This window comes from Polyodon spathula, chromosome 5 (genome assembly GCF_017654505.1).
Source record: "Polyodon spathula isolate WHYD16114869_AA chromosome 5, ASM1765450v1, whole genome shotgun sequence".
In the NCBI taxonomy this organism is placed as follows: Eukaryota; Metazoa; Chordata; class Actinopteri; order Acipenseriformes; family Polyodontidae; genus Polyodon; species Polyodon spathula.
In genome coordinates, this window is record NC_054538.1 from 41,471,167 (window position 1) to 41,615,345 (window position 144,179).

General features: G+C 39.0%; 1 protein-coding gene across 2 annotated transcripts; it reads right to left on the reverse strand.

Moving 5' to 3' along the window:
* Positions 1 to 735: 735 nt before the first annotated feature.
* LOC121315971 (spermatogenesis-associated protein 7-like) lies at positions 736 to 118,725 on the reverse strand. 2 transcript variants are annotated; one of them, XM_041250615.1, is made up of 11 exons: positions 118,513 to 118,725; positions 117,879 to 117,953; positions 108,690 to 108,782; positions 100,729 to 100,776; positions 61,754 to 61,869; positions 30,835 to 31,310; positions 30,094 to 30,151; positions 28,397 to 28,467; positions 24,049 to 24,126; positions 16,210 to 16,267; positions 736 to 2,245 (listed from the first exon to the last, which is right to left on the reverse strand). In XM_041250615.1, the coding sequence occupies exons 1-11, from the start codon at positions 118,529 to 118,531 to the stop codon at positions 2,087 to 2,089; spliced, it is 1,251 nt and encodes a 416-aa protein (XP_041106549.1). In that variant the 5' UTR covers positions 118,532 to 118,725; the 3' UTR covers positions 736 to 2,086. The 2 variants fall into 2 exon arrangements, with proteins under 2 accessions (XP_041106549.1, XP_041106550.1); XM_041250616.1 differs by lacking the exon at positions 108,690 to 108,782.
* Between the last annotated feature and the right edge of the window lie 25,454 nt (positions 118,726 to 144,179).

The window sequence follows — 144,179 nt, forward strand, 5'->3', positions numbered from 1 at the left end:
GTTGCAGTTAAAAACCTATAGGTCTCGATACATGGAATCTTTAGCAATGAAAATGCCTTTTACAAGCATTAACACTAGAACTGCCAAGGCAGTCATTTTGATGCTTTGAGGTTTTCAAATTTAAATTGCACTACATGTCTGAGAGTTACGCAGTTGTCCATTTATGATTTTTCCAAAATACATATATTAAATACCCTGACAGTGTTTCAAAGGCAGGATCGCAAAAATAAGGAAGTTATAATCCCGCCCACCTAGAACTGCCAAAGCAGTCATTTTGACTGTCTTTTACAATACATGTTTTTATTTTGAATATAACCTACAATACACACACACACACACACACACACACACATACACACACACACAAGGCAAACACACACAAGCCTCTTGTTATCTCTACCAGACCTGGCAGCCATTATTTCCTTCATTTTGTACAAGGGAAAAAAAAATATCAGTAGGAGAGATTCAACCTTGAAGCTAGACACAAAGCTTTGGCAGAAACATTTCGATCAGAAAACTGCAAAGCAACAGGCTGCGGCAGCTCAGCCCAGATTCAGTATTGCACTGACACATGCAAACGAAAACATATGTTACTTTAGTTTTAAATTAAAAATTAATCCTGCTTTTACAGTTTTGTATGTACATATACCTGTTTACACACTTTTCTTTTTAAATGTTTATTTTATTATAGTTTTTCATTTTATGAAGTAGTGTTTTATATCGGTAAGTTAAAAAATAAACCCTTTTATATTTAATTGATTATTTAAATATGGTGTTTCAGCTGTGTGTGATATGACGTGCTTCAATAAAACTTTTGCGTTGTATCCGATAGTATGTATTTCATTTAAATATTTATGTTGTTTAAAAGGTAACTGTCATAATGACTGCCAGTGGCAGTTTTAAGTATGAATATAACCATGGTGGTTCTTGTGTTAGTGTAGGCAGGGTGTGGAACTACACCTAAAGGCAGTGGAAATCTCCTTTCACCAATGTACTGAGTTGGTCCCCCTTCACTGGAGCTGCGCCAGCAGGTGCTCTGAGATGCAGGACCAAAGACACAGTGCTTCACTCCTAGTAGAAGTTTATGGATTGGATTGGAACCAGTAGAGACAACTCATGCAAAAACAAGGGTCATCTACCCAAGGTCACAACTGCTCTTTGAATTATAAAAAGAATGTTTCTTATCATAATTTTCAGACATGGAGGCACCTTGAACTGGGTGCAAATTTACATAGCTACAAGGACAGAGCAGCGCTAAGAAGCAGATTTAAAAAAAAAAAAAAAAAAAAAAAAACTTACATTAAACAGGAAAATCACACAATGTTCAGACAGAGTTACAGTGATTTAAAGAGGCACATAAGATTATTACAATTTATATAAAACCTTATAGTAGTAAATCATCATATTTATACATACAATTCAAACTGTCATTTGGATAAACAATTGTTACAGTCCATTTTTTATATAAGCCATACAAAAAAGTTTAAGCAGCCTTTACAAAAATGTTAATCCTACCCTTTTAAAGCATTGTTTTATGACTGTATATTTTTGTCTGTGACCTTTTAAAATGCTAATAAATTTGAGCCCATTGTTCTCTGCTAACATGGATGTAAAAAAAAAGTCTGACATCTTTTCAAGATTTCTCATTATTTGTGACAAAAGGTTTTATACAAACTGATCTGCAATTTTTGCCACGAAACTACTTCCCACTGGCATAGAGCCAGTCTTTTCATCATTATTGTTTGTTAGATCATCACTGTTAAGACATTTTTATTTTATAAAGTATACAAAACAGTTCTTTCCCTGCATCTTTTAGCCATGATATATGTGACTTTTGTAGAAACCACTGCAAATAAATATATTCTTTATAAATCATGCTGCAGTAGACTGGCATTAAAGGTTATGAACTCTTGTTTATATTTAATGTAGTTCATTTTTTATCAATTTGCATCTTTTTCTGCAGAAGGTGTCTTTGCCAGAGTTACCCTCAACTGTTCAATCTCGTTAATCTTTAGGGCCTTTCCTAGATGTTTCTATAACTAAAGCTCCTAGACTGGTGCAACTCACTATGGTCAAAGGTTCTATTTTAGTCTGCACTTTTGAATGTATCTGCAGCAAAAGCTTTAGAATCTGCCAGAGGAACACCACATCGGTGTTCACCAGTGTAACTAATGGAGAAATCTAGTTGACAGCTGGTACTGTTTAAGTGTCTCTTCAGGTCTTCCAAAATGTTTCTCATCTTTACCTAAAAAACAAGAAAAAAAATTATATTTAAATATGACAAGTTTATTCTCTGTCAATAACCAACAAAAAGATATACTCGTACATGAGGGTGTCAGTCTTTTTTTTTACATACAGTAAGTGGTATTGAATGATTTTTGAGATTACTACACTTGGATAATGTTTTCTCTTCCCTATGACAGAGAAAATTGAAGGTGAGGCATGTTTGTTAATGAAATTTGTCAGAAATTATGGATTTCAAATATAAAGGAATAAAAGGTAATCATTAACAGTTTTACTACAGCGTGTGGCTGTGGTAACATAACTTTACTATGACTGCCAGTGTTGGAGGACTTGAGATCGGTCTTGGTCTCAAGACCGGATTTTCAAGGTCTCGGACTTGACCAGTCTTGGACTCTGTCTCAGCACCTTGAGGAAGACTTGGTGACACAGTGTAACAGGAGCTATCCAACACAGTCAAATTCACCCTTCCCACAATTTGGTTTCTTACACCTAGTCTCAGTCAGAACTGTATTCTGTTTATGTGTGTGTGAGTGTTCTGTTAATGTTCTGTTGTTAGGCACACTGGACCTGCAGGGCGGTGCTGGTAGCCTTCATCCTAGCCTGCCTAAAGGACACTCACAGAACTGTTCACGTGAAGTGCACAGTCAGGTCTGTAACTGTTCATGTGAATAGCACCTGAGAGGGAAAATAACTGTACTGGGGGCAGTGGTTAGCGGGGGCCCACAACAATGTATCTGTTCATGTTTATCTTTTCAATCTATTTGTTCAATTCCACCAAACGGGAGTTTACCCACTTGTTTACCACTACACCACCGGGATTAGTAGACACGAGGCCCTTAACACACAGTAACATAACTTCAGCAAGCCATCTGCATTATTAGTACAGTACCTGCCCAAAATCACGGTAAAAGGAAAAGAGGAAGAAACGTCAAGAGGTGTTTTTGCTGGACTGTTACGTTGACTTTGATTTTCAAGCCAATGTCTTCCAACTCAACAATTCATTTGTAACAGGGAAAATAGGGAAGAAAAAACACTCTACAATACACATGATTTGCAAGAAAACAACAGTTATCACAGAGACAGCAGAGACAACATTAAGCTTCATGAGGCACATGGAATGGAATCACAAAGGTAGGTTCTGAAATACTTTTCTTTACTTAATGTTCAGATTGAGCTTAAAAAACAAATATTCATATTAAATTCACATAATTTTAGTCCCTGTAAATCTCGGCTAAAGAACCCTGTTGCATGGGAATCATGCTTTAACTTTGCTTATTTTAACACACTCATATCATAGGGCCCTGCGTTTTTTAACCTTCAGTCCTAAACCTCCAGATGTCGATGCATTTAAACAAAAAGTTTGCCTCAACACTTGCTGTTAAAGCATTTCTTTGAGAGTTCGCAAAGGTGGTTTGAGGTTTGCTGTCAAATTCTTTGAACAGATTTGTTCAAAGAATAAATAAAAAATATCTCCTTCTGTTGACAAATTACATATTTGTGGCCAGAGAGATTCAGATATCAAGGAAATGTAATTATTATTTTTTTAACAAATGATTTGCGTAAAAGTGTACTGGTAAATTAAAACATTAAAATTATTATTTACACATACAAGTTCTCTGAAATAATACTAAAAAAAATAAATGTCAGTAGCCATCTATTCCGCAGCATTCTGTTTATTAAATGGCTAATACATACTTTGTAGTACTGTAATGGGATGACTCATTCATGTGTTAAAAGTAATGTAATGGGATGACTGTTTAATGATTGCTCATTACATGACTTACTGTGGAAGCTATATCGACATCGTGTGGCCAGAGGACTAAATTACAGGTTAAAGTCATGGAAAACAGAGGGCTCTACGCATATGGTAGTGCATTACTCATGAATGAGGCCTGTTTAATGACCGAATAACCCTTTTGAGTAAGGAATGTGTACAACATTAATGCTAACCTTTCCATTACATTAAATGAGAAAGGAATTTGTACAACTTTAATGCTAAACCTTTCCATTACATCAAATGCTCAGTGAATATTTAAAATGTGCTTGTATTTATAATCCAGTTGGTAATGGAACATGAAACAAACAATGTGCTTGGTCGAACAAGGTTCTAGCTGTACCTGTATGGATGTATACGTATAGTTGGAGGCTTGACACATATTCTAAATCACTGCGCTGCCTCACAGAATTTAAAGTATCGGTAGCCATCTTGCTTACAGTTACAGATATACAGCTGTAACTATGAAACTGAGTGACCAATTACCTGCAAAAAATCCCAAAGTAGTAAGTAGATATGTCGATTTGGATGAAGAACAATTAAATGAACTGGAAAAAATACCCCCAAAAATTGCTGTCTTTACACTCACTAACCCCGACTTTGTCACTTCAAATAATGTATTTTTAGTGGTTTGTAAATGCTAAAGAAAAACACAAAAAGGCACTTCTGCACATTATCCACCCTTTCTGAAGAGTTGAACCAACCACGTTTTGAACAGTGTAAGTTACATCCTTTGAAGAGTTGTAAGTTCCATCATTTGAGCTTTTGAACACTTTTTTAATGTAGTCCTGTGTGCATGATTATTTTAAAAAATGAAAATAAAGTTACAGAACAATAGTGTAGCAAACCAGCTATTTTAGGACTGAAGCAGAAATTACAGTTTAATAATATGGGAAATAAGCTCCCACTGCATATCAAAAGTTGTCTCTAAGCTGCTAAAACCACCCAGCATTTGCAATTTTATAGCCCAGCATTTGCATTTACCCTGTTTCCGTCATCCCAGGCGCACATACAGGAGTTGTGCACAGGCACAGCCTGTAGCTCACTGACCCGCTTTGCGGCAGTGATGGCTAACAAAAATGATGCCTTCATAGAGATGTATTTGAACTCTATGAATGTATATGCTCAAACAGGGCCTTAGTCCAGTACAACACCTAGGCTCCACTCAGGGAGGACGTCCTTTCTAGGTGGATGTAACAGCTGAGCGGCCTTCAGAAACAGGCCAGGAAATGGTTGTCTGGGGAAGCCAGGTGAATGGGGAAATGGAATGCAGATATGGCTGCCAGGTATACTTTCTGCGTAGATGGGGATTTACCCACTTCCAACAGTTCTTGCAGGAATTGCTGAATAGTTGCTGTAGGGCAAGAGATAGGGTCATGACTCTGGGTCAGACACCAATCTTGAAAATACCTCCATTTATCCAACCTTGTGGAGGAGGCCCTAGCATTCTAAGAGTACTAAATCAGACAAAAGGCTCCGTTCAGGGGCAAGACCCATAATTTGAGTCTGCTCAGTTCTGGGTGCCTGAGAGTGCCTCTTGCCTGACTGAGGAGATCCAGACACAATGAGATCTCTAAGGCCTGACCTTTCAGTAGCTGACAGAGGGTCGAAAACCACATATCGAGTAATCCCTGCTGGAGGGCTTATGAGGCTGTGACCATCAGACCCAGCAACTTCTGACACAACACCAGAGGTACTATTGATCCCTGTTGAAACAGGGATAGACAATTCTGTATGGTGGCCACTCTGTCGGTTGACAGGTATGCTCACATTTTAAGGGAATCCAGCTGGAGTCCCAAGTAAATGGTACTTTGCACTGGTACTGATTGGCTTTTGGCATCGTTGAGGGCGAGACCCAGCCTCGACAGATGCTACGTCACAATCACCGTGTGCTCCCTCCTGCGACTGAGAACAGGCTAAGTAGTCGTCCAGGGAGTTCAGTACCCTGATCACTTGCAGACACGCACTTTCAGAACGTGCGGGGGGCTAAGGAGAGGCCAAATGGCAGCACAGAAAACTCAAAGATGCTTCCCTGAAACGCGAATCGGAGATACTTCCTGTGTGTGGGACGAATAGGGATGTGAAAGTATGTGTTCTTTAAATCCACGGCTGCAAGCCTGCAGGAGCTGCCTGAGACAGCAGTGGAACTGCCTCTGGGAGCATTGGGGCCTCACGTCTGGTGCCCCCCCCCCCCCCCCCCCCCATCTTTGTGGATAGGCTCGGCTGTTAGCCAGAGTCTCATTCTGTCTCACACCAAAGTATGGGAAGGGAGCATCAAGGCTACCTGCTGAGATGTCTCATGTTCTCTGTGGGAGTGCTGTAAAATCTCAACCATTTCTGGCCTGAAGGTATGGCCTAGAGATATTGACACTTCCAGCAAAGCCAATTTGTCCGCATCAGGGACACGCGATTGGGACAGCCAGATGCCTGTGAGCCACTACAAGGCTTGCCAGGCTCTGGCCCAGGGCCTGCCCTTGGAAGTTTGAAATCTGGAGCAGCGTACCTGATACTAGGCACAGCTCTGAAGCTACCAGTTCAGGGAGGGGTGCTGACTGCACTATACCATCCAGGTAAGCTGTAAAGATGCCTGCCGTGTTAGCTAGGCCCAAGACTGGCACTTCCACCGCATAGGCCTTTCTTAAATGTGCCTCTGCTACCCTGCATTGACCATCAGGGCATGCAGGGTCTTTAGGTAAACCCCCTACTGGAGGGGCTCGCACTAGGGCTGCGATGGTTGAGTCCACTGATGGGAATGCCGCCAAGCCCAGCTCCCCCTTGCCTTCTACAGAAGCCAGCGGCACTGCTCATTTCACCACACTCAGTGCCGAGGCCAGGTGGTTCCAAGAGGACCGTACCTCTTCTAGTAAATCAGGGAATGCCAGGAAGGGATGAAGGCAGGGCAATGAAGCCTGTGTCCTGAAGACAGACCGGTGCGGCTTGGGCGTTATCATCCAAGGTACCTGAAGGAACTTGGAGGCTCGCTCCATAAGCGCCAGGACCGAGCTTGGAAAAGGGGAAAGCCCAGTGTCTATGGTTTCCTTGGAGCTAGGACCTGTCCTGAAGGTTGGCTCCTGAACATCTCCTCCTTCCTCATCCAGCGGGAAGGAGCTAACATCCCAGGAGGCTACAATTGAGAATGTTTCCTGGTCTTCCTCAGCCACAGTCAACTCTGGCTCTGAAACGTCCTGGGTGACCACTGTTAAGGACAGGGTCAGTTACGGGGCAGTGGTAGTGGCAGAGCCAGGACTGGGACTGTTGTCTGGCCAAATACTCCAGGACTTGAGCCATTTGGTCCTTCAAGTCAGAAATGTCCTGTGCCTGCTTTGCCTGTTTCGCCTGCTTAGCACTCTGCACAGGAAACCTAGTACAGCGGCTACAACAATGAGGCGCCGGAGCCTGAATGAAAGGGCTGTACAAGGGGTTCTGGGATAGATGGAGGATGGGGGAGACCGGGATTCTCAGTGCCGCTGATGGCTGAACCTGGCGAGTCTGCTGCATGGGACCCATAGCTGGAATGCTGCACAGATCTCGCAAAAAGTTTAATCTCCCAAGGCAGAGGAAGTGTGCTGCATACCCAGGCACCGGACGCAGAGGAGGTGATTGTCCTCTGGAGGGAGCTTCCCTCCACAGGATGTGCAAGCATGAAATTTATGCATGATTGTCATCAAGGTCACACCACATGTACGAGGTGTCAAGCACCGAGGCACGAGTGAGCGAAAAAATGGATGCTCAAGCACAAAGGTGCTGAGAACGGCGAACCACCAAAAGCATGAGGGCACCGAATAACTGGGGCTCTGAGGCCCCAAGGACACTGAAAGCACTGAGGGCGACATTCAATTAGTGTGTCTAATGTCGGAGCGTCGAGGCACCAAGGGCACCGAGGCTCTGAGGTCCCGAGGGCATTGACACACGAGGGTGCCTAGACTACAGCACCGAGGCACTGACGGAGCTGAAACACCAATGATACCAAAGGTATTGGGGGTCTGAGGCTCTGAGGCCCGACAGTGCAAAGCACCGGGGTCATTAACCCTTTGCAATCCATTTATTCAGTGCCTGTCAGGCATGTCGGGTCCAATTTATTTTCACACATGCTGTTTATTTTACACACGCTGTTTAAAATATTACCCCCCCCTCCCAGTAAAACTGGTTTAAGGGCATTGCAATGCTAAGCGCCATCAATACTTTATCTACAGCCAAGCCCCACTCCATGTTCGCTGTATTTTTTACATAACTCTTTATACACGTGCATCCTCTCCTGAGCGCTCGTTTTATCACCAACCTCCTCAATAATGCGATCCAAAGGCATTTTTTTATTATTATAACATCTCAAAAAGCTCTGCAAATGTCAGTGATATTCTTTGAGTGCTGGATGCAGAAGCAGCTACCTCCTTTGTTTATGTCTGCTTATCTCTATGTGGTGCAGTTGCTAGGGCTATTGCTCACATTGCTTTTTTTCGGTTTCATTAGGCTCCTATTGATCTCACTCGGCCATTCAACTTCATAGATTATCATGCCGCATTGACAAGTTATGATACTTACAGGAGGACATTTCTCATTAATATGAATTTCAAGGGACTGGGTATAAATAGGTATTTCACTGTTCGTCTCAAAAATACATTGAGCACAATGGTGACTGTTTAAAACATGCTTTCAAAAATTCTTAGTAGTATGCAATTGTAAGTGTCGTAATTGTCTTCAGCTTTCTTACATTTCATTATAATATTTGAGAACCCTGATTTGCATCTCCATGTGAAACACCTTAATTACATCAGTTAAATGGATTCCACCTGTGTACTATTAAGGTGTTTCACATGATTTCAGGTTAAATACACTTGCCTCTGGGAGGTCCCACAGTTGGTTAGTACACTTCCTAACAAAAACTACATCATGAAGACGAAGGAACAGTCAAAGCAAATCCGGAATAAGGTTCTTCAAAAGCACCAATCAGGGGTAGGATATAAGAACATTTCCAAGGCACCGAATATCTCCCGGAGCACAGTTAAGTCCATTATTAAGAAATGGAGAGAATATGGCACAACTGTGATTCTGTCTAGAACAGGACGTCCTCAAAACCTGAGTATCCGGGTGAGAAGGGCACTAGTCAGGGAGGCCACCAAGAGGTCTATAACAACTCTAAAGAAGTTACAGTCTTCCATGGCTGAGCTGGGAGACACTGTGCATAGGGCAACAATAGCCTGGGTGCTTAACAAAACTGGCCTTTATGGGAGAGTGGCAAAAAGAAAGCCATTGTTGAAAAAAAATTCACATCAAATCTCGGCTAGAGTTTGCCAGAAGGCATGTGGGAGACTCTGAGACCAAGTGGAAGAAGATTCTATGGTCTGATGAGACCAAAATAGAGCTTTTTGGCCTCAATGCTAAGCGTTATGTTTGGCACAAGCCTTACACCACACATCATCCTGAGAACACGATCCCTACTGTGAAGCTTGGTGGTGGCTGCATCATGTTAAGGGGATGCTTTTCTGTGTCAGGGTAAAATGGATGCAGCAAAGTATAGAGAAAAACCTGCTGAAGTCTGCAAGAGACCTGGGACTTGGGAGAAGATTAATCTTCCAGCAGGACAATGACCCCAAACAAAGCCACACTGGAGTGGATTAAAAACAAAAAGGTCAACGTCCTGGAGTGGCCCAGTCAAAGTCCGGACCTCAATCCAATTGAGAATATGTGGAAAGAGTTGAAAATTGCTGTTCACCAAAGGTCCCCATCCAACTTGACGGATCTTGAGCAATTTTGCAAAGAAGAATGGGCAAAAATTGCAGTGTCCAGATGTGCAAAGCTGGTAGAGAGTTATCCAAATAGACTCATGGCTGTAATTGCTGCCAAAGGTGCCTCTACCAAACATTGACTCAAGGGGGTGAATACTTATGCAATCAATTATTTTCTATTTTGTATTTGTAATTAATTTAGAATTTGGGATAAGGCAGCTTTTAACCTTTTGTGGTCTTATGTAGATCCAGGTCCGACATTACAATTTTCCCTTTCTAGTCTGTCCTGTCCAACATCATCAAAAAGACGTAAAGCACAGGTCTTTAGTCGTTTTTTCTCTGGAAAAAGTTGAGAAAACCTTTCAATGGCCAAGTGAGACCGATAGGAGCCGAAAAAAACGGAAAAAAGGTGTGTATCTGAGCAATAGAGCTAGTCCCTGCAACATAGAGATAACACGAACACATTAACAATGGAGATAGTTGCTTCCGTATCCAGCACTCAAATAATATCACAGACATTTGCACAGATTTTTGAGATGTTATAGTAATAAAATAATGACTTGGATCGCATTATTGAGGAGTTTGGTGATAAAATGAGTCATCAGTAGAGGATTTATCAGTATTCACATCTATAAACAGGTATTTAAAAAATACAGTGAACAAGCGGTGGGGCTTGGCTAGAGATGCAGTACTGATGTCATTTTGCCATGCAATGCTTTTTAAACCTGTTTTACTCTGAAAAAAAAAAAAATAAACAGCCCATGTAAAATAAACAGTGCGTGTGAAAATAAATTGGACCTGATGCACCTGACAAGTGCTGAATAAATGCTCTGCAAAGGGTTAAGATTGTAAAGTCCAGCCGCTGGCTGGGTCCAAGATTCAGCAGCACTTGGACCGCCATCCCCTCCACCGCTGCAGCTAAGTGAGATGTTCGTCTGGTCATCACCTCAAAGGCTTCCCAGGGGACAGGGTCATCATTACTGTCAACCTTGTTAGGGTTTCTCCTAGCTTTCTGGGGGAAGAGGGAAGGATCTCAGCTCTGGCAACCTCTGGGTTCTGGCTGTGATTGCTGTACTGTGGGTTACAGAGAAGCCCACTCCGTCTGCGATGCCTCTAACTCCCCCTGGCCAGCCTCTCCTTCCGGCACGGTATCTCCAACTGGAGGGCTGCCAGCGTCTTCCAGCCCTTGATAAGACAGCTCTCACCCCAATATGGGGTGAGGAACAAGCAGTTTTCCTCTCTGCTCATCTTTCATGCTACTTCTCACACCAATGTAATGAGGTGTGGGGGTACTCACGAAAGAAGGCACAGAGATTTAAGAAAAGGAAAGCTCTTTATTCAGCAGGCACTTGCAGGTATAAGCAACAATCAACAACCAACAATGCACTCACTGTTCTACTTAAATACATTGCAAAAAGACCTGGTTGTAACTCCCTCTTCTCCCATACAGCGGGCTGGCGCAATGCCAACTAAGGTAAAGGTAACAGAGCTGCTTGGACCATCACAGTATTATTTATGATTATTAGGCAGTGAATTTCATTTTGTCAGCAAGGGTAGTTCATAATTGCCTAAGCTCCTAGACTTCTTTCAATGAGTTACAGCATGAATGGATACAAATAGAGAGTATTAAATATTAAACACCATCACAACCAATCAGATTGCAATGTTGCTATATGTCACAATACACTAGAGCTTTTGATTTCTCCTCATACACGGCACTTAAAACAAATTATTTCTTGACTATATCTGGACATGCCAAAAGTTTGACAAAGTGCCACAAAAAGACTAATACTTAAACTCAAATTGGTTGAATGTAAGTATTATTTACACATGCACACACAACTGATTAAAACACAGGATATTTTGCTTTCTGTAATCAACATTAGGGAGAAAACTGCATTTTGGGTCCCAATACAATAAAAAGAGCATTGCAGAGTGATTACTAGAATCATTTCAGGGCTAACAGGTATAAGGCATGAAGACAAGTTAACAGAATTGAACCTATTTAGTCTAGAACAAGGAGGGTTAGGGGATAGACTAAATCAAAGCCCTCAACATCCTAAATGAAGTCAAATAAATTAATCCTCATCATTACGTCAATCGTAGGACAGAGATCAGAACCAGTGGACACAGTTGGAAATCTAATAGAGAAAGTTTAGCTTGTAGAAGATGTTCTATTTTTATACAGAGTGGTGCATGTATGGAATGGTTTACCAAGCCATTCTGCTACTAATGAGTCACTGGATGAGAAAAAAATATTAGTAATTTCCCACATTACTCACATTTCTCATGTCTGCCTGTATTTCATTTTTATGTTTATACTAAATGAATAATGTTTTAATTCCCCTCTATTAATAGACCACAGGCTAAAAACCTGCATGCATGCGAAGGGCTAAATATTGGACAACTTTGTATTCATTTAATAAAGATGTATTTATTTAAATAGTATTTAAAATGTCATGGTGCATTTTAGTGATTTCTAAAAATGAACTATCCATCTCATGGAATGAACTCCTCATTACCTGTTTTGTATTTTTAAGTGTTTACTTGAAATGACAATGGCACTTTAGGTTAAGTTCTTTTCAACATGGGCTTCAGTAGAGGGGGTACTGGGATGAATGCAGGTGTAATGTATTGTATGAAAATGGCATGTCTTTATATTTCCATTCCTTGTGAAATAAAATCCACCTAGACACCCTAGGTATATCGAAGTTTAACTTTCACATCCTATTTTTTGAAATTATATTAATCACCATTTACTTTACTTAATAAATCTTACCATGATATGCTAGTCACTCAAATGTTATTTTAACAATTTCAGTGCCATTGGTGAAATATTCTGCATGCACAAGACTCTTTCCTGCCTAAATGATATACTTTTACTCTCAATAAACCGCATTGGGCTAAACTAGTCATATGACTTAACATATAAAATGAACAATGAACACTGCTTGGTATGGGCCAGTACTCAATAGTACCACCACTGTGAGTTAATGAATGCATTGCATACTTATGTTGTACACCATAGACAGGTTGACATGGAAATCCAACTGTGAAATTCAATAAAAAGGGTATTGTTCAAATATTGAGTTGATGTCCCAGCCACTGTGTATTCAGAATATTGATAGCATGCACTAGGTGGAGCTGTGAAGTGGTTTACCTTGTGAACTACCTAATTAATACAAGGTATTTTACATAAATGAATTAAGCCTGAGTTGGCTGTAATAGGAACATGTAAGTTAAATAGAAAAGGCAGTTACAACTGAACCCTTGGCACTGAAGTCAGCACCTCAACACACACTTGAATAAAAAAAGATCAATATTTTATATACAGAAAGGACATGTAAAAGTGTTGCTAGCCTTTGTTTTAAAAAAAATTGTCTATTGTGTGCAGAGTACATCTTCTCCAAGAAGAATAACTGCATTACTTATTAACATTTAGTGAATTTATCCTTCCATTCTTCTGATGGGCTATTCCAGGAATGGTATATGTGGCACAATTGTTAATCAAACCACCACTAAGTTACAGCTTCTGATGGTGCTTGATGGAAACCAAAGAGCCTTTCTGCCCCACCACTCCCGAATACTGGAAAAAAAAGATTTAATTTACAATATCTCGCTACTCCACTCTCTGTTATTATTTCAAATATGGCTTACAGAGGTATTTGCCATTATCAGTCGATTACACTTAAAATGTAGTGTCTGAGAGAACCAGGTATTCTCTTAGTGAAGATGAACCAAAGAAAACACTTATTTCTTCCATGTCACCATATTTACTTTTTATGTGGCTAAAGAAAAACAATGTTTGAACTATTACCTTTTTTGCTAAGTCAGTTTATGGGTCTGTTTTTAATATATCAAAACTATCATGCTCATACTTGAATTATTATTATTTTTTTTGTTAAAGCAGTTGATTTCAAAGTGGAGTGGACAAATGTAGACAACTGGAGACTAAGACCACTACATTCATTACACTTGGGCTGAACTGAAGAATATTCAAATCCAGGCCTTCAAGGTTGCCTGTGGCATCAAGTACCAAGCACCCTACAATGAGAAAATTCTGAATGCTTTAAATATAAGGGAAATTCAATGTAAAGAGTTATTTCTCTTCAGTTATGCAATACAGGTAATTTTCCAGCAAAAGGCCATACACACTATTTGGCTTGTACAAAAAAAGAAAAAGACTGAGCCACTGTCATAAGGGGTGGGGGGCTTACTATAGCAAGCAAAAGTAAAAAATTAATGCCAGGTAAAATGTATCCCTGTAAATAAAATCTTTGTTTTAAATATGTATTTTAATACCTGTACAACAAACACATTTCCTACCACCGAACAGTAAACCCTGCACTGCCTTCTTCACGGTCATGGGTGCTTAAAACTGAATCAATCACAGTGGCACTACATTGGTCACATGACACAACTAGTTGCTGGACTTCTGCATAGATCATGGAGATGACTAATGTTTCATCCCTGCCGAATACACGTGTGGAATGTAGCTGGGTCTTGATTGAATAACTGGTCATCAATTAAGCCCCAGCCACATGTTATAAAAGGCAACCATGAAGACTATACAGAAGAAAGCAAACTAAAAATATCTGGATTTCATGAAGATAGATCAAGCTCCTGAAAATAAAAAGCAGGAGAGAGAACAAAACACTGTTTATGATATTTATTTGTGTTTAAGTGCAGTGCACTTATCTTCTTCTTAAACATACACGCTTAAAGATAGCTTTATAAAAAAATAGATTTAGTTAGTTACTGTACATCCATATTCTGCCTTTTAGACTTTTAGATATATAATTTTTTTACTGCTTCAAGGGACCTTGAAAAGACATAATAAAATTCAACCCAGAAGTGACCTAAATACTCTGTACTCCATTACTGAACTTGACTACAGTACTAACTGTTTTTTCATCAGTACTCAACTTGATATACTATAATTCATTCAGTAACTTAAAAAAAAAAAACTATTAACACAATTTCACATTAGATATTAATAAAAACTTAATTCATAAAATATTTTGTTTCATGAAAAAAAAGCATTGAAACAGGAATTTCATTAAATATTTTATGGAGTCACTAAAATCATTATATGAAAGAAAAGCACATGTTTGTAGAGTGACAAGCAGAGCAATACATACTTACACACTGTGGGATATGTCTAGCAGTGTTAAAATGTAACAGATTTATTTCTCAACAAAATGCATACACTTTCCAACTGAGCATCATTATCCATTGTGAACATATCTTCAACTGAAAGTCTTAGTTTTCAGAGATTTTTTAATACAAATACATTTTGACATAAAAAACACTGATTATAATGGATTGCATGAGGGGTGTGCAGAATATAAAGTATAAATGAGCATCTGCAATGAGTATGCCTATTTTTTGAGTGAGTAATACATGAGTACACCTCTACTAATTTTTTTAGGGCACTTAACCCTTTGCAGTCCATTTATTCAGTGCTTGTCAGGCATGTCAGGTCCAATTTATTTTCACACGTGCGGTTTATTTTTCTTTTCAGAGTAAAACAGGTTTAAAAGGCATTGAATTGCAAAAGGACACTCAGTACTGTATCTCCAGCCAAGCTCCACCACTTGTTCACTGTTTTTTTCACATACCTCTTTATAGATGTGCATACTGATAAATCCTCTCCTGATCACTCGTTTTATCATTAAACTCCTCAATAATGCGATCCAAGTCATTATTTTATTACTATAACAACTCAAAGCTCTGCAAATGTCTGTGATATTCTTTGAGCGCTAGATACGGAAGCAGCTATCGCCTTTGTTTATGTCCGTGTTATCTCTGGTGCATGGATAGATCAGATATGCCCTTTTTTCAGCTTCATTCAGCTTATATTGGTCTCACTCGGCCATTTAAAGGTTTTCTTGGCTTTTTCTGGAGAAAAAAACGACTAGAAACCTGTCTTGACATCTTTTTGATGATGTCGGACAGGGTCCAAATTCAGACTGGAAAGGGAAAATTGTAATGTCGGACCTGGTCCAACATAGGACCGCAAAAGTTTAACTGATCAAACAAACCTCTTTAGTAATTTTCATCAATATTTATGATAAATCTGAAATATTTATACATTCCTCAAGCATCAGTAACAAGACATAACCCATTAACTCAGGATATAAAATCCATGTTTCAGCCATCTGAACAACCACTTCAATTGTGATGATTTTTCTTCTTGTACTTTACTTGAATGCTTCCTGGTATCTTATCAATTCCTGTGTTGCATGAATGAAACCACAACCTGACCATACAACCAACTGCACAAAAAGTGATTAGGAACCAGGAATCTATAGCGCTGTGTCCTGAATAAAGCAAGAAAAGAATACAAATGGGACAGAATGGAAAGATGGTCAGGGATGTTGTCCTGTTGCTAATATTAATAAAAGGAAATTCAATTAGATTATAAATCCATGGTTAACCCTCCTTTTAACATGGGAAGCCACTTACCTCATTGAGATCATATTTTCTTCTATCTATGTGCTTTTGGAAAATGCTTTCCAAAATCCTTAAAAAAAAAAAAAAAGAGAACAAAGATATAGGCAAATTAATTACATTTGTCACCATTTACAGTATTACTTTATTTTAATTTACTGTGCTCAATTATGTTACCCCAAATTTTCTCTCTAATTTAGACTGTCCAATTTTTTTTTTTCCCCTCACCGTAGCGATTCCCCACACAGCCTAGGAGATCTTAAGGTTCAGTGGGCAACCTCTCATCCCATGACCAAGCCAACTTCATCTCTTACACTGTAGAACTGGAGAGCTGACGTCAGCAAGCTACCAGCCTTTGGAGGACAAAGGTTAGTCCTGCAGGTGTCTGCCTGAGCTCACTAGGTGCCTGGCCAGCAGAGTTTGCTGTAGCACGATGAGAAGAAACAGTCCCTGTTGATTTTGCATCCTGAACCCACGGGAGCGCCAAAGCCAATGCGACACACATTGTGAAGACCGGAGACTTTGTACAGCCAGGATGCAAATCTGTAGGACACCCTGCACACCACACAGCTGTGCTTTTACCAGGTGAACCACTTGGGGACACTAGTTTGCAGTATTTCCATTTTAGAATATTGTTTAAGCAGTTTTTTTTTGTTCTTGTTTATTGTTCCTTTCTGGCAGGTTGAACTTTAACTGAAATCTCTTTCCCATGGTAATGAAGTGACATTTTCCTCACAAGGACATTGCAAACCACAAATCCAATTTTATTCAACTGAAAGTAACTCTTCAGGCACAACTACTACTTTTAGTTATTTTCAAGGATTATATTGGTTGTAAAGTAACCTAAGATGTCTTAAAAATTATGTGTTTTTTCAAGTCTGAGTTGATAATATGTTCAGAAAGCCATGTGCCTTCATCTAAACATTGAAAAACTTTATAAAGGGGTAAAATGCTGTAGTGAAGGCCTTGTTAAGATCCAGGTATTGATATATCTACCCACAACTTCAGAAACAAATTCCAAAGTAAAGCTATAACACTGACCTGCTTTATTTCCCAGTTTTATAAACCTTTTTGCAATTTCTCATAGTACCTTATGATTGACAAGGTTCCTGTTTAAAGTAACTATGGAGTAATTACAAAAATGGTCTTGTTTGGGAGGAAAACAAAACCAAGTGGAAATTATTGTTGTGTTCCCTGTTGTAACAACTAAATTAACGTTCCTGGGAGAGACAAGCATATGCTATTTTACATAACTCATGTAACTGTTTTTGAGTCCAATTCCTATTGAGCCTAAAAGGAGACATGAGAGAAAAAATATACATCTCATGTGCACAAAATATATATTTTATTTCTCTCACATCCCCTCCTGACTTTACAGATTCCTTATTGCGCTGGAGGTTTTTGGTCCCTGCACAGTAGTTGCCATGACCGTTTACATAGGAACCCCTCAGTCTGCAAGGTATTATGGGACAATCCTGAAATGGCTCTATTTAATCTAACTTCCACACATAGATGGAGCCATATGAAACATGCAACTATGTAAGCCTAAAATGTGTTTCAACATTCGATAAGCTTTTGTGATAATACACATCAGCATGTAAATGTTTATTCGAGCAATCAATGTGAAAATTGAATCATTTAGAAAATTACTAAATCATATAACACTATGTAACACAATTTTTGTTTTTGGGTAGTAAGTGTTATTTCCTAATTGCTTATGCCTCAAAAGTACAGAAAATGGCTATTATTCCCCACAAACTTTGATTTTGTGACCAGGACAGTGATATTTTGAAATGTACCTATTTCCAATGAGAAAACGGGCGAATTTGTGTCTTTTCGTTCACATAAAGTCAGAAAAAAACAACATATGAATCCAAACTAACATGTATTTATACTAAAGCAATACAAAAATGACTACAAAAGATTTAGAAGTGAGTAGTTTTTCGAGATTTACGATTATACTGTAAATTACTTTCATGATTCAGCCACCAAATGTAGTCTCCCATCATGTTCTCGTTATACTGTCCTTGGTAGCGGCGTTCAAAGTCCAGTATATCCTGGTGGAAGCGCTCGCCTTGCTCCTCTGAGTACGCTCCCATGTTCTCCTTGAATTTATCAAGATGAGCATCAAGGATATGGACTTTGAGGGACATCCTACAGCCCATTGTGCCATAGTTCTTCACCAGAGTCTCAACCAACTCCACATAGTTTTCGGCCTTGTGATTGCCCAGGAAGCCCCGAACCACTGCGACAAAGCTGTTCCAAGCCGCTTTCTCCATACTAGTGAGCTTCTTGGGGAATTCATTGCACTCCAGAATTTTCTTTATCTGTGGTCCGATGAAGACACCGGCTTTGACCTTTGCCTCAGACAGCTTAGGGAAGAAGTCTTGAAGGCTGCCGACTCCTTATCTAGAGCTCTGACAAATTGTTTCATAAGGCCCAATTTGATGTGCAGTGGTGGCATCAGCACCTTCCGGGGGTCCACCGGTGGCTCCCACTTGACGTTGTTCCTCCCCACAGAAAACTCGGTCCGCTGTGGCCAGTCCCACCTGTGGTAGTGCGCCTTGGTGTCCCTGCTGTCCCAGAGGCAAAGATAGCAGGGAAACTTGGTAAAACCGCCTTGGAGACCCATCAGGAATGCTACCATTTTGAAGTCTCCTATGACCTCCCAGCCATACTCATCATACTTCAAGGCGTCCAGCAAAGTCTTGATGCTGTTGTAATCCTCTTTGAGGTGCACCGAGTGAGCCAGGAGAAGAGACGGATACTTGTTACCATTATGGAGCAGCACGGCTTTGAGGCTCCTGGATGAGCTGTCAATGAAGAGGCTCCACTCATTCTGGTTACAGGCGATTCTGACTGCCTCGAACAGACTGGTCACATTGTGGCAGAAGCAAAGCTCATCTTGATGGGTGAAGAAGCTGGAAAAAGGTTGGTGACGCTTCCTATGATCTGCGACTTGCACACTTTCATCCAACAAGTTCCACTGCTTGAGCCTAGATGTCAAAAGCTTGGCATTGGACTTGGTGAGACCAAGATCTCTAATCGAGTCGTTGAGGTCTTTTTGGTTGGGGTAGTATGGGTTTCTCTCCTCAGCTCCACCTCTGAAATTGTCATCTGGATCTACAACGTCTTCCTCGCTCTCTGACTTGCTGCTCTCTTCTAAAGACAGCTGCTCTCTCTCTCTCCGGAGGAGTGGGTACGGGGAGCTCGTGGCAGTGTGGCACTGGGGCGATGGATGAAGGAAGGTCCGGATACGTGATAACAGGTGCATTCTTGCCAGTCCGACGTTTGGAAGGGTCCACCATGCAGAAGTAGCAGTTGCTTGAGTGGTCAGTGGGTTCCTGCCAAATTCTTGGGATAGTGAGCTTCATGGCTCTCTTTTCCCCTCTGTACCATCCTACAAAAATACATTTATTTCACCCATGACTAATATGTAAGAGATTCTCGCAACATTTTTCATATATGATATATTTTTTCAATAACACTGAAAATTGTAAAACATTTTAAAATTAAACATTTTTACAATTTTAAAAATTTTAACAAATTTTATAACATAAAATTCCGAGCAACAATTGTCCATCTTACCTTCCAGAGTTTTTTTTGCAGTGCTCGCAGGTGAAATGAGGTGCCCAGGGTTTGTCTTGATCCCCGACAGGCATGCTGAAATATGCCTTGTAGGCCTCACACATCTTAGCAGATGCTTCCACGGAGTACTTTTTCGCTCTTGTCTTGATAAATTTGCAAACAAAATGCGTCCGCCGGATGCTTGCAGCCTCTTGATGCCATCTCAAAAAAATGCTGGAACTAAACTGAACTGGTGGGCTTAAGGCCCCTGTATTTATACTGCTATTTATATTACTGGAAAGTTCTAGAAAGTTCTAGAAGTTACTCCAAGTTTACTCAGCACTGAATCTATCTGGAATGTTCTGGAAAATAGGTAAATTTCAAAATATCACTGTCCTGGTCACAAAAGCAAAGTTTGTGGGGAATAATAGCCATTTTCTATACTTTTGAGGCATAAGCAATTAGGAAATAACATTTACTACCCAGGAACCAAAAAAAAAAAAAAATTTGTTACACAGTGTAATTTATCTTGTATTGCAACCCATATAAATAGTCTGAACAGACCTATCAACCACGCTAAGCCTGCCGCTGCAGCCCAGCGTGTTACTATAAATATTAAATAAATAATTATTTCATTCTATGATTCTAAATTACTCAAACTCCTGACAGATGAGAAAAAAAACAAGGTGAATCCAAGCAAGGTGATACCAATACTGTAGCTACGGATAACTGAGCTACAAGAACAGCACAGGGACAATGTTAAACCACCTACAGTAAGATGTAAGCATGTATCCACCTACCTGCAGAGAGAGAGGCCCAGCCACAAGCCTCAGCCTCGGTTGACTGCGAGACAGAGTGTGCCATGCACAAACAGCAGAAGTACTGGTAAATACATTAACTATCAGCACAAACACACATACAAAAAATACACATTCGTAGTTTTAACTTTTAGTTCACAACATTCAATGATTTAACGTCTACTCTGTACAACATTATTTATAAGACTTCATGTAGCAGAACGTATGCAGGCGGTACTGCATGCACTGTATTTAATATGATGGTGTGATGAATACAATGACACACCTATCTCCAATTGCCTGCTTAATTACTTACACTTGTACTAAATACACACAGGAGATTCAGGGCTGCTAGAGTGAAAGGCGCATAAACTGAAACCAGGGAGAGAGGCTCAAATAAACCTAAACTGCATGCAACTAGAGCAAGAGGCTCGCTTAATCATATACTGTGCAAACCAAGAATAAGGATCGCTACATTACTTTGATGAGCTTAACCGCAACTTGGGGACTGACTGATTGCCGTGCTGGTGTCTATGGTATACCTGGAGCTGAGAAATGTCTGAGTGAGAGAGGCAGAGTCATAAAACCATCAACCCAAGCAAAGTTTTTTAATGCTTTTAATCCGTATTTGAATTGATTGTATTGCAGGGTGGGATTTTGTACTGCGAGTGGACCTTTTTAATTGCTTAGTTAATTACTGTAATTACTGCTATTTAGAAATATTAACTATAGCTATATTGCACAACACCCTATACTGGTTAAAAAAGGCCTGTCTTATTTATTGGCTACATGTTTGAAGATTTACTTACGTTTTTATACTGTGTTTGATTTGATATTGTGTTGATTGGAAGGATTCACTTAATTGTTTGCTGTGTGCATTTTTAGATCAAGTTACATTATTTGTTTTATGGTTTGCTGTGGGTACTCATAGATCATTTTATGCATTTGTGTCATTAATTGTAGCTAATTGATTTGTATGCAGCCTTATTGATGCGGATCAGGTAACACGCCCTAATTGCTAATAGTGATTATTGTTGAGTTTGTTATTTAGCATACAGACATTTGTATATGACGATTTTAAATATTTATTTCCTCTTGTGAATAAATAAGGGGCTATTTGTATATCGGTCCTATTTCCTGTTGCTTCTTTTAGTGTATATAACTTCCAGCAATCCATTATCTCCGGATCTTATCGGTTAATCAAAGGTGGTGGCAGCTACACGCTACTCTTCGTAAATCCAGTTAGTACACTACCTTACCTAGGTAAGGGTTTTTATTACAATATGTTACATATTGTAAACATATATGAAATAATTTATTGATTCATTATAATCTGTACACTATTATGTTGGCTTTAATTGCTGTTTGAAAATCATATGTAAGTTGGTCTTTATGCATACTTGTATTAAACCTCCGGTTAATAAAAAGAGTTACTTATTGAAGCACTGTCAAATAATACCTTAATTGTTATTTTGTTTATGTATTACTTAAATTTTGGTATTATGTAAGCAGAGGGTGAATGCCTGCTGGGTCCCTATCCACCAGCTGAGGGTGAATGCCTGCTGGATCCACTTCCACCAGCAGAGGGTGAATGCCTGCTGGATCCACTTCCACCAGCAGAGGGTGAATGCCTGCTGGTATCACTTCCCCCACCAGCAGAGGAAAGGAGCTGAAGCTGCCTCTGCCTGGTACCACCAGGGGGAGAGGAGCACTTGCCCCTCAGCAGCACGAGGGCTGGTGGCAGTGGCGGTGTCGCGGGTGGTGTCCAACTTGACAGGACTGGAGGACAGGTCCTGACAAGTCACGGAAGTTGTGGGGGGTCTTCACCCCCCGCCAGCGAATGCCTTCGTTACGTCAGCGGGTGGGGAAGCACACATGACATCGCCCACAACATTACTGCGACACATCACAACAATTAACACACCACACCTACAGTGGGCCACCAACGCCAGCAGCTTTTCTGCTGCTGGAATTGACCCGGCTGAAGGAGTTTGCCTGGGAGCTGTCGGTGTGCAATACACAAGGGGTGGGGGGGATATGTGGAAATGTTGCCCCGCCGTGTGTGTATTTCTGTGTTGTATGTTGCGTGTAGTGTGTTAAAGTTGGTGTATAGTCATTGGTACACAGGATGTAATATGGGTTATAAGCACAAGTGTTTAAAATGTATATTTGTATTTAGGCACGAGGATTGCACAGCACTTCATGTGCAGATAAAATGTAATAATATGCAAGCACAGGGAATTGCACTTTATTAATTCATGTGCAGTTGTACTGAGACTCCAATTGAATGATTGATTAGCAATCGAGTCTCGGTACAGCTGCATAAATGAAGCATGTTTTCACTCACTTGGGGTTGTGTGTTCAGTGAGTGGAGAACAGGTGTGGAGAGGAGAGAATTAAAAACAAAGAGACCAAAGTAAATAATTGATTTCACTTCTCCTGTTTGTCTGTTCTTCCACTGTTTGTTAGTGTCTGTTTCATTTAGTGTTGATTTGTTTTGTTTGTCTGTTTATTTTGGCCTCAAGTGTTGTGTGCTGTTTTTTTGTTACAACCTTTTTATTTTCTGTTTGTTCATTTATTAAATGCTGAGCACAAGAAAGCGCTCAGCTTCACCAAACTCCACGTCTCTCTGTCCTTTGTGCTATTGTTAGGGGTCTGACGTCACCACTCAGCCAGCCTTGTGACAGAAGTATAATAGTGTAATCGTTTAATCGCTTAGTAAATAACATGTATATGATTATTAAACTATATGGAAATGCCGATCCCTATACTGCATCTCTGGAGTGATTCATTTAACGTCACCATAGAACAGGGGAATAATTCAGGAGCTGCATTTTTTTTATTGAATCCACTCTGTTTTATAAATTAAAAGGATAGAATAGAAGTTTTGATACACTTTTGCCAATAGAATTGGCTAATATTGGAAGTATGATTTAACAGCACAAAAGTAAGGTAATAACACAGGTTATAAAAGGACACTTTACATACCCCCCGCCCCCCCCATTTCATCTTCTTGTTTTACCTTTTTGTTGTATCTAGATCATTTAATTTTTGAGGTTTGTTAGCTTGCTTTCTACAACACAATCATTATATTGTTGTTATAATTCAAGATGCAATAAAAGAGGTAAAAAAACAACCCCTCCCAGCATTGAAATGTGTAAATGAAATGACTGTAAACAATGCTGTTGTCAAATTTGCCTGTTTTTCTATATGCAGCAGCTCTACTTAAAGAACTAATTAGAGCTATGCATGAATTCAGTATGCTGCATGATTTTATTTTTATCCTTTTTTTTGTGTGAAGTGAAGGCGGCAAATTAGTAAAAGCGAAATTGGAGCACTGGGCGTTATTAATGAACTGTGAGGCTAAGCACAGCTGGAAGATGGCTGTTTTGGGGTCATCCACAAACCAGCATCACAGTTATGGCATTGTTTTAAGAAGCAGTTGTTGCTCCACTAAAGCTGTAATTCTAGGAATCTGGTGCATTCTTACTTGTTTGAGTAGCATCCTCTAAGTAAAATGTCACTTGTTACTCCTTCCAGAAATTGCAGATATCTGAGTTCTTCTTCCCTGTAAATAATAAAGCATTCATTTTCAGTTAAAAGGTTCACCGCAGAGCACTTATTTGAATAGTTTATGTTGTAATATTGAGAACTATACCACACTGGAAACACTATTAATTTCTACTTTATATACAGTACATTCCTCTAAAGACCCCACATGGTTTCCTAAGTACAGCATAGGTCCTGTTACCACACTTTGGAACTCTTGAATTTGTGACAGGGTAGTGCCAGGTGGCCATTCTCGAATTAGTACTAAATTACTTAATTGGAAAATATGATTGTTGGCAGAGACAGAATTAACCCCACCCATTACAACCTTACATTCCTACACACCCAATTTACACAAGCAGGGCTTTTGCCCTAGCACATACCTCCCTCCGTGTGTGCAGCACACATGGCTGCCAACAGCCACCTCCCCCTTTGAAACACCAACCCTCTCCCATCTTCTCCTTTTTCCTCCCTCCCGATTCTTGTGGGTGGGTTGTTCGGGGTTGTGGTGGAGATGGTACCCTTGCCTCCTTTTTCGGCCACGGTGGTCCTAGGTCTTTTGTCAGGGGCGCCCATTTAACCCCACATGATCCCTGGGCTTTTGTAGTGGGGTGGCTGTTTAACTCTTGGTGACGCCTGGGTTTTTTTGAGGAGGTGCCCATGTAACCCCCTTTCTACCCCATAAGCCCGATTTGACTTTTCCCAACTCTGGGCTTTAGTAGAGGATTGTCCCAATGCTGGCAGCTACGCTGGGCCCTTCAGCAGTGACGATGCTGGCAGCGGCACAGGGCACTCCGACAGCGTTGGCACTGGGCACTGGCAACGCAGGCAGTGAAGCTGGGCACTCCGGTGGTGGCTGATGTGTGGGACACTCCGGCAGTGGCAACACTGGCAGTGGCGCACTGGCAGGGCTGCGGGGCAAACCGGCATTGAGTACCCTAGCAGGGCCACAGGGCACTCCAGCCATATGGACACTGGACCTTTTAGACCTGCAGACACTGCATATGCAGACTCTCCGGACGTGCAGCTGGTTTTCGTCGTGTTGTCCTTAATAGCAGGTGTCATGGCTGCTGAGGTTGGTCCGGCAGTTGCCCTACTGACTCTGGAGCCGTTGGAAACTCCTCCCCTTCCAGCTCTGGAGATGGCAGCGGCTCCACCCCCATTGCACGGGAGACGGCAGAGGCTCCTTCCTTTTTGGCTCCCTCTCTGGCAACTGCAATCCTGCTCTGGGTCACAAGGGGCACTATCTCACTCCAACACCACATGGGAAAGGTTAGCACCATGGCCCAGGCTGGTTACTTGCAAGAATTAGTCCCAGACAGAAAGCTGCAGTTTTGAAGAACTGTTGCACAAACTCCTCCAACAAACAAAGGATTTTCCTTCCTTTTTATACAGATGACCAGTTAGCAATCAATTATCTAACTGGAAAGTGGCCACAACTGTGACTGTTGGCAAAGACAGAATTAACCCCATCCCTGCCAACCTTACATTTTTACATGTACTATTTACAGAAGCAGGGCTTTTGTCCTGCCACACAGACCCTGAGATGGTTAAATATATATATATACACACACACACAGTGGCTTGCAAAAGTATTCAGACCCCTGACCAATTATCTCATATTACCGAATTACAAATGGTACATTGAAATTTTGTTCAGTTTGATATTTTATTTCTAAACACTGAAACTCAGAATCAATTATTGTAAGGTGACATTGGTTTTATGTTGGGAAATATTTTTAAGAAAAATAAAAAACTGAAATATCTTGCTTGCATAAGTGTTCAACCCCCGTGCTGTGGAAGCGCCCACTTTGCACAGATGAAAGAAATTGCCCTAACGAGGACACTATTACCTTACCATTGGCCTCTACCTAAAGTTGCTATCACATTTTCTAGATAAAAACCCCACTGTTGAAGGACCATTGGTAAGGCTATGAATCTGAAGGAAAATGAAGACCAAAGAGCATTCTACAGAAGTTAGTGATAAAGTAATACAAATGCAGATTAGGGAAAGGGTACAAAATAATATCCAAGTGTTTGGATATCCCAGTGAGCACAGTTGGATCAATAATCAGAAAGTGGAAGCTGCATCACACCACCCAGGCACTGCCAAGAAAAGGCCATTCCTCAAAACTCAGCGCTCAAACAAGAAGGAGACTTGTGAGAGAAGCCACAGAGAGGCCAACAATCACTTTGAAGGAGCTACAGAGTTCAGTGGCTGGGAGTGGAGTAATGGTGCACCAGTCAACCATATCAAGAGCTCTGCATAACACTGGCCTGTATGGGAGGGTGGCAAGAAAGAAGCCGTTACTCAAAAAGTACCATCTGAAAGTACGTCTGGAGTTTGCTAGAAAGCATTAGAGTGACCTAGCTGCGACGTGGGAAAAGGTTTTGTGGTCAGATGAGATCAAGATGGAGCTTTGGCCAAAACTCAAAGCGCTATGTTTAGCGCAAACCTAACACTGCCCATACCTCAAGACACACCATCCCTACAGTGAAGTATGGTGGTGGCAGCATCATGCTGAGGGGATGCTTCTCATCAGAAGGGACTGGGCATCTTGTTACAATTGAAGGAAGAATGGATGGAGCAAAATACAGGAAAATACTGCAAGAGAATCTGCCTCAGTCCACTAAAAAACTAAAGCTTGGGAGGAAATTCACCTTTCAACAGGACAATGATCCCAAGCACAAGGCCAAAGCAACATTGTAGTGGCTCAAGAACAAAAAGGTAAATGTCCTACAGTGGCCCAGTCAAAGTCCTGATCTCAATCCCATTGAGAATCTGTGGCACTATTTGAAAATTGCGGTCCACAAGCGTCATCCAACCAACCTGATTAACCTGGAGCAAATCTGCCAAGAAGAATGGGCCAAAATCACTCCGACACTGTGTGCAAAGCTGGTACATAGTTACCCCAAAAGACTTAAAGCTGTTATTGCAGCAAAAGGTGGCTCTACTAAATATTAATGTGTGGGGGTTGAATACTTATGCAAGCAAGATATTTCAGTTTTTTATTTTTCTTAAAAATATTTCCCAACATAAAACCAATGTTCACCTTACAATAATTGATTTTGAGTTTAAGTGTTTTAAAATAAAATATCGAACAGAAGGAAATTTCAATGTACCACTTGTAATTCAGTAATATGAGAGAATCGGTCAGGGGTCTGAATACTTTTGCAAGGCACTGTGTGTGTGTGTGTGTGTGTGTGTGTGTGTGTGTGTGTGTGTGTGTGTATATATATATATATATATATATATATATATATATATATATATATATATATATATATATATGTTGCTTCCTGTTCTGTTCATATACTGGTGCAAATGCAAGCACATGTAAGTGAGAAGCAACCTCACGTTTAAATCAGAAAAATAAACTTAATTACTTAAAATAAAATACTAATTGACAAGTGAACCAATGCAGGATTAATGTACAATCCAATCTTACAATTACAGTTGGCCTTTAGAGGATAAAACAGTTAATAAAATTACAGTGTGCTTAAATTGAAAAGTCTAAAAGTTCATAACAATAATGACTTTACTCTCATTTAAATTATGATATGTACCTTGGGCTTTTACTGTTAACCTAGAGGAAAGGTGACCTGTCACTAATGTACAGTAAATTAATTTTTCCTCTCAACTGTAAATTATTTTACAGCTGAGGGGAAAAATAAATGCTGGGGGGGATGGACGGACGGACAGACAGACTTAAAAACTTGTCCCAGGCCTGAAACTTTCCGTGGCTGTAGCTAATGAAATAATTCCATAAATATTGCTATTCTATTCACTGTATTGGTTTCACCTGTGCAGTTTTGAAAGAAGCAAGTTATAAATTAATAAAGTTTTCAGTTTGCTTGCCTTACTTACAGGTTGTCTTTTCACTTCCTAGGTCATTTGGCTGGAAGCCTTGGCAGCCATTAGGGGAAATAAATGGTTGGTTAATGACAAGAAAAAAAAAAAAAAAAAAAAAAAAAAAAAAAGCATTTATCTCCGGAGAGAGACTACTAATTGAAATTAAGGCTTGCAAACATACATTTACTTTAACACAGTACCACCAGCTGTTTGTATTAATACATATATGCTACAGTATAACATGTGCTTCTTTCAAAATTACACATTTGAGACCTACACATACATATTACGTATATATATACACACACACACACATACACACACACACAAACTAAAATACACACACATCCTTTTAAAAGATGCTTGGATTAACACCAACCACACTTTTCCATATATTTCTGAAGTGTTATTAAGGAAGGGGTTGAATATATTTTACCTTGGAGGAAGTTCTCGTTTAGCAGGAGCTGATCTGGAAGATCTGAAACCCCACAGACTTTCTCCATATTCCTAGATTGGGAAACACACATAGTAAATATAGTTTACTTGTTTCGCAAAGTGAAATATGGTGAAAAACGTTCTGTTTTCCACCAGGTGGCACTTTTATTCAGGCTCCTACCTAAACAGGAACCTCGCCCAGAGCTTAGCTTGATAACATAGGGCTCCGGGGGTAACCCCCAAAATTGGCACACACTGAACCTCCATTACAACATGCTAATCGATGTTACACCAAAAAGGACAACTGTCCCCTAAAATCCACATGAAACAGTAACATACAACACAGAAAAGGTACCTGTGATTCCCAGCACCATCAGTCCTAACTATCCTCACAAGCCAGCAAGGGATGTCTGGCACTGCAACCTGCTTGGCTTCCTGCAGTGCTGTGTAACAGGGTGATGGGCCAAGCCTACCCCCATCCACAATCATATTTTTAAACTATCATTTGGGCACTGGAAGAATACTTTGCACAAATGCCAACTGACTAACAGGTTATACACAAAATGACTGACACTCACAAAGACAAGATCATGAATGACAAAAATGCACAGGAAAGATACGGCATTAAATAAGCCCCAGCCCCACCTATGTCTAACATGATGAATTATTCAATAAACAGTTCCATCTGGAATGATTTTATACAAACATGAACTATATTATTTAACATTCATTCCATTGATACTTTTTACAATAAACATTCATATATTCTACATTAAACATGCTTTTCTCCTTTACACATTTTTGTTTAACCTGTATGAAAGACTCAACATTACCCCTTCTCTTGGAAGATAACTGAACATATGGCTATAACAAAACACTTGTCCCACATGTAAAGCTGTGGCAACTTCATTAAGGTAAGCGCCCTACTCTAAATAAAGCAATATACCATCACATGTCAAATACACTAATTCTCTACACGGCTCTATCGCCAATAGAGTAACAGTAATAAACATTACACATTGCTCCCTTTTTTATTTGCATACTGGAGCTAGGCCAGCCAACCAGTGTTCTCCCTTTCCCCATTGACGTTTATTTAATGAATTCATTAAAAAAGGCTTTAAAAAATAAAGTACAAAATGTCTTGTGAATAGGCCCACATATCATAGAACAGTCTTTGTTTTTGTTGTCAATGAATCAATAAAAAGGTCTATTTCAACATGAATTGGTATACAAGATCAACATCACACATGATTTACAGCAAACATTGCTTTATTACTTTCTATTAGTATACAATTGCAAAGTGCATTTGAATATAAATTGTGTTAGGGATACATTTTCCTGTCAAAATACAAAAAATCCAATGTCTGCACCGTTCTGTGAACCAGATTAACAGTTTTTGTCATTGCCATGGAACTGGCAAGTCTGGATTTATAAGAGGCTGTTTCCCATCTCAGTACAGTAATTACAATAGTGTACATAGCAATGACAACAACAAACGTGCTGTGCATTTTTAAACACTATTTCTTGGTATAAAAACAGCAGACAAATGAACTAGAATCAACCATATAAAGCCTGCATTATATCAATATTCTGTGACCTACAATGAGTGCTTTGTAAAGCCGTGTAATACAGACAACACTATCAACAGTAGACTTCGAATTAGTTTTTTTGGCAAAATAAAACTTTGAAGACAAGCACCTGATCATGATGTAATTTTTGACTTCTCTTGAACTGAAGTTGTGGAACATCTGCAGGCCTGAGTAAAAATAGAAAAAAAATCTGAAGATTTGTAGTCTTTTATAACTCATTATACTGTTTATTTGGCAGTTTTCTAAAAGGAGGAAAAGTCAGAAGACTGGGCAATATCGGCTGATAGAAGAAGAGCAGTATAATCAAATGTTTGCAATGATGAGAGCAATGGGTATTTAATTAAACTTTAAAAATCAAGATTAAATATCACCCAGAAATTGTCTTTTGTTCTTCACTGGCTTATAAAATGGATAAAATAAGTTCTAACAGGATATTTGAAAATAAGTGCAAGTTAATTTATGACTTAGCTACTTCCAAAAGGCAACCATCAATCAACTGTTTACACCCAGAAGCTTCATAATAGATAATTGACTGCTAACATCCCCTGGAGGAAACCATCCAGCTCTGCAGGTTCCTATTCAAAATCAGTACTATCGCTGCAGTGTGTGAAGTGATGAAGTCCCTGAGGATTTTACCTTCCCAACATGAGTACTAGGGTAGAAGCAAAGCAAGATTGACATCTTACCACACTAGGAAATGAACACCCAGGAAGCAAACTTGTCTTTACCAGGATGAGCCACTCAGGGATCCTGATGTTTAAATTCCTAATTTCAGATGTCTTGCAAATTCCTATGACATATTTGACCCATAATGTAGGTAAAGGGATAGCTTAGACAAATTAGTATTTACCTGTTAGCAGATTTTGGTGTCACCTTCTTAGGAGGTGCATAGTATCGGTACTTGGACAAAAACGACTTGGATGCTTTCTTCAAAGTCCGAGGTGTGAAAGGCTGGTTAATTCTTGTGAATGATTTTGGGTGTTTATCAAGGACATCTCCACTGTAGGTTTTGTTGTGAGGAGTTAAGGATTTCTTCATGCTCTTTCCAGCTATATATTGCACTGAGTTGCTGCATGGCATGAAAGACCTAGTAGGTGTCCGAGATCTGCGTCCTGAGGAAGCATGCAGTGCTATTTCTTGCATAGTCTCCCTTGCAATGAAGACAGGAGAAGGGATTGGAGAGAGACTCCTGAAATGAAGTGGTGTCGACGGTTGAGTCCTCTGTGCAACCGGAGGCACTGCTTCTTGAGAGGCCAGGGCTGGGTAGATGTTTGACCTACTCATCTGATTTTTGTTCATAAATGCTGTCTCTACTGGGGAATAGCTCTGTAAATACAAATAGAAAGGAGAAAGATATGCCAATTAAATTAGAAATGTATCTTTCATTTCAGAAGAAAAAGTATACCAGTAACATATCTGCTTCTGTCCACACATTGTTATTTTAAAATTCAAAATGTATAATATGTAGCAGAGGAATAACACACAAGGTAATGGCCATAACTCACAAGACAAGCAGCTTCGAATAAAAGTTGTACCTTCACTTGTTCTTTTTTAACATGGACTTTTAGACACTGTTGAACAATCTTTAAAAAATATAGGTATATATAGTGCCATTCTATTTACTAATCAGCAATTAATCCATTTAATTTATTTAGAAATAACTGCATGATGCTTATTTTAGTGTTCATGAAAGGCGAGACACAATGGCACTGGCCTGCAAGTCTATAAGAACGTCTCCTCATAGCTCTGCAGACTCTCAAACCCTTTCTCCAAGCTGAGTTTTGTCACGTGGAACAATTTCAACTGAGGCTAGGTTGAGAACCCTTTCAGCTGTGATTTCAATGCAGGCCTATAGACGTGAAAGATATTAAAGACTAGAAAATAAGCTCACTGCACCACATAGCCACCAGAAAATGACACTGATGCTGAAAAGTTGACATTTGTAAAGTCTGATAACCAATTCCTTTGAACAAGCAATTAAAAAAAAACATGGCTTAAATTCTTGAAAAACAGTTTGTGTGGTCTACTCACAATTAAATCAATCTGTTTCAACACAGCATCGCTGTCAAGGGAACACGCTTATTTATAAAACAGACATATCACAAAGACTAGTTGTTTCAATTAATAACTAATTAAAAATCCCAGTCAACTAAATTGATTTGCTATACTTAATTGATCAATTATCTGTGCAGATTATTATTATCATTTTTTTTTTTTTTAAAAAGAAAGAGATAAATGCACCGATTTTGATGATGTTAATGTCAAAGTTTTTCAAGCACTTTACAATAGCTTGTGAAACGGTGTTGTAATTAACAGCCTGTAGGTAAAGTGTATGTGCAAAGACAGCTTTCAGTTCTGGCATGTCAGGTTCATGTTCACCACTAGGTCTTGCAAAACAAATACAATGTGAAACCCATACTGATCTTGGGCACCAGTCGACTTTTCAGTGACCACTGACAAGCAACCAGACTGTTTTACCAATTCCAGCTTCTTTAGGTAAGCATTCATGTCTCAGCTGGGCTGATGAAGGAATCACCAACATTTGTAGCATTCATTCTGAAGAATACGTAACTTTTGGTTGTCCAGTTTTTCAAAAGGGATATTTGTGCAGACAAATGCCTCTGTCAGGTCAAACTGTATTGTGTTTTGTGCTTCAGGGTTTTCAGTGGACGTTTGAAACATGGAAGTAACCGTTTTTTGTTTCTTTGCAAGTAAAGCAGTCGCAGTACTTCCGCCTTTCGCTTTGGGTGAACACTTGAATATAAATGCCTGTCAACAGCCGATTCTCGGTAGTGATCTACAGTAACGTTGCAGGACATACAGAATAGATTATCTCTATCGCTGTGTAAACTCCTGCTGGATACTGCTTTACGTGATCTGCTGCAAACTAATTTTAAGCCTTTTTAGAGACATCCATTTTCTTGTTTACAGTGTGTAGTATTTTAATTTCCTGCCTAGATTGCACAGTCACATGACAATCACTGCACAGCACTATGTGCATGGCGAATAGTACATACAGTTACACAGCAGAGCTGTACTGTTTAGTTATTGTGATTTTTTTGTATGAAATGTTTTATTAATGTCTTAAGAATATTGTAAAAATGGCAGTATTGGGCTAATTTCACGATTTCCTCGCAGCCCGTGAAATCACGATTTATACAGGGTCTTACTAATGAAACATTGGAATAGCGTTTGGGAATCTATCCCTGTATGTTATTATGTATGGTCCTTTAATTTATAATTAAATTATAAAGTATTTTGATAAATTGCCTTAAACTGCTTTTCTACAGATTTCAATGTTTGACTTCTGCTTTTAGTTTGCATCTCAGCCTTCTCACTTCAAAAATGGTCACCTGATTAATAACCCAGAATATGTGAACTATAATAAAGCAATCATGGTTATGATGAAAATGTTGGTTTGACCACTGCTCCAGATAAGGTTTTGAGTCACTGAGTAATTTACTCTTCCATTCAGACACAATGGGATCCACTCTCAAAGATGACTACATTTTTGTCAGTCGTCTAGAATTACACTTTTCCTTAGACAGGCTTATTATGAGTCATAATGTTCAACAGTGACTGTTGAAGATGATGTTTCTAGATGTTCCAATGTGCTATTTGAGCACACATATGTCTAAAACCCTCTATAAGGTTACAGTGGGGTTAAGATGCCCAGAAGTCAATGGAATCTGAAACAAAAACACCTTGGAAATGTGAAAAAAAAACCAAGTTATCAAAGTGTCCAGCCATTAAAAACACCTTGGAAATGTGAAAAAAAACCCAAGTTATCAAAAGTGTCCAGCCATAAAGTGGAGATATCAAAAACACAAGCCAAGTTTCAAGAAACCATTGGGGCAACCTTACCCAGCAAAAAGCAAACAAGCACAACTGTAAAACCGATGGGAGCCAAGGTTCCCCAATTGTTTCTTTTAAAAACACAATTTATATTTCCAGTGTGTTTTCCATTCATATATCAATTCTTTTTTTACTTAATGGACAATAGCACATACGTTACAGGAATAGCAAAATTGTTCAACCTATATTGAGGCAATGTATTGTAGTTTGCATAGGGTAAATGTAAATAGTAGCTTAGTCTGTTGAAAGGGTTAAGACATGAATCTGTGTAGCATAGCAGTTATGTAGTTGGGTGAAAGTATGACTAGTTAGGGTTCAAATCCTGCGTTGTTATATATATATATATATATATATATATATATATATATATATATATATATATATATATATATATATTGTAAGGTACCAGGGAGGGGGTTAAAATCCTTCCCTGCTAAAAACCTTGTGAGAATGCACATTTGGGTGTTATGGGGTTTAATTGTAATTGTTTTAATGATTTAGTTAATCCTCGGCACCTGATCGTAATTATAAATTAGAGACAGGTGCAGGGTATTTAAGAGAGGCAGCCAGACTGATCGGGGCTGCTGAGTGAAGAGCCCGACTGCGTGTGTGTCCAGTCGTATTGAAGAGAGTGTTGAGAGAAGCCCGTTTGTGTTTTGGTGTTTGTCAGGTAAACGGCTTAGCGGTCCTGTGTGTGAGTCAGGGATCGGCTGGTGTATAGTGAGAGCTCCGAAACGGAGTTAGGTGTTTATTTCTGTTTTGTTTTATGTTTATTAAAAGTGCGCGTCAGCGCTAAAGCAATTCCGTTTCTGTGTCCTGGGTCTACTTTAAAGGGGCAACGAACTCCGTGAGTGCGAGGATCGTTTACAATATATATATATATATATATATATATATATATATATATATATATATATATATATATATATATATATATATATATATATATATAGTCGGTCAAGGAGCTCATCCACTCGGGGAATTGGATATGCATCAAACTTGGAGATGGCATTAACCTTTCTAAAATACACACAGAATTGAGTGGAGCCGTCCTTCTTGCCCACCATCACAATAGGACTGCACCACTCGCTCCGGAAAGGTTCAATGAAGGTTCAATGACTCCAAGCCTGAGCATATCATCCACCTCCTTGCGAACGGGACCCCTGCGGATGTCTGGGATTCGGTTCAGCCACTCTCTAACCCTAGCACCTGCTGGAGTAATAATAGCATGTGAAATAACATTAGTTCTACCGGGGAAGGACAGTGGCTGGAAAAAAATAAAAAAAATAAATCACTATTCTTGACAAGAAGGATGATTGCTGGTATATTAAATTAGATGCTAAATCTGCTGAATTGTGTACAGTTGGGAAAGGTACACATTTCACAGACTACCATTTGGAGTTAAGCCAGCTAGTGAACTGTTCCAACAGAAGAATTCTGAGCAGTTTGGAGACATTAATGGAGTTTTTTTTGATTGCAGATGACATTATAATAGCTGCAGGTACAAAAGAGGAGCATGCCAGCATGCTGAAACAGATGATGGATAGATATATGCAGCTCAAGTGAAATTCAAAAGACAAGATCCAGTACTTAGTGAGTAAGGTAAAGTACATGGGACACATCATAACTGCTGACGGGGTTAAGCTTGATGACTAAGGTTGAAGTGATCACACAGATGCCGCTTTACAAAGACTTAGGAATGATGCGATACCTAAGTCAATACATTCCGAATGAAGCAGCTCTTCTCAGATTACAACTCAGAAAGGACATTATATGGCAGTAGCAACCTTAACAACAGGCAGCCTTAGAGAAGCTGAAAATGGTGATCTCAATGGCACCGGTGTTAAGGTTTTCTGACCCTAAAGAGCAGATTGAAGTACAGGCAGATGCATCAAAAGATGGGCTGGGTGCTTGTCTACTCCAAGGAAACAGACCCAGAGCACCATCCAATGTAGAGAACAATTACGCACAAAATGAAAAGAAACTCCCAGCTATAGTGTATGTACTAAAGAAGTTTCATCAGCACGTGTATGAGGTTCCTGTGAGAGTCCAGTCAGACCTCAAGCCCCTAGAAGCCATAATAACCAAACCAATTAGGAAGGCACCGACAAGGCTAAGGATGCTACTTCAATCTCAGAAATATGATATACAGATAGTGTACACCCCAGGAAAGGACGTCAATAGCCGATGTGCTGTCCAGGGCAGTACCCGATAGCTCAGATGAGGAAGACTTTGATCTCAGCAGTGAGAAGGTTTACATGAGGCAATAGGTGGAGATACACTGCACTAGCTAAAATGAACCACTAGCACGAACTGTGACATGCAGATGGTAAAAGAAATGCACAACAAGGGATGGCCTGACAGAAAGAAGCAGACACCCTTCCGAATCCAGTCCTACTGGTCACTCACTGGGCTGAAATACTCTCCTGCACAATTACTAATGGGCCGTGTACTGAGGTCAACACTACAATGTTCCTTTTAACAGTGCTAAATTGTTCAGCAGGTTATATATGACAAAGTAAATGTCAAATGTGAAGTGGATAGCTTTACTCTTTGAAGAAAAGGGGTGTAGAATATGGTACTGTACTGTTAAAGAAATAGCAACAGATGTAACAGTACAGAACTCCCTATGTAGAAACAAATAGTCGTATAGCCGGGCAATAGGATTTGACGCAGTCTTCAGAGTCAGACCAGAACATGCTTAGTTATATCAACAACTTCTGTGCATGAAAATAAAGTTTCTATTTTGTTTAAACTACTTACCTGTGTAGTTGTCCAAGTTTAAACTACTTACCTGTGTAGCTGTCCAACAATGGCCTGGTAAGGATTCACATATTTGGCAGAAGTTAATTGTGAAAACACCAAAACATAATCACTTCTTGAATATGGCTAATTACTATATATTTGTGAGGCAACTGCACAAAAAAAAGAAACAAAACAACTGCAAGAAAAAACCCCACAAATGGCCACCTTGAAGAGCTTGTGTGGTCAATTAATGAACTTTTTTCAGATTTAGCTTTTCTGTACAGCATTAAATATTTGCTTTGCGTGTCTAAATATAAAAAACCCCACTTACATATGAATGTCTTTCCTTCCTTAGAAATCTTTAAATGAAATATGCCTAATAATTCTAGGAGGGTTGTAACATTGAGACCTGTAGTCTTTATCCATATTACTTTTATTAATAACAACCAATCCATACAAGAGTTTAAGGTACATTCTCAGTTGTGGTGTTAATATAGAACAGTTAACTTTACAGTAAAATACATTTCACTGAGGAAAACAATATATCGTGAACAGGCTTGGCCGTAGTTCGGGTTCGTGACCCTTTAAAAACGTGACCCAGAGGACAAAGCTTAGTTTTTAATGCTTATGCGCACTTTTATTCCCAATACAAATAAACAAAACAAAAACCTAACCTAACAAAAAAACCCTGTCTAACATGTAGGACAGCCAAGCGGTTTACCTGACATAACACCAAAACAAAACACTTTTTAATACACTTGTTTATAAAACCAAAACGTAGGTTTTAAAACAGATCGTATCGACTTTGTCAGGCTCTTCACTCCACAGCAGCAGCCTCGAGCAGACTAGCTACACTCCTTTTAAACCCTGCACCTGGCTCTAATTATCAATAACGACCAGGTGCAGGTGATAATTAACAATTAAATTAAACAACTACCTTGGCAGGGAGGTTTTTTAACCCAGTCCCTGCCATAAAACAAATACTTAGGATTTGCAGGCCCCCTATCCTGACACAGGCCATACCAAGGCCACTTCCCCTAGAACACAACCACCCACCCTCAAGTCCAGAAATTTAAATTTTCGCCCCTTCCCTCGGGCGGGCTTGAGGATGGGTTGGTCCCTCCGGCATGTTCTGGAAGGGACCGCAAACCAGCGAGGGGGAACCTAGACGGCTAGACCAAGGCGTCTGGAGCAGTGACCAGGAACAAGCACCGACAGACAGAGGTGTGCAACTGTGGAACCACGCAGCGATGTCTGGATCTTCATGGGAACAAAGTGAGGGAAAGGGGGAGCCCACACGACATCTGACCCTCACATCATGACATCTGCAAGGCCAGGCGGAGCAGGGAACCAGGCAAGCAACTGTGCCTTGCAGTGCTGCGACCTGGGAGATAAGACCAGAGGAGGGAGGTCTAGGGGAACCGCAAAGTCTGGGCAAGGGACTGAACCATCTGGCGCTGGAATGGTTTTCACTGTATGGCATCTTTTGTTTTGTAATTAATTCACAAGAATAAAGTCTTTTTTACTTCTGGGATATTTAATAGAGTGTTACATATTACTTTTGATAACATTTTGCAAATGAACAGTGTTCTATTAAGTACAGTTTCTAGCATGTCTTATGTTAAGTATGAAATGTATAATATACATTATGCATTTAACGGTCTGTCTGTCACACACAATATTATGAACATGATAACTGCATTGATTTTGTACAAATCTTTACCAAGCTTTTATTTTATTATTCAACAGCCTCCTATGTTCATTTTGGATTGCATTTGAATGTCATCTTTCACTCACTGTCCTCTTACTGCGCGATTATGAGGACTCTCTCTATATGCTTGCACTGGTTTTCATAAAAGGTAATGGCTGCAGATACCGGAATACATTATTCTAGTGGATATAAAAAAAAAAAAAATTATATCTCAAAGCAGGAATATTTTTTGTCATTTGTATCATGCAGCAATTCTGCCAGTGAAGACACATTTAGTTTGTTCTTTTATTATTATACAGTTGTGAGTGATAGAACCTGTGAACTTCTTTTTTTCCAGTAGTTGACATTTAATCAGTATAACAAAATTAAAGTACCGCCCCATCACCACACATCTCCCAGCTGTTAGCCTACAGTTCTGTTAAATGTATTTAGGTTGAATCTTCAATTCTTGTTTCCTGAAACAAACTACAAATACTGTGAAAAGGGTGATGTGCATTGTAATCCTCTTGTAGCACAATCACAGGCATTGGCTTAAAAGCTTTTTTAACTAACAGTCGTAATAACGGAATAATTACTTTGGAAACACTTTTAAATATTGATTTAAATTAATATGCAAATACCATGGAACGCAATGAATCTGTGTGCATTGTTTAAATCTATATAATAAAGAAATGATTGGAAAATTAGATAAAGTATTCCGACACTAATCATATGCATATCATTATTTATTCAGCTCGCTCCAATAGGCTAGAGTGACACTTGTTTTATACAGATTATAAATACTAATCACTAAATTCAAATGCATGTAATTTAATAAAGTAAAGAAAGTAATAAATTAATTTGTTCCATACATGGTTTTTCTCTGAACAGCTCCAAAGCTAAAACATGCACCATACACCCTTTCAGCACTTTCTATAAGACTACCCCAGGATAACTAGTATAATAGTATTCTTTTAATGAAGAATAAATACAAATTAAAATAGAGAAACATATTTATATTTTGGATATGTTTACTGCGCTACAATTTTCTATACTCCCTACAATTATTGTGCTGCTAGGGACGGCATTGAAAAAAATATGAATTACGCATGATATTTAAATTAATGTGCAACAATTACACATAGGAATTTTGCTGCATAGCTTGAGTTTGCATGTTATCAAGCAAAATTTGTTGGTTCCTGGTGTCTCAGTGGTCAATTGTGAATATACTGCATGTAGTAGCCTGCCTGGAGATTGCCAAATGTGTGTTTGTGACTTCGACTGGATGTCTACTAATTTACTCATCTATCAACAAAATTTTTAGAAGGTAAATCTATATAATAAATACAGTATTCTGTGTTTGGAGAATCAATAAGCTTTATATTGCTATACAAGGTGATATATTGTATTATTTTTTCTTCATAAATATATCGTATGTGGTGCATGCAGGCCTTTTGTTAAGTATATTCCATCTGCAGCATTGGTATTAAAATAATAATAATGTTTATTTGTTCTACAGCCATATTGTGGTAAATAAAGCAAATAAGAATAATGGATGGTTTTGTTTTTATTGTAAGACCAATGTTTTGTACAGTATAGTAGTTCAAAGTAAAATCACAGTTGAAATGTATGGTTGTAGTTAATGCATACCTCATAAGTTAGCATTAAAGTATGTACAGTATTTCTTGAAAGTGCTCATGACCTCAAGGCAATGCAGCATTTTACTCAGCCAAATATATTTTACTCACAACATGTCTAAATTGGAGAGTAAATTACTGAATGACCCAATATCTGTAGAGCTGCTGTTACCTGAGAATTCATAGCTTGCTTTTAATTACAGGAAAAGTACATGTCTGAGAGAATGTTGCTATGTTCACAGCTCTCATAATGTGACAATAGATTTTTGGCAGAATTTGATTTTGTGATTCTCTATTTTCATGACAGATTGTGCTAAATCAAATACATTACAATTAACCAGGGAACAGTGGATTCGCCTAAATAAATGGCAATGCTTTTAATGTTTAGCCAGGACCAACTGTTCTCAATCAAGCTTCTAAAGCCCCTTTCACACTGGCACACCTACCCGGTTTCTGGCTTATGAGCATTGTGTAATTGCTCCTGTCACGCAGGTCAACCCTGCTTCTTGAAAAAGCAGTGTGAAATCATGTAGCCAACCTGCATGATACCCAGTAGCGAATGCCCAGTGTAAAAGGGGCTTACATGTCTCAGCTGGTGCTTGCAAATTTGGCTATTCAGCCAATTGCATAGGTCAAGTGTTTAGTATAGTTCCTTATAGATTCACAGGTCTTCTACTTCTGCGGTTGGGTGTCTTTAAGCAACTTACAGTATAACTTATACTACTTTCTCATTTTAATTGGTATTTGTTAATTCAAATAACAGTGCAGGCTAACTAGATTCCTCTGCCCAGGCAACAAGGTTCATTAGTCTTTAGTTGAGTCTAATCACGTCAATTCTGCCTCATTGCATTTCATTGGTAAATATCAAGGGGGATATTACCTCTAGGTCTTCACACTAAAGTATTGATAAGTCAAGTGCCTGCCAGACCATAATGCTGTATAAGTCCAGCCAACCTTGATGCAGGCAATAACAAAATAAGCCAGAAGCAGTTGCTGTTTCTGACAGCAGCATAGAACATACTTTTTATTTTGATTGGCAAGGGCATTTGAGGACAGTGCCTGTTATTATATAACTTAGCATTCTCATTTGAGAAATGGAAATTATTTCAAGCTTGACAAGAATTCAACTAGCTCAGATGAAGTATATTTCCCAGAAGAGAAGCACGCGAGGCCAATAACATCTAGCTGTCATATCTACAGGGGATCTTTATTTATCAGAAGTTTTTCTTTTAAAATACTGGTTCTTGTTTATTTAGGAACTGATGACCATGCTAAATCACAAAACACCAGTAGATAACTGTTCATTCAGAGGTTAATTGTACCTGTGTAAAACAATAAGGAGGAATATAACTGGAAAATTAATTGAACTAAATGAACTGCAAAAGGGTTAGGGGAAGTGAAACATTGAGTTTCCATATTCAACTAGTACAACCTCCTGTTAAGTGATATGCCAGCATGAGCTACAGTGGTATACAATGGCCCAGCAGGGGCTATGGCAGAAGATAAATCTAAATGTATTCATATAAAATCATGTTGGCTCTAAATTGCCACCCAAACCCATCTTCTCCCACGCATCTTACCCAAATTTGGAACATTCCTAGTTAGTTTCAAGTTGCACTGTGTCCAACATACTTACTGAGGTCCTGATATATTCTAGTTCCTGAATTAAGTATTGGTAATAGTTATTTACATGGCAACTGTCTCAAGTTGGACCCACAACATTTTCTACAGGTTACCTTGCTTCCAACAATGCCTTCAAATTCAATTTTAATATTGCAATTAGTTAATAAATGCAGTTTATTCCTTTAGGGTTCCCTTTCAAATGGGAACTATTAACCATTACAAAAGGGTGATGTCAACTATACCAACGCTGCTTGTCAGAGAATGTGACACTGCTGAGGGCCCGTCTCAGAGCCTATAAGAAGCCGAATCACAGGACGAAAGACGCCATTTTTTTCTTCAAGAAATTCCTGAGCCTGTACTACTCAACTCCAGATAAGTGAAATATACTTTCTCTTTATCTTTTTTCAATATATTCCGATATATTCTATCTCTGATACATTATTGACTAAATCACTGAAAAAAACTGTAAAAATATTTTAAACTTGAAGCGATATATATTTGTTTGTGTTCCAGCTGCCTGCTGTTCCGATGAAGCAGGCAGCTCAATTAGTTGCCCCTTCCAAGGGATCTAACACTTTATTCGGCTGTAGTGTATCTTGTGTTTTTCGCTCTTTCAAGCATATATTTTAGCAGCATTGTTTTATAGTATATATTGTCTTTTTGTTTTTGAGTATTTTATTACTACTGCTACTGTTTTTTGACCGAATAATTTTATATGTTCGGTTTTGTGCTGATTTTTTCTTTTGTAACAGCTACTGCAGGAGGACAAAGCTACTACTGCAGCTTGCTGTAGTTTGATGCCACAGTAGTGTTGATATAATTGCTTTGCTACTGTGAAGGCTTGAATAAGCAGCCTACCTTCAACCTTGTTCTGTCCTGGTTGTTTGGTCTAGTCAGTGGCTTGTTGAGTGCTAATAGTGATTCACATTAGATCATCACTTAATCTTTGTGATCAGGATGGCTTTGCAGGGGTCACATCAGACCAGAAACAGACTCCACAACTAGGACTGGCAGATGAAAACTGAGACACTTTCGCGGTCAGTATATTTATTGAATAATAATAAACAAAAGATGTAAACAAAAACAGCACACCAAAACAGGACGCGGCGCCAAAATAAACAGTAGACGGACAGAAAAATACAGTGAGAGAACTCAATTATTTTAACTTTAACTATTTTATACATTCTCCACTCACTGAACACACAAACCTGAGTGAGTGAAAACATGCAGATTTTATGCAGCTGTACCAAGACCCGATTGCTAATAAATCATTCAGTTGGAGTTTCGGTACAACTGCACATGAATTAATAAAAGTGCAATTCCCTGTGCTTACATATTATTTTACCTACAAGTGAAGTGCTGTGCAATCCTCGTGCCTAAATACAAATATACATTTTAAACACTCGCACTCGTAACCCATATTTATATCCTGTGTATTTTATACATAAACAGCAACATTAACACACTACATACAACATAAAACACTTATAAACATAAAGGGGCGGGACACTCCGCCACTGTCCTGCTTCAGGCTTGCACTGAGAGTACCAGTAACCTCTCAAATATTGCCACTAGTGATTCGATCTCCTGTTTTTCGGAGGTGATCACCACTTGGTTTAGTCCTGTGCTTGCACTGTGACGTTGCACCTTGGCAAGGACTTTGCTCGGCACCGGGTTTAGAGGACGCCAGTGTAAACCAGGCACACCTTACCAAAGTGACAGCCACAGGCTGCACCACAGAAGAATCAGCCCTAGGGGTTTGCTGCCTCAGGCCCAGGGCCTTCTTTCAAGGGACCACCTGGAACACTGGGACACCTGGGTGCTCAACACTATCAAACAGGGCTACGCCCTTCAATTCCAACATCCCCCTCCTTCCTTCCAGGCTGTAATAAAAACAGCCACAGAACCACAAGCCGCTGCTGTGGTGGCTCAGGAGGTAGCGTTGCTATTAGAGAAGCGGGCGATTCGCATTGTAGACCCGTCAGACACCAACAACAGGTTCTACTCAAAGTACTTTCTGGTGCCAAAGCGGGATGGAGGCCGATCCTCGACCTTAGGCAATTAAACCTGTACCTGAGTCAGAGGTGGTTCAAGATGCTGACTATGCAACGGCTGTTGAGATCCATAAGGCCAGGCGATTGGTTCACTACTTCCACATCCCAATAAGACCGGCACACCAGAAGTACCTATGGTTCGCTTTTCTGAGGACCGCGTACCAGTTTTGTGTCCTGCTGTTCTGCCTCTCTCTGGCTCCTTGTGTCTTCATGAAGTGCATGGAAGCCATACTGGCCCAGATGAGACTCAAAAGTCCTCAACTACCTGGACGACTGGCTCATATGTGCCATGTCCCCAGAGCAAGCACGGCTTCACACGGACATTGTAACTGGTCACCTGCACCTCTTAGGTCTGGTGGCGAACAATGTGAAGAGCCAACTGACTCCTTTTCAGATATCCTCCTATCTGCGAGTGCATCTAAACTCAGACAAATTTGGCCACTCTTTCAGATGACAGAGTAATCAAAATGAATGCTTGCCTTGAGTTTTTCCAACGCAGCAGCAAACTGACAGTGGTGTTATTCCAGAGGCTCCTAAGCCAGATGGTAGCAACCTCTCAGATCCTCCCACTAGGCTTGTTACACATGCGTCCCTTACAAGCCTGGTTCAACCACTGGGTCCCATGCCCTCTCTGAACTGTCACCATCTGTTGACAATGTCCCATCACTATCTACACTTTCTGCAGGCTCTCTCCTGGTGGAAACACCCAGGCCAACTACAATTAAGTGTGCCACTAGGCAGTCTCACCAGGAGAGAGGTGATCACAACAGATGTATCCAACTCAGGTTGGGGTGGCGTTTCGCAGAGCTGGAGTGCAGGGAGTGTGATAACCTCCTTGGAAGGGACGCCACATCAATATTTTGGAGTTGCAGGCAGTTTTTCTGTCCCTGCAGAATTTTTTGGAGGAGATAAGAGGGAGACATGTGTTGATCTGGACGGACAACACATCAGTGGTGACCTACATAAACCACTAAGGTGGTCTATGTTCACCCAGTCTACATTGTGTGGCCCACAGGTTTCTGCTATAGGCACACAAACACCTCCTCTCCATCAAGGCAGTTCACCTGCCTGGGGAGATCAACTGGGCTGCGAACCTACTCTCCAGAGGGGTCCCAAGCGTTTCAGAGTGGAGACTACACCCAGTGGTGGTGGCTTTCATCTGGGAGAAATTCGTGAAGGCAACGGCAGAACTTTTCACCTCCCAGGAAACAACCCACTGCCCTCAGAACTTCTCTACTAAGCATGAGGACTCCCTAGGGATAGATGCTCTAGCCCAGCAGTGGCCGGACCATCTTCTATATGCTTTCCCACCACTTGCGCTGCTTCCGCTGTTTCAAAAGAAGACCAAACTATAGAATGAGTGTATGGCAGCAGTATTAATACTGCAACTGGTTTAGCTTATGTTTGTTAAAAAAGACTACATTTAAAACAAAATGATTCAAAGAAAATATGACCTTAATTATCCTTAATAGGAGGCTGAGAGCGATGAGCTGGAATGCAGAGGGAGTGAGAACAAGAGGTTGACGAGGACCCACCATAATGCACTGTGCGGGGAGCATAGTGTTTATTTTTGTCTATTTTTTTTTTTTTTTTCTTGCAAGTAATTATAAACAAAACTTTGCACGACCTGGGAGGGACAGCTAACCTGATTCAGTGGAGGTTAAGAGTATCTGGTTATCTAACTCAGTGGTTCTCAATCCTGTCAATTAAAACAACAAAGTTATTCAGTTAACCTTTGACTCGCTTTACTAATTAGATATTAACTGAACATTTATACCAATGTCATCAACACTCCCGCTCCCAAAGCAAAACAAAAAGTACATGGCGAGTCAACCCTACATTTAATACCAGAGCAAAAGAAAAAAGTCTGCCTGTATGTATCTGAAAATAAGAAAGCAAGACATTGCAAATGTTTTCTCACCTAAGTGAGGCATACTGTTAATCGAAGGACAATTGGAGAGATTGTAATGGATAAAACAAATGGCTTACTGTAACAGGGCAAGCATCCCTGTACAGTTATTTTTAGAACTGGGTCTCCCCCTCCACTGCTGGGTCGTACTTGTTTATTATGATTGATTTATTGTATTTTTTATTGTTATGACGGTGTAGCTGTGTGTTTGTTTTGTTATTGTTTTGTTTTTATGTTGATACGTGTTCTGGCAGAGGCGAGGTTAGTAAACTCGTCCTCTGCCAGGAATGATTAAAAACCTTGTGCACAAGGTGGCCATCTCCCGAATTAATTGTGTAATGTTGCTAATCGGAAGATGGCCACCTGTATAGAAAGAACAGCTCTCTGCACACCTGGTCGGTGTTTAGAGGAGGAACAGGAGAGCGAGAGGAGAGAGAGGTGATTTAAAAATGAAAATAAAAGTAAAAGAAACTCAAAGAATCAGTGAAGGCGATTGTCCAGTCTGACCTGGGTTTTCTGATTATTTTGTGTTTGAGATTTTTTTTTTATCTCTTGTTTGGGCTCTGTGAGCAAGTGTATTTTTTGTTCAACCTTTTATTTTTGTGTTTGAAAAAACAGCGCACAGCGCGTCTTTGAACTGCAGTACCTGGTTTGCTTTTCTTCCTGCATTCTGGTCTGATGTCACCTCAACGCCGTCCTGTCACATTTGCCTTGATAGAATGGGTCAATTTGTTTAACCTGAAAAAGTCTTGACGCAGTCTAAAATAAGTGACTTTTATAAACCACAGTAAAAAAATAAATAAAAGTAGGGTAAGAAGTTTGTTTGTTTACGTGCAAGTTTTGCACAAATTAAGGTTGACTTAAACTACAGCATCAGTTTTATAAACCGCAAAATTATTATTTTTTTTACTTTTAATGAAAGTGTTTGCCTGTACATATTCAACTTTTTTTTTAAAACTACTTAAAAAAAGAATGCTGTTGTGCTTAAATTGCTTTGTGAAATAAATAGATGGTATCGTTCAATTAGGGATAGTATTCAGCAGGCTTACAGCCGTGCAACAAACAGTAAAGTTCAAATGACCAGTAAACTAAAAAAAAAAAAAAAAAAAAAAAACTAAACAAAATTGTACACTTTGTTTTTATGTAATTGTTGTTTGGGTGCTTTGATAATAAATGAGTGTTTATTTTTTCATTATTATTCTTTTAAATATAAACAGTTCCTCAAAAGTTACCATGTATGTTTTATACAGATGGGAAAAGATGATAAAATGTCGACCTGCTGTTGGGTTAAGAACTAGTACTGTAGTTTTTAAAAAGATTAATGTTTTATTAAAATGGCCTGGAGATACTGTAATTGTATAACTAAAAAAAAAAAAAAAAAAAACATTTCAATTTATTGCAAATATAAAAGGTTGTGTGTGGTTTCATTTTTTTTTTTTTGGACCCTCACTATAACACCACTCTTGCTTATTGCCCATTTTTTTCCCATGGCCCTTACCAAGCGGTATAAAGAGGGTTGACTGTAATATAATTTAAATATTTTATTTAAGATCATTTAATCAAAGAAACTACAAAATGATATTGTAAAAGTGTAATGTTAGCCATAATAGTAGTACTTTGTGTTTTTAGACTTCCTTATTCCTCCTGGACTCAATGAGATGCTGAAGGGTTGACGTATCCTTATATTCGTCCATGCAGACTTTACATTTGATTCTAGTTCTTTTCAGTTGCAAGGTTGACTTTGAAGAAAGAGTTCCTGTCCGATAAGACCACAAATATTTTCAATAGGATTGAGATCCCGCAAATTTGCATGCAAAAATTGACATTTCACTTGTTTGCTTCGATGGCAAGGGGCCCCATCACCTAAGAAATAGTAATCACCATTACAAAAATGGTTCTCAGCTGTAAGGAGGAGGTGGTCTTGGAGTGTTTTCGGGTATCAGTTCTTGTTCATTGCTGTCCCCTTGGGTATGACTTGTAGGGATCCTGTGCCTTTGGAAAAAATACCCAGAAATGGATAGTTACCGGATGCTTCGTCGTTTTGACGGTACACTCTGGTTTCTATCTTTCTCCTTTGTCAAACTCTTAATCCACCTTGATTTCCAAAACAACTGAAATAGGACTCATCATTTTGACTCAGTCATCATTGGACCAGTCTTTGTATTAACGAAAGTTAAGGCGATCCCCTGACACAAGACTATTCTCCAAGAGTCGCTTTGACGCCTTTCTCACTGTGTGCGCAGACACCTTCACTCCAACTTCTTTCCATCTCTTCAACTTGAATGGAATAACTTGAACGGCATAGGTGGCAGCATAGGTGCTGCTGACTTTTGGGCATCTGGAGCAATGACCAGTACACCACACTGCTGCCCTCATTAAGTGAAATGATGGCTGAGCGTGTTTCCGAGGAGGCAAGGCTCTTCCACGTGGCTTGCTCTGAAGTTACAAGATCTATCTAAAAATCATGCTTATACAGCTTAAATCTACTTGTTGCACTTCTAACTGTCACCTTTTGATTACTTCTAATTGAGTAATACGCATTAAGATTTGTGACATATTTTTGGAAATCTTATGTTTACATGGTAGATTGTGAAATGTCACATTTTTAAATGTCAGTTTTTCTTTAGTTTATGGAAAATGACAAAGCGGTATGTAATTTAATATGTTAACATTCAACAGGTATCATTCGTCCTTTATGAAGCAAAATTAGACAATTCTAAGCTGATGCAAAACTTTTGGCCATAGCTGTACTGTTCAAAACTTTGCATAAAGTCTATATGTCTTTTTTTAGAGATAGAAAGTGTTTTATTTTAGTTATGTTATTTTAGCTTCAGTCTGCTTATTAGGGTGGTCAATCGCAATTCTAGATTTTATCAAAAAAAGATCAAATACATTTTTGTAATCAGTTATCATATAACTTAAACTTATCTGAAAATAAAACATACCAAAAAAAAAAAAGTTTTAAAACACCTTTTTATGCACCAAATGTAGCTTCTATATTTATCCAGTGGCCATCTGGATTTTCTTTTGACGCCTCTGCCGACTTTGAGCTTTCGTAATTTAAATTGGCAATGTATTTGTACTAAATGAATAACACATTTTAATAATGAATGTTACTCTAAGCTAAATGACCGCTTTCAAAATTGAAGATTGATGTTATGTGTACAAGGCAGCCTCTTGAAAACCGCATATCACACTACGGGTTGAAGGTGGTAAGGGCGTAGCACCGACACAGCTGATCTGTCACAGCAAAACTGCTGTTGCAATTATCTCAGAGAGCAGAGAATGAGTTCAACCTGAATGTGTGCTACTTAATCAAACCCATATATCTCAAAAACCCAACCTGATAGGTTCAAAAATGTGTTTTCCTGCCACTTACCACAAACCAATCATCTATTCTTTGGGCGTCAGCGTCGTGTGTAAAATTTCGCAATACATGTATGCAGAAAGTTGAACAGGTATTACATGTATTCAAAAAAACATTTTTAGGTGTAATATAATTTGGACGACAAGGCTGGGTCGAAATAGGAAGACAGCAACCGAAAATGGCTGTGCCACACACCACTCAGCATCAAAATTCAGTGTACCACTTGTCCTTACAAAAACTTGAAATCTACTAAGAAATATTAGATTTTTTTTATGCCGAATGTAATCTAGGTGAACTTTACAATCAAAATAATTATATTTGATGAGATTGATATTAAATTTTGAGAAATGATCATACTGTTAATATGACAGGTTTCATAGTCTTTTGCGATTTGTAGTGGCAAACATAAAACCACCAAAACAATTAAATATTTTAAGGACAGACGTGTAGTGGACAAACAGTCTATTAAAAAAAATATAATATAGCTATATATATAATATATATATATATATATATATATATATATATATATATATATATATATATATATTTGATGATGATACTGGGAATAATTTTACATCGATTTCAAAACGGCTGCATTCACAACATGCACACACTGTCCTCATAGTGGATAAACCGATCATGCTGTTTTCCCACCCAACTTATACAGGTAATTATTTACCTGCATTTTGTCCTAGTGTATGTGTACTGCATTTAGGTACTTATGTGTATATTATTTCCATGTGGGGTAGGGTTTAAATAATATCCTGTTTAGGTCTTGATTCAAATTTATATAAATACTGTACATCTTTACTAGTTATTATGTAATAAATATAAAAGTATTTTTACTAGCTACTGAACAATGAATGTAAATTCATATTTACTACTTATCTAGTAACATAAATACAGTTATTAATTGCTGTATAATTTATAGATACATCTTGCTATGCAACTAATTACCTGTTTTGCTCTGAATACTGTACTGATATATTTAATCTTAAAAGTATTTACACTGTGCACGTTGCGGTTTGATTGATATTTGTATTTGTATTATGTGTTACAATTGATTATTATTATTATTATTATTATTATTATTATTATTATTATTATTATTATTATTATTATTATTAAGTAGTATAATTTGTATTTTCATTGTTAACAGACAGTTAGCTCTTATCTTTGTATAGAACCATCGATGACAGTACCCTGTTATGACCATGTGTAATTCTTGTGACGCCACTAAAAATTGCTGCTAATGTTAATTCTACCGGTGTAAAAACTGGTAGTGGCATAAATCGAACTACTGATATGGACCCCGCGGTGCTTATTGTAGGCTCCTGTGTAACCTAGAAGGTGCCACACCTTTACTATCTTTTCTGATAAATGTCTGTAAAGGAGACTAGACTTTATTCAACAATCAGAAAGAAAGCTTCTCTGATATCAGTGTCCTTCTGTGGTTAACAGTACATGACTTGGGTAACCAACTACAGTTACAAAACATTTATAGTGAACCTTTCAAGGCAAACCATACCAAGACACATTACAAAACTTTGGGAGTAAAATACTATGACAATTACTGTCCCTAATTGAACAGACAACTAGTTGATTTCATTGTCTCTGTGCTGTCATTGTGAGAAAGAAAACAGTGCAAAGTTAAACAGATATTATCGAATCTAATAAAAAAAAAATAAAACTCTAGGCACTTGACTTAACCCAAAGAGTAAGAGACTGGGCGCCACTGAGGGTGAGGTGATACACAATTTCTGGGAGTTAAGACAAGGTATGGGTGATTGTTCAAAAAATATTAATATAAGAGAGGAGAAGATAACCAGGGCCAATACCACTACGCCTTTTCTTAAGAGTAGGATCCAAAACCAAAAAAATCACTAAAATAAAAGGGAGTCGAGGACTCGTCCCAAATGTATTTTGGAAATGGTGTGGATGATGCATTACATACATATAAAATGTGGTAGCTTCAAATACAGGACAAAGACAAAATGCTAAGTTACAAAAAAAAAATTAAAAAAAAATAAAAAACTTTTGGATTTGAAGGTCAGTAGACAATGTACCAATGCCAGGCAGTGGGGCTTATTAGTACTTAGCAGCATTCAAACTAGGATTTGTTTGTAAATGACCCTTAACAAGCAGTGGTTGTTGAAAAAAGCAGAATTCTCTGGGATAAGACAAGTTGTCATTTTGGCCAGTAAAGTCTTTGTCATGCATAAAATGTCATGTCCTGAATAAATTAGTTCAGCCTCAGTGATTTATTGGAATGGGAGTGTATTAAGAAGATGCCAATCTGGTTTAGTAATGGTGATGGGCACTGACCCAGAATATTTGTATTTTCAAAGGTTTGAACATTTAACTCTTGTTGGCATGCACAGAAGTCTTAGTTAAATAACTAAGATTTATAAAGTTAAGATATAGTCCAGACACATCTCTCCATAAATGAATAAATGTAGATATCAAGTATGCAGCAGTTAAAACTGTGACTGTAACAGGATATGCTAAGATCAACCATCAAACCATTTGGCCCAGCAGATCAATGATGTAATATACAGTAGTACCTCATTAATACAGACAGCATTATGCCGTACATTCAGATAATAACTAATGAGGTGTGACGCGAGGTCGTTGTGAAATGCATGAGCCAAGAAGATTTTTGTATACTGACACCAAAACAGGACGAAAATAAACGGAACAGATACAAGTTGCCAACTAATTTACTAAAATTAAGAACATGGTTAAAATATGACATATAAACTCATACTAATCATTGTTTAAACTAACTGCAATCAAATGGTTGGAAAAGGCAGAGAAGTTTTCTGAAATACTGATGGACTCCAGTGATTTGAAATGCAAGATGTGGTCTACAGTAATTCAGAATACAATTATTATTATTATTATTATTATTATTATTATTATTATTATTATTATTATTATTATTATAGTCATTGTTTTGGACAACCCGTCTGTCTTCAGACATACCTGATTTAGCGAGGAACGACAATTACCATATAAAAACGTTTTATAGATCGCACTGGCATAAAAGTCTATCCTGCCTTTTTGAGACTGAGAGCAGCTGCGGAGGGAGAACCACAGGGGGCAATGAGTCCTTTTTTGTGTTTAAAATACTTTTTTTACAATTTATTTTTTCCCTACATGCTCAACATTGCGATTACCATGTATTTTGACAAATTCGACAATGCATAATTTCAAACCTGTTGAGTAGCATTTTTGTTATTTGTCTGACTGTCCTACTTTATCGAGTCTCAAAGTCTGGATAGGATTGCAGTTACAATGAATGGAAGACTTGATAAGTTTACCCGACTTTCTAACCAATAGCTCTTTGCTACGGATCCCAGGGCAGGTTCAGTGTGAATGTTGACAAATCAATAGCTCGGGAGGGTGGGAATAAGGAAATTCATAGAGACTGACCATTATTGTGTTAAGAGTGAAACAGTACAGCTGTGACGTTTTCATATTCAGAAGATTGATAACGATCTGGATGTAACCCCAGTTCCCTGAAAAAGAAGATGACTGGCAAATTGAATGCTTTAGGGATATGCCTGCTTGTCAGGTATTCGCTGAGCATTTTATATCAAAGCTGCCGATAGGCCCATCAATGGAGTGAAGTCCTCAGTTCCACCTCACCGAAGTATAAATAGTCACGGAGCAGAGAATCATTCTCTTTTGCATTGAACCCGTGAATGCGAGTGATGCAACCTCACAAGGTTGGCGGTCATCTTCTTTCAGGGAACCTATTGTTCCCTTTCAATTCTAAGATGACCGCCAAATTGAATACTTTTGGGAAAGTATACCAGAGCCATCGTGAGGGAGAATGAGCGGACAGCATCTGAGGGACATCTCACTACCGCCATCTAGTGTTGGTGGTGTGAGCGTGCAACCTCAAGGACCCTAGTGCCTATTAAAAGCATAGAGGTATCTACAACAATAAGTTGGTAGAACCTGGTAAACTTCTGCGGGTTAGTCCAACTAGCCACAGTACATATATCAGTCAACAAGGCACCTCTGAAGAGGGCCGATGACTTAGCCACACCTCTGGTTGAGTGCGCGGCCACCCTCCCAAGTGGAGGTAGGCCGGCATTAGTATACGCAGTCTAAACCATGTCTACAATCCAAAGGGACAGTCTCTGCTTAGAGAGGGCTTGACCTCGGGTCCATTGACCATGACAAACGAACAGCTGGTTAGACTGACACAGCGCTCTCGTTCTATTCACATAGCATCTCAATGCCCAAACTGGGCAGAGGAAATTTAATCTCCTATCCCACTCCTCCATGAAGGGAGGGGGCTAGAAAGCCTCTAGTTCCACTGATTGATTCAAGTGGAATGCTGTAATCACTTTAGGGAGGAAAGCAGGGTTCACGCTCAACAATACCGTTTCCATCGTCCCAAACGCACATACATGAACTGTGCACGGACAGTACCTTTAGCTCACTTACCCGCTTAGCGGCGGTAACAGTTAACAGAAAGATTGATAGAGATATTTTAGCTCTATGGTATCTATGAGCTCAAACGGGGCCTTCGTGAAATACCTACCTATCTTTGAAAGACAAAAGAGACTCCGCTCAGTGACTATTTATTACCTTGGTGAGGCGGGACTGAGGACATCATTCCGCGGAGGGGCTATCAGCAGCTTTGATATAAAATGCTCAGGGAATACCTGACAAGCAGGCATATCCCAAAAGTATTCAGTTTGAAGACTTTTGATCTGATCCAGTAATGGCTGGGTGATGTATGTACTCATCTTTTCACTCTCTCCTGAGCTGTTTTGTTATCAAGGTAAAGACATTATTGGCAGATGTAAAATTGGAATTTTGCATGATATTTATTTGTTTGCAGTACGGGGGGCTTCTTAAATGTCTGTGTATCCCAGCTCTCAAAGAAATTTAACTCGATATACCGTACTGTTGTCCCTCAAAAAGCATTTCAAACTATTTCAATTAAACTAGGTCGCTGTTGGGCAACGCTCCCATGTCTAACATTTTTGTCTGACAGTACTTCTCTCTGTATTAATTATAGCAACTGTAGACATCTCAGAGGTGCTCATATATTCCAGGATGTTTTTATTTAGACATTGCTCAATTGACATCTAATTAAAAAAGTAGAAATTCATTTTAAACAATATTTTGTTAATAGCGTTGTAACAGGGCGAGCAGGAGCAGGAGGACTCCCTACCGCTCCCACCTCCACCAGCAGAGGGAGAATACCTGCTGGTGGCACCTCCACCTACATGGGAGGACTGCGTGCCACTCCCACATCCACCAGCAGAGGGAGAGTACCTGCTGGTGGCACCTCCACCACCGTGGGAGGACTACGTGCCGCTCCCACCTCCATCAGCGGAGGGAGTATGCCTGCTGGTTTTCCCACAGCAGCCAGAAGAGGAGTTGCCCCTGCCGCCTTCACTGCCAGAAGGAGAGGAGCCCCTGCCGCCTTCGCCAGGAGCAGAGCAGAAGGGGCTGCCTCTATCTCCACCACCACCAGGAGCAGAGCAGCAGGAGCTGCCTCTGTCTCCCCCACCAGGAGCAGAGCAGCAGGAGCTGCCTCTGTCTCCACCACCACCAGGAGCAGAGCAGCAGGAGCTGCCTCTGTCTCCAACCCCGCTAGAGGGAGAGAAGCAGGAGCTGCTTCTCCCTTTAGCATTAGAGGGACCAGGGCAGGATGCTGCCAGACCTCAGCAGCCCCTGCATAGGTTGCTGAGTGGAGCACGGGGGAAAAATGCCTGGGAGCTACCAGCCAGGAAGACATGGGGGGAGGAGGACCTCCCATCATGGCCACCCCCATGGATTACTCCAGACCACTCTTCCGGGACATTGAAACTGAAGGGGGAGGGTGGCCGTTGGGGCCATGTGTGCTTTGCACATGGGGGGGGGGACATGTAACAGGACGAGCAGCCCTGTACAGTATTTATCTTAGAACAGGGCTTCCCCTCTGCCCCTGTACTGTGTTTTGTGTTTATTTATTATTTACTAATGTGTATATGTGACAGCGAACTGCCGTGTGTTTCCTTTATTTTGTTTTTGCAGCGTGGATGGGCTTAATTAAAACTTGTGCAGAAGGTAGCCATCTCCCGAATTAAGTGATTCATTTGTTGCTAATTGGGAGATGGTCACCTGTATAACAAGCCTGCAGCTCTCCATGTTCAGGGTGGCTGTACGGAGGAGAGCAAGAGACCAAGCGAATTTTAAATTTAAAACTAGGATCAGTGAAGACGATTGCCCAGGCTGACCTGGATCGTATTTGTTATTATTGTGTTTGTGATTTATTTTTGTTTAAATCTTTTATTTTCACTCTGTGGGCAAGTGTTTATTTTTGTTTAAATCTTTTATTTATTTTTGTATTCTTTAAATATAACGGTGCATGCGCCACAGCACTGTACCCATCTGCATTCAACTCTTGTGGTCTGACGCCACCGCAAAGCCATTTCGTGCCACAAGCGGATTGGGTGATCTTGTTTGATTTGTTTTTGTGATGCGGTTACAAAGATTCTAAGGGGATATATACGGGATATATCCGGGATATATATATATATATATATATATATATATATATATATATATATATATATATATATATATATACTGCTTGACGAAGCTTAGTGCTGCCCTCGAATTAACACCTCACTCAGATATTAGCTTTTTCATAGACGCCGCCCCCAAATAAAGGGCGCTTTCAATAAAGAAAGAAACGCACAACTCTGGCTACGTACATGTGACACCCCTGAAGAAACCACAGCCTCAATCCACCATGTAATACAAACTGATGTACACACACCTTAGTAAGCACATTTTATTTTATAGTACATGCCTGACAGACAAACAAAGATGAACTACTTACAGCACAGCAGTCATTCACATCCCTTTTTTTCCCAGCAGAGTTCAGTGCCAACACAGCAGGGGATAAAACAAGGGCTGTCTGTTTACCTCATCATCAGCTTGGATGGTGAAAGCTTAAACTTAGAGGAACTTAGAGCTTTGACAGTTACTCTAAGAGTTATCCGAAAGCTGGCTGGGGTTTAGTTTTGTTTTTTTTATTCAATTGGAATTTTACTCAGTCCTGTGTTGATTTCCATTACATGAGAGTAGATGTTAAAACTTCATGCTGATTTGAACTCGGCTCTCGCCAAGATAAGCACCAACTAAGACATAGCTTTACAGTAAAATAATGTGATCCATCTGCATCTCCATCCATTTCATTGCTTTCCATCTTATGATGTAGATATCCTTCTGTCTTATGTTGATTGCTGAAGTGTAATGCTGGCTCCAGGGATCAGCTTATTTTTGCCTCCCCAGCGCATCAGCACACACAATGTCTGCAATGCTGGCTCCGGGGAACAACAACAGTGTGCTCTCCCCAGCGCATCAGCATGACAACCATCTGGATTGAGCTAAGTAGGGTACCTCTCTGGGGTCTTCAAGTGGGCACCTTCCATCCTCTGTGTTTCGTCGACCAGCCCATGACACCTCAAGAGGGCTCAACAGTGACTCTGGAGTCCCAGCATCACCCCCCTCTATCCTCCACTCACCTCAGCCCAGATTACTTACCCTTTACTTACAGCATCACTTTCTTCCTATTGTGCTTGAGATCCCCAGCCAGAATCTTTCTGTCTCAAACACAGGCAGTTGCTGGTCCTTTTTGCTCCTTCAGATTAGTTCTTCACTCTGCAACGCAACTCTTGGCCACTGCACCCGACATCTCTGAGAAACCACAAGTGAGCCACAAATCCTTGTCAACCCAACTCCACTAGGTAAACCGAGACTCTCCATCCTCGCTGTTCCGCTTCAACAGCTAGTTGAGAATACTGAAGTTTTTTCTTCTCATACGCTTCATCCACAGCATCCTCCCATAGCACTGTTAACTCTACCATATGAACAAGGCATGCTGATCCAGACCAGAAGACAATGTCTGGTCAAAGGTTAGTGGTGGCAATCTCAGGTGGAAAAATAAGCCATTGACCAACATCTGCCAGCATTTTCCAGTCTTTCTTGGATGGAGGAATATTGTCTTTTGTGTGTAATGCTTTGATGGAACTGGTGGCAACTTATTGGTCAGGTTATGCTTGTCTTCCAATGCTAAGGCCAAACATCACAGCACCTGGTCATGGCACCAAGTAAACCACCCTTGTCTAAGACCCACCTTACATCTTGTCAAAATGTGCCTTAATGTTGCAGGTGATGAACACAAAGGACATGAAGGATCCTCACCCACTGAAAGGTTTAGGTTCTGTGGTGATGGGAGAACATCATATGTTGATCTGATGAGGAAACTGATCCTGCTCTGTTTCATTGTCCATAGGTCTTGCCAGCTGATCTTACGTTGTTCCACACTCTCCCATCTCATCCATTCTCCCTGCTTGGCCTAGAACACAGCCTTTGCACACCTCATCCTCTCCTCCTGCTTTTGCACTTCGTTGACTACCAGCTTCCTCCGTTGAGCTGGGGTTGCCTTGTGCCATGTAGGAGTTGAACTGAGACAAAGACCACATAGCAACCAATACACACTTCTGATTCGCTGGTACAGTACTCTTCTGGCCTCCCAACTTCCACCACATAGGCTCTCGTTAACTATCAGCAAATGTACTGTATTCAATCCCCCAAAACACACAAGAGTATAGTGCTGCAGAACGGAGCCTCACAAGGCACCGCTTCTAAAATGCCTTAAATGATCTAATAAAATATGGCAGCATTTGTAAAGTATAATATTATTAATAAAGGCCACCCGGATATAATCACCGTTCCTGTTTAAGGGCCGCAATCATTTTGATCAATTTAAAATAAACGCAGCAGCGCCAAATTGTAGTAATACGGTGTATATATATATATATATATATATATATATATATATATATATATATATATATATATATATATATATATATATCTTTTTGTTGCCTTATAGCCTGGAATTAAAATGCATTAAATTTTTTTTTTTTTTTTTTCATTTATCTACACATCCTACCCCACAACTTCCAAGTGAAAAAAAAATTCTAGAAATTTGTAGAATATTAATTAAAAATAAAAACTGATATAGCTTGGCTGGATAAGTGTCCAACCCCCATTGTAATAGCAATCCTAAATTAGCTCAGGTGTAATCAATCGCCTTCAAAATCACACACCAAGTTAAGTGGCCTCCATCTGTGTTAAATTGTAATGATTCACATGATTTCAGGATAAATTCAGCAGTTCCTGTAGGTTCCCTCTGCTGGGTAGTGCATTTCAAAGCAAAGACCATGACCAAGTGCTTTCAAAAGAACTCCGGGACAAAGTTGTTGAAAGACACAGATCAGGGGATGGGTATAAAAAATATGAAAGGCCTTTAATATACCTTGGAGCATGGTCAAGACGATTATTAAGAAGTGGAAGGTGTATGCCACCACCAGGACCCAGCCTAGGTCAGGCCGTCCCTCCAAACTGGATGACTGAGCAAGAAGGAGACTGATCAAAGAGACTACCAAGAGGCAAATGGCAATTTTGCAAGAGCTACAGGCTTTTATAGCCAAGACTGGTCAAAGTGTGCATGTGACAACAATAACCCAAGCAATCCACAAATCTGTATGGTAGGGTGGTAAGAAGGAAGCCATTACTCAAGAAAGCCCACCTTGAATCCCGTTTGAAGTATGCAAAAAAAAATCACTCAGGAGATTCTGTAGCCATGTGGGAAAAGTTTTGTGATTAAACAGATTAAACCAACGTTCATGTTAGAGTGTGTTTTTTTTTTTTTTTTTGTTTGTTTGTTTGTTTTTAAATCAGTGTCGTTCTTCTGGAGTCTTCCGAATGCTTTTTAATTTGTTCATGTTTTAAACCATTTAAATGCAAAACCATAACAAAACATGTATACAGGCTTGTGGCAGAGCAAAGCTCTGCCCTTTTTAAATTGGCAGGGATGGGGTTAATTTCCCCTACCTGCCTGGGTTTATTATGTTCAGGTGGCTAGGGTTGATTAGTTGATTAAATGATTAACTTAATTAACGATCAATCAGCACCCAGCCACCTGACATAAAAGGAGGCCTCTGCTTCTCATTTGGGGGGAGGGAGCTGAGGAAGCAGGTTTTTGGTGTTTTGTGGGGGGGGGTTTTGGGGGGTTTTGGGGGGTTTTGGGGGGGAACTTTTGGTAATCCGTAAGGCATTGCCCAGGAATGGAAACCTTCAAACAAACAAAAGTTTTGTGTTCTTAAAACAGGTATTTGTGTTAAAAATTTGTTTTGCCCTTGTGCCCTTTTATGTTGTGTTATTTATTTAATAAAATAATATTTATGTGTTTACACAAAAAAATAAAAGGAAAGATAATGTTTTTTGTCAAATGATTACAATGCAGAGAAAGCAGCACCAATATCAAACAAAAGACACAATCAAACTGTTATTATAAAGAGCTACAGTAGTAGAACATAGTAAGAAATTATTAGTTTAACTTATTATTTACAAATGTTTTGTCTCACAATCAGACAGCTACTGAAACGTAGCAATCAAAACGTATAGTGATCGAAACAATTTAACAATTAAAATCTTCAATTAATTTACTGAGGCAAGAGTAGGCAAAGCAGAGAAATGCAGCTTTTTTCAATAAATATTAATAATTGTGATTTTTGTGGTAAAAAAGCACGGCACTGTGAACTATGCTAAAGAAATATAGTGACTGAAAGCTGTAAACACAGACAGTCATAGAGCAGCCATAATTGTATTAAACAAACACACAAAAAATAAATGTTTATTAAAATCCCAAACCTCAGTGAGACAGTGTTTTCCTCTTTCACTCAGCTTGCCGTGCACATCCTAACTGGTGCCTAGTGCTGCAACTGTGCACCATACACAGAGACAATGACAATTCCTACCCCCTCCAACAAAATATTTTATTTTTATTATGACAACACAACTTTTTCCTGACATGGCGAAAGAAATTTAAGAACAATTCCAACTTTACCCTATATAGTCCTCTCGAATCGAATGAACTGAAGCACTGACTCTGTACAGTGACACAGGCCAACTCCACCTTCCCCACATCAATTGGCTGCCAGTGTCACAGACTGCAGAGGGAGGCATGGTTGAAATGAGAGACATTTCAAACATTTTATTTGCAACGAATACTGCCTGACTCTATTCAGCCATTACTAACATTAGGAAGAAGACCATTATTTTGCATATCCGAATATGGATTTGTATTCAAGAACACCCCTAATATATAGTAACAATCTGTGCATTTGTGTTGTACTGTAATTCCTGTACTGTAATTGTTTTCCCTTCCTGCTCTGTATTTCCCAGCGCCTGTTGTGTTTACCTCTGTCTGTGTCTCCTCTGTCTATCTGTATCAGTCGTGCTGCGGATGGTTTGTGTCTCCCCTGTGGTTGGTCCTGTCTGTGAGTAATTCTATGTGCATGGGTTCCGTGTTTGTTCCCATTCACCCAAAGTGTGCAGCCAAGGACCAATGAGATGTGTGTGTCACTCTCCCCTCATCAACATACAGGGGGTAGCTAAGCCCATATGAAGGCGCTGCGACAACATTCAAGGTTGTTGCTGTTCTGGTTGCCATGGTTGCTGTGTTCCTGTGTATTGAATCGTGTGTACTGATAGTGCTGTTGACTGTTCTTTTTGGGCGCTGAGAGTGTCCAGCAGTAACAATAAATAAAAAAAAAAAGATTTAAAGTAGGAACCAGCGTGTCTCTCTTGTTTTTTGCCTCCTTGCAAAACGCTGCAATATATACAGTATATGTAAGGTTTTGCTCAAACAAACAACTTCCTGATGTTTCGTTATGTTTTCGTTTGTTTCATTATGTCAAGGGAAAGTGTGTTTGAAAACAAACATAGGAGGTATTTATAGGCTTTTTATGCTATGGTAACCACCCATTTATTTATCTTTAAATCTAATGTCTTTGTGATGTCATTCACTGTATAGCTAATGATGTAACGATCTACTGTTCCTTTCTATTTAAACCTTCTGGGATCATGATATCCAGTCTATTTATCCATTTATTTTCTTTTATTCATCTATACTGTACATTATCAAATACATTTTGTTTTCTAAAATCACAAACATTAGGTCATCCATGGTGTCTATTCCTTTTTAAATGCTGAACTAGTGGTTCATTTATTTGTTTATTTCTTATATTTGATTGGTGATTCTGTATTCTTTTATATAATGATGTACCTGTCTCTCCTACATATTGTATTATAATAAATATTATGCAAAATATACCATGTACATGGTTGTTGTCCTTGTATGACAGATTTTTAAGATTGAATATTTATTTTCTTTATTTGCGATTTCACTTTTATATTTACCAATATATTTGCACACTTTACATGTGCTTTTACAGGTTTCAATATACCGTGTTGTATCTACGATCCCTTTATGTTTACTGTGGACTAAAATGTCAGCCAAATTGGCAACCCTTATAAAAGCTACGATTGGTGCTTTTGGAAATACTATTTTCATTTTTTCTGAATTAAGTATAAGTAAATGCTTCCAAACAATTTTTAAAATGATTGGTAGTAATTTAGATGGTACTCTCTTAACCCTCTCTTTTCTTATAATTTATATATATATATAATGGTAAAATATTGGTAAAATATGACGGCAAATTTGGTTTACATAATCGAGTCAGATCTTTAGTTGGCAGGAATGTTATTGCTACTGATCTCCCACCTCAGGAAATAAATCAAAGCTAGGTCAGCAGGAGGTACTGTGGTGCCAGCTGTGCCTACAAAAATACAACTTTTTAAACTTATACATCCAAATTACACACATAATGGAGATGTTACTGAAGTGATTATGGCAGCAACAGCCATTTAAAACAGTAGAGTACATTTACTGGATGCTAACATAGTAAGCAGTAATATTTTATCTAAAATAATAGCAAAACTTTATAGTACTCACTCTTTTTGCCTCTGGAGAAGGCGATCTATGATTGGTGGAAAGCATCACACGCTGGAACTCTTTCTGGTACTTCATTATTGCTGCCTTTAATCTCTCCCTTTTTTGCTGGTCAGTATCTATTAAAAAGAAAACAAATATACATTTTTTTTGTGGCCTTTTAAAGTTATGTTGTTTGCAAACTACAGTAAAGTCTTTTAACTGTTCAACCATAGCACCCAAGCTGTGCCTTTACAAAAGTCTTGAGATACACATGGGCCAACAAAATGATTTTTAGTGCTTGTCATCATTCATCCCTTCAAAATACAGACATTTGTATCGTAGAGGTCAAAACATATATAACAGAAAACTTCAGAAACTGGTCATGCTTCCTAATGCAATTAGTCAATGCACCGACTAGAAGGGACACATGCCTTGATTTAGTCTTTTCAATAACGGAGAGAATAACTAAAACAGAGGTCAGAGAACCATTAGCAAACTCAGATCACATCATGGTCTCATTTGAAGTACTTTTTATAAACCCAAACGTAACAACTAAAGCTAAGGTTTACAATTTTAAAAATCAAATTTTGAAAGAATGAAACAGAAACTAACAGAAGTAGATTGCAGTACATTAGAGAAAAAATACACAGAAAAAAAAATACCCCAAAAGTAGACAAATCTAAATCTCAAACAAAATGGCCAAAATGGTTTAAATATCAATTTTAGTGATTTTAGAAAAAAGGCATATTTAAAAGGGACAAAGTACACAGAAAGAGTACTTGGAACTGCAAACGCAAGTCAAAAAGGAAGTTAGAAAGGCCAAGAGAGAGATAGAAATGAACATTGCCAAGGGGGATACAACCAGTTCCAAAAAGTTTTTCCAATATTACAACAGCAAAAGAACTTTCAAGGAGGAAATAAAATGTCTGAGAAATACAAAACGGCAAAGTCATAAATGAAGAGAAAAAATAGCAAATATATTAAATGATTACTTTTCACAAGTTTTTACGAAGGAGGATATGAACATGCCTCACATGTCAACCTGTTCCTATCCAGTTTTAAATAACTTTAGCATAACAGAGAAAGAAATGTTAAAGGGTCTAGGAGCTCTTAAAATAAACAAATCCCCTGGGTCAGATGAGATCCTCCCAATAGTATTCTGTGACAAAGAGCGAATGAATCCGAATCAGCAATCTCCCTCTCGACCTGTGAAAGCACTGTACAGCAGGAATTGTGTGCCCTGTACTGAATGGTTGGGCAGTTCATTCTGGGGGCATTCGGAAGCCGGCCACTCAGGAAAGGGATGGTGTCACGGTACCAGGAGTCATTACCCTAGTACAGTGAGTGAAGTGTCATTCGTGAAATGGAGGAGATGTGATTGAACTAGCTATCGGAGGAGGCGGGGCTGAGGATAGGCGGGGCTTTAGGAGGATGTGACGTCGTAATTGCTTCCTTTGTTGTGGTTGATGGGAGGAAACGAGGATTGTGGGATAGTGAGTGTTTCGTGTTTTGTTTGTTTTGTACCTGACTAATTGTTGCTGTTTGTTTTGGTAGACGGCTGTCGCTGGTGGCCAGCACACAAACCCAGAGTACACAGGGCACCATTGGCAACCTGCACCCCACTGCACCGAGAACACACACTGTGTTGAAAGTGTGTGCATCCCCTTTTTTTTGTGTCCTTTATGTTCAGGATAGTAACCCTCCTTTTAAGCATGGCGCAATACACATTGTTGTGTAGAGCTCATGCAAATTACTATTTAAAGTGTTGTTGACATGCAACACAGCAAAATTAAATATTGGAACTGTGAACTGTCTTGTGTTTGTCGTTATCTGGAGCACCTGCATCACCTTTCACTGTGCACTGCAAACCACACGTTCATATAATGAAAGAAGTTATTTACAAACCGCTAACCAAGATCATGCAACAGTCTCTTGAGACAGGGTTTGTACCGACAGACTGGAGAATTGTAAACATAATACCGATCCACAAAAAGGGAGACAACACCGAACCAGGTAACTACAGACCAATAAGCCTGACTTCTATTATATGGAAACTTATAGAAACTATAATAAGATCCAAAATGGAAAATTAACTATATGGTAACAGGCTATTAGGAGACAGTCAGCATGGTTTTAGGAACGGGAGATCATGTTTAACTAACCTACTTGATTTTTTGGAGAATGCAACATGGATATTTGCAAAGCATGCGACATGGTTTATTTAGATTTCCAGAAAGCTTTTGACAAAGTCCTGCATGAAAGATTAATTCTCTAATTGAACGCAGTAGGGATCCAAGGAAATGCATGCACGTGGATTAGGGAGTAGAACAAAGTACAAATTAGGGCAGAAACCTCAAAATGGAGCAAGGTAACCAGTGGACTACCACATTATTAGTATTAGGTCCTCTGCTCTTACTAATCTAAATTAATGACTTAGATTTTGGTATAGTAAGCAAACTTGTTAAATTTTCAGATGACACAAAAATAAGAGGAGTGACAAACACCGTTGCAGCAGGAAAGGTCATTTAAAATGATCTAGACAGCATTCAGAGCTGGGCAGACACATGGCAAATGGGTTGTGAGCAGTGAGCCGAGGATAGAGAAAATCATTGGGCACACTACGTTGGGGAGAAAACCAGGGTAAAAACATTGGAGACAACTAAATTAAAAAACAAAAGACATGGCATATGCAGACAGGCTAAAATAATTGAATCTATTCAGTCTTAAACAAAGAAGACTATGCGGTGATCTGATTCAAGCATTCAAAATTCTAAAAGATTTTAACAATGTTGACCCAAGGGACTTTTTCGACCTCAAAAAATAAACAAGGACCAGGGGTCACAAATGGAGGTTAGATAAAGGGCCATTCAGAACAGAAAATAGAAGACACTTTTTGACACAGAGACTTGTGAGAGTCTGGAACCTACTCCCCAGTAATTTTGTTGAAGCTGACACCATGGGATCCTTCAAGAAGCTGCTTGATGAGATTCTGGGATCAATAAGCTACCAAACAAGCAAGATGGGCTGAATGGCTTCCTTTCATTTGTAAACTTTCTTATGTTCTCATGCTGTAAACTTGTGGATATTCAAAAACAAAGTTGTATAATTCCTGTGACATATTACTATTTTAGGGGCATATTCTCAAAGGACTTGAAGGGTTTACGCTGGGTCAGAGCTGCTATTTGCATTCTGGAACAAGAGGGAGAAAAGTGTGCACACATCTGGAGCACAGATACACGCTTCGGAGCATGCAGGATTAAAAGTAGGCATGGTTTAGCTGAAAATAGGAGTTCCCACAGATACGTGGAACATATTCACATTTTGAAATGGCAAAAGACGAGGAGACACCACACGTAAACTACTTAGCCTGAGAGCAAGAGTAAGTGGTGCATAGGAGCTTCAGCCTAGCAACCATGAGTAGTAAATACAGTTGAAGACAACTACAGTTGATTAAAACACAAATGCTATGTGAAACAGTTCTTAGTAGTAGTAATAATAATAATAATAATATTAATAATAATAATAATAATAATAATAATAATAATAATAATAATAATAAATAATAATACATTTTTAACTTGTGTTGTCTGGATTTATTTTATAGCAACGTACATGTTTACTTCTGGTTTAAATGCTTCAAACTCTTTACTTTGGCATTTGTTTTTCGGAACTAACAAAAAAAAAATCATGTTCATTCGTTGCTCCAGTGAAGCAAGCTATCAAAAGTGAACAAGCCCTATATCTCACAGGGATCCTTTTGTTTTTCTCCAGGTAAAGTCAGCCATCACCATATTACAATCAAACATGCTATATTTGTCACTGAGCCAAGGGCTAATTTCAAAACTAAGGCAGGGGTGTTATTATTATGATAATATGATTGCTTAACTTTGAAAAAACGAATGTTATAGCTCAAATTATACTTGACATGTAAAATACTGTTAGTTGTGTGAGAAATGCTAGTCAAACACAAATTCCGGGCACCTTTACTTGGCCACTCAGAGGCGTGTCTTTGTTTAAGCCAAATTTGCATTCCAAGGTTCGGAGCAGAAATCCCCACCCACAGCCAGCTACGTGGCAGAGATTTCTGTATGAGAATGTGCATATTGTGGGGGGTGTATATCTCGTGCATAGATCCAAGCTACGCAGGGTTTACATGCTCTTTTGAGATTAGACCCCTTAGATTATATACTGATAGTATGAGCTTTCATTGATGGAAAAAAAAAAAAAAAACATTCTGACTCCTATAATGATTTTGTACAAATCTGTACAATTCTTAATATTAACAAACAATGTAATGAGGAAGTTAGTTCTATAATAAGAAATAGCTGATTTCTGAGGTCACCACCCATCTGCCTTTTGTGTCCCAGTTTATTTTCATTAAGATTAAGCAGTGAATGCAAAGTATCACTTAATTTTTTTTATCCTAACGGCTTATATTGCAAACAATAATGCATACCTTTTTATTTTTACACATTTCATAATTAGGACCTAGTGACATGGGGGCTATATATTTAAATTAATGCTGACTGACCATATGATAATTCTGGAATTGAAAGAAGGTTAATTGCTCACCAAGGTTTGCTATTAAGGGCATTGCAACCCATTTATATACAGCGTACAGTGCTGAGCCATTAGGCCAGTTAATTTGGATATCATCTATGAGCTTTCACGTTCAATGTTTACTAAACTCAGCACTGTGGAACCATTCACCCAAAAACAGGATATTGCCACTGCATCCAGCACCTAATAAATATTCTGCTGGAAAGTCTATTAGGATGAGGAGGAACATCCATGACTAGCCACTGACTTATGTGACAAATTATTTAACTCGGTGAACTAGACTAATTTAATGGTGTTACACAGGCCAGTTGATATTGATGGAGTGAGCCAGTGAACTATTTAAACAACCTAAATAGAACTCCAGTGTATGCTGCTGAGGTATCACTTTGTGAAAATCACATTTAAAGGTGTAACAGTTGATCAAAAGCAGGCAATGTCTATGATTTATCCCTTTAAAAATTGTCATAACACTAAAATATATATTTTTTTATCACAAAATGCCAATACTAAGAATTAAAATTGAGTTTTTTTTAGACCTTGTTGTTGTTTGTATACAAGGCAGTTTTAGCTGTAGGTGAGATCACACACAATTCCATCCTCTTAAATGGGAAAGGAAACGGCGGGACTTTGTGCATTCAAATTATTTATCAAGGGCTAAAGATAACATACCCGACGCAAAACAACCTTGTAGTTATCATATAACACAATAATTTTTTATGTCTTCTGTCATATTGACAGTTTTCTTGTGATGTCACTGGTTGCAGTGCTCAACCGACAGGTTTGTAAACAAAGATGGCAAATCTCACAGAGCACTTTGATATCGGAAATGACAGTTCTTTATTAGACTTTGAAAAGCTAGAATCTATTGGTAAAAACTTTCCAGTGCCATATGAATTTGAGACAATTGAGGGCCAAATAGGCCTGCGGCGGAGTGTCCCGCCCCTTTATGTTTATTAAGTGTTTTATGTTGTATGTAGTGTGTTAATGTTGGTGTTTATGTATAAAATACATGGGATATAAATATGGGTTATGAGAACAAGTGTTTATAATGTATATTTGTATTTAGGAATGAGGATTGCATAACACTTCATGTGCAGGTAAAATGTAATATGTGAGCATGGGGAATTAAACTTAATTCACATGCAGTTGTACCGAGACTCCAATTGAATGATTGATTAGCAATCGAGTCTCGATACAGCTGCATAAAAACAGCATGTTTTCACTCACTTGGGGTTGTGTGTTTGTGAGTGGAGAACAGGAGAACAGGAGACAGAAGGAGAGATTCAGAAAACAATTGCTATTTTGTGCTGGAAACTCCAGCATGGTACTTGTTTTCTGTCCATCCACTTTCTCTGTTTACTTTGGCCCACGCGCCCTTTATTTTCAGTTGTGTGTTTTGCTTAAATATTTTGTTTGTATTATTATTTAATAAATAAACTGAGCACAGCGGCTCAGTTTTCACCGCCAGCAAGCGTTTTTGGTTTTGGTTTCTGGTTTCTGACACCACCCCTGCAAAGCCATCCTTTCACTAGGCCCTATTGAAACTGAAAGAAAGGATTCAGATTCCTGGGAATCTGACCGAGATAGTGAGAGATCTGGATCCTGACAGAACAGCCAAATAGTTGCTGATGCAGCTGCTGTAACTGCACAGTAATGCCGACTCATGAGGAATGTGTTTGTTGTTTTTAAATTCCTTGCATACAGCACAGAATTCCTGAAAAACTGTCAGCCCAAGATTCACCCTGCGTCATGCAAAATGCCAGTTTTAAAATTGTGTGCCTGGATAGAGAGGTCCTGGATACTGCCCTGCTGCTTATTACAGACATTCTAGCTGACTGTGTTATATGACCTATCAATAGCAGGTAGCATGTTTATTTATGAGTTTCACAATTCTTGTACGCTTTGCATTATTATTACTGTTATAATAATAATAGTCCCCTTCTTAGGTATTACAAAATACATATACTAGCTTTAATGTTTTAAATTAAACAATAAGTTGTTAACATATAATACTTTTTCAATTTTTTTTTAATGTTTTATAATTTTTCCCTGTGGCTATAGCTTTTTTCTAATGAAATGGCACCACTAAAGCCAGCTCTTGTCCACCTTTGTGTCTTTATTGTCACCGTATGCAGAAGCCTAACAAGCACCGTACAAGCACCATACTCATTCTTCCTATACCTCAAGTGTTGTTCAAAGATCTGATCAAAACAAATCCGCTTTGTACACAAACACCTTTTCATGAGCTGGCTAAAAATGAGCTGGGATCCAATCCTGATTTTTGATCCCATTAGTACAACCGGTCCCAGAACACTCATGTCAAGTGCATTTACTTTACTATGGACATTTGGAAACTGGACAACTCATGTAAAAGCTAAGAAGCTAAGCTAAGGCTCAGAAGACTAGGAAGGCATGTACAACGTGTTATCCCTTCCTGTGCTGTGAATGAAATCCACAGACATTATCCAGAGGGAAGTGGACAATATCATCAGTTGGACTGATAAAAACTGAAACATTTTATTTATGAAAAAAATACAATTCTTCACAATTGGACATGGCCATGTTTCGTCACTGACTGTACTTTGTCAGATTTAGTGAGATCTGCATTTGCCAAGGCTGGTGTCCCGGTTCTTTTCACTCTGTAAATGTTTGTGTAGTGAAGGTTAAGAAACATTATGAACAGAATTAGGACATGTTGCAAGTCCAAATGAAGCAAACTTTTTACAATAATGATGGACTTGTATGGTGTTATAAAAAATTCACACACAGCCCCCTAAAATGTAACATTAATGTGAACATTTATGGCTCTTCGTTGTTGGTCTAGGAATTATTAAAGAACATCTTAATGTACCAAGGACCACAGATTGAGAACCACTGCCATAGATCATACTCATGCTGAGAGTATGATTCTTGCAAAATTTTAGCAACTGAAGGATGTCTGTCTGTTGCCAGAGTGTTAATTGTGCAATTGTGCTCCTGAAATAATTTAAAAAAGCATCTATAAACATTTTGAGTACACAAACACATGTACATTAAAAGTATATAGGTATTAATTCCAGTTACACTGGATGGCTGAACTATTGCTGAGACATCTTTGAAGCCTCTCTGGTTCCATGTGATAGCAGTTGGCTACTTCAATAACCAGGACAGTTTTTTGAGCCGCAATGAGGTTTGAGTCTACGTCCAGGAGTGTAGATGCCATAGGTTGCATTGTGACCTGGGGAGCCACAAAGGATATCAGATACATTTACAGTGGTGTCTCCAATTGTTGCAAGTACAGATTCTGAATGCTGTTGCCACATCCTTGTTACTTCATGCACTACAAAGGCAGTCTGGATATTGTTACACTGCCTTGCAGACAGAGCTTTAAGGTTGCTGCTTTGGTGGGTTTCTGCAAAGGTAGAGCAAGAGTTCCATGTAAGAAACAGGGCTGATGGAATAAGTAGATTCCCAGCATACATCCCACTGATTCTAGGGTGTGACTCCCATCTATAGCTTTGGCCTGACACACACTCAGTTGTAAATATTGTGGCAAATCCACAGACCTTAAAGCTGGTTCCTCCAGAAGGCCTTTGCTGCACCCCAGCTCATGGCAAATATTAAACGTTTCAATTTTGAATGGAATACAATGTACATGGCATCCTCAACCAGCAGATCTCTATCACTTTCAATGTTTAAACTGTCATTGTCGGTCTCAGGAGAGTAATCTAGATCAAGTGAGGTGGAAGCCTCACTCTCATCCAAAGCTACTTCTGTGTCACTGTCAGGACATTGAGTCATCATCAGCTGTGCAACACACACTCCCTGTCTGCAGGCGAGGTCGTTCTGGTTCGGGTAGCGCAATCATTGCCACCACCTTTGTTGTCCAGTAAGGTCTGGATATTGGCAATAAAGGAATGGGGGAACTGGGGAGCTCAAAGAATACCAATTTCACACAAGAAATACAAAAAACAATGATCTTTTATTTGATAGTCTAAAATCGTATAAAATTAAATATCTTTCAGTAATTACAAACAGTAGCAGCAATACAAAGTGGCGTTGTGCAATCAAGACTTTAGTAGAATGGGGAGGTTTAAGTGCACAATAAATGTGAGCACACCTAGGAGGGTTTAACAGAAATTAAATAACGAGGAACTCCAAACTAAAGTGCCTGCTAGTAATCAAACTGGAATACATAAAACTCACACACTCAAAAACATAATAGAACACAATGTGCAATAACAAACCAACAACAAAAATAAGCAATCTCAATAATAAAATAATAAATCCACACACCTGCAAACCCTTGTAGGCTGTGTTAACTACCTAGTCAGCAATCAACTCACCCCCCTCTAGATTCCGATAACATGTTACAAACACACTGCAATAATACTTTATAACATCATCCTTTAGTTCTAGTGTCCCACCTCATTAAGCTAAGGTAAATATAATTAGTATTTAAAATCTAATTTACAGGCAGTACTATTCGAGGGGAAAATATCACAACCGCTAAAGAAAGAAAGGTTTTGTCTTACTTAGTTTGATTGGTGAACCTGCATGTCAGCTGCAATAAGTTAAAACAGCCAATTTAGGTCAAATTCACTTTCAGTACTGCATACGCCTCCAGAACTGCAAGAATCCAGGTTTAACTTTCCAAAAGCAGTGATGTAGTTTACCAAGAAATATCTCCCAAGCTCCTTTCTTTGCTTCTCGAGTGGCCCTCAACCCAGCACTCCTGTTTCAGTCTCTCTACTTCCATTTTTCCTGTACCTTTATTTCCCCTCCTAATAAGCAGCCAATTTACTTAATTAAAATTAATTAATTAACGGCACAATTAAAAACAGGTGACAGACATTACAGCTGTAACAGGGTGCTGTATTGGACTGCTATCAGGAGGAGCTGCTTGGCTTAGGTATGGGTGATCATGCAGTGATGGCTTTCTGCATGAGGTATTAATGATGTTATTAATTGTAAGTTTTACATTGTATGTGTGTCTTTTATAGTTAAGTTCTTTTTAATCATTGTTTAAATTGTGTGAATGTGTTTTTATAGTCATTTTAATGTGCTTACTAATTCAGTATGCTTTTATATTAAGGTTATATACAGTATTGTGTAAGTTTTAAGTTCTTTCATTTACCATTGGCAAAACCAGCTACGTGCAGTTTTGCATAGCCTAACACGACTGAAAGTCACAGATGGGTGTCTGCACTAAACATCAAAAGGCAGGAGATTAGCAGAGATAGTGTGAGATGAGGGAGGGGAACTGAAAGACAAGATGGATGCGCCCTGCTAGGTACAACATGATATGCAGCCCCCCCCTTTTCCCCCGCAGAGGGAAGGTTCAGTGATAGAGTGGAAACCCCTATCACTGGACAGAAGTAAAAGAAATGGGTGTGGAGTCAACAGTTGTTTCCAAAGGTATAAATACTAATCATTGTAAAGTGTTGTCAGTCTTGTCATCTCTTTCGAACTGACTCCATGGATATCCATGCTTTCTGATACAAACGTATGCACTGAGCTGTACTGAGGCCATGTCCAAAGTCAGTTTAAATCTCGCGCTTATATGATTGTATTGGAGGTATACCTTTCTTGTATATAAGGTGTTTTTGAATCAAAAACCATTTGTCAGCTTAATCTTTTTCACTACAGTCATGCTGAGCTATAGCTCTAGCCTCTATATCATCTGTAGCAACACAAACTGATACAGCCACTGTACATTTTGAACCACTTCTGTTCCAACACTGCAGGTTTTCAAGGATCGGTTTGACACCCTACACTGACTGTGTTAGTTGGGGTTGGAGCTGCAATCTTCAAACAGAATAAACATATGCCTACAATTAGTTTACACTGGAAAAGCCTATGTCACTTATTACCTGGTATCACACCCGCTGAAAGCCCAGCAAAAAGCATACGCAAAGTCAGAACCATGTTTGTTGCTGTTGTGAAGCAGAGAGAGAAGCCAAAAAACAGAGACAGAATAGTTCCACCCTGAGACTCCTTTTAAAAATGAATTACTTTTAGCGGTGTAGGTCCTGGCCCACAGCGACGTGTTACTTCTTAGTTAACAATTGGCAGATTATCTTTGATCATTTATTAGTGTAATAAATATCGAGTTTGGCCCTGAATCGACTGAAGGCTAGCGTTAAGGATTTTTATTAAAATATACACACATTGTCAATATCCCGGTTTATACGCACGGGATGCCACCTCGCAGCAAAGTCTTAATAAGAATGTGTATGTAACTATGCCTCCAAAACGAAGCTATAACGCAGGCATATCTCTGTCATGAATATAGGTTGTCAAAAAGCACGTTTTTTTGGCTTGTTCAACAACCGTGCGGCAAAGCAAAATTGATTAATGTAAAAAAAAAAAATTCATGTCAAACTTTCCAGGTTGGGTTGATTTGGAATAAAATATCAGTTTAGGATTCTTGTATGTTGGATTAAGATTTGGTGGCCTTTGAAATGATTCATGTCAGACTGATTTCGAATAAAAGTTCAGCTTCAATTTGGGATTTTTGCTTTTTGTACTGCGTTTTAATTATTGAACAAATTAGATAAAGGCAGAACACTGCATACATGAAATTAACAGGTACATGTAATTCTACTTGTATGCACAATATCGTCTCATTGATTTACTCTAACAATTTACTGTTAATTTTAATTGTCCTTTTGTTGTAACAAACCCCTCAATATATAACTAACAAAAGGCTTGGACCCCACCAGGCTTGTTATAGCAAAGGTATTCTGTACATCTACTCTGTCACTGAGAATGATTTTGGTGCTAACACCACCACTTCCTGTGTTTTTTGTTGTTTTTTTTTTCAGAGCATTTAGGTTATGCAGCTCGGCTTACGTATGCCTAGCGACGGGCTTGCCTGCTATAGATATGATTTTTAAGGTTTATTATTATTAGGTCTTTCAACATTAATTCTGAAAGTCATGTCATGATGTTTTTAAGCGTTCACAATACTCTATGCATCAGCACCAAACTAACTAATTGGTAGCATGATTAATTATATAGTAGGCAAAACCTGTGTAGAAATGCCTATTTGTTTGTGTGTTTGTTTAATTTGTTATGCCTACGATTTACTTCATGTTTACCATAAGACAGCATGTTTGTTGTTATTATTATTATTATTATTATATTATTATTATTATTATTATTATTATTATTAATAATAATAATAATAATAATAATAATAATAATAATAATTTGCTTAGCAGACACAAAAGTTGCAAAGTTTTAGTTACAATAAAATTAAGTGCAAGTACAAAAATATAAAAACAAGTTACAAAGTAATACAATATAGTTAAGTGCAAGTACAAGAAGTTAAATATAGTTAAAAGTAAGAGCAATTACAATATAGCTACAATTAAAGCAAGTACAAGTTGTGCATATACAAGCAGTGTAAAACAGAAAAGTGTTACAATGAAATGCATATACAAGCAGTGTAAAACAGATAAGTGTTACAATGAAAAGCATATACAAGCAGTGTAGATACAGAACAGTAATGCAGGCACCCACTCAGTATGTATCCATTTCTCCAATGAAGCGAGTGCAAGAATAAGAACATAAGAAAGTCTACAAACGAGAGGAAGTCATTCGGCCCATCTTGCTCGTTTGGTTGTTAGTAGCTTATTGATCTCAAGGTGTCAGCTTCAACAACATTGCTGGGGAGTTGGTCCCAGACTACCACAAGTCTCTGTGTAAAAAAGTGTCTCCTATTTTCTGCTCTGAATGCCCCTTTATCTAATCTTCATTTGTGACCCCTGGTCCTTGTTTCATTTTTGAGGTTGAAAAAGTCCCTTGGGTCGACATTGTCAAAACCTTTTAGAATTTTGAATGCTTGAATCAGATCACCACGTAGTCTTCTTTGTTCAAGACTGAATAGATTAAATTATTTTAGCCTGTCTGCATATGACATGCCTTTTAAATCCAGAATAATTCTGGTCGCTCTTCTTTGCACCTTTTCTAGAGCAGCAACATCCTTTTTCTAGAGAGGTGACCAACCTGTGAGAAGCTGCAAAGAAATTAATGAGGGGCAAAGTAAAACTACTGTTATGGTCGAATAAGGTGGTCGAAAAGTTTAAATTCAGCAAGTTTCGCTTTAGAGATCATTCACAAAGGTAAGCCTTTCACTGATGGCAAACAATTTGAAGAATTCTCAGACGAAGACAAAATCTTGCAGCAAGATATATGCCTTTATCTAAAAAAATACTGATGTTTGGCTCCACCGACACATGCGAACAGACAACACAATGTACACCTGATGGTTGTTTATTTACTGACATGTTGCTTGCCATCGTTGATATTCATTTACTTCACGTACTTCACTTATTTCTCACACGTTTCTGCCACTGCCTTCTCCAACCAGTGATGTCACAGCAATTCCAGCAATGGTGGATTACAGTTTGATAGACCGCGGAATTTAGACAGTTAATTTGACATATACCGATCAAAAACAATCAAAACAAACCCAAGATTCATTGTTTTCCCCTCTATTTTATAATATACAAACAAACCAAAAAGTGCTTCCTATGACCTTTAAAACCTGCATATGTCACTGAATTAGAATGTCAAACAGGACATATTTACAGGGAGAACCTACTAGTCTATGAGCCAAAACTCAGAATGCCCTGAGTTGGCTGCAGCCCTGGTCAGTCTAAGGTTTTCTAGTATCATTTTGTTCCTTAATGTGTCTAGATTCCATTTCTGCCTGTTGCCAAGCTGAAAAATGGTCAGTTTAGATTTAAAACCACCTATTTTGGACCTACCCTTACTGCGCTTTAGACAATAGAACGCCGTCATTGCAGATAAGCAAACCAACTTTCTAGTGTTAATTTGTCACGTTGCTTAAATATAAATATACTCCAGGACTCACTAAAGAGAATTATATTTAAACATTTGTATTATTTCTTGATGTTTATTTTTTTAAAAACTCATTTTTGTATTAATACATCAGGCTTTTATCAGCATCTAATTTGTTTGCCGCGACGATTGATTCCTGACTTCCTCTGGTAACGGAGGGGGGTGGGTAGTGCGTGCACAAAAAAAAGAACTCCCGCTTTTCATTAAAGTGTACAACATCCTCAAACGCTCACAGGTCATAGCTGACCAACTGGGCCATGCAAAATCAGTAGATGTCATCTGGAAGAACCCTTTAGAATTCAAGTGCTTTCTGCCATGCATGGGAGGTTTTCACATAGTTTGTGTCCTACTTGCTGTAATAGGAAAACAATTTGCAAATGCTGGACTCAGAGACATCCTTCTAGAATCAGAATCATTGGATCGGGATCTATCAATGGAATGCTAGAAGACCATCCATACAAATGACAAATGACAAATGACTGCTTCCTAACACAATTTGTGAAGGCACCCACTAGAGGGGAGGCATGCCTTGATTTAGTCTTTTCAAATAACGAAGATAGAATAACTAAAACAGAGGTCAGAGAACCACTGGCAAACTCAGACCACAACATGGTCTCATTTGAAGTGTTTTTTAAATCCCCAAAAGTAAAGACTAAAGCTAAGGTTTACAATTTTAGAAAAGCAAACTATGAAGGTATGAAACAGAGACTAACAGAAGTAGATTGGAGTAAAATAGAGAAAACACCCAAAGAAGAAGGATGGTTGTTCTTCAAAAATGTAGTACTAGAGGCGCAAAACAATTATATCCCTAAAGTAGACAAATCTAAATGTAAAACTAAATTGCCAAAATGGTTTAATAGATCAATTAAAAAAAAAATGAAGCGAAAAAAGGCACTTTACAGAGCATTAAAAAAGGACCAAAAAGAAAGTACGCAGAAAGAGTACACAGAACTGCAAACGCAAGTCAAAAAGGAAGTTAGAAAGGCCAAGAGAGAAATAGAAATAAACATTGCTAAGGGAGCTAAAACCAATTCCAAAATGTTTTTCCAATATTACAACAGCAAGAGAACATTCAAAGAGGAGATTAAATGTTTAAGAGATACAAATGGCAAAATCGTAGAGGAAGAAAAAAAAAATAGCAAATATGTTAAATGATTACTTTTCACAAGTTTTTACAAAGGAAGATACTGACAACATGCCCCACATGTCATCCAGTTCCTATCCAGTTTTAAATAACTTTAGCATAACTGAGGCAGAAGTGTTAAAGGGACTAGGAGCTCTTAAAATAAACAAATCCCCTGGGCCGGATGAGATCCTCCCAGTAGTACTCAAAGAAATGAAAGAAGTAATTTACAAACCGCTAACCAAGATCATGCAGCAGTCTCTTGACACAGGGGTGGTACCGACAGACTGGAAAATTGCAAACGTAATACCGATCCACAAAAAGGGAAACAAAACTGAACCAGGTAACTACAGACCAGTAAGCCTGACTTCTATTATATGCAAACTTATGGAAACTATAATAAGATCCAAAATGGAAAATTACCTATATGGTAACAGGGTACTGGGAGACAGTCAACATGGTTTTAGGAAAGGGAGATCGTGCCTAACTAACTTGCTTGATTTTTTTGAGGATGCAACATCGATAATGGATAATTGCAAAGCATATGACATGGTTTATTTAGATTTCCAGAAAGCTTTTGACAAAGTCCCGCACAAAAGATTAATTCTCAAACTGAACGCAGTTGGGATTCAAGGAAACACATGTACATGGATTAGGGAGTGGTTAACATGTAGAAAACAGAAAGTACTGATTAGAGGAAAAACCTCAGAATGGAGTGTGGTAACCAGCGGTGTACCACAGGGATCAGTATTAGGTCCTCTGCTATTCCTAATCTACATTAATGATTTAGATTCTGGTATAGTAAGCAAACTTGTTAAATTTGCAGACGACACAAAAGTAGGAGGAGTGGCAAACACTGTTGCAGCAGCAAAGGTCATTCAAAATGATCTAGACAAGATTCAGAACTGGGCAGACACATGGCAAATGACATTTAATAGAGAAAAGTGTAAGGTACTGCACGCAGGAAATAAAAATGTACATTATAAATATCATATGGGAGATATTGAAATTGGAGAAGGAATCTATGAAAAAGACCTAGGAGTTTTTGTTGACTCAGAAATGTCTTCATCTAGACAATGTGGGGAAGCTATAAAAAAGGCTAACAAGATGCTCGGATACATTGTGAAAAATGTTGAATTTAAATCAAGGGAAGTAATGTTAAAACTGTACAATGCACTAGTAAGACCTCATCTTGAATATTGTGTTCAGTTCTGGTCACCTCGCTATAAAAAAGATATTGCTGCTCTAGAAAGAGTGCAAAGAAGAGCGACCAGAATTATTCCGGGCTTAAAAGGCATGTCATATGCAGACAGGCTAAAAGAATTGAATCTGTTCAGTCTTGAACAAAGAAGACTACGTGGCGACCTAATTCAAGCATTCAAAATTCTAAAAGGTATTGACAGTGTCGACCCAAGGGACTTTTTCAGCCTGAAAAAAGAAACAAGGACCAGGGGTCACAAATGGAGTTTAGAAAAAGGGGCATTCAGAACAGAAAATAGGAGACACTTTTTTACACAGAGAATTGTGAGGGTCTGGAATCAACTCCCCAGTAATGTTGTTGAAGCTGACACCATGGGATCCTTCAAGAAGCTGCTTGATGAGATTTTGGGATCAATAAGCTACTAACAACCAAACGAGCAAGATGGGCCGAATGGCCTCCTCTCGTTTGTAAACTTTCTTATGTTCTTATGTTCTTATACAACAGAGCTGTCCACATACATGAAGTTATGATTGGAAGCCCTAATGCGACTTCAATGGGAAACATTTAGACAATGGCTTGAGGAATGCAGTCATGATGACACAGAATTTCAGCCATTAGTATAAGTTATTAGGGAGATTTGAGGGCAGTTCACAAAGGACACTGTTGGAGTTTTATTTCAAATGCCCAAGTTTGATGCTTTGCACCAGTCATTCCTCGAATTCTGCAAGATCGACAATAGCCCAATTGCAAAAATTTGGTGCTACTATATATTAGCTCCCATGAATACAATACCAAGCATCACCTTCAAAGCCTACCCATTTATTCACCATGATCAAGCTCTTCAGCAATGTTAGTTTATTGTAGATCCTACCAAAGTTTCTGTATTCTGTGCTTTATGTACTTTGTGCACTGCCATTGCTGGTAGTGTCAGGTGAGCTGTGCAGTGTGTTGACATGCAAATAAATCCTGTTCCATTGCAGAGCGTATCAATTTCAACCTCCGTCTCTCGATCTCCTGTCTGTCACTCAGTAGCGATGCAGCACCGACATGGCAGACGGCTACTCTGTCACAAGCATTAATACCCTCTTTCTTTCTAACAAGGAATTTAGGGGAGCTCCCTAATAAAAGCTGAATCTCAAAACAATAATTGTGTGAATATAGTACTCATTACAGCTGTGTATAATGTTATTTAAATCAGGATTCATTTATCTGAATTTGTATACAGTACAGTATATCCACCCTTACTCTGGTCCCACTGCAGCTGGATATGTGACGGATTACTGTACTAACTAAATAACTGTTACACATTATGAGGGCACATTCTTAAAAAAAAAAGCAATCTACATCTAGCATTCACGTAAATGCACATCTTTCTAATATGTACTTTCATTCTATTGCTTGTTTTCACTGTTTAGAAATGTAGGAATATCGATATTATTTCCATATTAGTTGGATTGGATAGCTGCATAGTAACAGAAGTTAATAAGAAACAAAAAGAGGCATAGATGACTTGTGAACTGCACCATAGTGTGATCGGATAAAAAATATAAAAAACACCATATTTTGTTATTCATTTTGTATTATTAAGTATAAAACAGCCCGGCTTTTATACTAATGAGCCACTTCACAGTGGAAAAATCAATATGTTGCACATTATAAACCTTGTAACCCTCCGTGTTTATGTGATGTGATTCAAATAATGTATTTATTTTATATGCACATTATATAGTGATTTTGGTAACTGTTTAGATTTAAATGTGTAGTTATAAATTTCCAACAAAACAGGTGCTAATCTTTTTTTTTTTTTTTTTTTTTTTTATTATCGTTAGGCACATTGTCCATTGCAATGTTAATTTCTTCCAAGATAATTGTGATTTATCTTGGGGATTTCATTTGTTTAGTTTAAGATTTCCCCCCAAAAAATCATTCATTTTCTATTTTTCAACTTTGTTTTGGGAAATAGATAAAACTTGATAGAAGCTTTTCCGCTATGCACCACGTGTCCACTACCAATCCTGTTTCATTTACAGAGCACAGCACACCAGAAGTCTTATGTAACATCCTGTATACTCCAATAATTGTTTTAATTTTCAAATTGCATCCCACCCAGTTTTTGCATTTCCAGAGTGTGTGTACATTGAGCGAGGTTGGCAACTCAGTGAGTAAAATAAGTTGCGGTAGGTTGAAAGGACAGCAGGAACTGACATATTCTATGACAAGCTTTCTGTGATTTACATTTACTGGATCTGAGGATGACCCAAAGCCATAATGCGTTATTTGTCATGAGGTTTTGTCAAATGAAGCTCTTAACCCTTTGTGGTTCTATGTTGGACCAGATCCGACATTACAATTTTCCATTTCCAGTTCGATGTCGGACCCTGTCCGATATCATCAAAAGGACATCAACCACAGGTCTCTAGTCATTTTTTCTCCAGAAAAAGCAGAGAAAACCTTTCATTGGCCGAGTGAGACTGATAGGAGCTGAGAGAAGCCGAAAAAAAAGTCAGTGTTGCATTATTTTGATTTAGGTTGCTATAATCTAGTTTTCAGCATTGGAGGTAAAATAGTAGAAATGGATATAAGTATATTTTGGTGATTGATCGTGTCAAGATATTTCCCAAAGAAACTGTACATGCAGATGGAGGTAATTGTTTTGCATAGCTTAATGTGTCTTTGGAGAAAATACTTTACGATTGCTATTTAGCTTCAGGATCACACATTAAACAAAAGACTACTACAGAGGCTACTGAACAGAATGTAAAATAAACAGCTTTCATAAACCAAACTGGAAAGTCAGCTCAGACAAAAAATGTTCCTGTCTGCAAGTTAAATCAGTACTAAAACGATCTAGCACAGCCACCTCGCTGCTTACTTTTTTGCAGTTGGAATTTTAGACCAGAATAGCCATGTTTTCTTTGTTTTGACTCTGTACTAATAAAATAAATTATTGGATGGGACAAATAACATGATAACGGACGTGCTGCATACATTGCCTTTATTAAAGTATGCCAGATGCCCTTGGGTAACCGAGTTTTGGGGCTGTTTCTAATCAATTTTCACATCTGTATAACTTGACAGCACTTTCCCTTAACTTCCAACCAATTCAGTGAATGCAGAACGTGCAGTTTCAATGTATGGGCAAGTCCACTGCAGGGGGATGCTGCATGCTTCCCTTTAACAAATGACAGCACTCTGTTTTAGTAAGGAAGCAAGCACCACTATTTTTAGGCTTCATAGTGTTCTGAAATAATATCTACTTAGGTTTATTTAATGTTTAAACAGGTCTGCGAAATGTCAGCGAAATCCTAATTTTATTCCCCAACCTACCCATGAAAAATACATAAATTTATCATGATTTAAGCAGTCCCCTAGTTATGATTAGAATAAAACCATTGGCTTTTATTCTAATCATAACTGACCCGCACAATTTAACCATCCCGCTTTCAATAATCACTATACATAGGCTGCTGAGAGAACACATCAAAAACAGTTTAAATTCCTGAGTTGTTCGTCTTCATTCTGATTATTTATCTGTTTATTTATGGTAATTATTAGTTATTTATACATTTTCCGCTACATCTATACAAGCATAATTTATTTCAAATAATAAACGGTAAATTGTATTTTACTTGTAAAATTCTAAAGGAAAGAGAAAGGCGTGTGACTGGTTGAACGTGAGTGACGTCACCAACTTGAGGCTGAGAAGAACTTAACACTCCCAGTAGTAGCTTGATGAGGTTGTTTCCATGGTAACCATGGCCTGTGAGGCACCAGTGGTAAATTGCAGCATAGCAGTATCCTTGGAGTTTATGTTTTTTTTTTTTTTTTTTTTCAGCAATGGTTTGTTTTGAAAGTGAAGTTATGCGAGTAGGCTTCATGTAATACATTACAAAGCATGAGAACAAAGCCGGCGGGCCGATTTCTATAATGGAGAGGCAGAGGAAGTTGAATAATGGAGCGGCGCTTTGAATGGATTAGATAGTTGCAGGCTTAACTGGTGAGGCAGCTGCCGCAGCGAGAAAGAAAAAAGCTAAAGGACGAGAAAAATCTTCGGAGCAGGTAGGAAAATTGCTCTAAATCATCTGAGTCGGACGAGAGAATGAGACGACGAAGTTTAGACATTAGTAAAGAGAGACAGTTTAAGCACGTTTGATAGAGTCTGAACGATTGCTAGAACACGAAAAACACCAAATGAGAAAACAAACTGAAAACGCCAGACAGCGGGCTGTGTCAGATTCAGACTTAAATAGGAAATAGGAGAAGATTAGAACATAAGAACATAAGAACATAAGAAAGTTTACAAACGAGAGGAGGCCATTCGGCCCATCTTGCTCGTTTGGTTGTTAGTAGCTTATTGATCCCAAAATCTCATCAAGCAGCTTCTTGAAGGATCCCAGGGTGTCAGCTTCAACAACATTACTGGGGAGTTGATTCCAGACCCTCACAATTCTCTGTGTAAAAAAGTGTCTCCTATTTTCTGTTCTGAATGCCCCTTTTTCTAAACTCCATTTGTGACCCCTGGTCCTTGTTTCTTTTTTCAGGCTGAAAAAGTCCCTTGGGTCGACACTGTCAATACCTTTTAGAATTTTGAATGCTTGAATTAGGTCGCCACGTAGTCTTCTTTGTTCAAGACTGAACAGATTCAATTCTTTTAGCCTGTCTGCATATGACATGCCTTTTAAGCCTGGAATAATTCTTCTTTGCACTCTTTCTAGAGCAGCAATATCTTTTTTATAGCGAGGTGACCAGAACTGAACACAATATTCAAGATGAGGTCTTACTAGTGCATTGTACAGTTTTAACATTACTTCCCTTGATTTAAATTCAACACTTTTCACAATGTATCCGAGCATCTTGTTAGCCTTTTTTATAGCTTCCCCACATTGTCTAGATGAAGACATTTCTGAGTCAACAAAAACTCCTAGGTCTTTTTCATAGATTCCTTCTCCAATTTCAATATCTCCCATATGATATTTATAATGTACATTTTTATTTCCTGCGTGCAGTACCTTACACTTTTCTCTATTAAATGTCATTTGCCATGTGTCTGCCCAGTTCTGAATCTTGTCTAGATCATTTTGAATGACCTTTGCTGCTGCAACAGTGTTTGCCACTCCTCCTACTTTTGTGTCGTCTGCAAATTTAACAAGTTTGCTTACTATACCAGAATCTAAATCATTAATGTAGATTAGGAATAGCAGAGGACCTAATACTGATCCCTGTGGTACACCGCTGGTTACCACACTCCATTCTGAGGTTTTTCCTCTAATCAGTACTTTCTGTTTTCTACGTGTTAACCACTCCCTAATCCATGTACATGTGTTTCCTTGAATCCCAACTGGGTTCAGTTTGAGAATTAATCTTTTGTGCGGGACTTTGTCAAAAGCTTTCTGGAAATCTAAATAAACCATGTCATATGCTTTGCAATTATCCATTATGGATGTTGCATCCTCAAAAAAATCAAGCAAGTTAGTTAGGCACGATCTCCCTTTCCTAAAACCATGTTGACTGTCTCCCAGTACCCTGCTACCATATAGGTAATTTTCCATTTTGGATCTTATTATAGTTTCCATAAGTTTGCATATAATAGAAGTCAGGCTTACTGGTCTGTAGTTACCTGGTTCAGTTTTGTTTCCCTTTTTGTGGATCGGTATTACGTTTGCAATTTTCCAGTCTGTCGGTACCACCCCTGTGTCAAGAGACTGCTGCATGATCTTGGTTAGCGGTTTGTAAATTACTTCTTTCATTTCTTTGAGTACTACTGGGAGGATCTCATCCGGCCCAGGGGATTTGTTTATTTTAAGAGCTCCTAGTCCCTTTAACACTTCTGCCTCAGTTATGCTAAAGTTATTTAAAACTGGACAGGAACTGGATGACATGTGGGGCATGTTGTCAGTATCTTCCTTTGTAAAAACTTGACAGGGAAAGCAGGGTGAAGCCCCGGATCTCGTTCCCCAAAATATGCCTATAGGCTATCACGACCTGGGGATCCCTATTTATGTCAACTAATGGGTTGTTACGAATCCATAATTTTCACATGGTCGTTTGCCCTCCCCATCAACCTATCCATAATTTCATAACCATGCTCTGATGTTCTGGAGCCACTCTTAGCCAAATATGTCTGCAAGATATCCTGCCACTCATGCACTGCACACTCACCTGTGCCACCTCCTCTAAAAGGTGACTCCTTTACATCTGATTTCACTACCAAATTTACATTTGGTTAGTCAGCATTGCATCAGAACCATTGCACTGTAATATTAACTACTTAAAAATGTCTCTAGTAAAAGATTCTTAACATCAAATCAAGTACATTTTTATAGAAAGGCTATAACTACTATAATTCTGAGAAGTATTTTGTATTAAAAAAAATTCCAAAGCATGATTTGATGCTATGATCTTAAGGACCATGAGCTTACAGTAGGTTTTATTGCAGCTCATTAGCGTGATTTATATAGCATCTCTGGAGGTATGAATATGAGCTTGTATAATCCATTTATAATGTGTACAGTAAATGTACAGTATAAACAGATTAACTTGTCTTGGCATCATTCAGATGTATGTTTTTTAATTCCCGAGAATGTACTTTTGACAGTCGTGGTGCAGCTCTGTGCACTGTCCCTGTTTTATTCTTTTTGATGCAGAGTTTCATTTGCCCTTCCATTATTTGTATGGCCACCAAACATTGTTTATGGGATATATGCCTGCCTATTGGTAGGTGTCACTGAGCTCTTACCGTTAGATAGCTGCCCCTGGTGAATTCTAAAAACCGCGGTGCATGCTCGGCCCGTGCTACTTCGCTACCACGGTGCGCACGGTGCTCATTGACACACAGTACCCGATACAGGCAGTGCGCCGATGCTGCATGGTATTCGCTGTACAGGGTGCACGTGGTACTCAGTGACAGAGAAGCAGCTCTCCAGCACCACCTCCCTATTTCGACAGGGATCGAGGGTGCCCCTTGTCTTGTGCCAGAAATTACTGGGTCTCATGGCTGCAGCAATATCAGCCATCATGCTGAGCTTATTGTGCATGCACCTGCTGTAAGCGCGGCTCAATGCGTTTCATTTGCATCCCAAGCGTGACAGACACTGTTGGCTGACAGTGTGTCTTGCGTGCTCAGCGGCCCTGTGTTGGTGGAGGACAACCTCTTACCTGCACCAAGGGGTCAGAATGGGAGTAGTTTCCAACCTCAGGGTAGTGACGACGGACACCTCCAACTCAGGTTGGGGCGCAGTCTGCAAAGGCAGAGGAGTCAACGGGTCCTGGTCTGGCTGTGGACGTCCCTGCATATCAATATGATGGAGCTGCAGGCGGTTTTCTTTGTCCTCTAGCACTTCCTACACGTGGTGAGCAACAAACATGTATTGATCTGCACGAACAGCACATCAGTGGTGGCATATGCCAACCACCAGCGTGGCTTTCGGTCCAAGGGGTTGCATTGCCTCGCCTTCAGGCTTTTGACTTGGGTCCAAAGGAACCTGCTGTCCCTTCGGGCGACGCATGTCCCTGGCGTGGACAATCAGGTGGCAGATCTCCGCTCGAGGGAGGGTCCACATCCGTCGGAGAGACGGCTCCACCCTCAGGTGGTGGATTGCATTTGGGAACAGTTCGGGAAGGCGCAGATCGATCTGTTCACCTTGGCTGAGATGACACATTGCCCCCTGTGTTACTCCCTCAGGCGGTCCACTCGAAGTCAACGCCCTAGCCCACGTTTGGCCCAGAGCGCTCCTTCCTTTAAGCGTTCCCACCTTTGCCACTACTCCCGGCTTTTTCCGAAAAGGTCCAGTCCGAGAAGGCGTCAGTCCTCCTAGTGGCCCCCAGGTGGCCCAGGAGAATCTGGTTCTCGACCCTGTGCCAGCTATTGAACGACCCGCCCTGGGAGACCCCGCTTCTCCTGGATCTTCTCAGTCAGACGAGATGCACGCTTTGGCACCCAGAGCCGAGCAGACTCCAGTTGTGCATCTCGCCCCTGAAAGGGACCGCTGGTCAGCCTTAGGGCTGTCAGACGCAGTCGTGGGTACATAACAGAATGCTAGGGCACATTCCACTAGGTCACTGTATGCCTATAAGTGGAAATATTTAGAGAATTGGTGCCATGACTAAATCTCTTGTCCCATGCCTGTCACCTTGCAGTTTCTGCAAGATCTGCTTGAGGCTGGTAGAGCACCTTCCACACTGAAGGTATAACTAACGGTGATTTCTGCTTGCCATGCCCCCGTGGACTTAGTGTGCCCGGGCGCACATTTTTTGGCTATCCAGTTTCTCCGAGGCGCTCAGAGGTTACGCCACTCTCCTCGAATAGAGCCATGAGGTTGTACTGCAGGCTTTCCCGCAGGCCCCGTTTGAGCCTATATACTCCATTGAGTATCTGTCTATGAAGACAGGCTTCCTCTTGAGATGAGATGTTATGTGGATAGGACGAGAGCTCTGCATCATTCTGACCAGATTTTCGTCTGCCACGGACCCTAGGACAGCCCCTTTCGAAGCAGCGACTGTCGCATTGGATTGCGGACAGTCTAGACTGTGTATGATGGTGCTGGCTTACCCCCGCCTGGACGGGTAGCTGCACATTCCACGAGAGGTGTGGCTACGTCATGGGCCCTCTTTAGAGGTGCCTCCATAGCTGAGATTTGTGATGCGGCTAGCTGGGCTACGCCAAAAACTTTTTCCAGGTTCTATCGCCTTAATGTGATAGATCACCTAAAGCTTCCTTCACTCGTTCCCTAAGGAATTGGGTCAACCCTTAAGATGGCGAACATAGTACTTTTGCCCCTCAAGGGAAGGTAACGAGAGAGTAAGGGTAAGGCTGCTGTTTGGGACGCAGCCTGTGTGTTTGGGTGCACTCTCTTCCTGATTCAGTTGACAAGCAGTGCAGGAGAGCCAGTCACCGATACCATTTGAAACCAACCAAACTCAGCTAGAATTTATCAAGCACCCCAAAAGGAAGCTAGGAAGGTGCCAGAGACAGTGTCAGTCGGCAGGGAAGTTCAGGAGCCACAGCTTAAGGAGTCTGCTAAATAAACCAGGAGTTGAGAAAGACAGTTAAACTAAAATTTATGGACTGTTGTGACTGTGAATTAACTGTGTTGTACTCTGGAAGAAGCCTAATCTGGACTTAGTGAAATTATAGAGAATGAACTGATTTTGTTTAATAGTAGGGGTATAAATTGTATATTGTAATAGGGTATATAAATTGTATATCGATATCGTACATGTATTTCGCTATCGATAATATTGAAGTCTTCCAAAACACAGAACATGCAATATGAAACTGTGTCATGGGGAGATCTGTGCTGACTCTGCTGTCGTGTTCACAGTGCTGCAGGAAGAGGGCGGCAGTCGTCCAACAACCGCCTATGAGTCATGGCAGTGACACGGGGAGGTGGGAAAGTGGGTGTGTGGACTTTCCTCCTCTCTGAATGGCTGAGAGGCGAGTCTTGGGAAAAGATTGTTAGCCCTATAAGTTAACGCTCTGTTGTTTCCTCAGGTCTACCCACTTAGACGCACCGAGAGTGTGGAAGCTCTGGTCCAGGACCGAGAATCAGCTGGGAGAAAAAGAAACAGAGTTTCACAGTGAGACAGTGAGAGCGGGGAACCCTTGGGCAGACCCCGGAGTATTGTAACGGAGCAGGCTAGTTAGCCGGCAGTGTAGGACGGTGATCCGGGTCGCACGGGTAGCAGCAACTGGGATATAGCTGTCAAGTGCAGCACCTTTTCTTTGTAGTTTTGTTACTGTTTTATTTTCCCTGTTTCTTTGTGCCTTCTGTTTTGATTTATTGTTTCGAAGCACCTGCAAGTGCGCCGGTATTGTGTACCATCGCTTGGTATTCCTGTGGTTCTGTTTACCATCGTTGGTAAGCAGACCATGGACCAACAGCTCCCACTGCGGGCTAAAAGAAAAAGAGCACCCCAAAATAAAACTGGGCACCTGTGCGGTGTTGCCAAATCCACCTGTCTCCTGTGAATTACCCACCACCCTTCCACAGAAACATATAGATGTTAACAGATATTTACACACCATACTGATCACTCTTTTTATCAACAAATTCATCAATAATGTGATCCAAGTCATTATTTTATTATTATAACATCTACAAAAAGCTCTGCAAATGTCTGTGATATTCTTTGAGTGCTGGATGCAGAAGCAGCTACCTCCTTTGTTATGTTCGTGTTATTTTTGTGGTGCATGGCTCTATGAGATATGCCCTTTATTCCGGTTTCATTCGGCTCCCATTGGTTTTACTCGGCCATTGAAAGGTTTTCTTGGCTTTTTCCAGAGAAAAAACGAGAGCTGTGCTTTACGTCTTTTTGACGATGTCGGACAGGGTCCGACATTGGACAGCAAAGGGAAAATTGTAATGTCGGACCTGGTCCAATATAGGACTGCAAAGGTTTAAAAATATAAAACTGAAAGATCATAATTGGATAAGTCTCCACCTCCCTGAGTTAATATTTGGTGGAAGCACCTTTAGCAGCAATTACTGCTGTGAGTCTGTTGGGATAGGCCTTTACCAACTTTGCAGACCTGGATTTGACAATATTTGACCATTCTTCTTTACAAAACTTTCAAGCTCTGTCAAATTCTTTGGGGAGCGTTGGACAGCAATATTCAAATCATGCCACAAATTTTCGATTGGATTTAGGTCGGGGCTCTGACTGGGCCACTCAAGGACATTTACCTTTTTGTTCTTTAGTCACTCCAGTGTAGTTCTCTATGTGCTTTGGGTCATTGTCATGCTGAAAGATGAACTTCTGTCCCAGTTTCAGCTTTCTTGCAAACGGCAGCATGTTTTCCTCAAGGACTTCTCTGTACTTTGCTCCATTCATTTTCCCTTCTATCCTGACAAGTGCCCCAGTCCCTGCCAATGAGAAACATCCCCATAACATGATGCTGCCACCACCATGCTTCACAGTAGGGATGGTGTTCTTTTGGTGATGCACTGTGTTGGCTTTACGCCAAACACAAAGCTTTGCATTTATGCCAAAAAGCTCCATTTTACTTTTGTCAGACCACAACACTTTTTACCACATGGCTACAGAATCTCTTGAGTGTTTTTTTGCACACTTCAAACAGGATTCAAGGTGGGCTTTCTTGAGTTTGGCTTCCTTCTTGCCACCCTACCATACAGGCCAGATTTGTGGAGTGCTTGGGATATTGTTGTCACATGCACACTTTGACCAGTCTTGGCCATAAAAGCCTGTAGCTCTTGAAAAGTTGCCATTAGCTTCTTGGTAGCCTCTCTGATCAGTCTCCTTCTTGCTCGGTCATCCAGTTTGGAGGGACAGCCTGATCTAGACGTGATCTTGGTGGTGCCATACACCTTCCACTTCTTAATAATCATCTTGACCGTGCTCCAAGGGATATTCAAGGCCTTTGATATTTTTTTTTTTATACCCATCCCCTGATAATAAATTTATTATATTGCAATGTATGATTAACATTTAAAATGCAAACAGATGACAAATCAAAAAAAGCTCAACTCATTTCAACAGAAGATTGCGTTCAGAGCTAGAGAAAGGGGATTTTGCATGCAGATGGTGGGATTTCAACAATAACTAAATTGTGCCTTTCAACAACTTTGTCCTGGAGTTCTTTTGAAAGCGCTTTGGTGCTCATGGTTGAGTCTTTGCTTTGAAATGCACTACACAGCAGAGGGAACCTACAAGAACTGCTGAATTTATCCTGAAATCATGTGAATCTACTACAATTTAACATGGGGGGGGGGGGGGGGGCACTTAACTTGGTGTGTGATTTTGAAGGTGATTGGTTACACCTGAGCTAATTTAGGATTGCTATTACAAGGGGGGTGGACACTTATCCAGCCAAGCTATTTCAGTTTTTATTTTTAATTGATTTTCTTCAAATTTCTAGAATATTTTTCTTTTCACTTGGAAGTTGTGGGGTAGGATGTGTAGATAAACAAAAAAAAATATTAGATCAATCAGCTATTAGGAACTGGACTATAATAAATGAGCTGAATGGCCTTTTTGGTATTATTATTTAAATGTACTGTTTTGTGTTTGTTTTAAAATGATATTTTTATATTGTTGTTTTACAGCATGGATGGGGTTAAAATTCCCCATCCAGCAATCTCATGAGAATGTATTGTCGACACCTAATGATTTCTTGACAAATTTGCTGTCGACCACACATATCAGAAATCCTGTGCAGAGTGTGGTTGAGGGATAAAATAGCTTATTGTTAGACTGTTAATCCATTAACCACAATATAAAACCCAAAAGCTTTTGCTGACCGGAGTTGGGATTGTTCAGAGGAGGAAAGAAAAAAAGTAAATCTAGAAAATATTATAACAATTGTTGCTTGTGCTGGCTTTACACCAGTGCAATACTTGTTTTGTATAGTGTTTTGTGTGTGTCTGTTTATTTTGGGCCACAGTGCCATTTTGTGTTGTGGAAAGTGTTTCATTTTGTGGAAAGTATTATTATTATTATTATTATTATTATTATTATTATTTTTAAACCATTGATTTATTTTATTTATTAAATACGTGCTCAGCACTTCAGCCTGCAGTACTTGTCTGTCTCTTCCTGGTCTGTGACATCACCACCAAACCATCCAGACCTGTTAACTCATCGTCGTCAAACTCAAATTCAAATGGATTTGTCATCATGAGAGTAATCTAGAGCGTCTGCTCCATTTTTTTTAAAACTTGTTAATATGTTAATAACCACTGTGTTAAAATTAATTCAGAATTACTATTAGAACTGCTGAATTTTTACTATGTGTTGGGCTGTCTCGGCATGGCAGGGGAAAGCGACTCCGCTCTCAAAAATGAAGCACTGGTCGCTCTATTCACTAAGCTAATTATATGCACAAATAAAAGCAAGCTAAATGATTCATTTGCAAGTTTTCAAATTGCGCAGAATTATGCACAAGGTTTACACACACTTTATTATAATATGTAAGGACACTTTAATGAAAAGGTAAGTACGGCTCTGAGTTTTTTAACAAGAAGCGTAGGAGGAGGAGGAGGGGGTGTCTTGCTTGCCCTAAAGATTCACGCATCCTGCGAGACTGTCAAATTTGAGAAATTAATTGTTAATGGAACTGTGGAAGGAATGTGGGTAATTCACTGACTAGGAGACAGACAGGTGTAATTGAAAACACCACACAGGTGCCCAGTTTTATTTTTAGACCAGTTCTTACTTTTTTCCGGCAGAGGGCACTGTTGGCCGTGGGCTGCCTATCAATGATGATAGACAGCACCACGGAAAAACCACAGCTGGTAAGCAAACAGCAAGTGCACTCGCAGGTGCTCAAAGAAATAATAATGAAAACAGAAGGCGAAAAGAACAAGAGAAAATAAAACTACAAATAAAAGGTGCTGCACTCGGCAGCGTTATCCCGGTCGCCGCTACCCGCACGACCCGGATCATCGTCCTACTCTGTCGGCTGCCTGCCTGCTCTACACAATAGTTCGGGGTCTGCCCAAGGGTTCCCCTATGTCACTATCTGACTTGTTCGCTGTTCTCAGCTGGTCTCTCCGTCCTCGACCAGCGCTTCCGCACACACACAGCGCGTCTACAAAGGCAGACCTGAGGAAACAGCAGAGCATTTTTTATATAGGGCTAGCAATCTGCCAAGACTCTCCTCTCAGCCATTCAGAGAGGGGGAAAGTCCACACACCTACCTTCCCACCTCCCCGTGTCACTGCCATGACTCACAGGCGGTTGTTGGAAGGCTGCCGCCCTCTTCCTGCAGTACTGTGAACACGGCAGCAGAGTCAGCACAGATCTCTCCCCGCTACAGGAACATTTATGTTTAACTCTGCAGTTCAAATAAATTAAAAGTTCGCTATTTACATCTCAAAAAGTGTTTGGCGAAACATTACTTTTTAAATGTTAAAAAGTGATGTCATTTGATTGCTTGTATTTATGACTGCACCTCAACTCTCTGTACATTAATGTATTGGACAGTTTCCATAATTTGTTTTTGTATATTATAAAGCTATTTAAATATCACATGTACATGGTGACTATATAAATATATTAACAGCCAAAATTGTTGCATAGGACAAGAAGCTAACCAGCTCCATATATATCTATCACATAATCTTCATATCTCGGACTGTCTGAGGATGTACGAGTTGTGTGCTGTGCCAGGATAGCTGTACATTAATGGAGTACATTAATATCAGCTGTAACATTAATGGAGTGATAATGCTTCTTATTACGAAAGATATGTTCTATATCCTGCGGTGGTGACAGTGCTACATTGATGCAATCAATAGTCCCCAAAGCATTTGGAAAGCCAGAAACATTGTAAAAGGTCACATTTATATCATGGAGAGCATATGTCTCTCTAGGATATAATTCCTGATGCATTTCAACAGGGAATTCTATACCTGCTGTAAACGCCAGGAGAACATGGGTTAGACCTGGCACTGCATGACTCCTATCTGTAAGTGGCTAAATAAGATTTGATCTCATATAAGTAAGGGCCTGGAAAATTCACTGTATTTTTAAAAATAAATTCACGAATGACAATCAAAAAGAACATCATGTTTTACAGAGTGTCACAAAACTGCCATTTTATTAAAAGAAAAAAAAACACACCAGAAAACTCATATTCTATTTCATTATATTCTACTGTAAAATATAATTAGCCTAACATGTATTATTGACAGTTCATCAAGAACATCACCCACAAACCAAGGCTGAAACATTTTAACATGTACCCCAGCTACAACTCTTTAAAATGTAACATTGGAACTTGAGTCGCTATTGACATAGTCTTTAAAAATGTAACAAATGTTTGCTGGAAACAAGAGTCGTTAACAAGCAGACAAAACAGATTTTCTAAAAACAACCTTGAATGATTCAGCAACATTTTTGAGTTTTGTAAACCTAAAATGTATGTTGACAACTTAATTAAAATAACATGCAATTCCCATAGCCAATTTTGCTGCTTTTAATCCCCAAATATTAAACACGGGACAAACGTTAACTGCAAACCTGAAATGATAAAACTGAAGCTTTTGTGTTTTCCTTTATACACACTGTACATTTCTAGCAGTATGTAGAAATTATTTTATTTTGAAGTTTTAAAACCACACATACCGTCAAATTATTTGTAAATTATATAACATCATACATGCTACTGGACCCTAGCAACCTCAAAAAAAACCAAACAAACAAAAAAACAATATTAATTTAAAAAAAAAATCACATATTAACTTATATAATTAAGCATAGACATAAATAGCTAGTGTTTCCCCTTCTGTTACATTGTCTATTACAAAGGCAGTGCAAATCAACCATTCTTCACAATCATCTTAATGACAGCCTGACCTATACTGCTGTGTAGTTAACAGTCAAGACGCAGAGTATCTACCAAGTAATCTACTTCAAGATTACAAATTGAGCAAAAAAAAAAAAATATATCCCACCATCTGCATGCAAAATACCCTTTCTGTAGCTCTGAACGCAATCTTCTGTTGAAATGAGTTGAGCTTTTTTTGATTTGTCATCTGTTTGCATTTTAAATGTTAATCATACATTGCAATATAATAAATCAACAATAACTAAATTAACATTTTAAACTTCCTGCCTCTGCCTCACATGTCATTGTACAGTATGAGGAATTCACCAATCACAAAGCCAGTATTTGTTTGACCCCATTGAACCAAAATGCATGGCCTTGATGCCGGACCATGTACAGTTACTGTAGCGCTGCTTCTACTTGATGCAAATATGAAATGAACATTGGAGGTGAAGAGTAATTTAAAATACTGTAAGGAAAATAAAATGCATATTTTTCATGATAGGCAGTTAAATACGCTATTTCTGTGAAATTTGTGATATTGTGAATTTTCCGACATATAAGTATGATCTGTTCTGTATCTAGTTATTACCACCTCCTCACACAGCCCTAGTAACGTCTGCCTGGTCCAAAATACTCTATCCCTGACTCTTCTTCTCGCTCTCCTGTGCAGCTCGTTCTGTGACACCGTCTAGTTTCAATAACTAGTACTTTTCACACACGCTGAGGCACCTAGTAAAGTTAGCATTCTTAAGTGAATATGGTTTGCGTACCTCTCTTGCGGTATTTTGTGACGTAATATGCATACATTTCCACCCACTAACATTTTTCATTATATTTAAAGTACTCGAACGCGGTACTTTTCCCACATGCGTTATTCCACTAGCTAGGTAGCCTGCCACTGGTTAGTGAATACAGCAAGTGTACAAAGCATGCAGTAAAGAGGATTACTACATGCAAAACATGTTACTGCTATTTAGTGAATGAGGCCTTTTGTATTTACTGATTCATGTCGTGATTGGCCTTGGCATATTGTGTCCAGTGGTCAACTCTTAGAGAACACTTCCACTAAGACAACACTTTGCTTGCTAACTGGGGGATGTTTTCTTAGCCGGAGACTATTGTACTACTAATCTCTGGCACTGATAAAGTGATTAGACATTGCTTTAACATTAGTTTACAGTGATATAAGTAAAGGAAGTCCTTATGTGTATTTATATCACAGTATGTAGTTAGAGCAATAAGTTTTGTGCTGGTGTATAACTCATACTAAAAATACTACTAAACTAAAAAATTATTTAATACTAAAAAATTAATGATGCTCATTAAGGATACTCGTTTATACTACATACTTGGAACACCCCTAATTAACAAAGTATCTTTAAGGAACAGCCAACGTTCACTTACTAAGCATTACTGCCCAGTTTTTGCACTTTTTGCTCTTGTCATAGTCAATCAGTAGCTGTTTTAGTGGGAATAACTGCCTGTGTTCTATTATTAAAATAGCATTGGACCATTGCATTGAAGTTCACTTCTCAAAGAATAAAATATAGACTGACATTGAAATATTGAACTAAAACAATTGTAATCACTTCAGCCGCTTTTCCTTACTTGTCACCTGCTTGCTATTGTCACTGCTGCAGCCCTGAGCACTGGTGAGTGTTGCTGTTCACTTTATTTTGGAAGATAAAAGTTGCACGCTTGGATTCTTACTGCTGCTACAATCTGGGTCCATTTCTGTCTGCAATATTATGATACAGGTCATACTTGCAAAACTCATATTAATCAATGTTTTAATTTTCTTTCATAATGCAATCCTAGTTTTTGTACAGTGCCCTCTTTTTAAGGTTTTTTGAAGTGTTTATTCAAGTTAAAAACCAATGTTTGTACTTTATGAAAACATGTTTATGACCACTTTGGTTATTGCGAAGACACAGCAAGGGCAGCAATTCTTTTTTGAACTTTGTTTTTACTTAAAATACACAGAAGATTTAACTATTGCTTTCTTTTTTTGTAGTTAATTCACGAAGGTAAAATAAGACCCTTCTTACTTCTGGGATATTTTTTAACTTTAATACAATGTTACATATAATGGCTTTGGTAACGTTTTTAAAAGAATATCCAAACAAATATCTAAATCTTGAACGCATATCAAAACATGAAAATTCATGTTCGCCCCAGCATGTCAAAAAAAAAAAAAAAAAAAAAGGTAAATATAAATAGATACTGATCAATTTTTTATTTAGAACTCACTAAAAAGACAAAGACAGAGAACATTAGTGACTGCTACTGCTGTTTCTGATACCTGGAACCTTTGCTTGAACCAGCACATCAACATCTGGATCAAATGACTGGGCTGAGGATAGCTTGAGTATCGAGTTTAGTTGAGATTAACATTTTGATTTGTTGATATTCTTGATGGAGAAAGATTGCTGCTTCCTAGGACACACTATTTCAGCAGCTTTTAGCATTTCTTCCAAAACTCTCCATCAGAAAATGGTTTTGAAGAAACAGCTATTTTGTGAGCAATCACATGGCTTGCCTTAAAAGCAGCATCACTTATGCTACAAGCACTAGTAAACATCAATTGCTGCTTTCTTGAAAATATGAAATATTTAAGAAAATGAAAGATAAACTATCGGATACAACCCAAAAGTTTTATTTATGAACATCATATCTAACATTTGCATAGCAGGAACACCATATTTAAATGGAAACATAAAAGGCTATAGATGCATACAGCAGAATTTTGTAAGAATGCCACCTGACACATCCTCCTTATTGAACTTGCAAGTCTCTCCTGGATATTATGTAGTGTCAGCTCGCGGCCGTAACTAGCTATGAGAACACCAAGGCCGTGTCCTTGGTTGTTTTTTTTGCATCCTCAATGCTGATGCATATGTAAAAATTTGGGTAAAGTACAAAAGACTCCTTCATTTTCTCTGTTGATTTGCTGCGTAACATAGATCTGGAGGTGTGATGGAAAGATGAGTTCTGGTGATGAATCTTCCTCCCGACCTGTGAGGGCACTAAAGAACGAGAGGAGAAGTATCTGGAAGGGCTGGCCTGACAGTTCGTTTCCGGGTCAGGGAAGTGGGTCAGCCTGGAAAGAAGCGTGACTCTGTTGTAAGACCGTATTGATTTGAAAGGTAAACGAGAGGCATCTGCAAGTAATAAGGCAGCTGCAACCGTTTACCTAGATATCATGCAGGATTACATATAGGGGCCAGGGTAACGCTGATCTTTTCCTTCGTTTGGGTAGAACTTTTGGAGGAAGAAGGAGTGAGAGTGGAACTCGCAGTGTTTTTGTGATTACGTGTTGTGTTTGTTTATTAACTGTCTGTGTTTATTTCACTGTAGACAGTTAGAGCACTACTCCAGAGCTGTCGCAAAGGGTCAGCACTGTCCGGAGCACCCCTGCACACCACTGTATGTGTGTATTCACCACGCACCCTCACGTCTGCACTCACCCAGGACTGCTGACCGTGGGTTCATTTTTATTCTGGACTGTGCCCTGTTTTGTTATCTCCGTGCTTTACACATGGTTGTGTATCGCCGGGGATTTATTATTAGACGGTCACCAGACCTGGATTATAAATAAAAGCACCTTTTCACTGGAAACTGTTGTCTGCCTGTTACTCCTGCATCGCATCACCGCTATACCTGTTCCCCTCCACTAGCCACTTTGCCACAGGAGGTTAAACAGTAAATACCAAGCAGTCATACAAACACTGCCAGCTAGATCCTGAAACCTCAGTGTGACCTTGGTCAGCACTCTGGTTACGAAGCTGTGTCAGCTACATAAAGTATAATAATAATAATAATAATAATAATAATAATAATAATAATAATAATAATAATACTGTTACCATTTCTATTGCATGACTCTGTGGGGAAAACAGTAGCAGCTCCACTGTTGTGGGCAAATGTTTCTAAGTTTTCTCGAATCAAAACGATTCTGTGACATTGTGTATATATGAAAAAATGAATCCCAGATTTGTTTACATCCAGGAGCTGTGATGCAAAAAATTTTTCCTTTCTGGTCCGACCTCATCAAAAAGGTGCCAATCACAGGTCCCTAGTCAGGTTTTCTCCGGAAAAAGCCGAGAAAGGCTTTCAATGGCCGAGAGAAGCCAAAAAAAATAAAGGAGGCAGATCTGAGCAATACACATTGTCCCTTCACCAGACACAACACAGACATAAACAAACAAGATAGCTGCTTCCACATCCAGCACTCATAGAAAACCACAGACAGCTTTTTGAAATGTTATAGTAATAAAATAATGACTTGGCTAGCATTATTGAGAAGTTTGGTGATAAAAGTGATCAGGAGATGATTTATCAGTATGCATGACTATGAAGAAATATATGATAAATACAGTGAACAAGGGGTGGGGCAGGGTAGAGATGCAGTACTGAATGTCATGCTGATAAGCAGTGCCTTTTAAATCTGTTTTACTGTGAATAAAATTACTTTTAAACAGCACGTGTGAAAATAAACAGCTTGTGTGAAAATTAGACCTGATGCACCTGACATGTTCTGAATAAATGAGGGTTAACTGTTCTACCAATATTTATTATAATTTTTTATTAAGTTTAATGGATAATGTACACGCTGTGCAATGCGTGACATGTTTGCTTTCTGTGGGGAGACTGAAAATACATTTTGTTTGAATAAAATAACATCCTGCCAATGGGAATTTTAAACTACAGTAAATTGGGGAATTTAACCTAAGTATATTGTTATGTTTGTACTAACGTATATTTGAAGAGGGGATTATTATTACAGTTTACTATGAAAAATTGATACTGACACCTGAATACTATTAAGGCATTGAATGCTAGTTGTCATAGTTATCTAATAAACCGTATTGACTCTTCAAATCCATTATTACTACATTATTTGCTTATGTTATTGCTGAAACTGTTTATAGGGTTTGATTGTTGCTATCTTATACAATTATAAATCCTGCCGTTTACAGTAAACTGATTTACTACATAGTTGTAGCTGAAATTTTATTTGCAGGGTTTGCAGACTATTTGCAATGTCTGCAGACTATTTTGTTTGAAAGAGTATCCATGGTTTATCATGTTAGTAAATGTATGTAAGATTTTAATACCAATGGTTATTTTAATAAAATTAGGAGAAACTGTGATAGCGGACAGTTTAATATTTCATTGTCTATATTTAGATATCAGCTAATGTATGTTATTAAAAGTATTTTTAGCAGATATTTCTTCTTGCCAGAGGACTCCTCAGGGCTATTCTCATTGATGAAGAATCGTCTCCTTACTTGAATGTCAGATTAGTTCAACTAAAGAACTGCTATGGTTATCTATTATTAAACAGCATGATGCTTGAATGTGAAGAGAAAAAAACCACAACAGCCAACATATTCCTACAGTGTTCCAAGTGAGCACTGTGGTCAATACTGTTTGAAGAGGGAATGCTTCATAATACACCACTTTAATTCATATGAAGAATAATTGGCAATTAGCAATGTATTTCACACATAAAAAGTTTAGAATTAAACATTGGTATTCTCCCCAACCAAAACATGTCAATTTAGAATGAATGTCCACAGACCTTGTATTTTGACTTCCGTGTATTTGAAATATCATTTGGAAGACTCTGTAAATGTAATCAACTACAAGACCATGTTTTTTTGTCTATTTTCATGTCGTTTTATATCCCCTACATGTAGCATTTTCTTTGGTCAGATGGGAATGACCAGGGATCCACAGACTCCACTTATTCGGTGGATGGTAGTGGAGTGGAATTTAAAGATGGAGACTGTCCAGACAATGTTATTAGATATAAAAGAGATAATAGGAATCCCTAACTGGAAATTGCTGAAAAATGAGTACAAGCAAGATGAACACAGCCCTCAGATTTCAAATTTACTTCAAAGATGACATTGATTGAGAAGAAACATAAAACAGATATACTTAAAAAACCAAGGAGCAACATTAACTTTGTTAGAATGCACCTTGAGAAGTCAATAAACCAGAGAAATTATTGAAATTCCATCAGACCTACTTCACAATCTTGATAGAAAATGTCATTTTTTAACTAAAGCACAAAACATAGTCTGTATATTGTTATCAGGTATTGTAACACGTAAAATACAACTACAACCATACAAATAAATCGCTCTTGTGACATTGTAAGTCACCTGGAATAAAGACATCTGTAAAATAAACAAATAACAATTGATAAACCACCCAGAACCAGAACCTACCAATGGAAATCAGTGGAATTATATATATATTATATATATATATATATAGATATATATATATATATAGATGATATATAGCCATATATTATATATATGAATTAACAGAAAACTTTAGGAAATCCAGCAGATACCTGATCTATTAACTGATCTTATTTCACTTTTCTTTTTAAAAAAAAAAAGTCTGTGAACTTCATTTCTCCAATAAAGAATATATTTCTTATAATAAGTGGTTTCTGGTTATTTGATATTGTACTGTGGGACAGACTTTTATTGACTTCTAAGATGCATGTGGCGAATCTGGCAGCGGCACAGGGACTAAAGCAGGGGCATCAGCACAGGACACACCAGTAGGGGCGATGGCGATGTTGGGTACACTGGGGGTAGGCATGGCGCAGAGTACACCGGCAGCGAAAATGCGAGCAACCACACGGGGCACACCAGCAGCGGCAATGAGAGCCATGTCACCAGTTAGCCCTGCAGTGACAGCACAGGCCACACCGCAGGGCTCGCCGACAGCAGAGCCAGCGTAGGTTGCAAGACGGGTCTCTCTGGCAGGTCGAAGGGCAGGGCAGTCTAGACATGCAGGCCCTGGACCCTCTGGACGTGCAGGCTCTCCTTTGGGTGATGGAGATAGCAGGCCTCTGCCTGTGGTGCTAGAGACTGCGGGCCCTCTCCCTGGGGTGTTGGAGACAGCTCCCCTTCAGCTCGCCTTCCCCACACTAAAGACACAACAGTTCCTCCCCTTTGGCTCTGGAGATGGCAATGGCTCCTCTTTCTGGCTGTGGAGACAGCAGTGGATTATCCCTCTTTGGCACTGGAGAATGGCTGTGGCACTCAGGAAGGTAGCACCTCCCTTTGGGGGTCTTTGTAGGGGCACTTCTTTGTGGTTGCCAAACTCCAGGTGAGCTCCACAAATGTCAGCCCCTTCAGCTTGCAGACACCTCTGCTCCTGCTCCCACTCCTCTGCTAGTTTGTCCATTTTTATTTCCTTTCTTTTTTTTTTAAAACTCCAGCCCTGCTCTGAGTCTTCTGGGGGCGCTATCCTACTCTGACACTAAATGTAGCAGGATAGGGTCAATAATGAAACTCACAGACAAGAAAAGCTGCAGTTTAAGCACAGTTCCACACTTTAAATACACAAAAAAATAAAAGACACAGGAACACATAAATTGGCACAAATAAAAGGTAAACAAAACAATTTGGCTGTCAGGCAGGGCATTAGCCTTCACTGACTAAGTTCTCCAAAACACAGTATAAACACACTCACCAGCACGCCTTTCAAGCTCCTCTCTCAGACAAAGGATTTCTCATTGCTTTTATACATGTGGCCACTCCCCAGTTAGCATCAATTACCAAAGTGGGAATGGCCACACCTGTGATTGCTGGCAGGAACAGCTAATTTTAATTCTAGATGTAATTATTTGTGTTACTGTATATTTTCAGGAGCCCTAAAAAAACTACATTACCCACACATTTAAGGCCTAATTCTTTTAGAGAATCCTTGTTCCCGCACACTACTAATTTGTCAATAACTATAATAATAAGCTGGGTGCAACATAAATCATGACCATGGGCATGGTCTTTTGGTGCAAACAATATTGAACTTGTGTAATTGATGCTGCTTCCACTTCATTTATTCATTGCAGAAAATAGTCCATGCATCATTGAATTACTACCAACAAAATGGTAATTAATCATTAAAATTCAATAAAATAACAATACAAGTCGACTTACATTTAATGCTGGTGAGCAAAGTTTTCGGTATAGATGTGTCAACAGCAGCTATAAAATAGAATAGAATAGAGTATTTTAGTTTAGTATTAAATCAGTAAAATGCAAACTTTTTCTTTTCAATATCTGTACTTGGTTATTCTTAAACCCAGGACTGGGAATTCCGTCTGAACAGCAAAACTTCAAGGTGCTTCTTCTTAGTGCGAAAGAAAAGCTTGCAGCAAATGCTACTGTCTTGAGGCACCATTGTAAACACAATAACTCTATTATGGGTTATTTCTGTTACAAAGGACAATGGCTGATCCACTAAACCCATTCTCCCTCAAAAAAGGGTAACACTTCAGAAGACAGGCTATTCTATGCATTAGCATGTCTTTTGAATTGTATGTTTCTATTATTTTTTTAAGTTTTTTTTGTAAAGTTATGTTACATTAAAGTTATGTGTGCATGTGACAAAGTGGTTAACAGTGTGCAGGTACAGGAATGCAGCAGCGATCAATGAACAGACAGATAATGATAACCAGGTGCAATGATATTTTATTTGTAAATCCAATGGTCTGATGACACAAATACAGCAAACAGTACCAATGCTAACAGGCAATACAGTGGCATGTATTGCTCTGTTTTAATCCACGGGTTGATCCTGAAATAATAATAGTCCCGTTCCTAAACACCCACATGTAACACAAAACACAAACACAAATTCACTGTGAGTGCTCATGGTGTAAATACAGTTTATTTGTGAAACAATAGTAAAGTGTTGCCCAGGTAAGTGCTGGCCTTTGGTGACAGCTCCAGATCGTGTTCAGCTGTCTAATAAAAACAAACAAACTGATTCCTTAGACACGACAAAACAAAAAACAAAACAAAACATTCACAATTACAATGCACAGTCTCCTTCTGGTTCAGCTTTAACCATACTAAGAAACAGATCACTTCGCTACACCCCCTTTTGTGCCGTCAATCGTGACCCCTTGGTTAACTAGTGCAACCACTCCTCCAATCTGCGGCTGCCACGTCATTTCCCTAGCAGGTCGATGGTTTAGTGTATCGTAGTTCAGCCACCTTTCTAGATGACCGACTATCAGATTGTCTGGCATTCCAGTCAAGGGCACTCTGTTCCCTTTACACAGCTCCCTCACAGGTTGGGAGGAAGATTTATCACCAAGAATCATTCTGTCTCTGTCACAGTGCAAAAGTATTGTAACGGCCCTGGCGTCCTGGACTATGTGTTTGTCTGGTTTGCTTGTTTGTAATGTCTTGTTTAGTGTTGTGTGTATTGTAAGGCTACGGGGCATGTCGTTAGTGTGCGTGCATGTGTGTGTGTTTGTGTGTGTGTGTGTGTGTGTGCATGGTGGACGGAACCCCCCCCTTCTCCCGAGGCTATAAGTATGTGTTTGGGGGTGGGCGAGCCGCGAGCGGGAGAAGGCACGCAAACTGAGACTGGAATGGTGACTGAGACTGTGAGGGACATAAGTGAGGGCCTCACCTGAGAAGCAATGAGATGAACCCAAAGTGTGTTTGCGAGTGTCTGAGAGAAGAGAAGAAGCAGTGAGCGTGAGTGCGGGAAGATAAAAACGAGTGAAAAAGGGTGACTGAGGGCATTATTTTTATTTGATTATTTTGCCTTGAACCCCGGCCCAAACAGGGATTTTCTGTTTGTTTTATTTTAAGTTCAGTTATTAAAAGCAGCAAGTTCGAATCCCTTCTAGTCTTCCCGAGTTTTGTTTCCCTCACAACGCGCTCGGCGTTACAATACGTATGTTCAATGAAAGTGCCATTCATATTTTTTTTTGCACATGTTTGTCACACAAATAAAATACATTTAATTTTTTAAGTTTGCAATATAAACCATGTGTGGGAATCGAACCCAAGACATGCTTCCAGTGCAGCTTGTAATGAAGATGCCCTAGCTTTCACACAACCTTTGTTTAATTTTGCAACATTTGCAAGTACCATAGCTGTAAAGTTACAGTTTTTAACAAGTAATGAGACAAACAAGATTTTGTAAATAATGATTATATATTATCCTGATTGTATTGAAAGCTTTCATCTGATTTTGCAAACTCATAACAAGTTTGATCCGTTCACTTAGATATTGTACAGCGCTCGAGTCCTGGCAGAACGCACCGGAATGGCATTTCTGCACTTGTTACTCATTATATACTGTAGGAAGAAGGATATTATTTTTGTTTCTCTCCGCTTCCAGGTCCAGGTTTATCTGCTTTTGCCAGGTCCGGAGTTTTGTGCCTAGTAATTGTTGGTAGATGCATGCAGATCTTTGTCTAGCCATGTTATATAATCTTCAATTTTGAACAATATCATTTTTTTTTTTTTTTTTTTAATTCAGCAAAAATGTTTTACGCTGTATGAAGAAATGTATAAGTGTAAAACTGTAGAACCAACAGCACTATAGAATACAGCCTGCCGTTTTGAAAATAGTATTGCAACTTGTTTTCAGTACTGTATTGAGTTTATAATTTTTTCCTTTTTTTAAAGTTTAAAAAAAAAACTGTTAAAAAAATGAACTGATATATATGTGCATACAAATAAAGAACAGTGCTTCAGTATCACTGTCAGATGTGCTTTACAGAGTGATGTTATATACAGTGTAAAACACATGTTTCGGGCTATCAGAAAAATACAATTTTTTAAAATAAACCTTTAGAGTGCAATATATGTACGTGTGTTGCTGTTTTTGTAAACATCTGAAAACTCATTAATACAAACCATTGCTGTGTTCCTATGCTGTTCAGGTGAACAGGCTTCTACTGTAGTTTATTCTTAGTTCATTTTTAACTGTTGTTGAAATGATATCGTGCTTTCAGAGTGCTATACTCTTTTGTCGTTGTTAGACGGCTAACATGATCCGGGCCATCACCAAACCCAGACACACTGCACTACTGTCACCACTTGCATGTATAACACTAACTCTGGATGTGTGATCGTGTTTGTGTTCTCTGTGTGTTTGTACTGTTATTATTTCGGGGACTGAACCCTGTGGTTTTAAATGTGCAGTACGCATTGTTGTGCATTGTCAGTTACTATTTACGATTGCCAAATCGGCCAGGATTATAAATAAAAGGATTGTTTGGACAATGAACTTTGTTGTTTGTCATTGTCTAAGCATTGCTTCACATCTACACCACGCACTGCAAACCATTTTGCCACAAGTACTTAATGTTGCAGTATGTAAAATTCCAATTTAACAACGCAACAGCAAAATTAAATCAAAATGTTACCCATGCACAGAAATGCTTAAAACGTAAAAAGGCAATGTAATTTAGCAAAAGATTTAAAAATAACAACACCAGTTTCCCAAATTAAAACGCTATCCAAAGTCAGTCTTCAAAATTGCAGAATATAGTGCTTGATAAGGCCCTAAAGTCACAGTTTCTTCACAGCAAATGAAAATGCACAAAAGCAACTAAAGATCACAGTCTTTAAAAAAAAAAAAAAAATCACAATATCTAAAACTTTTTAATGATTCACTTTTACATTACCGTGCCTTGTTTTGTTTGTTTTGTTTTTGGAGGAAACGCTGTATAAATGCGGTGAACAATAAAGACAGACAGATTTGCCATACCAGAAAAAAATAAAAAATAAATCGCTTGGGATTGCTCATCGAGAAACTGTTGACATGGGGTCGGTGTTTCCAATTTCATTATGTTACTTGGATAAAATGTCTTTCACACCGTTCACACTTACTGAGTCTGAATCTGAAATGTGTGTGTGTGTGTGTGTATATATATATACAGTACCAATCAAAAGTTTGAGTACACTTCCTGGAAACTGGGTTTTTTTTATAATTGAAAATGTTTTATGTCGTATACGTTTCGGTAAATACTTGAAAATGAAAACACGTTACAATATACAAAACAAAACATACGGAGTATCAAAGCAACGTTCAAGAAAATTGAAATCTGTCTCTAAATCTTGGATTCCACAAAATAGCCACCCTTTGCCTTAATAACAACCTCACAAACATGAGGCATTCTGTTAACAAGTTTCAGCAGGAAATCACTGACATGTCTTCCCAGCTCTTCTGTAGCAATTCTCAGAGATGTAGGGCACTTGTGGGTAGCTTTTCTTTGACTCTTCTGTCCAGTTCATCCCATACAAGTTCTGGTTGAGCTTGCCATGGACTTGGTAAAGATCACCAACTCTGTCACCAGTAAAGCAACCCCAGACCTTGACACTGCCTCCTCCATGCTTGAAGTGGGAACCTCACATGCAGAACTCATGCGCTCACCCTCTCTGCGTCTTACAAATACTCGGCGGTTGGACCCAAATATTTCAAATTTTGACTCATCGGTCCATAAGACAGACTTCCACTCCTCAAACGTCCAGTTTCTGTGTTTTTTGGCCCAGACAAGTCTCTTCCTCTTATTCTGCACTCTTAACAGTGGTTTCTTTACAGCAATTCTTCCAGTTAGGCCAGCTTCACGCAATCTCCTCTGAACAGTTGATGTTGAAACATCTGTACTTCTAGTAGCATTTAGCTGAGCTTGTATTTCAGGGCAGTTAATCGTAGGTTTCGCAGACTTGTGACTCGAATGAAGTTGTTCTCTGATTCTGAGGCCACCCTTGGCCTGCCTGACCTTGTTCGGTCCTCATGAGTGCCAGCTTCTTCAAATCAATCAAACTTGGGCCTATGCTACCTATATCTTTGGTAATCATGGACCCTCACCTGTTAACAATAATTGGTGTCAAAAGGTTAATTAGGTAACAAGCTAGTTAACTCAGAGAACATGTAACAAAGACACTTTTATACTTAGACCAGTGTTCTAACACCGTGTTATACACATTTCAGACTTTTAACTTTTAATTGCTTTGGGTGACCATTTCATTGAAATTGACAAGATTTACATTTTCATTTAAAAATAAAATTTTTGAATGCAATTCACTTATGATTATCAGCGTATATAAGTACATGTATCATAATGAAATATTAAGTGTTTATTGACAAGTTTATACAGTTAAAAGCATAGATAATCATGAAAAACCTGGTTTCAAGCAGGTGTACTCAAACTTTTGACTGGTTTATATATATATATATATATATATATATATATATATATATATATTATATATATATATATAATATATCAAATGGTCAGTTTTAAACTTATGTGGATAACTTTGGTCCAAAAAGTACTAAAAGATACGAAATATATTTATATATATAATACACACACACACACACACACACACACAGACACTGACTCTGCATTAACATGCTGTAAAGTGTTTCAGTTAGAGTGCTGAATTTCTGTTCTTTCCTGAGATTCCCTTTTTAAAAAAGAATAAACACAGCGCCCTACCATCGAGAGAGAACAGCAACTACAGTGACAGCAAAATAGTCCATAACAAATCTACAAATAAACATATTTGAAATACAGACTTAAAGGAAAAACTAGCTCAAAAATATTTTATGTTGGTTCCATTTTACTCTTGTAATCACTACAAGTAATCATTACCCCCCCCCCCCCCGCTCTTTGAAGGAAACAGTGAAAAGAATGTAAATAGTGTCCCGTTTTTACATTTTGAAAAGGTGTTCACCCTACTTTGATGTGATGTGACACAGTTTTAACCAAATTTACAGATAGCTTGAATGTTAGTGCTCTGATACATCCAGCGAATTTAAAACAATCTGTGTTAAGCTTTCATTTCTGTTCAGTGAGGAGCAATAATAAAAAGATTTCTTCTGATTAGGAGGTTTATTATTGTTTCGTGTTTCATGAATTAAGATTCCAGGTTAAAACACTTGGCTGATTGTCTACCTTTCTTTGTAAGCCTGTGTTTTTTTTTTTCTTTCTTTTCATCAGTTAAATCATTTAAATTTGAAAATGGTCTCATATTAGAAAAGTGTTAAGAAATAGATTTTTTTTCTGCTAGCAACACTGGTATTGTGTCTTTTATAACAAAAAAAATGCAAGTTGCCCTCTTTTAATAGAGACATTTAAGATTACATTTAATAGAATCACTTTGTAACTGCAGTTTAACACCAAAAAATCAATAGAAAACACATTGCAACTGCAGTTTAACACTAGACTGTAATACAATTACATTGTAACTGCAGTTTTACACTAGACTAAAGTACTCATTGTAACTTCAGTTTAACATCACAATGTAAGCACGATAGAATCACTTTAGTGAAGAATGAGCAATATGTTAAATCATTGCTCTCAATTGTAAAAACAAGTCTTTACATTTATGTTTCATGGTCATGATTTTTTTTTTTTCTGTACTGTTAATGAACATTGCTTTATAAATGATTCATTAATAGATGATAAATAAAGAGGCTTTTAAGGACAAAACATGAAGCATTTTGAGACCTTGTGACATTGACCTTATGTCTTGTCCATTAAAACTTGTTTAAACTGACATAAAGGGCTTCTACGTAACGTTAAGTCACTTATGTTGTCTAGCGTGAACCCACCTTTAAAGACACTTAATTTCTTACCTTACAATTATGCATCATAGATTTCAAAAACTATGTCGATACAAACGATCAACACTGTTTTACTATTTTGTTACAATTACTGAATTTGCACTCTGCATTAACATGTCTAATAAAATGTGGTAAAATGCAGTCATGTATGGAACACCTCCACAGAAGTGGTATAGTTTATAATGAAAATATAAACTACACAATCAAAAAGCAAGGACATTCATTGTAAAAAACTATGTTAATGCAGCTGTTAGCAAATGTGGTGTTAGGGTTTTCAACCCTAACTCGCCATTCCCACCCCTACACAAGCAGCCAAAGGAACCAGGCAAAACAAGCAAGACAGAACATGCAAATCTTTCCAGGTGACACAAGATGCATCCATCATCATGGTGCACCAGTGGTGTAGCAATGGATATACATGCACACTTCAACACATACACACCCACTTCAGGCTGCAGAACCTTATCAACTTTACAAAACTAGAACTATATTCTCAGCTCACGTCTGGTATGAAGAGATGGCTGCCAAGTGCACTTTGAGGGTCATCAACCATAGGCATGACTGGGAGGGACCAGAGATAATCCAGGATGCGCACCACTGGGCAGGACAGGGGGTCTAGCTCCGTGCCCTGACACCAAATGGAAAATCTCTTCAATTTGAAAACGCAGCACTGGTGGGTCAGCTGCTTCAGAAAGGCCCAAACAATATGCAGATAATCTTCTTTTTCCCCTTTAATTTTGATCAGAAGGTCTTTAAGCTTGCTCCTCCTAACCACCCAGGTGGTATCCTCCTCGGCACATCACATCAGAAGCAAGAATTGGTATGCCATATGCCAGGGGAGGCCATAGGTTGTTTGTTGTGTATCACATACCAATCCTAGAACTACGATTACATGTGAGTAACCCTCATTTCTAGTGGATCCACACTATCCACATTTATGGCAGACTCCTAGCAGTTCTCTAGGAGGAGGGGTAAAGGCGCACACCCCCTATTTAGAAAAAAGAGACTGCAGAACCAAGGCTGCAAGATAATCATGCCAGCGTAACTCAAGCTTGATATAGTAATGGGAGGTACAGGTGTGTGCTGACTTCCAGGTAACAGCCCTGCAGATTTCTGGTTAGGAATGTCCCTGGAAGCAGCCACTGAGACAACAGTATATCTGGTGGAATAAACCTTAAGCCCTGTTGCACGCTCCCCACCAGCCAGCCTATATGGTTATTTGAATGCTTTGAAATGCTAGAAAACAGTAATAGTGTATTAAGACATGTCAATTACTTTCATGCTTGCATTGAGATCAAAAGTACATGCAAATATATTTTTATTTTTGTAAAGTTGATAAGTTTCTACAGCCTTAAGTGGGTGTGTATGTGTTGAAGTGTATATGTATATCCATTGCTACAGCACCAGTGGACCATGATGAGGGATGTTTCTTGTGTCATCTGGAAAGAGTTGCATGTTCTATGGCCTGATGATGGTTGCTGGTGTTATCTGGTTTCATATATATGATTACCTTTAGTGGACAGCAGTTTTCTGTAATGTGCTGTCATGTGGTCTTGAATAAGGTATTGAGTTGAGAGTTTACAAGAAGAACCAGAACAGAATGCTGTGAATTAAAAGACATTTTAAGGAGTTAAAACACATTCTGTAGCATTGACAACTGCTGTACTGTACATGTAAGCATTGCTATTAGAAATAAAATTGGTAGGGCATCAGAAAGCAGCAGTTCAAACTTCCACATCTATAATGTGCTATGTGTGGTCTAAAATCTGCATTTTGAATTTAAGTAAAACATTTTATAAAAAACAAGGATACACACAAAAGGGTTTTAAACATATGCAACATGTAAAATGGCTCTGCACAAGCTTTCAACCTGCATGTGTAACTGCTATCCACACCCATATAGAGAAGTAACAAGCAACAACACAATGCACAAAGTGGAACACAAATTTTGCTGCCTCATTAAAAAAAAAAACATAATAAAATATTTAAGCATTAGACACAATATTGATTGATTATTAACACTAATGTAATACACTTTAAATGTGTTGAATGTACTGCAAAACTTCAAATAATTGCTGGGTCTCAAATAATCGCTTGTCTCCAATACGCGCTGGGTCTGTTGGCAAATATTGTAAATAAATGCTGGGTCTCTGTCATTGCCAATGAAGATGAGGAGGTGCTTGGATGTAATGAACTGCTAATAAGCGACAGCGATGAAAGTGACTCAGGATTAATAATAATAATAATAATAATAAATAATAATAATAATAATAATAATAATAATAATAGAAAAAGTAATTAAAGGTATACCTACATGTAATGCATACTTGTTTAATGCAGTTATTACATTATTAAAAGTTTTGATAATTTTAAGCATGCTGAAAGTAGGCCAGATACAAACCTCTTGGTGTATTTTAACATGTTTTTTTGTATTAACAATGTACAAGTTTGAGATTAAACAATAAATTATTTTTGATAATGACACTTATTGCTTTTATTGTTCATTTTAAAAAACATTTTAGAAGTTTGTTTATTATTATTATTATTATTATTATTATTATTATTATTTATTATTATTATTATTATTATTATTATTAACAATGGTAGCTCTAATTTGTTTTTAAATACAAATTCGTACTTCTGCTTGTTTGATTTGCATACTGTATCCTTGTTAACCAATGCATATAAAAAGACTGTAATAATACTTTCACTTTATGCTTGAGGGTGTACAATACAATGTAATTGTGTTATAAAACAAAACTGTTACTTGGTTCCCACTGACACACACCCTTTTAGCAAAGTTGCTAGAATGTTTAAATTGAGTTATGATGTTGGTACAAGGTTGTGAAGCTAGAGATCTAATATGAGCGCTGGTTTCAAATAATCGCCGGTCTCCAATAAATGCGGGGTCTGCTGTCAAATATTGTAAATAAAAGCTGGAGTTGTTTAATTGAAGTTTTATGGTATACAGATTTTATAATAAATGTTTTAAACTTTAACAACCTTTCTTAGTTTTGGTGGTTTTGTCTGGATAGCTTGTTAAGTCATGTGCCGAGTAACAAGTATAGACAAGTAGCCCTAATATGATGATTTTTCCTTAGTGTGTGATACATGAGTAAAAAGCTGATAACTTGCGTAACCCTGAGGTTTTCTTTTTCTTTTGGAAGGGCTTAAGACTGAAACAAATACCCGTCCTTTGAATTAAGAAGGGGTTCATCTTTGCTAGCTAAGTGGAGTAGGTAGTCCCTCCCCCTGTTGTGTTCTGTTAAAATATCTGGTTACAGCATGTTACTAAAAGGAAGGAGAGAGAGGAAGGAAAGATGGAGTAGAGAAGAGAAATCCACAAGAATTACTGAAGAGAAGTTGAAGCAAGAATTATTAATTTAAGAGAATAAAGGCTGTCAGAAAAGAAGAATTAAATTCTCGAAGATTATCGGACGTTTTTCCCTTTGAAACCTGGTGAGTTCTTTTAAAATCTATGTATGTATAAAATTATAACTTCAGCGCTCCAGAATGCGATTAAAAGAGTGCACAAAAGCTTTTAAATAGTACACCAAAACCAATAATCTAACGATTACTGCTTTTGACTACTGATAAGTTTAAATGTTACACAACAGTACACAACTTACAGTACACACTTCAGACTCTGACATAACTTGTGGTCGGAGGTGAGGGTCTTGCGACAAATTGGAATTACGGCATCTACAATATTGTTTGGAAAGGCGTTCAGCCTTAACAGATCGTCAGATCTTTCACCTGTCATTCAAAAATACCTACAAAATCTCTCACTAGCAGATACCTGCATCTCCCTAATTTAATGTTTGAAATTTTCACTTTCGGCTTCTGTTGGTTGAGAGGACAGATGTACCAACAATGTCACTTTAGATTTTTTTTTTAAAACTCCTTGTATAAGAGGTACAAACTCAGGCAACACGATGTGTCCTTCATGCAGCAAATAGTGAAGCTGCACAGCTTTTATAGCTGTCTGAGCCTGACATATCGCTTTCATCTGTTACAGAAGTATGAACCAGGCTTTAGAGTTTTCCACGATTCTGAAACAGCATGTTGTAAAGAAAGCCTTTAAATATATAATTTACAACACTGATTTAATATACTTTGTTTTAACATACACCATATTCAGATCTATACACAGTTGCTTACCTTCCCACAGACAGCTATTGTCTTTGAAACAGGTCCTTTTGTAGCTGCCTGGTTTTCTGGTTTCTTAAATTACGAACAGATGTGTTAGTTTAAGTGATTGCCAATCAGTGTTTTTGGATTGCTATGGCATTCTGGGAGATATAGTTTTTTTCATTCCTCGTTTAAAAATGAAGAACTAAAAAAAATGTCAGGAACAAAAACAATTTCCTCATCACTTTGTAAACCTCCATCAATTACACAGACATAAACGTAGCTTTTACATTTAGTTCCTGGCTTTAGCCACTATTCAAACAAGCTTACAGCCAACTTGCGTACATCTCGACAACCGATCCCTTTCAATGATATTTAGGTGCATCTGTTTTAGATTTGTTCCCGTGTTCACATTCCTTTGTTTTTTGCATTTTTATTTTTCTAATGCCACTTTTTCATGTTCTACATAAAAAACACAGTCCTTGCTAGAATCTCCACTTACAACCAACACTTTTGTCTGTATAAGTGGGATTTATACAGAGGAACTCCCACAGTGTGAGAGACAAACATTTTAACTGTTTGAACTAAGTGTAACAAAGGAACGAAAACCAAATCCAATTACCAAGCTAAGAATCAATTGAATTTCATTATGGAACAAGTATCAATTAGGAAGAAATTTTTAAGGGGCGTAAACAACTATAACTATCTATCGTTCTGGTAACTGCAATATGTATATTCCTCAGAGTGTACTGTACATTATGTTATTGCATATGCGACCTTTAATATCATTTTTCACGTGTATATTACCTGTTTTTTCTCCAAAAATGATTAAAAAAAAATGAACCCTTACAGTAGTAACCTTAGTTACAAGTCAGGCTTTCTCTTACAGTCTTACCACAGCTCTATCTGCTTCTACAGCCCTGTTAACATGCCCTGAAACTCACTGAGCCACCTGTTCAAAATAATTTCAGTATAATGATGACATACAGTAAGAACAAGCTACCATCAGGCATTTGTAATATTGAGCAGCTTTTAAGGTTTATCAAACGCTGTTAAACCATTTATCCCAGGATTAATAATTTGTAATCATGTTATGTACAATTATGTAAATTGTATCAATGTATATTTGACATAGTGGCAGGGTGAAAGCCCTTATATATATATATATATATATATATATATATATTAATATAATATATATAATATATCACCACCACACACCACCATTACATTCCAACCGTCCCTACCCAAATTTAGATAGGACGGGTCGTTAGTGTCCATACCGGGTAAGGGGTCAAACAATAGGCCATTAACCCCCCTCACCACACCGATTAACCCCTCACCATTGTACTATATTTTTGTTAGAAAATGTGAACATGGTCTTTAAGGACAAAGAAACCCTCTAAATTAACTAATCTTACACTGTCCTTGAACTATAATGCCGAAAACAGAATTCAATCCGCTTGTTTGTGGCAGATTGTGACAAAGTGCCCGCCCCTGTGTATATTTTGTGTGGTGTGTTAAATGTTGGTGTATAGTCATTGGTACATGGGATATAAATGGGTCTGTGTAACACGAGTGTTTAAAATGTATATTTGTATTTAGGAACGAGGATTGCACAGCACTTCACATGCAGGTAAAATGTAATATGTGAGCACGGGGAACTGTACTTTATTAATTCACGTGCAGTTGTATCGAGACTCCAATTGAATGATTGTTTAGCAGTTGAGTCTCAGTACAGCTGCATAAAAGCTACATGTTTTCACCCACTCAGGGTTGGGTGTTCGGTGAGTGGAGAATGGGATTGGAGACGAAGGTAATAAATAAGAAAATAATAATGTAAAGTTAAAATATCTGCTCACCGTGTTTTGTGTAGTGTTAGTCCGTTTTGTTTGTCTCTTTTGTTTTGGTGAATGTGCTGTGTCCAGTGTTTTTGTGTTTGTTACAGCCGTTTATTTTCTGGCTGTCTGTTCATTCATTAAATGCTGAGCGAAACCATTCGCTCAGCTCCACCAAATTCCACCTTTCTCCATCGTTTATTTGCTGTTTCTGGTCTGACGTCACCCACTGCAGCCATCTTTGTGACACGTGGTGTCAGAGTGAGATTACCACGCCTCCTAGATGCAGACCAGAGCAGAAACCACAATTTCTTGTTTAAAAAAAAATGACAAAAAATAAATGAAAAATGTCAGAAGACACCATCAGGCTGAGGGAATGGATTCAGGACAATGCTGGGCTGGGGGCCCAGTCCATGCCCATAGCCAGGGGTCCTGTGGCTGATGGACAGGGAGTGATGGGAGGTGGAACACACCCCAAACTCCCTGGAGGAAGGTGTGGAGTTGCTTCTCTGCTACCTGGAGGCAGCTATAAACAGAACATCAGCCCAGGTAGCAGGATTGCCAGCGCCCAGGCGGGAGGACCGCAAAAGTCCAACACCCAGACGGTGAGACCACAAGAGTCCAGCGCCCAGACGGGGGGGCCCGCAGGGATCCAAAACCCGAGAGGGAGCTCCTCCAGCAGAGGGTGAGTGCCTGCTGGTATCACTTCCCCTACCATCACCACCTGGAGGAGAGGAGCAGGTGCTTCCTCTGCCTCCATCACCTTCCCCTGCAAGCGAGGGAGAGCCGCACCAGTCCCTTGCAAGTGATGGAGAGCCGCACCAGTCCCTTGCAAGTGAGGGAGAGCGGCACCAGTCCCCTGCAAGTGAGGGAGAGCTGCATCAGTCCCCTGTAATAAGGGCAGACTACACGCCGCTCCCACCTCCGCCTCCAGGAGACACACCGCTCCCACCTCCGCCGCCAGTAGACTACACGCCTCCGCCACCTCCATCGGCAGGAGCAGAGCAGCAGGAGCTGCCTCTGCCTCCGTCACCTCCATCGGCAGAGGGTGAATGCCTGCTGGGTCCCTCTCCACCGCCACCTCCATCGGCAGGAGCAGAGCAGCAGGAGCTGGGTCTCTGCCTCCGTCACCTCCACCAGCAGAGGGTGAATGCCTGCTGGGTCCCTGTCCACCAGCAGACCAGCAGAGGATGATGGGTTGCTGGTATCACTTCCCCTACCAATGCCTGGAGGTATCGCTTCCCCCACTCTGCCTCCATGAATGCCTGGGGGAGAGGAGCAGGAGCTGCCTCAGAGGATGATTGCTTGCTGGTATCACTTCCCCTACCATCACAAGGACAGCAGCTGGAGCTGCCTTTGCCTCCATCACCATCAGGGGGAGAGGAGCAGGAGCTACCTCTCCCTACACTAGAAGGACCAGGACTACGTGCTGGCGGTCCTCAGCAGCCCTTGCATAGGCTGCTGAGGGAAGAACGGGGAAGAACCACCTGGCTGCAGTGGCCGAGAAGAGGGCCAACGCCCGCACCCAGCTTGTCCTGACTCCCTGCCTTGCTTCGCCCAAGGATGCCTGTCTCGCTTCGCCCAAGGATGCCTGCCTCGCTTCGCCCAAGGATGCCTGCCTTGCTTTGCCCAAGGATGCCTGCCTGGCATCGCCTGGGGTTGCCTGCTGCTCCGCATCGCCTGGGGTTGCCAGCCGCTCCACATCGCCTGGAGTCACAGAAACTGCTTCGCCAGGGATCGCAGTCAGCTGCTTGGCCCCAGGGGTCATCGACCTCTCCCCCCAATGAAAAAGGGAGGAGAGGTCAGGAGACCACCTTCCACCTCAGCAGTTTTGCTGCTGGAGATCTTGGGGGAGGTCTGGAGACCACCATCCCCAGCAGCTGATGGAGTCAGTCTGGTTACTGTTGGCACGTATGCTGACAGCCGCACAATTGGCAGCATTTCCGATGCCAGTGGTACAGCGGGAGGAGAGATTCACTCCACTGTCAGCACGTCTGCTGACACCATGGCCAGTAGCAGCCTGGCTACTGGCAACATTGCCACCCATCAACCCCTTAAAGTCCCTGTTCTTGGCCCAGGACTTTGAGCGAGACTTTTGGGATTTTAAGGGGGGAGGTGGCCATTGAGGCCATGTGTGCTTTGCACAAGGGAGGGCATATGTGGCAAAGTGCCCGCTCCTGTGTGTATTTTGTGATCTGTGTTAATGTTGGTGTATAGTCATTGGTACGCGGGATATAAACGGGTCTGTGTAACACAAGTGTTTAAAATGTATATTTGTATTTAGGCACGAGGATTGCACAGCACTTCACGTGCAAGTAAAATGTAATAATATGTGAGCACAGGGAATTGCACTTTATTAATTCACGTGCAGTTGTACCGCGACTCCAATTGAATGAGTGATTAGCAATCGAGTCACGGTACAGCTGCATAAAAGCTGCATGTTTTCATCCACTTTCGGGGTTGGGTGTTTGGTAAGTGGAGAACGGGATTGGAAACTGAGGTAATAAATAATAAAATAATAATGTAAAGTTAAAATATCTGCTCACCGTGTTTTGTGTAGTGTTAGTCTGTTTTGTTTGTCTCTTTTGTTTTGGCGAATGTGCCGTGTCCAGTGTTTTTGTGTTTGTTACAGCCGTTTATTTACTCTCTGTTGATTTATTAAATGCTGAGCAAAACCATTCACTCAGCTCCACCAAACTCCACCTCTCTCTGTTGTTCCTTTCCTGTTTCTGGTCTGACGTCACCCATGGCAGCCGTCTTTGTGACACAGATGCACGGATGTTTTTTGACTACTTGAATTCAAATACAATTCTCCCTAGTTATTTCACTACCTAACTCACACATATAGTAGTGGAATGTGTAGTGGAAAATAGCGGAATGTGAAGGGCTGTCAATTAGTGAAGGGTCCTTACACAGTAAAGTGTAACATAGTTTACAGCATACCATAACTGTGAGTTACTGAACTGTGAAATACAGAGAAAGCACTGTACTATGAAAATGGTCCCACTGTATACACACTGGTATTCAAACGGGTGCATCACACAGACATACCTGAAATTCCATTATACATCTGCTTGGAAAAATCCTGCTCTCTGATTGGTTAGCTGTGTTCTATCAGCTATAAATTAATCCCACACAACCTTTCAACAGACACCTCACCTTTGCTTCAAATTCCTCTGTCACTTACCTCTCCTAATTCTACAATATTTAATATCTGTAAATCAGTAACAATGTTAAGTATGCTGCAATATTATACATTTTAGAATCCAGCAAACCAACTAATTGTGTATTATTAGTGAATATAAGGTTCTTGATATAATACTCACTTTTGATAATACATTTATTTTGAGATTAAATAATTATGCTGATTAAACTAACCATTTACCAAGTATTTATTTGATTCTCAATACAATAATTTGCTCTGGTTAATTCAACTAAATTGCAATATTATGTTTAAAACTATACTGTACTGTAACAGATTATGGGAACACTTAAAACCCATTTGCTTTCACCAAGTAAATGTATACAGCAACAATCTCTCCAAACAGTAAAATACAGTTACTAATAATCAATATATCATCAAAATCATGTCACTTTTCAGCTGGGCTGTGTTTGTGTTTTACAGCTAGTTTGGACTGAGGTATCTTACAAGGAAATAAACACTGTAGCTAAACTGAGAATACAGAATATTCTGTTGACTCATGCAAGAAAACAGTATTACATTTGTTTTTAAAGAAAATCCAAACTGATATAGAGTGATATTGTGTGCTGCCAGAAGTTACTGTTCTATCAAGATGACTTGAAGCTAGTTAATTGACTTTTAAACATTATAGCCAGGGAAACCGTTGCTTAGGAAACATATTCATTAATGAATGTTATCAACATTTAAATCAATATTTTGTATACAGTAGCTGTACAGCTAACATTATTTGCAGTTGACATCATGATGCTGACATGATTAGAGAGCTTTTAAAGATCTTTTTGTATAAACTACGCACTTATACCATTGTGTTTTTCATACAGAAAATTCTGAAACCATTGAAATAATAGCAATATAGATTAGGTAGGAAATATTTTGTTAGTTAATATACTTCTACATTAGTTGCATCCTACATTACTGAAACTGGGATAAATGAAAGACTGACACTGTGTTTTGTGAAAAGCAACCAGTATATTTTCAATACTATAAAACAAGCCCAAATGAAACTCACTTTTTTTTTCATTGAGATATACATTTTCTATTGTTTTGATTGTCACCTATAATTATTAAACATTCAATAGTGCTGAATTTATAAATAATAAAAAAATTAAGTACATTCAGTGATACATATTTTGACTAGAAGAATTTTTCAACAAAGTCTTTAAAATTTTTATTAACTATTATAACATGAAGACAGATTTTAAAAACCAGAATAACGCCAACCTCCATTGATTGGAGTTGATAGAACAGTAAGGGAACATAAATCCTATCAAGCATCTGTGGAATGTGCAAAAATTGAAGCACACTGCAGGTTACCAACCACATCAAGTGATGGTGAGATGCAAGAGATATCCAAGAAAATGTAAGGAACTATACAACACTTTGGCATCTGGCAATCAGTCTAAGATGTTATCACAATGTGAGTGTTCCAGGGATTTTCAACAGTGACTGCACATTGTTGGCATAAATTAACTTAGATGTCTTTCTCATTTCCTATTTAGTTAAACCTATCAGAGAATGCAATACTCACGGCTGCTTTTAGAGCTCATGTGTCCTTTAAATGGCCCCATCATGGAATACTTAGGAATCATAGCTGACTGAGGGTCTAAAATACCAAAACAAAAATTAAAACAACAATTATTAGATTGCTCAACTATTTTACCCCCCCCCCCCCCCCCCCCCCCCCCCCCCCATTTCTCATTTGAGCTAACCAGCGGCCTAGCCGGTTGGGTCAGCAATAGAGGAGAAAGAGTAGTTTAGGGAGGCACAGCCAGGACGCAAACCTGCATTTCCCTTACTGTATGGTTCAACCTGCACACCACTCTGCCATGCATTTACCAGGTGAGCCAATCAAGACCCAGTCCAACTTTTTAAGCCTTAAAAAGGAGTAAGAAAATATTTCATTTTTAAATCATCCAACTATAAAATGTAAAAATGTAAATAAAAATAATAAAATTCTAATGTATACATGTCAGTCTAGTATGATTTGAAATTCTACCACTAGAGATCCCAATCGGAGTACAAACATTGGCATCTGGCATTATTATTATTATTATTATTATTATTATTATTATTATTATTATTATTATTATTATTATTATTAATTAGAAATATATAGGCAACAAATAATATACAAAAAGGAATGCAGAAAATGCATATCTTACCTTTCTGAGATGCTAGCATTTTGATATTCAATTCACATGCAGGAAACTGTTTCTTTCATTAGAACAGCAACAATGTCTCCCCTGTGCTGTTTACAAATGTGCTTAGCAGTTCAATCCCTTAAGTAAGATTTACAGCTGAGTTTACCAGTAAGAGCAGATGCTGAAGATTGTTAAACAGAAATCTCCATTTGGTTTTCACTGTGGGTGGAAACTCACAAGCCTGCTGCTCTCTCAACAAATGGTTGCTAGGTGCACAGAATACACAACAACCAACAGTAGTGGAGTGTGTGTGACTTTGTATGTATATGATTGACTCTTTTGAAGTTATGGTTTATCAATCACATTTTAGCAGAATGTGCTTTCAAAATACAAGCACATACCAAGCATGCCATGAGCATATGAATTGTACAGCTTTCACTGAACACGTATGTGTGGCTGATCCAAAATAGTTCATCTGGGGCTTGTTTTTTTATCAGCTTTGATAACTATGTTCCTTTCTTAAACGTCACATTTTCCCAACACACTCTGAATCAATTTGCAATGGTCATTCTCATGCCACTGGATAATAGCAACAGTGAAAGTGCATTCACGTGAATATTAGTTATAAACAAAACACTTCCTGGCTAAGATAAGCAGGTGTAGGCCTTAAATGAGCCTCTGGAAAAAACACACATTGTAAATGCATTTTACTGACTGCAATCTGGATGGAACCTGTACCTGCAGTTTGGTTGGAAAACAAAAAAGAGAGATCACATTAAATAAATCTACTGCATTAACCAACAACTAATTAAGTATGAATTTAAATCATTTTAGATGTCTAATATGTTTTCATTTTGCTAAGCTAATGTTTTTCTTTATGGCAAGGCATTCTAAAGTAGTACAGCTACAGTAGATGTCCACAGTGCCCAGCTTTGTAGCTAATAGTTTCAACTCATTATGTGACCTGGTCAACAGTACAGTATAGAAGTAATCCCTACAGGGAATTAGTAGTTTATTTCTGACAGAAGGCTTGCAGGTAGGTTGAGTGGGGGTGGGGTGGAGGTTAAACGATATAGCAGTATGCATAGAAATAGAATGTTTTTGCGTTGCAGTATATCACAATGGGAAAAAAGATCCAATCACTAGCAATTCATAACATAAAAATTTAATGTAGCCACATAAGTGGTATGTATTTTATTGTACTGCTAACTGCAACTTAGAAAATAGTGTGTTAATGAAAGCTGAATTTGTCAATATTGGTATAGCATTTAATAGAACTTTATCATTAAAAAGTATAGTTTGTTTACAATACAGTAATGTACAGCACATGGATTAAAAACTTAATTTCTTGAAATTCTGGCATAACAGGGACCCCATTAGCTGACCTTGAAAATGTCCTACTTTAAAATGGGAGACAGAGGGATGCAGTTGAAATGCTATAGAGGCACCCAGGTTTATTTACAAGGTTTGGAGCAATTGCAGGTAGCCACTGCTAGGGTACCAGAAATGGTAATGGTAAGCAGGGTCGAGCAGAGAAAACCATGTGACTGTACCAGCAATGGTAAAGCACACATTGAAATAAAAGTGTGCCAACAAGTGGCTCAGTAATGGTAATGTCGCGTTGTGGGTATTTCCAACAGCCTACATAATACCGCAATACAAAAAAAAACCTTGTGTACTTCATGAAGCTATTCTTCAAGTGACGGGGTCAGGTATTGTCCCACCATTAGTAGGGGTTCCTTAAATAAACTTGCTATCTCGGAAGGATGAGTGGCGAAAGGATCTTGGCCCCCACCCCCAACACTGTCCTTCTTTACCCTGTCAGTCGCTTCACTATAGACCTATGAGTATGTGCCTGTTCTGTGCATATTTTTAATCACGTCAATACAACTTCACCTTATTTGGGCAAGGCAGGGCTCAGGATTTATTTACATGATGGCTGCCTATGAAGTAGGAAATCCCTCCATCCCAAATCTTACAGAACAGGTGAGACACCCTTACTCTGAGATACACATAATTACAGACCTATAACACTTCTATTCATGAAAACTTATACCAAAGTGTTTTTATATTTAGATAACAAAAAAGAGAAATAAGGTTAGGCAGATTATTGAGTTTATCTTACTTAACCCCAATACTATATTTCTGTAAAACTTTCACTCAATATTTGATAAATCAAAAATAGCAGTGAGAATTTATTACACTATTTAGTGTGCCATTACTTTAAATCACCAACTCTATTATGATTGATCTTAACACTGTAGTTTTCAGAACAACTGATTAACTCTTGGCTATTAGCATCTACAATAACCAGGGTTAGAAACTAACAAAATTGTGGTACTAGTCCAAAGGACTAATACCTTTTGAAACTTGCTAGTCCTGATGTAAAGTTACTAGTCCTTATGTGAAGTGCCTAAGTTGGAATCAACAACAACAGTTGGGGTCCTTAAAATATTGTTGGTTTCCTAAAAAATAAACTGTTATAAATGTAGATTTATTTCCATTTTTTTAACAAAGCCACTTTAGTGTATGCTCCTTCAGGTCGATCAATCACCTGTTTGCACCTCGTTACTGAGCAACTACTGAGTGACTACTGTACTGTGTGCTGAGAAACTGACACTCTGACAGCACCAGATGGGATGACAAGAGGAAGCTCCACCTGAAATTGACACAATGACACGTTTCACTGTAGCCCTTGGGATGAAATTGTTAGCTAGGTGGCTGCATTTTTTTTAAATTAGCAGTGGGAGAAAAATGCTTCAGCAAATACAGTAGAAAATGCTAGAACTGACAGATGCTGAATCTACTAGGCTGGCTACTGATGAGAGCTTAAAAAATACAAAAGAAATACAAATCTTTTCAAGAAAGTTGGGGGACTTTGTATAAATGGATTTGAATTTGTGAAGGTTCACCTTCTGGTTTGACAGAGCCCCCAGTGAATGTTTTGCTTTTTAAACAGTGCAATAATAGTTCTGATTGTGAAGCATCCACACTACAGTTTGATAGAACAGGTGATTTATTGGCACTATGTGGGACCTTATTTTTTCCCCTTGGTGCTTGAGACCCGCAGAACCCACAGAGTTGCCGCCTATGCACCTATTATCAGTGATTAAAGCCTGGTTTCCAAACTAACTAATTATCACTCACTTTAAGATGTGCCCTGCGATTATCGCCCTTTAGTAGATATGGTGTAAATAAAGCTCATCTCGTTATTCAGAGCAAGCCATCTTAAATACATTATCATGCATTACCATAATATGGCCATTGTTTTGCATGCTAATGAATACAATTGCAATAGTAAATACATAAATCAACATGCACATCAATTGCAATTATGGTGCACCATACTGCTTAGTGCCCTTTTGTAAATTAAGCCCTTTATCTCTGAACGCTAGAGTGAGCGTGACATAATGCAGATTTAATGGGAGGTACGAGAATTGCATTTAAAATATATTTCTGGGAATGCTGAGGTTTCCCCACAATTGAAAGGCCGTCGTCACCGAGCCATGTGGTCAGCGCTGAAACCCAGGCCTGGATACAGCGCCACAATCCCAACACCCTGGAAGCTGCAGTGAAACTGGTGGAGGATTTTGAGGACTGCTTGATCTCCTCTAAGACCGGCTTACTCACCGCTCCCTCACCATGGAACAGCAGAGTACTGGGTCGAATGCGCCCCACCCCTTTGGACCCACCGCCAATGATTTCCACCCCCTTTGAACGCATTGCGATGGACATTGTAGGTCTTTTGTTCCCTTCCATTGAGGTCTACTAGTGCATCTGCGCTAGCCAGAGAACTAGTGCAGATTTCATCGAGAGTAGGGATTCCCAAAGAAATATTGACTAATCATGGAACAAACTTCCTGTCTCAAAGGTTACAACAAGTATACAAAATACTAAAAATACATCCCATCCAAACCTCTGTTTATCATCCACAGATGGATAGTATGGTAGAAACTCAATATTTGGGATTTATTATGGGAAAAGGCTTCGATGAACGTGGCAATCCCAAAAACCAAGTCCCAGGTGAGTTCTCTATTGGGGTTGGTGGGTTATTACCGAATATTTATCTCTGAGTATGCCACAGTGGTCAACCACTTAGTAAACTAAGCCCCTAACCTTATCACCAGATTTTAACAAAGGATTCATCCTCCATACCGACTCTTCGGATGTTGGTCTGGGGGTGGTCTTCTCCCAACAGGTAGACGGAGTAGAACACCCCATTCTGTGTAAAGAAATGCTCCCCCGGAAGTGCAACTCCTCCGTAGTCAAAGGTGTGTTTGGCCATTAAATGGGCTACTCACACCTTACAATATTACTTACTTGGACATTCATTTGATCTTGTCATGGACCACGTCTCACTCAAGTGGTATAAGCACCACGAAGGACAGCAACGCCTACATAACTAGGTGTTATCTGGTGTTGCAGCACTTCATGTATCATAGGATGCATCGTGCAGGAAAGACCACAAAAATACAGATATTTTTTCCTGGGAGGAGGGCGTAATGGGGAAAGTGTTCCTTCGCCTCCACTCTGAATGGTGGGATATGTGACAGAGAAAAAATGTATCTTGGTTATAAATCTCCCTCTTGACCTGTGAGGGTGCAGTGTAAAGGGAACAGTGTGCCCCAGACTGGATGGTTTAACAATTCATTCCAGGGAAAGGTAGACGTTAGCCATCTAGAAATGGGGCGGAGCTACAGTACACCAAGTCATCGCCCTAGAGGGAGGAGATGTGGCAATCTCGGATTGGAGGAAAAGCAACTGCACTTGCTAACCAAGGGGGCGTGGCTGAAGGTACAAAAGGGGATGTGGCAAAGCGAACTGTTCCTTTCTTATGGTTGCGAGAAAACTGCTGAAGGACTGTAGAGTAACTGTGAGTGTTTTGTGTTTGTTTTGCTGTTTCTCATTTGTTATTGTTAGACAACTAACACTAACTGGGAGCTATCGCTAAAAGCCATCACCAACCCAGACAGCATTGCACTACTGTTCACTAATAAATTGTATTTCACCACGTGCACATTAGCACTCACTCTGGACTTGTGATCATGGGTGTGTCTTTGTGTGTTTATACTATGTTTATTATTTCGGGACTGAACCCCGTGGTTTCACTCTGCAGTAGATATTGCTGTGTATTGGCAGGGATTATTATTTACGGACGCCAAATGACCCGGATATATATAACACAAAAAAAAAGGATTGTTTGGACTAGGAACTTTGTTGTCTGTCATCTGTTTAAGCATTGCATCACCTCTACACCTGCGCACTGCAAACCACTTTGCCACAGGCTCCAATACATCTTTACTAACTTTCCAGTTGGCACTTCACTTAATATAGCACTTGCCTTTTTGAATTCGATGTACTACATAAAAAAATTACTTTCTTTTATACTGTGCAATACTCATTAGTTACTTTAACTACACGATTCTTCTTGAAGCAACTTTCACTGACACTTGACTCACTGTACTGCGTTTTCTCTTCACCTTTCCCAGCTCTGGTCAGAGAAACGTCATCTTCTCTTAAAAACTACACCTGGGGTCTTTTTTTCCCTCAATCAGGCATGATAATATACTTAAATAAGATGAGTTTCATTCATATCATATTTACTAAAGGGCAATAATTGTATTGTGCACATTTTAAAGTGAGCGATAATTAGTTTGTTTGGACACCAGGCTTTAACCACTGAAAGGCATGCTATTTAAACCTATTTTTCTGGCCTGAAAACTAGTGTCAGAGGCAGTTCTACAGACGATGGAGAGACAGGCAGGGAGTCCTCAAAGCTTTCGGCCAAGTGGACGGCTGCCTCCAGGCAGTGTCTGGTGACCCAGGCTTGGGTCGCTGGCCCCAACCCCTGTCCAAATTGCTCAATGGCAATCAGCTTGAGCATCTGTGCGGACATCCGTGTGCTAGAGCAAAACCACTGGGTCATCTCATCCTCCAGCTGTTGGGCCACCATGAGGGGTCTGACTCCTGACGGGCCTTCCCGATCAAGTTGGGGCCCAATTGGGTAGCCTACCACTCCTCCTGCCAGCTGTCTGTTTTAAAAATACATGTTTTCTATAATATGTGTTTCTTTACAAATTGCATATTTGACACCTATGTAGCTATTTGAAGTGCAAAATGGGTATGATTTATAGAATTCTTTTTTTTAGCTACAATTATTTTATGAAATACTGGGAGAAATATGATGTGCAGTGTTATTTGATCTAAAACTTATAAAGGGTAGGAAATTAAGGTGTTTGAACCCTAAGTTACTACATATTTAAAGTTTAAATGTAGTCAGCCTTTCTCAAAGGTTAATACTGTAGTGTTGCATGGAAAAGAAGGCAGACTCACACAGGGTTTTCAGGTTCTCATATGCAGCCAGTGGTACGACTACAGCTGAGCAGTGTAGCGCTACTCATACTGTGACAAAATAGAAAAGAAAAGAAAGTCCAAAGCACAGTTTTGGCCATATGCTATAGACAACTAAGTGTAATCTGGTTTCTTTCTTCGTTCTCTTTAGTCCCACTTCACTCTTGGCTCTCCTTGGCTGTTTCTTCTTCAATTCTCTCTCTATTCTTTAGCTCTCTTTCATCTCAGCAGCCAGCTCTCTTTAGTCCCTGCAGCCCTAGCTCTCTTTTGTCTCACACCACCACACTGCTTCACAAGCAGCCTGCTACTTATCCCTCCGTCCAGGTCACGCCCCCGGTGCACCAGCCACCAATCCCAAGCAAGCAGGACTTCCCGCTCTCGCTCCCTTGATTGTTGCAACATCTTATCCCATTTTGTGACAATACTGTTGCAACCGGGGCCCGCTCGTGCAGCAAGATGAGCTTCTGATTGACGGCAACTCTCCCGTCTCTGTTGTTCCTGAGCACCTGCGGCAGTTGAACCTTTGACTCAGGGTTACAGAACCTTCCTGAACACGGTTACAGCAGATCCAGTGTACATTACAATACATTGAACTCTGTCTGTCCTTTGTCCTGTGTCTAATTCTGTTCTAATTTGCAAGATTATTGTGTTCCTGTTAATTCTCACACATCTGTGAAAATAAGGCAAACAAAGGGCTGCCAGGGTGACATGTACAGTAACTAATAATTAATTTCAGTGGTCTGTGCACGCATTTTTTTCTGACTCACAAGCACTTGAATCTATAAGGCTTGGTAAATATGTATTCTTATGTTTCAAAAACAGTGGTTTGGCCCTATAGCAATGACAGACTTAAACTGAGGTACAATTTTGTGAATGGTTTATACACAGTTGTGAGAGGGCGTAGGGAATCACTGAACACATGGAAGTCAGAAAGTTTGAAGACACCTGCAAGTGCCAGGAAATTAACATAAAATTTCCACAAAACCAAATGATGAAAGAAAATATGGGAAACAAAGCACTGTAACAAAACTACAAATAATAGGTGCTGCCTCTTGCAGCGTCCCGCAGCCTTTGCTATTCGGTACCAGTACCATGAGTCTTGTACTTCTTGATAATAGAAACAATAGTAATCTTCTTGTATCCTTCTCCAGCTTTATGGCAATATATAATGTTCTGCCTAAGGTCTTCAGATAGCTCTTTACCTGTTTCCATATTGACTTGCTGGTAATGACAGCGACCATCGTATGCCTAACCCATTTATACTATCTAAGAAGGTTCTCCTACAAGTCAGACTTTTCTAGAATTAGGTTGTGCATTACCATATTGAAATTTATAGCACCTTGTAGACAATACTACCATAGCATCAAGGGTATGAAAAAACTGCTTAAATAATTGCTTTTTCCCTTATCCACAAAAGCAAAACATTTGCTACAAAAGATTTTTCCTAAAATTCTTTGTTTTTGAGAAATTTCTAGAAATTATAAATTTGCATTGGGGTATGTAAACTTTTGACTGCAACTATACAGATGTAATCGAAATGACATGAATAAATAAACATTTGAACAGAATGGGTTTCATGCTGATTTGAATGAAGAACAATTAAATGAGCTGCAAAATAGCAAAACGGAACAAAATACAAAAAGAAAATGAATACTCACTCACTCTGACACACTTCAAATAATGTCTTTTTAGCGGTTTGTATACGCTATAAAAATACACAAAAGGACAGTTCTGCACATTATCCACTCCTCTCTGATATAGGCCTTGATATATTACTGAAATCTTAGAGGTCATTATTTTTATTTTACTTTTACTCCCGTTCTGCTAAAACAACAGTGTCTTGCACTCACAGAAAAAAAAAAAATAATGAATTCAGTGCCGTCTCCATTACGCCGCCTGGAAGATTTTTTCAATGGCAATGTAAATACTTACTTTTGCATGGTTTAATTAAATCAATTTACTGATCGTAGTGTGTAATTCAAAGTTATACATGAGACTACTTCTGCAGTCCCTTTATTTTGTAAGGATATTTAATAAAAAACAATTTTTGCCCTAAAAATTACTTTTGCTAATTTCCGTTTAACCTGGATTATAAACGCAATAAGGCCCTTCAGGGTGTCTGTATACATAGAATATACAGACTTCTTAGATGTTGGAGGTACTCAACTTCATCTCTTGCCGCACAACGCCCTAAGGCGTCCATATATTCGATGTATACTTATACCCTGTCTGGCCTTATTTCATACATATATCAGACTTGAAACCTATGAATATTAGCAAAAATTCGTTTCAAATTTCCCCAGTTTTTTTAAAGGTTACCTAGGCTATTTCATGGAGGAACACCCTGCACTTATTTGCATGATGATTCTGAATTAAATATGTTTATCTATTTCTACCATCTTTAATATTATAATTTTGATTAGCACATTCATATTGATTAACTGTGTTGCTTTAACTACAATCTTACAGAGTATACTTGTAAATGGATTTACCTTGTGTACCTTACTTTAATCTAAACCCTTTGATTTCTGTTGTTTGCACTACATTGTGCATGTTAGCCACATGTCAGTCTAAGATAAGTTTTTCAGGTTCTAAGATAATTCCTCATACAACATCATATCAAAAACTACAACATATCCATTTGCAATTGCAAAAGAGTATAAATATTAAATGTGTAGCCATGAGCGTCCGCAGAATTAATCCAGGGGGTTCCCCATTGGTTAAATATATGTCCTGTTGCTGGTATGGCAATGGGGCCGGGGCAGCACCTCTACCTCAGCTGGGGGCCAATCTTGGTCTCCATGTTGGGGAGGCATAGGGGTCCATTGGGGTCGAAGGTCTGGGTCCTGGGGCAGATGGTAGTGGTGGTGGTGGAGGAGGAGAGAGAGGAGGGGCTCGGCTGCTCCGAAGGGTAGGAACCAACAGTATTCCTGTCCAGGCGGAGGACTAGGGAGTCCTCGAAATCCTCTGCCATTTTCACAGCGTCCTTCAGGGTGTCGAGGTTCTGGCACTGACCACATGGCAGAATTGCTGCATAACCACTGCATGCCCCATTTGCAGGTTGGTTTTCTTCTTGGGGGTCAGCCAGTGTACCATGTGGTCACACAACCGTTCCCCAACCACCCTGAGCCATATCTCCTGGGATCTACGGAACTCCCTGAACCGCACCCGGTGAGTCTCTGCCATAATATTCAGGCAACAGAGGATTGCCAGCTTGACCAGGTCGTAACTGGCGGCGTTGAATTCACTCATAGCCTGGTAGGCTGCCTGAGCCGCCCCAATCAGGCAGGGTCCCAGCTGGCTTGCCCAGAACTCCCGGGGCCATGATGCGGTGGTAGCCAGCCGCTCAGACGCGACCAGGTATGCCTCTGGGTCATCCTCCATCGACATCTTCATCACCTGAGCCTTCAGTGCTGACATTGCTAGTTTTCCTATAGGGGCTGGTGCTGTGGAAAACGTCAGTCCTACCTGTTCAATGAGCACAGTGTAACCGTCCTCTCACCTTCTCTCCTGTGTCTCCCATCTGCTGTCCAGTGCCTACAACAGCTCTGCCAGTGATTGAAATCCATATTCCGTGTCTGACACCACGGGTGCCAAAGTGACTGAGTGGAAACAGGTGCTGAGGTGATGCAGTGCGGTAATGAACAGAGAGACTTGTAATCCTGTTTGGAAAGGTTTTTATTTTTATCCAGGTCTGGTGACCAGAAACAATAATCCCCGGCAATACTCAACAATTGCAGGGTCTACATGCAAGTTTTAATCGAGCTACTATAGTACATTCATGACGTGTCAAGCACAAATGACGCATTATTGTGCTCGTTCCAAAAGTGCACGGCAAAAAAAGTGTGCAACTTAAGTGTCATTACACTTTGATAAAGCGTGGTAAAATGTGTTCTAATTGGCCTAATTAGTCCCGTAGCAACAAACTTGACAGTCGTGCAAAATACTTCACAATAGACTTTCATGAAATACCACGATACCTCCTCCACTTCCCCTATATAAAAGAACGCTCTTCTCCAGGAACGTTCTTTCCACACTATAGTCCTCCTCCAGACTGTAGCGTAAGATTTTCCTTATCCCAATCTTACTAATACAATTCAGTTAAATATCCATCCATCCATTATTATCAATCCATTTCTCCTGGTAAGGGTTGCTGCTAAATTATATATAAATTGTATGTAGAGATGTTGATTTATACCAATACAATGATGTCAGCAGTTTATAACATTATTTATTCATTTCACTGTACTATGAATAAGGCTGGGATTTAGTCGCGGTGGTTGCGGGTGTCACGGATTCCGTGTCTTTTGCTAGTGTCCTCGTTTTTTGCTGATAGCGTAATTTGCAGGGATGTTAGTAAATTGTGTTCAATATGTATGTGATTTTATTGGAAAGTGTTTCTCATTAACATTACATTTCACATTTAAAAAAATGAATTTATCATTTATTAATTATAATAAATGATTACATATTTTGAATTAGCGCCAACACCGTACTTGCTGTCCTTTTTTTATTTTTTTATTTTTTTTTGAAGAAAAAAAAATTCTGAATTAAACTAAGCTCTTCGATTAAATGTTTTTGAAAGTTATGTTAACAGTTCAGAAATTCAGTTTGTGTGTGTGTGTGTACTATACTAACTGTCAGCATTGCGTGCGGGACATACATTGAACAGTTTCATTTTTTTAATTTAAATTATTGTTCCATTTATGTTTTAATTATTGTATGGTTGCACTTAATTTAATGTACATGTCCCTTGTCAGCCCCACACCCTCTTTGTGTAATCCTTGTGTGTATGTCTCGCCCCCAGTGTGTTACTCTTGCCATCTGCTTAGTTCAGCGCTTATAAATGCTACTGTTAGTTAGTAGTCACCATTGCAGAGCAAATAAAAAAGCAAGAAATTGAAATTTAATTTGCTTGTTTCGTTCTTCTTTCCTGAACCTGTGTGCACCGACGCCACGATATGCTTTTATTAAAGACAGTTATTTAATTTATTTTTTTATCCCCGTGACTTTATTCTCCCTCCGTCATTTTCTCTGTGATTTTGAACGCTGGATGTCAATTGTTGTCAAGGGAATCCGAGTTCTATATGATATCACCAAACTATTATGGTATGTCTCAGTTACTAACATTTGGCCGTTCTTAAACAGTGCGCCTAGAGACTAATTTATATATAAATAAATTGTATACCAGTCACTATAGTTTGTTGCATTGTGTTTTCTTTTTTAGTGTTTGTATAATCTTGTACCGTCCTCTGTGCGTTACCATTGGTGGCATGACATTATTGTTTACTTTTTGTTTGTGTTTATTAATTAAATCCTGTGTGCCTCTGTCGGCGTGACAACGTCAGTCTCCCTACCTCAGTGTTTTCATTGGCCGCCTGAGCTGCCCAAGCAGTTTGTTTGTTGTTGTTGTTTGCTTCATTTTAGTTTTTTTTTTTTTTGTTTTCATTATGTGGTTGACTTATGGTCATGTAAGATTACCGTTTAAAACCCCACAACCCTGCAAACTAAAATACTAAAAATAATAACTATTTTAAACTACAGATCAATGAAATCTCTAACAAAAGCACATTTCCCAAAAATATAAATAATAAACTTATTGCACACTTGTAACAGCTGGATGCATTTTACAAGAAAGAACTAAAAATGGGCTTTAAAGGACCATCAATTTAAAATTGTGCAATTACAGTTGTACAATTAAAATTCATCACTTGCAGAATAGACAGTAATTTAAAAAGCTGCCACAATAATCTATCTATCATATTTATTACTGCATTTTTAAAATGACAACAAGGCTACAAAAGGAAAAATATAAAAAAATATTCCTCTCCTTCTCAACAGCACTTACCTTGCTGCCAGCTGGCATCCACATCAAGACCGCACTGCTTGACCCACTTCATTCAGGGTTTCGTCCTGGACACTCCACAGAAACCTTCATTCTCTCTGTAACTGACTCTCTCCTCTCTGCTCTTGCTGCCTCCCTCCTACATTCTAATTCTCCTTGACCGATCCCCTGGATTGCTTTGAAACAAAGAAATAAAAATCAATATAACAATAATGACAGTATTTACCTGATGCTTTGTGGCGGAAATGGTTACAGTTTTTTTTTGTTTGTTTTGTTTTTCCTTTAATAAAGCATTATATGTTGTTTTTTTTCAACAAAATGTGTCATTGGATTTTTTAATTTTTTTTTTTTTTTTTTACTACACTCAGTTATCTAGTTTTGCCTTTTGGCCTTCTGCTACCCTCACAACAGAGGTTGTGACAGAACCTACAGTAACACTAATAAGAGAGCTGCCTTCTCTTCAAAACCCATTTAAGCAGTACAGACGTTGGTATCATTGATCTGTAACTGACTGCATCTAGATTAATGGACGATAGAGCTTTTGACACCAACTGTTTTTGGCAGGCTGAATTTTCTTTTGTCACGTAGCGCAGCATGACAGCATTGTGTTCTATAGTTGTACAGCGTGTCTCTTACTGTCAACAAAAATTATACAACTATCTCCTTTTAGTGGAAGTAGTTCTGCTCTGTTAAAAAACACAAAGCAATATGTAAAATATGTAAGTTTATACAGACTACAAAAACCCTTTCCGCTGGGATACTAAAGTTTATAATATTAGGGAATAGTATTACCATGAAAGCAGGCATTTGCAGACCATTAGCAATGGCAACGTTATGGGTTGTGGATTGTCTCGTGCTGTACTACACTGTCACTGATTACAATCAACAACGAAAAGGTTAAACAGCTGCTTATGAACTGAATTAATTGCATATGTTGCATATCACTTAGTCGTCATTAGCACAAAAAATAAAGATGGTAGGCATGTTCAATGCAGCGATCCAACAAAGTGTGTCAGAAAAGTGTCTCAGTAGTATTTATTGTGTTTCTGTCAAGAAGTATATGTTCAAGCAAGACTAAGTAGGTATTCTGAACTTAATGAGGCAATGTTGAATTGTTTGTTGTTTTGGTTACTACGCTGTTTCAACTGCTTTTAGTATAACATTTCTACATACATTTATACAGTATATATTGTACGTCTATCCAATATTTTTCATTTACCTGTAAAAGAAATGCTTGAGAAAAAAAAAAAAAATTCTCCTACAAACTTAAATTAATTGGTTGTTATAGATATATCTTGGGGGACACCATTAAATCTGTTCAGTGAGAGCTATTACCAGGTAAAGTAAATTTGCTTAAAAATGTAGCAATTGCATTTTTAGTACATTCAGTTGCCCAGCTTTTCCTTGGTGAAACACAGAGATGGTATTTGGAGAAACTGTTCTGCAGGATCGATTGTCAACCAGTGGCATCACATCTGTACAAAAAAACCCCTTTGTTCTTGTTTTTATTAATAATCACAGTTTTCAACCATGAATGTACAAATTGAGGGGTACTGTGTATATCCCACTCAACCTATTATTAAAAGTGGACAAGGTATTGCAATAGCATATCTATAATAATATTAATAATGGTATTAGCTTTATCACCCTTTTGCCACCCCTTGCATATAGACTTTGCTGACTGAGTCATTGTTTCCAGAATTTAGTAAAGTAGTTTGGTAGCATCCATACAACAACTCCTAACAAGCTAGAATGGTACATGTTCACCCCATAATACTTGTTTCACAAACCTACTTTATTCTTTACAAAGTGGTACAACCCAAAGTGGGGTTCCTGGTCATTTTGGCTTGATAAACAGTGTACCATATCGTTCATCTTGACATAGGAATTTAAGACATATCTATGTAACTATAAATAACATAAATATATAACGAAGTGTGTGTGTGTGTGTGTGACCCGCTCCCACAAAGTCAGTCACATATGACCCCTTGATAAAATAAATGAGTTATATATCCCACACAAAATGACATATCCTCTGCGTGGAGTGCAGGATGTGCCGTATAGCCTGGAGATCGCAGGTTCGAATCCAGGCTTTGTCATTGCCGACAGTGACCGGGGGTTCCTTGGGGGCGGTGCACAATTGGCCGAGTGCCGCCTGGATAGGGAGGGATTAGGTCGACAGGGCAATCCATGGTTCACCACGCGCCAACGACCCCTGGGCGTCTGTGGTTCTGCAGTGGAGCCATCGGATCTGTGTTGTCCTCCGGCACTATAGGTCTGGTGGATCCGCAGTGGGGAAAAATGATGGATTGGCAGGAGCATGTTTCGGAGGATGCGTGTTCCAGCCTCTGTTCCCCGAGTCGCCGGGGTGTTGCAGCTCTGAACCGGGATAAAAATAATAATTGGGCATTCCAAATTGGGGAGAAAACCAGGGTAAAAACCATTGGCGACTAAATTAAAAAAATAAAAATGACATATTAAGTATTTTTAAATGACACCTAGTTTATTGAAATGTCTAAAACAATGACCAAGTTATAACATTTTAAAGTTGCTGTAACAAGGGATGTTATGTGTGTGGGTCATCACTGGAGAGTAATAAGGTAGACACAGAGCATTGGTGTTGACACACCACATAGGTGTGCAGATTTATTTTCAACACACTTGTTGACACTAGGGTACCAGCAATGGTAGCCTTAGTGTCACATTTGATAAAGAAAACAAAACAAAACAACGTTAAAAATAAAAGTTTGCCACACATAATGGCAAGCACTAGTCTCACTATAAGAGACGTCTCGCTCCAGGAACCTACTATTCTAAGCTAACCCTCTCTATACTCTTTTGGGATCATCATCCCCAAACTCACCTACTACTGTTGCTTCCAAAGTCACGGCCTCCCAACAATTCCAGGCCGTTCCAAAGTTCCTGGCTGGATAAGGCTTCACAAGCACAGTCTTGCAGTTCAAAGGTTCCGTAGGAGTTAATGCAGAGCAAATGTGCCCCTTCTTGATGTAAACAAACACATGCTTCCTCACAGCGCCCGTCTGTGTAGCAGTGGCCTTGCAGTAGCTTCAAACTGTGGTGCTGACACTTTTTTTAACTCCATAAGACATCCTCGGGCATGCCCTCCAGCCAATCCAGACCTGACCTGCTCAGCACTGGCGAGCCTCACTGCCCAATTGGTTGCCCAGCAACGCGTCTCAGCTGCACAAATTTGCGCAGGAACCAGCGACAGGACTCTCTGTCACAGTTGCACATATCAGATACCCTAATTTCGAGAAATTCATAAATAAATAAAGCAACAATTTTCAACTATGTACTTGTGCTTTTTGATATGTATTTTTATGTTATTACCTTGCAACCTAGTTAGAGTTTTTTTTTTTTTTTTTTTTACAAATATTTGCTTCTTGTTAATTAGTTTGAGGAACATTAGTAATAATAAATAAAAAAAAAAAATAGAAAACAACAAATTATTATGTAGCAGATTTTGTTTTTAAAGAATTAGAAGTTTATTTTATAATCAATTTATTTTGTATAATTTAGGCTGTTTGTCTGTTTTCCATCACTTCCTTGACTATTCTGTAAACTAATTGAAGCCTCTGTTTGTTAAACATTTGCAGCAGACTTGTCCCCTTCATCTTGTTTTCTCCATCGGTGGATTCTTATCTTGGAAACAAGAGCTTAGCGCACACAAGGTCTCTTATCACAGAAATCACGGATGTTGTTATACAATTGACATCTAGTCCTGGTGGACATCTAGTCCTGATGGAGGTATTATTGGTTTGGTGGTCAGGGCATTCGACTTTGGAGAATGCAGTAGTATGAACATCTTCTCTTCTCTGTTGAATCGGCATATTTCTTTACAAACACAAGGCTCATTAGCAGTGAAGCGGAAATGTTGGTAAGACTTGATGCTAGGGAGTGTGTTGAACACAGGGGGAAAAAATGCTTGCTAGTCACAGCATGGAACAAAACTGTCACCATTTGCAACCAACTGTGCACTATTCACTCCAGTTACAGTGCTGGTATTAACTGTGTTTACTCAGAGATGCCAAGGATTGGCTTTCCTTAAGAGTGAGATTTACAGCCCCAAAGAGTGAGATTCAAGGTCAAAGAGTGAGACTTTCCAGGTGTGGTGTCAGGTCATTGCTTAGACAGGGACTCTCATTTTTGATGACATCCAGTAGTCCAGGTTTTTAATCCAATCATCACTTAATATTTTTTTTTTTAAATATACACTGTTTAATATTGCATATGAAACACTTAGATGTCTTAATTCATACTAAAGTCTAGTGCATGAGAGAGTTTTATATGCAATGCAAACCAGTGCATTTTAATAAAAACAATTATTTGCTGGTTGTAACAAAAACCTGGATGATTGGAGATCCCTGAGGACCAGAGTTAATAACCTATATAAACCTAACAAAAAAGAAAACTACTTTATCAAACTGTTTTATGTTTGTTTTGCATATCACCTTGTCATAGTGATCATTGTTTTGAAAAACACTTTACAGTACAAATATTATTTGGTTTGTATATTATTGCTCATATTACCCGCTAACTTTCTATCAAGTCCTGCTTGTTTTTTGGGCAAACTCATACTTTTTTTGATATCACTCACACACACACACACACACAGCTTCCTGACTCCTCTTGAGCACATATAGAATGCCTGTAGTCTCCATGGTTACCACAATACACAAGCTTGAAAAGCAGCACCGGATGTACTGATCTCTTGCAGCCCCTTAGAAAACATATTTATAATCTTTATATATTTACTTAAAATGGTCTAGGGGTACCTTATACAGGCAAACCGGATTTGACATTGGCCCGAGTAACAAACAGTAAAGTCTTAGCTTTTGTTGTTAATCATAGATTTAACTGCAATTAATTGACACAGCTAACATTTACTCAAAATGCATGAGATAATCTTAGGAATGCGTATGAGCGTAAGATAGCATGCTAATGCGTGTGTCATACACCCAATGCATAAGACTTGACATATCTGGTTTACTATGTCCTGCAAACATGACACAGGCATACATTGGAAATTCAGCTTGAACAACCCAGTCTGGGGCAAATTGTGTATGGCCAGTGATGAGAAACTTTGGGTTTATGTTTTGTGAAGGCCCATCAAGCATCGTCAAGCTGAGCACCACAGCATGTCCCAGTAGGTTTTCTGTCCAGGACAGTTGTCACAGTTTAGATCTACTTCCTTCTCTCCAAGACCACAAGTATGAAAAAGGTAGTCTAAGTAGCTGATGACGGCATATGATCCTTTAGCTCAGTGGTTCCCAAACTTTATCTTATTTCATACCCCCTTCCTGATTTACCAGCTGTCCACATACCCCTACTAGCAGACAGGGTTTATTTTAACCCCTTTAATGCCAAAGCATTGTATAAAATGTACACATTATAATACACATGAACACACATAATATACGACTATAATAATAATACATTTAATGTATGTTTACTTAAAAACTTAAACAATGGCTTAGTAGTACTACTCACCATTAATGTGACGGATGAGCTTGTTTATTCGAGCATAGGCGCATAATGTTTGGAGTGATGGGGGATATCTTGAGTCGTAAGTTGTTTTCTACAGAAAGACGCTGACGATACTTTGATTTCACTGCATTGAGTGACGAAAATCCACTTTCACACAGGTAAGTTGTAGCAAACGGTATCAAAACTTTTACAGCCTTGTCCGGCAATTCTTCTGTTTTGTCCCTGGTGTCAAGGTTTCGCTTCACAGGCTCTTATCAAGTCAGTAGTCGTCTCGCCAGTGATTTCAGTGCGTTGGTACTGGCAAGACAACATTCATTAATTCGTTCATTGCTCTTCTTTTTTATTGTACCTGTCTTTAATCATCTGTCCATTTTCACTAGCAGATATTGCTATTTTGTGTGAAATATACGAGTATATATACGAAAAAAAAACAACTTTGTTCTCAAATCAGTTACTAGATCCGACAGTGGTTAGGCAACTGAAACCGCGCTGTACGATGATTGGCGGTGAGAGGGCTCTGCACGTCATGTACGTCTCTGTGTTCTCATTGGTACATCTTGAATTAAATGAACTACCTCGTTTAGCAAATCCCGACAGAGTTTAGAAGCTTCATCTTAGAAGCCTATTAAGAAAATGAAAAAACAAAACAAAATGAAAAACATAATCCGCCATTACACAATTTCCACGTACCCCTTCCACGTACCCCCCCAATGATCTCTGGCGTACCCCTGTGGGTACGCATACCACAGTTTGGGAACCACTGCTTTAGCTGAACAGCAGATACCAAATACACCACACTTCCTAGAAACTAAAAAATAAATGGGGCCTGGTTGAAGAGGGTTACTAGGGTAATGCACCTGTTGTGCGAAGTCAAAACTGTAGTGAACTCTCACAACTTTACTGCAGGGTTCATTAAGACCAAGGCATTCATGAAGAAGAGCTACAGTATCTTTGCATTGTGCAACAATCTACTGATAAAGTCTTCGCTCCAAAGTGACAACACACAGGTGCTCTTGTTGTTAATGCAGCTTCTCAGATTTGATGGTGTCAGGCAAATTACTGGTATGGTAAATGGCACCATTACTCTGTTGGCACTCCCAGCACAGGTCCAACATGGGGCTCCTGGTGACGAAATGGGGGACAAGCTGCTTCCAGATCTTGCGAAAATTGCTTTTCCCTGCTCCTCTAAAACCTATTTAAAAACAAAAACAAATCAAAATATAATTTAAGTTAATAAATATGCATTAACTTTATATTTATATTAAAATTAATTTACAGTTTACAGAATATCTGTCAATTTTTTTCAGAATAATACTATTTCTCAGATTAATTAAATCAATGTTGCTTAAAAATAAGAAGAAATAAAGAATGAAAGGAAGCAACTTCCTAGCTGGATATGTTTCACAATGCAAACAGTTTTGGTTATCATGTCTCTCACAGTCTGTTAGTTTGACAAAGTAGATCCATCTGAATTACTGTCATAATAAACTACTGTAGCAAAATATGTATATTTATAAGCAACACTGTATTGATGTATGGAGGTATTTCACTTAAAAGAAGACACCACTGCAGTCACACAGAAGATCTGGTTTCATATAAGGACAGAATTTTGATATAATTGTTAAAACAAGTGCAAAATTTGTTATGAAAGTCACAATTTGCTTGATGTCTTCAAAACTCAGGACATGCTTGTTTAAGATTTCTCCTCCATACTTCTTTCTTCGGGGAGCCAGTCCTTAACTTCTATACTGTGGCAGGGCATAGCCCTGCTGGTAAATAGTGTTTTGTTTTTGTGTTGGTGGTGGTGGTTGGCAGGGGTGGGGTTAATTCCTATCCCTGCCAAATACATGTGAGAATGTGGCTTTTCCCAAATTAGATGCTAGTTGGGAATGTCCACATGATATAAAAGGGAGCTAAAAGCCCCAGTAAAGGAGAACCAGTAGGGGAGAGAGAACACTCCTATGTAAGTCTTCAGCTCACTGTAATAGTTTTTAATTGAGTGAAGATTTTCAAAATATGCTCTTTGACACAGAAAAGTGCAACCTGCTTACCTTCCACCACTGATGCCATCATGTCACAGGCACCATTTCAAAGGGCAGTTAGTTTATCTTAGCTAATTCTAATAAAAAACATACAGTGCCTATAGAAAGTCTACACCCCCTTGAAATTTTTTCACATTTTGTTGTGTCAGTGCCTCAGAGTAGCATGCATTTAAATGATGATTTATTTTTCCACTTATATACACACCAAACTCCACACTGTTAAGGGGAAAAAAGGTTTTATTGAGAAAAACAAATGATATATTAAAAACACAAAAATGAAAGATCATAATTGGATAAGTCTCCACCCCCCGAGTTAATACTTGGTGGAAGCAGCTTTGGCAGCAGTTACAGCTGTGGATCTATTGGGATAGGTCTCAACCAACTTTGAACACCCAGATTTGACAATATTTGACCATTCTTCTTTAAAAAACTGTTCAAGCTCTGTCAAGTTCCTTGGGGATTGTTGATGGACAGCAATCTTCAAGTCATGCCACAAATTTTCGATTGGATTTAGATCGGGGGTCTAAGTGGGCCACTCAAGAACATTTACCTTTTTGTTACTTAGCCACTCCAGCGTAGCTTTGGTTGTATGCTTTGAGTCATTGTCAAGCTGAAAGGTGAACTTCCGTCCCAGTTTCAGATTTCTTACAGAGGGCAGCAGGTTTTCCTAAGGGCTACTCTGTACTTTGCTCCATTCATTTTCCCTTCTATCCTGACAAGTGCCCCAGTCCTTGCAGATGAAAAACATCCCCATAACATGATGCAGTCACCACCATGCATCACAGTAGGGATGGTGTTCTTTGGGTGATACACTGTTTTGGGTTTGCGGCAAACATAACGCTTTGCATTTAGGCCAAAAATTTCCATTTTAGTTTTTTCAGACCACAACACTTTTTGCCACATGGCTACAGAATCTCCTGAGTGTTTTTTTTTTTTTTTTTGCATACTTCAAACGGGATTCAAGATGGGCTTTCTTGCCACCCTACCATACAGGCCAGATTTGTGGGTTGCTTAGGATATTGTTGTCACATGCACACTTTGACCAGTCTTGGCCATAAAAGCCTGTAGCTCCTGCAAAGTTGCCATTGGCCTCTTGGTAGCCTCTCTGATCAGTCTCCTTCTTTTTCTGTCATCCAGTTTGGAGGGACAGCCTGCTCTAGGCAGGGTCTTGGTCGTGCCATACACCTTCCACTTCTTAATAATCGTCTTGACAGTGCTCCAAGGGATATTCAAGGGCTTTGATATGTTTTTATATTTTTGGTGCTCATGGTTGAGTCTTTGCTTTGAAATGCACTACCCGGTAGAGGGAACCTACAGGAACTGCTGAATTTATCTTGAAATCATGTGAATCACTACAGTTTAACACAAATGGAGGCCACTTAATGTGGTGTGTGATTTTGAAGGCGATTGGTTGCACCTGAACTAATTTAGGGTTGCTATTACAAGGGGGTCGACACTCATCCAACCAAGCTATTTTAGTTTTTATTTTTAATTAATTTTCTACAAATTTCTAAAATATTTTTTTTCACTTGGAAGTTGTAGGATAAGATGTGCCGATAAATGAAAAAAAAAAAAAACTATTTGAATGCATTTTAATTCCAGGCTATAAGGCAACAAAAGGCGAAAATTTTGAAAGGGGTATAGACTTTCTATAGGCACTGTAAATAAATATCCTTAATACTCATACTAAGATGAATAATAATAATACTTCACAATTGACATAGTGGTTTTTATCCAGAAGGATCTCAGAAGGACCTCAGGTTTTATTAACACATTTATTGGATTTTACAGAATTTTGTTGAATTTTTTATCTATAGTTTCACCAAATGTGTTCTGAACACATTAAATCTTTAATAATATGCACATAAATTAAAATACTAAAAATAATCCAGAAATCATCAGAATCCCTTTTTTTATTTTTTATGCATCAAAAAAGCATTCATGTTTAGCATAAACAATATAATCATTATTCTAACAGTAATACTAATTTAACTGGGCAGGTTTTAACAGTAAAATGCATAGAGAATCCAAGAGCCATTTGCATGGTCAAAAAGACACTAGGGAGGAGCAAATGGATGTTGCCATCAAGACTGCACACGTGAAAAGAATCAGCATTAATGTCCATCGCAGCGAGAGTAAGTGTCTCAGGCTGAAGGCGAGTGACGTGGTCAAACTCATTGAATCAAAAGTAATGTGGTCCCAACCTCGTTATTGCTTGGATGATCAGGGCGCTACCTTGGTGTCAGAAGTGGACGCAGGTACCACAGGCTGCCTGGTGAATAAGTCTGGGGCGGACTTGAGGCTGGCAGGGTAGAGTGTAGGGTGCACAGGGGAAGGCAGCAGCAGGGCTGGTAGGTAATGTAATCACATACAAAGACATAAGCCCTATATATGCTCCTTGCAAAGGAGCTGGCTCTTTTGTACAGCAGTATCAGCGTTATGCTTCAGTGCGTGAGGTCCCGGGTTTGCGCCCGCCCTCCGCCTGTTGGGGATTGCCTCGCCCTGTGTAATGCGCCTGCCTGCGTAAACTGAGGTTCACTACTATATATGCAGTGAAAATCCTGGCCTGTGATTGGTTAAAACCTGGAAAAATAGATTGAACTATTGCGCTAGCATCCTTACACAGGAGAAGCCACCCTAATGGGTGATTTCAACTTCTCTCCATATAAAATGGGAAAACCCGGTGGAAATGACAAATGACTGCTTCCTAACACAATTTGTCAAGGCACCGATTAGAGGGGAGGCATGCCTTGATTTAGTCTTTTCAAATAACGAAGACAGAATAACTAAAACAGTAATGACTAAAGCTAAGGTTTACAATTTTAGAAAGACAAACTATGAAGGTATGAAACATAGACTAACAGAAGTAGATTGGAGTAAAATAGAGAAAACATCCACAGAAAAAGGATGGCTGTTTTTTTTTTTTTAAATGTAGTACTAGAGGCACAAAACAATTACATCCCAAAAGTAGACAAATTTAAATCTAAAACAAAATTGCCCAAATGGTTTAATAGATCAATTAAAAAAATATTCAGAAAAAAGGCAGTTTACAGAGCGTTTAAAAGAGACCAAAAACAAGTACACAGAAAAAATACTTGGAACTGCAAACGCAAGTCAAAAAGGAACTCTCGTTAACCTAGGAGTCATAAGCGAGGGTATTAATAGGAGGCATAGTGTAAGTGATCTGTTTCTTGGTAAATGGTTAGTGTTTTAACTTACAAGGAGTCTGTGCTGCCGTATTGTGAACCCTGAGTTTTGTCTTGTGTCTGTTAGTGTTTGTTAACTGTTGTCTGTTTTTTAATAGACTACCAGTAGCACGATCCGGAGCTGTAGTGAAAGCCAGCATAAACCTGGACATCACTTTCACCCCTGCATTTTTACGGAAAACTGTAATACACCACGAGCACTGTGTTTGTGTTTTGTGTTTAGTGTTGGTGTGTTAAACTAGACTTTTTGGCTGCAGTTCAAACCCATGGGATTTTACAAACAAAGTGATACACGCTGCTGTATTCACTTCTATCATTTAATATTTACAGGTGTTTGCCATAAGGCTCTGGAAATTGCATTTAACTTCAATAAACACCCTTGCACCTGTTAGTAATTGTCTGTGTCATTCTTACCAGCACTGCACTGCACTCACCTGTACCCACTCCCAATAGTACTCAAAGAAATTACAGAAGTTATTTACAAACCACTAATAAAGATCATGCAACAGTCTCTTGACACAGGAGATGCAAACGTAATAACGATCCACAAAAAGAAACAAAACCGAACCAGGTAACTACAGACCAATAAGCTTGACTTCTATTATATATATATATATATATATATATATATATATATATATATATATATATATATATATATATATATATATATATGTAAACTTATGGAAACTATAATAAGATCCAAAATGGAAAATTACTTATATGGTAACAGTATCCTGGAAGACAGTCAGCATGAAAGGGAGATCGTGTCTAACTAACCTGCTTGACAATGGATAATTGCAAAGCATATGACATGGTTTACTTAGATTTCCAGAAAGCTTTTGACATAGTCCTGCATAAAAGATTAATTCTCAAACTGAACACAGTAGGTATTCAAAGAAATGCATTCACATGGATTAGGGAGTGGTTAACATGTAGAAAACAGAAAGTACTGATTAAAGGAGAAACCTCAAAATGAAGCAAGGTAATCAGTGGAGTACCACATGGATCAGTATTAGGTCCTCTGCTCTTCCTAATCCACATTAATGACTTAGATTCTGGTATAGTAAGCAAACTTGTTAAATTTGCAGATGACACAAAAATAGGAGGAGTGGCAAACACTGTTGCAGCAGCAAAGGTCATTCAAAATGATCTAGACAAGATTCAGAACTATTGCTGCTCTAGAAAGAATGCAAAGAAGAGCGACCAGAATTATCCCGGGTTTAAAAGGCATTTCATATGCAGACAGGCTTAAAGAATTGAATCGATTCAGTCTTTAGCAAATAAGACTACTTGGTGATCTGATTCAAGCATTTAAAATTCTAAAAGGTATTGGCAATGTCGACCCAAGGGACTTTTTCAAACTGAAAAAAGAAACAAGGACCAGTGGTCACAAATGGAAATTAGACAAAGGGGCATTCAGAACAGAAAATAGGATGCACTTTTTTACACAGAGAATTGTGAGGGTCTGGAACCTACTCCCCAGTAAAGTTGTTGAAGCTGACACCCTGGGATCCTTGAAGAAGCTGCTTGATGAGGTTCTGGGATCAATAAGCTATCAACAACCAAATGAGCAAGATGGGCCAAATGGCCTCCTCTCATTTGTAAACCTTTTTTATGTTCTTATGTTCTACACCAGCGGATTGGTTGACATCACTGTCAGTCCTGACCTGATTAAAATGTCACTGTCACTGTTTTAAGACTTTCTGAAATTCAAACAAATTCAACTCGACAAAAACAAATATGAAGGGCGGGATATAAGCTGGATTACTTGTTGTTACTGCATCTTGCAAAGCGCTTTGTGATGGTGGTCCACTATGAAAAGCACTATATAAAATAAAGATTGATTGATTGATTCATTGACTGGATTATGCAGCAGTCGGCAAACCAGACAGAGTTGAAGAAAAACTTTGCTAAGTATACGGTATGAACTTCAAAAACATTGTCTGTTATTTATTTATGTTATTTATGTATTTACTATTGCTGTGTCAGCTGTATTTAAACAAAATATATGTCAATATTTATTTATGCTGTATCAGCTATAAACAAAATATATAAAGTCATATTTACTATCCAACCTTGCCTCACTTATTTTCTTGATTGATTTGTATATTAAATATGTACTGCAGATTTAGCCATAGTGGTAAATTAATTATCCCTTGGAAAGACTATTGCTTCGAGCATTATCGGGTACAGTAAATGCGGCAGTGAGTAGCTCAACCATCGAGGCCCCAACTAAAATGCCAACCCAGCCGCCGCACTGCTCCCCAACCCAAGATGCCCCCCTACAATGATATCATGTCCCTGGAGGCCTTCATCATGCAGTTTGAGCACATAGCAGAGGCCCACTCTCTGCCTGAATAGAAGCAGGCATACAGCTTGGCACAATCATTGGAGAGAGCCACTGCCTGAGTGTGCCTTGATCTTGACCCTGAGAGAAAGCATGCTGAGACAGCATGCTGATGTTAATGCCCTGAAATGCCAGTCTGGGGAGAGTGAATTGCCTTAGCGCCTACAAGATTAACTCCAACATCGCCACCTGGAAAGGGGAGAGAAATTGCCTCAAGAGAACAGCCGTACGCCTGTCATTCAGCACACCATTGACACCAGACACGCAGCCCTGTCCCCAACGTCTGCCACTCGCCAAACGGGCTGGCCATGAAAATGATCGAAAAATGAGCGAGACCAACGTGATTGAGCCTTCCAATAGCTCCTGGTGGTCCTGGTCCCAAAGAA

Coding starts and splice junctions, on each gene's coding strand:
- LOC121315971 (XM_041250615.1), bottom strand. Junction 24,127..28,396: donor AAACGAGAACTTCCTCCAAG/GTAAAATATATT, acceptor TATTATTTACAG/GGAAGAAGAACTCAGATATC. Junction 16,268..24,048: donor AGAGGATGCTACTCAAACAA/GTAAGAATGCAC, acceptor TTTTTTTTTAAG/GATTTTGGAAAGCATTTTCC.